Here is a 127,043-nt window from a genome sequence, read left to right on the forward strand (position 1 = left end):
TTACTGTGTAAAGACAAAAACTGTCTATTTTTAAATCTCATTCTATTTTATTTGTATTTAAATAAAAGAAATGCGTTTTAGCCCCATGCAATAAGTTCTAATTGTTTCATTGCTCCACCTCCGTCACATTTTCACAGACTATTAGTTTCATGCACCTGTGCCTGTAAAGAGAGAATGGTATGCTCTAGCACTGTGCTATCCCTTTATATTCTTATATTTAATCATAAAACTGAATGTGCTGCAGTTAACTCTCCCAGGCATACCAGTAAATAGGCAGCACACTGGTCCAGTACTTGTTTAATCTGAATTACGCTTCACTCCAGCTGCTTTTGTTCTTTTCCTTTAGCTCAGATTGTAACTCGCCTGCTCATTTACCGTCACATTTTTTTTTCTTTCTCCATATTTATGTCTGTTCTATGGCTGCTGAGATTTTCAAAGAAATGCTATAGTTGTACTGTTTGCACAAGCTCTGGAAAACAGGACATTAGCAAATACAAATAATGTATATAGCCGATACAAGAGGAAAATGTTCTTTTTATGGTGTAATAAAGTTCATGTAAATTCAATCAATTCTTTCGCTTTTGTACTCATTTACTAAGTTGGGACTCGTACTTACACCTTGATACAGTGATATATTTAAGATATATGTAAGTATGGGATCTGTTATCCAGAATGCTTGGGACCTGGGTTTTCTGAATAAGGGATCTTTCTGTAACTTGGTTCACCATACTTTAAGTCTGCCAAAAATAATTTAAACATTGAATAAACCCAATTTGTGCAGCTTCCCAACAAGGACAAGGAGCTGTTTTATTATTGCAGAGTAAAATAAAATCATTTTTTAAAATTAGAATTATTCACTTTGGCATAAACTGTAATTTGTAGCTCATTGGATAACTGGAAAAAGAAAATTTAAATTATTTGATTATAAAGGAGTCTATGGAAGATTCCATTTTCATAACTCAGAGATTTCTGGACAACAGGTTTCCTAATAATTTCTGTTCTACCTGTATATAATCAATGGTCTAATACTGTAAAGTAGGATGTTAGTAGATGTTCTGCCGTCTCTTGCCTTTATATAGTCATGAAAGTCCTTGGTCACGGCTTATAAAAGTTGTAATTCCGCATATACTTGTCATTCGGCCCCAGTGCAGAGAAATCAATGCATTATGTGGACTTAATTGTACAAAAAAAAGTCATGTTCATGTATAAAATCTCTTTCCCCAACTGCTACCAGAGCTAGAAATCTAGTCGGACAAGTTATGTCTAATTTATATTATTATTACAGTGTGTCTCTCAGGGAAACAAACCATTCCAATAATATATAATAATGTTTATTTTTCAATAAAAAAAAAGCCTTCCAAACAATGAAACAAAATGGCATTGCCCCTTTCAAACTGGGCAACGTACTGCAGCTAATAGGGAATAAATATGCCATTTTACAGCCCTTTTAAATCCTACTCTGTACACAAGTAAAAGAAGTTCTGGGCACTCTGTTTTATTTATACTGCTGTGCCACGATTTGACTACAGATGTTAATGGGCAGCTGCTATAACCGAGTGCAAATGAGAAACTAGAAGAAAAAAGAGGGAGCAGTGCCCTCTAGTGTCTGTAATATACAATGTTATTGCTATTGAGTTAACTGGAATACAGAGAAACCCACAGCAGTCCCAGTTTTGAGGTTGTGCTGAATCATTTTGGAGGAATGAGGATGGCTTGTGTGTGAATGACTGATTGCAGTATAGTAATTGGACAGGATCAATGAGTCTGGCTCTCTACAGTATGTGATTTGTGTTTAAGGGCCTTATCCCTCACCCATGGAAGTCATCTATGTGGGTGGCTGTTATTAATATCTGCAATGTTGTGGGCTTGGTTTGAAAAGTGAAATAACATTGAAGTTTTAATTTATTTATCGCATTGCTAACAAATGGTAATTGTCTCCTGAGCAGGTCCACTTTATGGAGGCAGATTAAAGGCAGAATAAGAGAAAAATGCTTTAGTTCTCCTTTAAGGGTTTTTGTACAATAATGTACAACATTTCTAGCCTACGTCTACAGTTAAGCTTTAGTTCTCCTTTAAGGGTTTAACTGTAGACGTAGGCTAGAAATGTTGTACATTATGTTTTGTGCTTCTGTATCAGCTCAAGGCAACCACAGTCATTTAGCAGGGAAGATCTGTGTCTCCAAAGATGCCCCAGTAGCTCCCCATCTTCTTTTCTGCTGATTCACTGCACATACTCTGTGCTGCTGTCACTTACTGAGCTTAGGGACCCACTCACAATATACTGTACACATCGAATATAAATGTCGCAATATAAGACTGATTAGTAATTAATACAGATAATTACTACATGGCAGCACAGAATCCAGTACAATTAGCACAATAATTTAATAATCAGCCCTGTAGCATCAGCTTATATTACAAGCCAACCTCATTTTCTACTTGATAATTAGTGACGACCCCTAAGCTTAGCTTCTCAACAGCAGCTCAGAGCCCACTGAGCATGTGAGTGTCACAGACACTTTCCAAGATGGTGACCTTCTGTGACAAGTTTGAAGTCCTGGATCATTGCTGCTATTGACAAGCTGAAACTTCAGGCTGGTGCAATAAGTTCAGTATATAAAAATGTCATTTTTAGCCACATTAATTTTTAGGGTTTAGTTTTCCTTTAAACACATTCCTATTTTCCTGTTATAATTTTGTAGTCTGTTTTTGTCTATACTTGTGGGAGCTGAATATTGGAAACTGTCATTTTTGCACCTTTTTGCTATTTAACCTATAAAGTATTTCAGTGCAGGAAGTAAATACAAAGAAGGAAATAGTCTTAGTTTGATTTGTTAAAAAAAAATGTGATTCTTTTTTTAAATAAATTTTAATTGGTCATTTTTTTTTTTCGAGTTTATGGGAATTGTTTTTATAAACTCTAAATTTTACCCTTGATAAATCTGCCCCTTAATGTCTTGTGAGCTGCACCAATGAAGTAGACAAGGGTTTTTTTTTATTATACCAGTTTTCTGATTTTTTCCCTCAATTTTAATGATGCCTGAAAGGTTAGTTTCTAGTATTTCTTTACATTTTTGGTGGGTTTGGTATTCAAGCTAATTTAAAAGTACCACAGAGAACCTCACTTTGCTGAGCACTAGTATGAGCCAGAAAGAGCTTTTTACAGGAATAGATTATGTGGCCTTTACCCTGCGTTTCTATGGGCAATGTTCCAGGAGCCACACCTCGGCTCACAGCTTACACCTGCCTTTCATTCATAAATTATCAGTCACTAGAATCCTCTAGAAATATCAAAGAATTAGTTACTGTGCATTCAGCTAATCTGCTTTCTTTGCTTAAGAGACAACATTCTATTTTTTTCTTAAACGTGGCTATATATAGTAAATTCATTGTTTTCTGGCACCTGCAGTCGTTTTTCCGTTTTTCCATGTAACTACTAGTATAGATATTGGATCCATTATCCAGAATCCTGTCATCTAGAAGAGCTTTTTTTATGGTAAGGCCATAAATGGACTCCATTTTAATCAAATGATTCTAATTTTTTAAAAAAAAATAGAAACAAAAACCTTGTATTTGATTCCAACTTAGGGCTCTTACTGATGAGCGGTTGAAGCTGCGCTCCCCTGCGTTCCGTCTTTCTGCGTTCAGCCGCAGGGGAGCGCAGAAATAGACGCATTAAGCGTTTTTCAATGGGGCTGTACTCACACAGCCGAAAATTCGCCAGCGACGGCTTCGCAGCCAAAGCAACACTAAGACAACGCTAATTTACTAAAATGCAAAGTTGCGTCCACGGCGCCAAACGCAGGCAAATTTTTTGCTAGCATTACTTCTGCAATTAAAGCGAAAATGCGCTAGTGTTCAATTATGCCTAGCGCAATTTCATTAGAGGTCTTCGCTCAGGCTAATTTGCATAAGGCGGGAAATTATAAAGTTGAATGGACGTATACAGTGGTGTGAAAAACTATTTGCCCCCTTCCTGATTTCTTATTCTTTTGCATGTTTGTCACACAAAATGTTTCTGATCATCAAACACATTTAACTATTAGTCAAAGATAACACAAGTAAACACAAAATGCATTTTTTAAATGAGGGTTTTTATTATTTAGGGAGAAAAGAAATCCAAACCTGTGTGAAAAAGTAATTGCCCCCTGAACCTAATAACTGGTTGGGCCACCCTTAGCAGCAATAACTGCAATCAAGCGTTTGCGATAACTTGCAACGAGTCTTTTACAGCGCTCTGGAGGAATTTTGGCCCACTCATCTTTGCAGAATTGTTGTAATTCAGCTTTATTTGAGGGTTTTCTAGCATGAACCGCCTTTTTAAGGTCATGCCACAACATCTCAATAGGATTCAGGTCAGGACTTTGACTAGGCCACTCCAAAGTCTTCATTTTGTTTTTCTTCAGCCATTCAGAGGTGGATTTGCTGGTGTGTTTTGGGTCATTGTCCTGCTGCAGCACCCAAGATCGCTTCAGCTTGAGTTGACGAACAGATGGCCGGACATTCTCCTTCAGGATTTTTTGGTAGACAGTAGAATTCATGGTTCCATCTATCACAGCAAGTCTTCCAGGTCCTGAAGCAGCAAAACAACCCCAGACCATCACACTACCACCACCATATTTTACTGTTGGTATGATGTTCTTTTTCTGAAATGCTGTGTTACTTTTACGCCAGATGTAACGGGACGCGCACCTTCCAAAAAGTTCAACTTTTGTCTCGTCGGTCCACAAGGTATTTTCCCAAAAGTCTTGGCAATCATTGAGATGTTTTTTAGCAAAATTGAGACGAGCCTTAATGTTCTTTTTGCTTAAAAGTGGTTTGCGCCTTGGAAATCTGCCATGCAGGCCGTTTTTGCCCAGTCTCTTTCTTATGGTGGAGTCGTGAACACTGACCTTAATTGAGGCAAGTGAGGCCTGCAGTTCTTTAGATGTTGTCCTGGGGTCTTTTGTGGCCTCTCGGGTGAGTTGTCTCTGCGCTCTTGGGGTAATTTTGGTCGGCCGGCCACTCCTGGGAAGGTTCACCACTGTTCCATGTTTTTGCCATTTGTGGATAATGGCTCTCACTGTGGTTCGCTGGAGTCCCAAAGATTTAGAAATGGCTTTATAACCTTTGAAATTGAACTCAGGTGTGATAAACCACAGTTAAGTTATTTTTTAACAGGGGGGGCAATCACTTTTTCACACAGGCCCATGTAGATTTGGAGTTTTTTTTCTCCCTTAATAACGTAAACCTTCATTTAAAAACTGCATTTTGTGTTCAATTATGTTATCTTTGACTAATAGTTAACGGTTTTTGATGAGCAGAAACATTTAAGTGTGACAAACATGCAAAAGAATAAGAAATCAGGAAGGGGGCAAATAGTTTTTCACACCACTGTATGTTGCAGCAAATACATCACATTACACAAGTCCAGGGAACCTTAATAAAGACAATAGAGTTGTTATATTGCCCTATACATGATCCCACTGTATAGTTTATGTTCCATATGTTAGAAAATGTATGGGGGAATCTGGTTACCCCAAAAAAAAAAAATTAAGGACTTTTGCAGGCTATCACTTGGAAAAAGGGAAAAGGCGCCAGCATTTTTTGGGACTAAAAATATGATGTAAATAACTGAAGATTGAGGAAGATCTCTGCACTTCAGTGCTGGCAAAGGCAAGTCTGGCGAAAGAGTTAACTTTCAGTAAAATCCGCATCTTAGTGAATTTGTGGAGTAACGTCCATTTGCCAGAGCGAAAATTTGCCTGTGCGAATGACTGCTAGCGTCTGTCTCTTTCGCTAGCGAAGTGCCGCCTGCGCCCGTAAATAAATCGGTCAATTGCATATAAGCGGTAACACTGGCAAATTGTCACCGGCGTTGGTCACTTCAGCCTTTAGTAAATCTACCCCTATGAGTCTCTCTAACCATTGTATAATTTTCTGGTTTTAAGTCTTTGTACCGCCTACGTTTTGGGCTGCAGATGCCCTATAAACACAGCATGTTGTATCTTCATGTAATTGGGAAAAATGTACAGACTGAATGAAGAAACCCACATGCTATAATGTTTTACAACATTAATGTAACTCAGCACAGCAGCTAACTTTGCTGAGCAGTAGTAAGAAAAGAGTTAAAGCATTTACTGGTGTAGAATTAGATTATGTGGCCTTTACCCTGCCTTTCTGTGAGCAAGTTCCAGGAGCCACACCTCAGCTCACAGCTTACACCTGCCTTCCATTCACACATTGTCACGTCACTGAAGTTTTAATTTTTGTCTGTTAGAAGCCTCTAGAGATTGGGGAAATTCCACATTGTGCTTTATTAATAGATACCAAGCGATTATACAATTTTGAAATAAAATTAGAATGAAGTATTTATTGGGAAAACTACATGAGCCAATGGGGTCCTTTCTGTGGCCATATTTTATTACTATTGCACCAAGCAAAAATTAATGATTTTGTTTGGAGGGAACAACCCAGGGCTGGGCCGGCAGAACACCAGGAAAAACCCTGGAGGGCCCCAGCCTTTTTGAGCTGCACTCCCCATGGATGCTGCCGATGCTCCCCCACCTGTTTATAGTTGTCCGTCTGCAGCAGTTAAAGAGCAAAAAGGAGGTATAAGGTACAGGGGAGGGGAAGACTGACACCTAGAGGGGGCCCCTGAGTCTGCAAGGGGGGGGGCTTTAGCTTGCAAGCCTAGGAGACCCCCCTTTGACGCTGGAACAACCAAAACAACACCTTGCATCAGGCGCAAGTGAGTCGCATACCTCCCAACTGTCCCGTTTTTAGAGGGACAGTCCCTCTTTTGACAGCTCAACCCACAGTCCCTTATTTGTACTGGAAAGTCCCGTTTTTTTCTCTGCACTGAACAGCCAGAAAAAGAAACAAAGTTTCTAACTTAATTGGCTTTTGGCAGAGAGCCCCAGAACAGCCACAACAGAAGATTAGATTCATTTGTAACAATTCAACTGTATCTATATAATCAAATAAGTAATATAAATAATGGTCCCTTGGGAAAAGTTCGACTCACAGCTTAATTATTGATTAGCAAAACTGTAATAACTGAAAAAAACAAGTTTCAAATTTTTATAACCTGCAAATCTTTTTAAAATGAATACGGGAATTAGGGAGTGTGGCCACAAAATGGGCGTGGTCAACAATTTTCGCCACACTATGTGCGGCAACTTTTTTGTCCCTCTTTTTATTTCCAAAATGTTGGGAGGTATGGAGTCCATATGTAATATAGTAACTGGGATTGAAAAGGTGATGGCTGCCTCACTGCTAGTGTTTAGAAGCTTTCTAGTAAGTGCAGAGTGGAAATGAAGTGGTCATAGGACAAGTGATTATGCCTCACGTGGACTAATGTTTCTATTGTCTATAAAGTCGTATATGACTGGATTCAAATGCTGTACAGAGAAATATCAATGTGATTTTTCTAGAAATGGTTGCACTTGATGGACGTGTGTCTTTTTTCAACCTAACTTACTATACGATATTATAATGTCCTCTTAAAACTGCAGGCATTTTGGGAAACAAATGCTGCATTATGGAAATAAACATATCCATTGACTTTAAAATGACACCTATTGCGTTCTCCAGCATGCTGATCTGAGCTGGCTTCAATACTACTATAGGGAAAGAGGATTGGTAAATAAGGGGATGCCCTTCATAGGTGTTATGCCAAGGCCCTAGCCCCTGTTATTGCTCTTAATGATACAAGTATGGATACGTTATCCAGAAAGCTACGAATTACTGAAAGGCCGTTTCCCATAATCTCCATTTTAATCAATTCAAATTTTTTAAAATGATTTTCTTTATCTCTAATAATAAAACAGTACCTTGCACTTTATCAAAAATATAATAAATCGTTACTGGAAGCAAAACCAGCCTTTTGGGTTTATTTAATGTTTAAATGATTTTTAATAGCCTTAAGGTATGAAGATCCAAATTACATAAAGATCTATTATCCAGAAAACCCCAGGTCCCGAGCATTCTGGATAACAGGTCCCATACCTGTACATGCCCTTCAGAATTGGTGTGCACTGATATGTCTCATTTGAGAATCTATGTCCTTCTGTTCAGTTTCTGTATGGGGGGGATGCAGCTAAATTTAGTCCAAAAATTAGCCTGATGAACAAAATGTGAACTATTTCTCTGATTAATAAGTGTGTAGGTTCAGATAAGTATTTTGTCCGCAGCTGCCATCCAGTGGAAAATAATGGCAAACCGCTCCTGATATGTAATGGAAAGCGCCATGGACTATGTAGCACTGCCAGGTGGAGCTGATTGCAAAATACTTATTTGAGTTGATATATGTTTATTTTCATTTTATTACCACTAATAAATTTCGTTCCAATTTATTTATCATCAACCCGGGAGTTTTAATAGGAAATAGGGAATGATTACAAGCTTAAAGGGGTATTTTGCATTGAGAAAGCTTACGCAAAAGGCTTGTCGGCAGAACCATTATTTGGGTTTTAAACTTTTTTCTACTATTGGTTTTTAAAAAAGGCTTACTAAATTGCTGAGTTGATATACAGGGGTCTGATTTGTTCGCATTATCTGCTACATTCATTCTTTCTCTGGTTCTCCTTTTATTCTAAGGCACTGTGGATTTGTGGTCTAATAGGGATCACCATCCAGATAGAAAAGGTAAAATCAGTGACCACAGTCCTCAGTGTCCTGCTTTCTTCCTCATGTGGTGTCCCAGGGTCTAGACAGAACAAAATTCAGACAGCAGCAATTGGGACAGCTCTGCCTTCTATACAATTTCCTTTTCTCAACTTTAATTTTAATGAATTGTAAGCATTTATTTCTATTGATTGATATTTACAGTGAATTCATTTATGAAGCACTAGCACCCTATTAATTGTCAGTTTGGAATTAATTGGTATCAGCACGAATATGAATTTTAACTAAGGCACAAATTCATTTATGATGAATTGATATTAATTGGTTGTAGTGAACAATGAATTTATTTACTAATTCATCCAGTGATAATTAATTGGCACTTAGGACTTTAAAAATAATTCTTGCACATTAGCACTCTTGAATTGGAAGTTCATTTGTTGATTTTTTAGTGGGGTACTGCGGGGTTCATTTACTTCGAATTCTGTTTAATAAAGCTTCGGGTTTGTTCACAAGTTGCCCTTCGGGCGACTATGGAAAACGCATTGCCGCTTGTGCATTAGCACAGGCGACTTTTCATTATAGCCTATGGGAAAGCACGCTGAGGCAGTTCGGGGAGATTGTCGCTCAGAAGACGAGGCGATAAGTCGCTGGCAACAAAATCTCCCCAAATCTCCTCGTGTGAACTAACCCTTTAAGGGGAAGTTTAATTTTTTTTAACTTTTAATTTACCTTTTAGTATGTTACAAAAATTACCAATTCTTTGCAACGTTTTAATTGATCTTCATTTTCTTTTTATTTTATAGTTATTGAATTATTTGTATTCTTCTGACTTTTTTGAGCTTCAAATGGGGGTCACTGACCCTTGAGACTGCAATTGCATTGGTATTGTTACAATAAATTTGAAGACAAATTGCAAAGTGTCTCAGAAAAGCACCGTGTACATCATACTAAGGAGTCAATTTATGACTGCACAAGCTTTGGTAGCTTCAGGGCTGAAACTAGGGGTAGGCAGAAGAGGCACCTGCCTAGGGCACATGTAAAACTGAATAACCCCCTCACTGGTATAGTGCCCTTTGCAATGACCACAGCAATGCATTAATGAAAAAAACCAAAATGTTTATTTAAAATAACTGCTACAAATACAAATGTCCAATATACACAGAGTCATATTCATCACATTTAGCCTTGTAGCCAGTTTCATTTGCAAAAATAAATTCTCGTTAAATATGTACAGCTTACATTGTAAACATGATTATTGCTAAGCACAGTATTTTGGGTGTGTCTCCTTTATCAGAAAGTGGGATTTTTCTCATACTGATCCAAGAGGCTAATCATGAATTCCCATTTCTTCATTAAAGGACTAAAGATATAGTGAGAGCAGGGTAAGGGCTGCTGTCACTGTACTTTCAGAGAAGCCCAAGTAAGGCTGGCAAGATTTTTTTTATATTATTTATTTTTTATTTTTTTATATTTACAGGTATGGGATCCCTTATCCGGAAACCCGCCATTCAGAAAGCACTGATTTACAGAAAAGCTGTCTCCCATAGACTCCATTTTATCTAAATAATCCAAATTTTTTAAAATTATTTCCCTTTTCTCTGTAATAAAAAAAACAGTAGCTTGTACTTGGTCCAAACTAAGATATAATTAATCCTTATTGGAAGTAAAACCAGCCTTTTGCGTTTATTTAAGGTTTACATGATCTTTTAGTAGACTAAACGTATGAAGATCCAAATGACAGAAACATCCGTTATCCGGAAAACCCCAGGTCCCGAGCATTCTGGATAATAGGTCTAATACCTGTATTTATTTATTTTATATTATAAACATTTTTTTTAACATAATTTATATTTACTGAGTAACTTGGTTATTTTATTGTTGAGATCTTGGAGATTCATCTCCAATCATTTCTCACTGGAAGAGTTTGAGACCGAAGGCATTCAGCACACAGACCCTATAATAATATATGAAACATTACTGTACATTACTGCACTGACCAGCGCAAACATGATTCCAGTTATGGGAAACGAGCAGCCCTTCCAATTGTTGCTGGAAGATACAATCCCAAGTATCGTTTTATAAACAAGGATTTTTGGGTCAGAGCTGAGAGCTGTAGTCCGAGAATACCTGGAGGACCACATGTTGCCTATACATCACATAGGTTACATTTTAATTATATTAATAGAGACCGGTCATTACTCAGCTTGCATATGCTTCATTCTTGACTACATTCAATGTAATAACCTTCAATGATCCTGCTCTAATGTCATTATCTCCTGGCAACAGTGATTCCTAAACCAATTGCACGGAGGGGCAATTTGGGTGACATTTGCTTGGATATGGCCACATGACTTCATACAGTATATCTATAACTCATTATGAGCTAACAGAACCAAAACTTTGGTCTCAAAAGTGGTCCGGAAGTTTGAAGACCTCTGTCATACAATTAGCCAGACAAGGTGTGGCCTAGCAGTCAACTGTTGTAGTAAGGGAAGTGTCTCTAATTCCAAAAGTATATATTCCAAGAGCAATCCCCCTTAATTTGTTCTTAACCAGAACATAGAGATTCAAAATTAATATGTCAGGTATTACCTTCCAAATGAATGAATTTAGACGTATAAAACCTCTGTTTAACACTAACAGACAATACTAGATTTTTTTATATTCATTGATAAAACAATGCAGTGACTCTTAAAGGAGAAGTAAACCCTAACAATTATTATTGCTAAAAATGCCTTATTTTATATAGTGAACTTATTGCACCAGCCTAAAGTTTCAGCTTCTCAATAGCAGCAATTATTCAGGACTTCAAACTTGTCACAGGGGGTCACCATCTTGGAAAGTGTCTGCTACAGTCACATGCTCAGTGGGCTCTGAGCAGCTGTAGAGAAGCTAAGCTTAGGGGTCGTCACTAATTATCAAGCAGAAAAGGAGGTTGGTCTGTAATATAAGCTGCTGTTACAGGCTGATTATTCAATTCTGATGATAATTTTACTGGTTTCTGTGTTGCCATGTAGTAATTATCTGTATTAATCAGCCTTACATTGTGACATTTCTATTCTATGTTTACTGTATATTGTGAGTGGGTCCCTAAGCCCAGTAAGTGACAGCAGCACAGAGCATGTGCAGTGAATCAGCAGAAAAGAAGATGGGGAGCTACAGCGGCATCTTTGGAGACACAGATCTTTACTGCTAAAGGACTGTGGTTGCCTTGGGCTGGTACAGAAGCTCAAAACACAATTTACAACTTTTCTAGCCTGCTTCTTTAGTTAAGCTTTAGTTCTCCTTTAAACTTATCATATTAGCATGTATTAAAATGAGTTGGTACAAATAGGGAGGAACCACTAACAAATAGGTTATGGCAGAAGCAAAGTCTTAATAAATATTAAACAAAGATACCTTTAAGAAGAGAGTTCAATAACTTATTTGGCTTTGCTGTTTTGATGCAGCTTCAGTTTAACAAATTAATACAGTTTTTCTACTAAAAATCTGTTCGTTTTTTTTTGGCTTCACATTTATAATTTATTATGCAGGGAGACTGGAAATATTTTTCCCAGCCTCTGTGCTTCATATTCTCAGGCATATTTACTAATGGACAAACATTGAGTTTTTGTTGAATGATAGCTGGCTACGCCATCTGCAGTTTCCTAAAAGATGAGCACAAAAAGTTTTGGCAAATTACCTTTTAACTGGTTAAAACGTTCTCTTCCATTGGCAAAAATTTTGCATCTTTTTTTTTTTTGCCAGGTGAATTTTCTGCAACGTAGTAAGATCACACATTATTTTTTTGCAAAAATTTCAGGCTGGCAAACTTCCATTATAAAGATAGAGCTTTCCCTGTTAGTCCAGCTAAACACGGAAGTGTATAGGATTGTATTCGCAGAGTGGGGATATGCTTATTGGGGGTCATTTATCAACACTGGGCAAATTTGCCCATGGGCAGTAACGCATGGCAACCAATCAAATTACTGAATTCATTGTTCTACTTGCAGCTGGCTTTAAAAAGCTAATCACCGATTGGTTGCTATGGGTAACTGCCCATGGGCAAATTTGCCCAGTGTTAATAAATGAGCCCCAGTTTGTCTTTGACCTTATGGATTTTTTATGAGTTAACTGTCAGTAGTTTTGCACAGAAGCTGAAGAGAGTTACAATTAGAGAGTTACATTTTGATAAATAAAAACATGTTTTAACACCTCCAGATCCCTTTTTTTTGTTTGTGTTAGTATGTGTTCATTAATTCGCTTCAATTTAAGTGCAGAATAAGTGCATGATTAGAGAATAATAAACGCATTCTAAACACAAACACCTTCAATGTTGTCACTTTCCATTTCCTGTATAAATAAAATACTTCAGGTCGAAAAAATAAAAAAAAAGAAATTTGTGAGTGTAGCACAGTAATATGTCACATTTCAATGTCTCAAGGATCATAAATATAATAGGTATAAAAACATGATTTATAATGCATGACATATCTCTGTTATATTCCCCAAATTAAAAAATAATTGTTAGTGCAAAATGTAATCACTTCCACTCAACTTCCAGTTTTGCTAACCAGAAAAATATAGTAAATCAAACAAAAACAATGCTGATTAGAAATATGCTGTTAACATTGTTGCTTTTTCTATGACAAAAGAGTTGTAACTGCACTAGTTGGATAAACAACGGCCTACATATTATGGATTTAGGTAATCGATGATTTAAGGCATTCTTGATATTAAAGGGGTAGTTCACCTTTGAATTAAATTTTAATACGACGCAGAGAGCGATATTCTGAGATAATTTGCAAATGTTTTTCATTTTCTATTAGTTGTACTTTTTGAGTTATTTTGCTTTTTATTCAGCAGCTCTTCAGTATGAAATTTCAGCAATCTGGTTGCTAGGGTTAAAATTACATGTATTGATTTGAATAAGAGACTGGGATATGAATAGGAGAAGGCTTGAATAGAAAGGTGAGTAATAAAAAGTAGCAATAGCAATAAATGTGTAGCCTTACAGAGCATTTGTTTTAAGCTAGAAGGAGGCAAATAATTAAAAAAAAAAAAAAAACTATAAAAAAAAGAAAAAATGAAGGCCAATTGAAAAGTTGCTTAGAGTTAGGCATTCCATGCCACTAAAAAATGTACTTAAAGGAGAGCAACCCCTGTAAGGGGCCAGAGACCCTAACATTCTAATAAATGCACTAGAGGTGTAACTAGTAGTATTCCTGGTGTTGTACAGAAACACAGGCTAAATTTGGCATAATCCAGTAATCAGCAGCAATGGATTTTAGGACAAAATTCGATCTATTTGGTCTCTGCATAGTCATTTATGTACTGATTTAAAACATCTGTTAATATGAGACAGAAAAATTCTATGTGAAGATGCACAAAATACAGTAGTACAAATGTTCTTGCCCAGGAGCTTAGTTATGGAAACAGAACACAGAGAATAGTTGCAAAGTCTATGGGGAAACTAGGGCTCAAGGCAGTGTCGACTGGGACACCAGGGGCCCACCCAAAAACCTTAGACCAGGGGCCACTCTCAGTACTATTATTATTCTTCTCCTCACTCAACCTCTATTCTTCTAGTCTCTATTCTTTACATTCTATTATTCCATATATTTAACCTCTTTGTTCTCAAAGAAATAGGAAATAGCCATGAAATAGGCCAAATCTTTAGCAACTCAAGGGCCCCCAAACACCTGGGCCCACCGGGAGTTTTCCTGGTATCCCAGTGGGCCAGTCCAACACTGGCTCAAGGTCCAGTATATATTGTACTAGTGTGTCTGACTTAGACCTGTGCAATGACATCTGCAGGAGATTGTTTTCAATACAATATGCCTGCTTGGTTTAGTGTTTAGTTTATCCATAGACTTTAACGGCTTAACTTCCCTATGTGCGCTGTCTGATATGAGTCTTATAATGCTGCATTCACTGTGTCTGGGGCATGGGTTAACATGGTGCTATTATATACATGTTGCTTCCATTACATTTTCTTGCAGAAATAAATTAAGAGGAAAAACATAAAGGAGCTATACCAATTTCTGTTTTGCACAGAGCAAATCTATTTTCAGTGTGCAGTTATTTGCATACCGTTATCTGAGCCCAAATTGGCGAATTCATTTAAAAAAAAAAAAAGAGGTATTTTGCATCAGATGAAAATATTACTGTTATCCTTAAATTCACAGAAAACGTTCCCTTTAAATAAAAAAACTTCAAAATTGTTTGCATTGTCAGCACCTCGTATTAAATAACACATCAACGTGGCTTGCGTATGTTATACTTTTCCATAAACACAATAATCTTTATAGAGATGGTGCCGTTGGCATCCCATCATTATTCACTATAGGTGTTTCTAACCTTATATGCACTATTTATTATGTAAATATAGTCCTTGGTCACATTGTAGTTGGAAATGTACAGATGTTGGCAATACTGCTCCAAGGAACAGGCCAAGGATCTCACCAAATTAATCATTCTTCTTTTGAGTGGGAAATTTCAAGTATGCTTTATGGAAGAAACTACAGAAAAGGATCAAGTAACTGAAATACATCAGAGAGGACCAGAATATATTCTCTGTGGTACTCAAACAAGTTCCATCCTGCATCCACCTATATACGAGAACGTTCACCACGATGCCCATTACCATCTGTAAGATCTGGGTAAATGTGATGAACATGGCACAGGGGCGTGGAACGGGAATCCCAGCGGCACGCAATGTGTAGTAAGAGTACATAAAGGCATGCACCGTGTAGTTCATGGTCATGAACCATCCACCTCCAGCAACCATGTCCTTGTAGGTATACCAAGTGTAAAGCAGCACAGTGATGTGGTGGTACCAATGGAGGAAGATCAGCTTTTGCTTGCGCAGGACAATAAAAAAGGTGTCACCTAAAAAAAAGCAATAAAGCAGTTACAGAAGGTATAGGTATATGATCCATTATTTCGAAACCCATTCACCAAAAAGATCCAAATTATGGGAAAACCATCACTCATAGGGATAGATTTATCAAAGAGTGAAGTTAGAGATCTCCATACCAGTGAAATACCACCTCTCTCCCTTCATTTCTATAGGATTTTCTAAGATGTATTTATAAAATGGTGAACTTTCAACATCACTCTTTGATAAATACGCCCTTTAAAATCCCATAGAAATGAATGGAGAGAGAGGCGGTATTTCACTCTGTGGACTGTTGAGATCTCTAACTACACTCTTTGATAAATATACCCCAATGACTCCATTTTAATCAAATAATTCAAATTTTTAAAAATGATTTCCTTTTTCTCTGTATTAATAAAAAATTACCTTCTACCAGGTCTGGAGTAGAAGGAATATGCCCTGGCATTTCAGGTACACAGAGGCCCAAACAGGCCACACAGAGGCCCAAACAGCCCCCACCAGCCTAATATATATAGTGACTGTCTATGGCAATTTACAGCAGCCCCTCTGGCATTTGCCAGAACCCACAGATTGCCAGTCCAGACCCGCCTTCTACTTGATCCCAACTAAGATTAATTAATCTTATTGGAAGCAAAATTAGCCTATTGGGTTTATTTCATGTTTTAAATATTTTTTAGTAGACTTTAGGTATGAAGATCCAAATTACAGAAAGACCCCCTTATCTGGAAAACCCTAGGTCCCAAGCATTCTGGATAACAGGTCCCATACCTGTAGTAATTAATCAATCCAAAGTTATATATATGATGCAAAATAAATCAGACTTTGAGAAGTCATGTTGAAAAGGAAAACATATTTTAGGATTTAGGAATGCCAGAAATTAATATTTATTCTAAAAGGTAACCTTAATGGGGTTCACTGAGCTTAACGACAGCTAATCAAATGAAGAAAAGGAAAAGGGGAAACAAGGAAAAAGGGGACAAACTATTGCACAAACCCTTTAAAGTACAAACATATGCAAGTTATGCATGGAATGTTGTGTGTTGAGACTACAAATATATTTGATAGATGTATTTTAAAGAGAAGACCATCCTCCACTTTATTTTAGTAATATTACAACACTGTTGGGTAGAAATAAATATATTTATTCTTCTATTGAGAAATCACTTTGTGACAGGTGACTGAGTTCTTTACATAAGGTGTATGACTGAAAGGGGGCAAAGGACAATATAAGCAGACAGATACTATAGGTAACATTACACAATAGTAAGTTCCCTAATGTAAAACTGTCACATGAATCATTCACAACTAGAAATTGTTCTTTTTTAGATCTGAGATCAGTTTTACATGTGCAAATATAGCATATTCCTAGCTGTAGTTTTATTAATGCCTAGCTGAATAATGTAGAATTTGGTTTCATATATATACATATATAAATACATTAGAAATAAACCATCATTTTTGTTTGCACAAGAGACATTGGAGTGCGATTGATTTTTGGTAATGTATTAAGACTTTCTATAACCAGCACCCATGCAGCTGCTGTGTATATATATATATATATTTATATATATGTATTTATATGTAGTGTAATAAAATAAACTAAATTATTTTTCTGCTTATCTAGACTGCTTGAAAACAAACCCTGTTTCCTTCTTCCATCTAAACTCTTTTATATTTTGTTTCATAATTTGTTCCATTTTGTTGTATGTTTACTATATTGCATGATAAATTGTTTGATAATAAAATGGCAAATATATTGTATTTCCCAAATTGCTGGGCACCCCAATCTCACACTATGCAGAATCCCCACTTGTGAAACAGGACTGATGACTCTTCTAATAAACAAACAAAAAAATATAACCGTATGAAAGGGCATGGGACACAGAAACAGGTCACAGGTTACCACCCAAAGAGATGGGTGGATTAAAAGCAATTTTCAACACCCCTTTTTAAAAATAGGCATTGTTACACCCTGAGAAAACAGAGAGGAATACCAGCTCTGATAAATAGATGAAAGTGCATTGGTGGGCTAGAAGAACTGGTTGCTCTGCATTTCAAACAGCTTGCCTCTTTTATAATTCATTCCTCCCTCATGATGATAAGAAAGATCTAACCAGTTCATAACTAATTTGGATCCAGAGCTGCTTTAGGGTAAGGTCACACTGAGTGATTCGGGAGATTTAGTCGCCTGGCGACTAATCTCCTCGTCTTTGCGGCGACCAATCTCCCCGAATGAAAAATTGCCAGTGCTAAAGCACACGCGGCACACGCTGGCTAAAATAAAAAATCGTTGGCGCTAAAGCACATGCGGCATTTCATGTTCCAAAGTCGCCCGAAGTTGAAAAACGAAACGCTGCATGTGTTTTAGCGCCGGCGATTTTTCATTTTAGCCAGTGCAAGAGTGAGGGAAGGCGTTCAGGGAGATTGGTCGCCGCAAAGACAAGGCGATTAGTCGCCAGGTGACTAAATCTCCCCGAATCTCCCAGTGTGACCTTACCCTTACTAAGCTGTTTAGATCATATCAACATTCTTATTATTGCTTTTTAGAGCCACATGAACTGATCTTTATACATAGCAGAGCCATCCTACTAAATGTTGTTATGTTTTTATAGACAGGTAGGAATGCTGACAAACATCAAGCAAAGCCCCAAGGCATTACCTTATCACTGGTTTTAAGGAATGTTTATAAAAATTCTTAACAGTCTCAACTTAACCATTCAATAACTTGCATTTGGCTCATGTTTACTTCCCAGACACTGAAAAAAAACAAGTATGGTGGCAGCTAAATTGTCATTTTTCCAAAGATGCAACACTGATATACACAGCCATGTTTTTCCAATGTCACTCATTCTTTCCTAGCATGCCATTGGTTAGTAGCAGCTTCTTATAAAACCAAAGGTATACCTCAAGTGTGCCAGGAACCCCTACAATAAAACAATGGTAGGGACTGGCATGCAACCTTAGGCCCAATCCCTGCCTGGTTCCCAACAACTGGCAGGCACCTGCCGCCCAAAGTTTACAGTGCCGGTGAGGGGAAAGGGAAACTACCATACAGCAGCCCCCCTTGTCTCCCCATCACAAACGCAGGGTCTTCTGTATAGTAGTTACACCTTTGTATATAACAAACTATTACTCAGCACTCATTTCTGTGTTTTTTATAGAATCATGTGATGTATCTTTTTCTATGCATGCATTCATGGCTAACCACCCATCTTTCCGTTGCAAAATAGGGCTGTTGCTGCTGAGAATTATTAGCACAAGCTGGATAGACTGGTTGCATAACAATAGGGGGTAGCAGACCCCATTGTTGGGAGGAGCAGGAGAAAAAAACTGCCAAAAAAAACTGCTGTAAGATGCCATAGGCAGTGACTATTGATAGGCCTGTTGGGGCTGTTTGGGCCTCTGTGTACCTGAAATTTGAATCTAAGTTTTGGACCTGGGGCCCATCACTGTACTGTAAATACTTATGTTGTAATTTTTACCCAATCCCAGAGTTCACAGGACATATGAATGCTGGTAGTGTGGAAACTTACTCCAGAAGTTTACCAGTTCTGGCACTTTAACATTTGCGATTTCTTAATATCTGTCCTAATTAGGTTTCTTTGTTCATTTATTTTTAAATCAACAGAAAGAAATCTTAAACATAATTTACTCACCAAGTTCTGGCACTTTACTTAGGACAAAGGCATAAGCCCAGAATTTACTAACAGGCCCACTGTAAAACGCACGGTCACACACCGACTGCCTGAAACCACTGCTAATAAGCATATTCCCCATGAACCAACCAGTTCGAACCGCACCTATGATACTGTAAAGATAAAAAAAGAATGTAAAAGTTAAAGGTGATTTACATGCTTTAGAAGCAGAGTGCTACATATAATGGAAGGTCAAAGGATTTTTTGTTCTCTAGAAACAACAAGAATGGTCTCAAATTAAAGCAACACTGTTTAATCTCATTAGGTAGCAGACTTTAGGGGTTATGTAATAAAAGGCACTAAGTTTGCCCAGGGGCAGTAACCCATAGCAACTAATCAGATGTTTGCTTTTAAACAGGTGACTACTAAATTCTACCTGCTGAATGGTTTCTATAGGTTACTACTGCTCCTGGGCAAACATAGTGTCTTTTATATTATAAGCCCTAAAATGTACAATGTGAATTACAGCTTTTGTTTTAAAACATTCCCAAATAATACTAACGTTTAGCATGCTGCTGGGAGGGTACATTTGGTACAACAGAAGGGAGCCCGGATATAGCTTTGGTCCTGAAAAATAAAATGTTCCCATCTCTGGTCTCCAAGTCATATGTGGGTTTATAACAGCAGCCCTGGTCACTTGTTTTCTGCTCCGTGGTTACATTTAAGGCAATGCATTAGAGTCTACTGTCTAATGGCATGGATGTTATGTCTACCCCAAAATTATTTTCCTTGTTTTGTGTATATCTCCATGATGTTCAGAATGTTTCACTCACATATGTACTATTCTCAATAATGTTAGAAACAGCCCTGTGCATAATGCTAGCCTGAATGCTAAATAATGCATGATTGGTAACTTGTTTAGAAGTGTTTTGCTCTAAAACGGCATTGCATTTATTCTCCAGTAAATTCTTGCTGTCTAACTGGATTATTGGGTAATCAACCCCCAAGGCAATAGCTAACTGCACATTTTGCAGATAAAGATATTGCCCATATACTGTAGTCCATATCATGGATATCTATTGTTAAATGACACATTTGTTCTCAGTGAGCTAATAAAAAGCATTTATTATTTAGAGAGCAAGCCTACATAACTTTCACGGCTGCTAAAGTCTTTCTTGTATTGTGATGCTCACTCCAGACCCTTAGGTAATAATGTGCTGGGATATAGTCACTAATTAACACCTGGGCTATTGTTCTGGACAACATATATGGCATTGCAGGGCAGGACGAAGCAACTAAATTATTTACATGAAATCCTACTCCTGGAAACTGCAAATAAGGACAAACAAACAAATGCCATGGAAGGTTTCTGGAAACAGAAAAGTCTAGATTCTCCATGGATACAGCAAACTGCCGAATGCCTATATCTCCCAGGACACGACGGTTCTCAGATAACATGTGATATTAGGTCTGGTTTGCCATACAACTGTCTAAAACAAACTTTGCATATGTTTGCATAGTTGATAACTTGTGTTCTGTGTCTATGAGAACCTTATGTTTTGTTGCTACCAAGACCATTTTGTGCAACCTATTACACAAAGTAGCGTTGCATATACAGTATAGCTATAATGTCCAAATGTGTATTTCAGCTGGTGCTGCCCTAGGCCTTTACAGAGGATAATGCCATGGCCTTCGGAAAGTAACCCATCAAAATATTATACTAAGACACCCAGGTAACTCCTATTCAGCACTACTGGAAGTCATTTACCAACAGGAGGGCAGGGTACATAGGGTACAGTGCTACGCAATATGTTGGCGCTATATAAATACATGTTAATAATAATAATAATAATAATACATTGCTCCATTTTTTTGCACTTTGCACCCTGACTTTCTCCCTTCATGAACTGCCACTGTCCTGTGGCCATGCTAATGAATACAGTGTTCCCTGCTTTCAGCAGTGCTGTATTCATTAAGGACACATGGAGGAGGCACATAGACCTCTACCCATTCCCAAATTGAGCATCATTCAGACATTGTACTCTTAATCTCATACTGGATTTTTAGTCCTCCAGAAGGTGAAGATCACTGTCATTTACCAGGGCATAAGTGCTCCATGCCTGAGCACTAAGGGTCTTGCTCTTGGATTACTACCCAGGTCCACATTAAAACAATAACAATATAACATGCAGAGCCGGGCCAACCAGACCAGGCACCCAAGGCAACCTGGCCGGCATGACGTGCGCGCATGAGCAGAAGCGCATTTACGCATAAACTAGCAGCAGCAGTCGAGGAGACACGGGACCGGACATGGGGTAGGCGACACAGCAGGTACGTGCCTGGCGATCCCCCCAGCTTTGTGCCCTAGGCACATGCCTACTCTGCCTACCCCTAGTTCCGGCCCTAATAACATCCTGTCAAATCAGAATCCTACTCAGTTAATTGATTTGTTTGTTTATATCTAGAAATGCCTGGAATGTAGGGACACTATTCCTCTATAGATAAAAACCATCAATATTTTGTTGACACCTTCACATCACATCACGTTTTTACAAATCCACAGGCCAAATGGTGCTGTACATGACTACATCTGAGATATCACTGCAAGCTGCTCATAGCACTACAGTCCAAATCAATTAAATGGACCCTTGAATCCTGGGATAGTGTATATGACTGGATATATGTGGAGTGAGGAATGGGCCACAGATCTCCATTCCTATTGCCGATGTCATTGATGTAATACCTCTCTTCTGCATTAGCATATATAAATATATACAGTATTTAATATTAGTGTCTTTCTGACAATATTCAAGATAGGGTGGTGGCACATGCGATAAATCTTTATTACGGAGGGCAACTAATCTCCCCAAAGTGCCTTCCCACCGGAAGTTGCCCGAAGTTGCCTCACAAGAAAACTTTGGGCGACTTCGGAATACCAAAGCGACACATATGCCATTCCACCGCCGATTTACATTCTTACCTGTGGGAAGGCACTTCGAGAGATTAGTCACCCGCAGTACTGAAGATTTATCGCAGACGACTAATCTCCCTGTGTGCCACCACCTTTAGAATATTAGATATTAATAACTAAAATGCATATAATGTCTCCCATGTGACACAATTTTATCTTTGCAGGATCCTGCAGAACAAGAGATTTTATTTCAAGAGATGAAATTAGTAAGGAAAGGTTGTTCATTTTACTAATATCTTAAGTACTAACTGAAAAGTAATTTACAAAAGGCTAACTTAACATTAAACCAGGGCCCACATGTGCATGTCCACAAATAGTGGTGTGAACTTTGTCCCATGAGCCTCACACTTGTGGGCCCCACTCCGCCTGTATCAGCTCTAGATGTAAGTGAGGGGTGGAGTCCAGGAATGGGAATTATGGAACATAATGGGAATCATTGGGTCACAGGTCCATACTGAATGAACCACAGTTATGCTCCCACCTAATTACACCACTGCTCACAGATATACATGAAAGAGAAGACGTATACTTATGTGTGCAGTGATCTGAACATGATTCATTTGTGAACTATAGACTCATGTTCATGGTATTGATTTAGAAACATTGCATCATTCAAAATATGGCTGACTAAATACACTCAAGCACAGACTGATAATGCACCTGGAGCCGCACTCTTCTCCACCTGTGAGATAAACCTGCCTTTCAAAGCCCCAATGGCACTGCCAGTAGTTAAAGTCAGTTGAGAACTTTACAGCCATGTTTTATAGTCGGGTTGCAACGAATAAAGAAATAAGGGAGTGGTGCAGAAACAGGGCCAATGGTGGAATGGGGTTCTTAGCAGTAACCTTTGTCTAATAAATAATAATGATAGGTGGCATTTACTACAGGATACAGAACCATGTTCCTATATAACCTGCACGTAAGCATGAATTTCATTTTATTAGTTACAATAATATCCTGATACTTCACTATTTCAGTTAAAAAAAAAAAGTGAAATAAACTGAGAAAATTGGTTACATTTTGCAGTGGTACTGGTTTTTGTTCTTTTTGTGCTTGCTTTTTAAGAGCAAATTTTGGTTAAATAGTCTTATAAAAGACTTACCTGAAGACAGCTAATGTGAAGGACCAGAGAACTAAAGGCCGGCGCAATTCAAACCTCCTTCTTTCTTTCATCATATGTTGACCTCCAAATATCAATGCAGCATACAGCAATGAGAAGAAGAAAGACTTGCTCCTGAGGAAGAAACATTATTTTTGATTATTGCACACAATCAGCATTGAAATATATTAAGAGGGTACCTATCACCTAAAAATGTTGGGGCGGGGTAACAGAGCCTGCACTCGAGATGGGGGAAACAGTGGTGTTTTTTGCCAATACTTCCACGCCAGTGCTCTGCCCCTCACACTAGGAGCTGGAATTGACCCTAGGATCCATTTATAATGATAAGAACAAATAATATAACAGTAGCAGCATTGGTTTTAAGATCCAATAGTAGAAAGTTTACCCAAAGATTCCTGGGATCTCCCTTTCTTTGCAGGCTCTGTGGTTTTTTTGATTGGTTTTAAGATACCATAGACCTGACAATTATCTCTCTTCTGTGCAGGGGCGTAACTATAGAGGAAGCAGACCCTGCGCCTGCAGGGGGGCCCAGGAGGTATAGGGGCCCCACGAGGCCCTAATTCATATACAGTTTCAATAAATATTGGTAAAACAAGTCAACTGCTAAAAATTTTGGGGGCCTGAAAAATAATTTGCTGTGGGGCCCAGTAATATCTAGTTACGCCACTGCTTCTGTGTTCTCCAAGGTGTCAGTCTGAGTCGCAGTACTTGTGGGATTTTGCTTCTATTAATGCTCAGCCTTTATAAAATTAGTTGGGGTTTGGGGAGCAGTTAACCATAGTCTATATATTTTATGCATATTCTCTGATTTTTGTACATCCTTCAATGATTTCGGCATACTCAGAACACCTTGCTTACTACACATGTGATCACAAGTAGCAAACATTTCAATCAAATTTAAAAAATACATATTTGCATATAAAGAGGGAATTTTAAACATCAATCAATGAAACAGAGAACAGAGGAATATAATCATCATTGCAGAAGTAAAAGTTAGACGACATAAAACAGAACATTTGACCTTTACATCAGGAAATGGGAGTTTAGTTTTATGATCAGTGTTATAGCTCTTGTTGGGTGTGTATAGCATATCTGAGCTTTGCAGGAATTTGAAGAATACACTTGTATCACCTTTGTTCCATTGCCTAAAGTCATTTTCTGCTTCTTAGTTCTTTAAATTGCATATATGAGTTACTTGGGCACTGCAGTAATAGAATCTTACTTGAATCTGACATAGACAAATGTACCTATAAATGGAGAGTTGGAGACCAAGCCCTGATTTTACAGGGTGGCCATAACTGGACCAACTGGTATGGTATTCAATCAATTGGTCCAAGGGTCAAGGGATAGATACTAATGGAATCTGGTGGTTGTCTGCTTTGCCCCCTGCTTTCCATGATTTTGTGCAGGGACATGTTGTGACAGGAGCAAAATTGCCTGTCACTTGTGGCCACGCCCCCCCCCCCCCAAAAAATTGCAGAGGGGGGCCCAGATAAAAATTTCATGGGGAGGGGGTGTGCCCCCAAAGTTGTGCCCCTGAAAGTTGTGCCCCTGACAGATACCATGTGGGGCTACCTTTATCGTATATGGTAACATACGGTATGGTCATCTTTTTCAGTTTAGAGTTGTGCAGGAAGAAATGGAGAGGGTTGTGTCCCCAGCCATGTAAAGGAAGGCCTGCGAAGAGAGAGAGACAGAGAGAGGGACAGAGACAAGCATGTAGATAGAGGAGTGGTTCTGTACCATGTCTGAGATTAAGGCATGCGGAAAATAAATAGAGAACCTCAGTGGTAGTAAAGTGCAGGTTGAGGAAAGATCAACATGTGCCCTTTTCTGGGCATAAAAAACTAAAGGGAGTTCATATCAGATAGCAGCCCCAGATTCCCAGTATCCTCTAACAAAACCATTTGAACAGAAAATATGAGACAGCTGTGCCTCCTCTCACTGTCAAATTGACAGATTATATGTATTTCTAGTCTGGACAGACTACCTTTACTTGCCCCTCTACAGACAAGGCCATAACCATAATCACATTGTAGCTTTATTTGTTTTTGTCATAAAACCAACAAACCTTTTTTTTACATAAAGTATATTCTCCCTTTAACCTCCTTTCCCACATCATAATTTAAGTGACAATAAACTGTCACAGACCGTGCCACTGCCGGTATCACCCTGCACATTCAATATTTTCAACACACCAAACAATAAAACTTTGGAGGGCAGGTCCGGACCGGATCTGTGGGTTCTGGCTGTTGTAAGATGCCATATACACTGTAAAGTGACTATTAAGTGGGCTGGTGGGGGCTGTTTGGGCCTCTGTGTATTTGGAAATCCAGGGCCTATTTTGAATCCCAGTCCAGCCCTGTTGGAGGGACTTTAGAGGGCACTGTATGACAATGCTTGGTGTTTATTGTCATGATAATTAACTGGCAAATCAATATTGGCTGCCACGGATGTTGGAAATGTGTTTGTAGCAGGGGAAAGAGCAAGTAAATGCAAAGCTACCTCCACCCACTGAAATTCCTCGCACACCTTAGTATACATCTCAGTATACACACCCAGGCCGGCTTCATTTAGTACAAAGAAAACTGTCAAATCCCCTTAAATAGACTATAAGCTATGCTCTGCCTGCTGTGCTCCTACTTAGCAACTCTATACAGCATGGTATGTTCATATTGTTATTACTGAAGCCACCATAACATAGTGACCATTCTAGTGCCCTAAATAACATCCAAATAATATCTTTGCACCCTAGTATGTACTGTCCAAGATGCCATATGTGCTGGTATACAGAACAAAGCACTTTAGTTGACACTCTGTATAGTTAATTGTGGCCTCATTCAATTGTGTATACAGGTATGGGATCTGTAATCCAGAAATCTTCGAATTACGGAAAGGCCATTTCCCATAGGCTCAATTTTATCCAAATAATCCAAATTTTTCAAAATGTTTTCCCTTTTCTCTGTAGTAATAAAACAATACCTTGTACTTGATCCAAATTAAGGCAAAAGGCATTTTGACCACTGTGACATGGGATCTGCAGGACATTTTCTAGGGGGGGGGTCAAAGTCATCAAATAAAAGAATAACCAAATGCAGTACAGGCATGGGATCCATTATATGGAAACCCATTATCCAGAAATCTCCGAATTACAGAAAGGTTGTCTCCCATAGATGCAATTTTATCCAAATAATCTACATTTTGAAAACTGACTTTATTTTTCTCTGTAATAATAAAACAGTCCCTCGTATTTGATCTAAACTAAGATATAATTAATCCTTATTGGAAGCAAAACCAGCCTTTTGGGTTTCATTAATGTTTAAATGATTTTCTAGTAGATTTAAGGTATGTAGATTCATATTACAGAAAGATCTGTTATCCAGAACCCCAGGTCCCATAGTATAAGTTTGCATTTCTGGCTTGGCTGCTCTCTGCAAACATACAGTTGCATGTATTTGGTATTTTAGTATTAAAGTCCATATCTACAGTATATACTGCTGTGTCGCCATTTCTAAATACGCTGACATATGGGGAACAAGCACCTTTTTATCAGTGTCAGAGGAAACGAATTCAGTGCAGCATGACACGGTATTGTTCTTATTTGGCATGGAAAATGACTTGGTATTGTACCTACATTTAAAAGATAGTGAAATAGCAATTTGAAAGCCTTATCTGTTATGTTTATTACACCCTAATAGCCTTTTATTAAGCTATGGAAAGTATAGTCTGGTTAATGTGTTATTGGAGCTGTTTCCAACTGATATATATACATACTGTATATAAGTACTTCAAATATAATTCTCTACTACATAACTGAGTTTATATTAGGCAATTGCGTACAAGATAAACAGGTCATGCTGAAGAGATTTTCCCATTAATTATGTTGTCAATCCATCTCTCATTAGGCAAAGGAGGAAACTTAGGTGTGGGAAATGAAATGGAAAGAGGTGTATCCCATGTACTTCCATCATCTGGAAACTAACAAATCTACACATGCTCAATGGGCTGGAACTATCCATGTAATCATAAGAGCCCTAACTAAGGAATCCGGTGACCTGTGGAATCAGAATAAATATGACATTGAAATGCCCCGTGTTGATCTATATTTTTGTTCATTTATAGTGTCTGATGATCTTTGGGAAAGCCTTGGAGGGCACATACAATTTGTTTACTGTAAGTGCAGGTAATCTTTTCCATCTCTGTCTCTGTATGTACATCAAGTTCAACCTTTTACTGTAGTAAATACTACCTAACTTGTAATGATGCATCGCATGACATGCACACTCTTATAGCACCATTTATATAATATTATTATCAGTGTGGACAGCATGGGTGCTTCGCCAATGAGGCAAGTTGAGGCTGTCGCCTCAGGCAGCAGCGCCCCACTAGGTACCAGGGGCAGTAAAAATGCTGCTCCTGGTACTTTAAGAGCGAATTTCCGGGGGAGGGGCCAGGATCGCCCCTGGTGGACAGTAAAAACCTACTATAAAATACTGATACTAAGAAGACAGTTTATCAAGCCTGTGTTTTTAAAAAAACTTGATAAAACTTGTGCAACTTCTTTCCCCTCGATTGCCAGCATATTTAAGAAAAAACCTGATCAAGTTGTGAATACAAAATTGCATTGTTTCATTCATTTTTCATGTGTCCATTTTAAAAATCTCAAAAAACCTAAATAAATGCTTCAGACCTGTTACAGGTTTTAGGAGGTGAAGTAATTAATTTTTTCTTCAAATAAAATGTAAATTTTCTATTTTGAAATACTTGTATAGGTATGGGATCAGTTATCCAGAAACTCATTATCCAGAAAGCTACGAAAGGCCGTCTCCCATAGACTCCATTTTTTCAAGACAATCCAAATTTTTACGCATTTTTTTCTATCTAGTACTAAAACAGTACCTTTTACTTGATCCTTGGTATATTTAATCCTTATTGGAGGCAAAACCAGCCTATTAGGTTAATTTAATGTTTAAATGATTTTCTAGTAGACTTAGGGGCACATTTACTATTGGTCGAATTAACCCTCGATATTCGACCCTCGAAGTAAAATCCTTCGACTTCGAATATCGAAGTCGAAGGATTTACCGCAAATGCTTCGATCGAAGGAAAAATCATCCGATCGAACAATGAAGTCCTTCAAATCCTTCGAACGATTCGAAGGATTTTAATCCATCGATTGAAGGATTTTCCTTCGATCAAAAAAAGCTTAGAAAGCTTATGGGGAAGGTCCCCATAGGCTAACATTGGTGCTCGGTAGGTTTTAGGTGGCAAAGTATGTAGTCAAAGTTTTTTTTAAAGAGACAGTACTTCGACTATCGAATGGTCGAATAGTCGAACGATTTTTAGTTTGAATCGTTCGATTCGAAGTCGAAGGTCGAAGTAGCCAATTCGATGGTCGAAGTAGCCAAAAAAAACCTTCGAAATTCGAAGTATTTTTCCTTTTTATCCTTCACTTGGGCTAAGTAAATGTGCCCCTTAATATATGAATATCCAAATTATGGAACGATCCATTATCCAGAAAAGCCCAGGTCCCGAGCATTCTGGATAACAGGTCCCATACCTGTATCGGTAGTCACATTTTTAGTAATCATGGTAAACAAAGGCCTTTTTGAATATTGATAAATTTGCCGCTAAGTATAGTGATGTCTGTCTGTGGCAGGCTTTAAGTCAGGGACCAAGGGCAATTCACCTAAAGGAGAAAGCTCTAGGCAGATACTGAAACCCAGATAAAGACACAAATGTATTTTTAAAATATAATAATTAAAAGAAATTTGCAATTAGTTTCTGGAAACAGCAACAAGCCAGACAGGGAGCAATAAAACAAGCAGCATATCATGTGAACATGATTCTCTTCTTTATAGTTATATGGAAAGCACTTACCAGTTTTCTTGCATCCATTGGATGGCACCCTGATCATCAAAACGTCTCTCAAAGTCATATTCCTGCAGTAGAATAACTGACAGGTTGTGCCCATCTAATTCACCCATTGCAGCTCCAGGCAGAATGCAAGTCACACAGCAGAGCCCACGTGCACCGTCCTGGTCCCTCTGCTGCTGCCGGCTGAATGGCAGGGAACTGGCAGTGAGAAGCTAGATCAACCTGTCTGACAGTTCTTGCCTCTAGACATCCCGCCCCCATACCTGCCCCTCACCTGCACTGTTAGCATTTAAAGGTACAGGCATATGTAACCTTACAATGAGATTCCTGATAAGAAAACTGCTTTACCAGTGAGGATAATATGTTAGATACAAGATCAACAATAAAATAGGGAAATAGTATGCTGTATAAATATATATTTGTTCCTATTCTCCATTCTGACTTAGACAATAGAGCAGAAATCAGCTGATTAGCAGGCTTATTGGGGAACTGACTTCTGCTGCCTTCTGCTGCATTGTTAAAAGTATAAGGAAAGATAATATCATTATGGAGGCAAGTTGTTAGGCACCCCTCAGTGGTTCTATTTACTTACCTGCAACCCAGACTTGTCTTCCTTTTCTACAAAAAATGCACCAGCCCAATGTAGTTTTTGAGGAACATCACGCTGCCATTGTCCCAGGCACCCACTGCTCCTACTGAAGCTGGGGGCATTTGCAGTATTGTCTAAAAAAATCAGTACTGTACATGTGCCCAGTCAGGGTGGCACAGGGATTCCTGGGACACCAGAACAAGATGGTGCATGGCGCTCCTTAAATATTATCCCAGACTAGTGCAACTTCGAAAAAGAAGCATACCAGCGAGGGGTAGAAGGTAAGGGAGTAGACTCACTGGTGGGCACATATCGGCTTGATTATACCTCCCCTTATTATGCCAGAAGTGCATGTAAAGAAACAGAAAGATATACTCCTCTGTAATGGTTTCAGTTGCAATTACATTTACAAATAGGTTAAAGGGATACTGTCATGGGAAAACATGTTTTTTTTCAAAAACGCATCAGTTAATGGTGCTGCTCCAGCAAACTTCCGCACTGAAATACCATTGTAGCATCAAAAACCGTCTCTCATAGACTTCATTTTATCCAAATAATCCACATTTTTAAAACTGACTTTATTTTTCTCTGTAATAATAAAACAGTTCCTTGTATTGATCTAAACTAAAATATAATTAATCCTTATTAGAAGCAAAACCAGCCTGTTGGGGTTATTTAATGTTTACATGGTTTTCTAGTAAACTTTAGGTATGAAGATCCAAATTACAGAAAGATCCATTATCCAGAAAACCCCAGGTCCCGAGCATTCTGGGAGTGTAATTTTTGGGCAATATTGTTCATTTTTATTTTTGTTTCTGTTCAGTCCCTCACAACATCCCTCATTCACACCACTGTCTGGTTGCTAAGGTTAATCATAATGGACCATAGCAACCAGATAACTGATAAAATACCAAATTGGAGACTACAGAACAAAATTAAGTAACTGAAACCACAACACAAAAAAATGAAGACCAGTTGTAAATTGTCTCAATTATACTTAAAGTTAAAAAGGTAAAGGTGAACAACCATTTTAAAAGGGCCTGCAGCGTTGTCAAATGGTGATACTGTTTCCGGTTTCCCATATTTCCTGTACATATAAGTCCTTCTGCAAACTGACACCATATCAAGCAAAAGATATTATTTGTATATAGATAAAAAAAGAAATACATCTCTGGCAGCAAAATCGTGATTAGAGTGGCCATCTTTTTGTTATTATTAATATTCTTGTTATTTTGCCATCAATTATCTCTATCGCTGGGAGGAGACGCCATAGTGCACATGCGATCTGGATCCATATTTCTGGTCTAACGGTTGGTAAAACTTTACTGGAACACAAGAGCTTTGCTAGATAGTAAAAAAAACCCACAGGGCATGAACCTGGATCATCCAATAATTTGCATAGGCAATGCCCACCCTTGTATGCCATGCCTGTTATGCTAGCCTAACTAGATAATGGTTTACATATTCAGTGTCTTGATTAAAATAATTTTATGGACAGGGGAAAAGGTTAATTTTGTAACTCCTCCAAACGTTGAGTCTTACTTAGGTGATCCGGATGAAGGGTCTATATCCACAGGATGCATATACAGGTATAGGATCCATTATCAGGAAACCTGTTATCCAGAAAGCCCCGAATTACAGGAAGGCCATCTCCCATAGACTCTATTTTAACCAAATAATTACAATTTTAAAAAAGTATATCCTTTTTAGCGGTAACAACAAAACAGTGTTTTTGATGCCAACTAAGATATAATTTATCCTTATTGTAAGCAAAACCAGCCTATTGCCTTTATTTAATGTTTAGGACATTGATTCACATGCGGCGCATTCTCAGAGAGGTCCGCTCCGCGGCTTTTAAAAAAAGCAGACTGCCGCGTAAATACGCTTAGCAGTTTCAAACTTAGGCAACGGCACATTATGTTAGCGTATTTGCGCAGTGCTCAGCTTATTTAATAACCACAGCGTGGACTGCGCCAAAAATCTGTATGTGTGTCTATGGCCTTACATGATTTTCTAGTAGACTTAAGCTGGCCATAGACTCAAAGATCCACTCGTTTGGCGACATCGCCAAACGAGCGGATCTTTCCCCGATATGCCACTAACGGCATGGCTATATCGGGGGTAATTCGAACTATCGAATTATGATACGCCAAGGGGCTCTGATGGGTCGGTCGGTTAAAAATCAAACCTTCCCGATCGATATCGTGGCTCAACCCCAGGTCCCGAGCATTCCTGTATTTGTGTTTTTGCACCGATGCCTGTGTAGCTCCATGCAGGCCAAAGTCAGATCTGTCAAGCTGAGGGAATATGAGCATATGAGTGGATATGCTTTACTCTGCCTCTATTTAAAAATAAAATGCGGATGATGCCCTTGCCCTATTACACATGGGCATGTTTTATGCATTTACAAATGCTTGTGGAGTACAACCATACAGAATTAATTAGCTGATGCATTTTGGTGCACTTAAACATGCATCTCAAATGAGCTTCAAAAAGCATCAAAAAATGACCATGTATAAGAAGACTTCAAAAATCAAATAGAATTTGTCACCTGCTGTAACGCGGGTGACAAAATGTCCTGTCTGTCATTGCCCTAAGAGTATGTTGATATGTGAAGCTAGACACTGTTTCACTTGTTCAATTGGTAAAGGGGGAGGTCACCTTTGAATTAGTATGATGTAGATTTAGTATGATGTAGATATTCTGAGACAATTTGCAATTGGTTTTTATTATTTGTGTTTTTTGAGTTATTTAGCTTCTTATTCAGCAGCTTTCCAATTTATATTTTCAGCAATCCGGTTGCTAGGGTCCAAATTACCCTAGCAATCATGCACTGATTTGAATAAGAGTCTGGAATATGAATAGGAGAGGCCTAAATAGAAAGAATTGTTGTTGTTTTCTTTAATAACAGAACCACTTAACTAATATTTAGCCTGATTAGTTGGGGAAAGGCACGGAACATGTAAGGCTTCCTTTTTGGAATAAAACATCACTTATTTACTTTGCCCTGTTCGATGGTTCTTCTGCCTGTCCTCCCATCTCTGCATATACACAGAAAGCTGTGAGTGACATCTGAACCTTGTTTATCTCCACCATATTATTAAAACTACTGTATTCTAATCAACTTATCTTTTATCTGCTAGTTAAATGTCAGCCCTACTGGAACTTAAATGGCAGCCCTGTGGCTACACAGTAGCATATTTACATAAACAATTATAGAGCTCCTGAAGCATGCATTTTCAGTTACTCATACACAGTGCAAAACAAAATTAACCCACAAAGGACTAAAACTCGATCTGCTAAAAAATACAGGCTGAGAATCAGCCCCTACGGTGGAATCAGTCCCTTACCTGCACCCAGGCCAAAGCAATGAATCCGGGTGCGGGCAAGGTAACGGACTGATTCCACCATAGGGGCTGATTCTCCGCCTGTATTTTTCAGCAGGCCAAGTTTCAGCCCCGTGTGACATTAACCTTATAAAATTACACTGTACAGCACAAACCTGGGCTGCTGTTATGGGGGGCTGTTTGGGTCTCAGTGTACTTGAAATGCTTTTGGATTCTCTAAGGTTGACACGGCAATTGGCCAAACGCCACATCATAGCCCCGCCCCTGACATCACAGTCTACCCCTTCCATGTCCAGCCCCAACGCAGCAATGTTATGCATCACAGCCCTGCCCCCTGCCCGGTCTCCACCAGGCTAAAAGGTGGCAACCCTAACCATGGTGCATTTTGTAAACATTTGAAAACCAAATATGCTGTGTAGTTATGGCCTCCAGTGCTCCAATGTGATATTGTTGAAATATAATCGAGAGAAGAGCAACTAATCTGGTAAAGGGTATGGAAGGTCTAAGTTATGAATATAGACTGCACAAGTTGGGGTTTTTATTGCTTGAGAAAAGGCACTTAAGGGAGAATAAGATAACTATGTATAAATATATAAGGGGATCATATAATAATCTCTCTAATACTTTATTTAGCAGTAGGTTCTTCCAGCTGACACAAGGTCATCCATTCCGATTAGAAGAAATGAGGTTCCGCCTAAATATTTGGAAGGGATTTTTTACAGTGAGAGCTGTGAAGCTGTGGCATTCTCTCCCTGAATCAGTTGTACGTGCAAGTACATTAGCAAGCTTGAAGAATGGGTTGGATTGGGTTTTAGCAAGTGAAAAAAACAGGGTTTTAGAAAATAGCTCTTAGTACAAAGTTGATCTTGGAGTCAGGAAGGGATTTTTCCCCCTTTGAGGCAAATTGAAGAAGCTTCAAACAGGGTTTTTTCCTTCCTCTGAATCAATTAGCAGTTAGGCAGGTTATATATAGACAGAAATGGTTGAACTTGGATGGATGTCTTTTTCAAAGCAACTTTCTATGTTACTTTGATTGTAAATTATACAAGACAGACAGCATTAAGACTTAAATTTTAAAAAACGTAAGTTTATTCCTTTGACTTTTTTTTTTGTTCCATATTACCTTAAGCACAGAATTCTAGATAAACCTGAGTAGCTGGTTTGTTCACTATTTTCCTCCATGTTAATCTATAGGCTCAGGAGATACTGCCCTGTCCACTTGAGAAAAAAACCAGTGTCAGCCAGTTTAGCATTCATTCTGTTGCTGTAGTTTACATAACTAAACACATGCAACACAAAAACATTCTAGAAGGATCAAAGGGCAAGTGCAGTATGGAAGAACTCCGACTTCCTCCAATTTATCTTGATCTAGCAACGAGCTGTTAGTCTAAGTAACTGTCTTGTAACAATGAATGAGAAAAGTGTTAGTGAAGTTAGTGAATGTTCCACCCAACAACTGGGTGCAATTTAATTCAAACAAACATTGTCACTACGGCTTTTGTCCATGGTCTTGCACCATTTGGTTCATGCTGGAATACAACAATATACAATGGGCACCAACAATTTGACCCTCAAGCGTTTAGGCTGCCAATCAGTACAAGTGGCTGATTTATAAGAGAGATTCAGAATGAAAGCCAACAAATAAGAAATTTATAAAAACTAGAAATAATTTGGAGCTTCCGTTTCTAATTTTGTGCTCCTGCACAAATTATATTAACAAAAAATGTAATAATTTTTTTTGCATGCCACAAATGTAGCATTGTAAACCTTCAAGCTGTCAGACAGCAGCACTTTTTGGGGGTCAGTGGTTACTAGCAAATGAGCAATACCATGAGACAACAGACACGTTTGCAGAGCTCATTTTAAGGGGATCTTGACCCAAAAAAGTGATGTAAACTTATTCTGAGTAGTTTACGGAGCACTTACGCAATTAACATTTATTTTCTATATCAGTAATTGGCTTTTTGGAGCCAGCTGTAGGTAGAATAATAAATACAACTATGTGATTGGTTCCCATGTTACTGCAAATATGCCCAGTGTTGATAAATGACCAACATTAACTATCTATGCATTGCGAGTAAGTTTATATCTATTTATTTTTTGGGTTTAGACCCCCCCAAATTTGACTCTATGGGAAGGGCCCACCTGCAGTATTATTTATCTGCATCAATTGTTTCTTTTCTAGAAATGGCAATTTCTTTTAATCTGCTTGTGGAGTTTATTTAACTTTAACTGAATAAATATCTCCTAAACTTTAATGCTTTGTGGAGATTTTATTTTTTGTGGTTTCTATCAGACTCTCTGATGAATAGGTCACTAGATATGGATGAGCATAAGGTTCCAAACTGGGCCAACACTGGTTCTGGGTGCAGGAAAAGAACATCACTAATGCTAGCATGGGGGTGCCTGCCCTTTTCTGAAGGCAGAGTTCAACCTCTGTGTGACATTAGCCTTAAAGTGACAGAGCAGGCAGCCCGCACTGGCAATCTGTGGGTTCTGGCAAATGCCAGAGGGCCTGCCGTTAGATGCCATAGACAGTCACTATGTATTGGGCTAGTGGGGGGCCTTTTTGGGCCTCTGTGTTCTTTAGGGTTGCCACCTTTTATAAATTTTTTTACCGGCTGCTGGGGGCAGGGCCTCAAAAAGGGCGGGGTGTGACATCAAAAGGAGTGGGCGTGACATCAAAGGGGGCGGGTCCACGTGACAGAGACCCGCGGACGCTAGAAGAGGAAAAAAAAAAGGTAAGTTGCAGGGGATTGGGGGCAGGCCGAGGGCTCCTTTTGATCGTATTACAAATTTACCGGCAGCTACATTGCCGGTACATTTGGAATACCAGCCCCGGCAGGTATTTTACCGGCTAGGCCCGTAAAATACCAGCCGGGTGGCAACCCTAGTGTTCTTGAGAAGTCAGGACTGCTGGTGTCACCCTATCTGACCTGCACAACTCCAATTCTTAGGCCTAAAAGAACCACAGACATTTCTCTTTTTTACTTGAGAAATAACAGAAACCATAGATTTTTCATAATTAAAACTATAGCTAAAGTTACCCACAGGACTATTTGTCTGTGCTAACTTCATTTTGAGGCCTCTAAATGCCAGATACTTTAGTAAACATATGCACAATAGGCATCATCCCATTTGAAAGAGCCATTGCAATCATATTTAGGGTGCTTTTTCTTGGTACGTAATGATACATGGTCGATATGATGCTGGTAAGTTGAAGCAGAGGCAACTTTCAGGTATTTCACAGAAACCAGCAAGTTTGGGGAAGCCTTGCTACTCAGATGGGTACCAATTTTAGATTTGGTAGAATGTGTATTTTCCAAAAATATATGTTTTTGGGGGGGGGGGGTAAACATATTTTTTGGTGTTTTTACCCCACAAAAAATGCAGTAAATGTGTTGATTCTCAAAAGAGCAAACAGATTTTTTTATATTCAATTTTGAAATTTTGTCAATTTCCCAGCTGCCCAAAGTCATGTGACTTCAATCACTCTTTACTGCTGTACTGTAAGTTGGAGTGATATCACCCGCCTCCCCTTTCCCCCCCCCCAGCAGCCAAACAAAAGAACAATGAGAAGGTAACCAGATAGCAGCTCCCTAACACAAGTGAACAGCTCCCTGGTAGATCTAAGAAAAACACTCAATAGTAAAAACCCATGTACCACTGAGACTCCTTCAGTTACATTGAGAAAGAAAAACAGCAGCCTCCCAGAAAGCATTTCTCTCCTAAAGTGCAGCCACAAGTCACATGACCAGGGGCAGCTGGGAAATTGACAAAATGTCTAGCCCCATGTCATACAGTATTTCAAAATTGAATATAAAAAAAATCTGTTTGCTCTTTTGAGAAATGGATTTCAGTGCAGAATTCTGCTGGAGTAACACTATTAACTGATGCATTTGAAAAAAACATGTTTTCCGATGACAGGATCCCTTTAAGTAAAGTCCTGGACAATTTGGATGCACTAACTTCATATATGTGTCTCTAAATGCCACATACTTTGGTAAACCTGTGCACAATGGGCATAAAAATGTTCCGTGGACCCCTGGCAATCATATTCAGGGTGCATTTTCTTTGTACCTAATAAAGTGTGAGATATGCAGAGCAGCAAAATAAAACCTTTGAAGTGATTTTTCAGAATTTTAATACATTTTTATAAAAATCGCTATGTTCAGACAAGCTCTGATGTTTTGGTTAGGAGTAGAGAGACATTTTGGAATCAGCCGAATGTGTACTTTTCAAAAATATAAATTGTTTTCTGGAGGTAAACCTACTTTTTCAGGATTTTTTGCCCTTGGAATCTTAAGTATGCCGTGTTCTGCCTTCATGCTTTAAAATTCGGTAATTTACTGACAGGAGATTTTGCTGTACAGAAGTCCTACATTTCCCTAAAACTATAGATCTGGTATTGGCACATTCGAGAGACAGGAGGCTTTCCAAATCAATTGGATTTTCATGTGTATGATTAAATATTTTTCTGATATATATCTTCTATCTTTCTATAAATCTTTTTGCAGAGAAATACAAGACAAAAAAAATTTTTGAAAGCTCAGGTTCTCCCGAAAAAACAATGTAGTTTTCCTAGGTAAACTAAAGGATTCCCCTCAGAAAATGGCCCTAAAGTGAGAGAGGACAAAATGTTTTAAAAACGTCTGGCACTTGAAAAGCGACATTTTGCTGGCACTTAAGGAACAGTAACAACAAAAAATTAGTGTTTTAAGTAATGAAAATATATTGCAGATGTCATGCACTGGTAAAACTGACCTGTTTGCTTGAGAAACACTACTGTAGTTCATATAAACAAGCTGCTGTGTTGCAATGGCATAAGTTGAAAAAAAGGTTATATGGCACAGGTTAAATAGTGGGTAACACATAATACCATTGTATTCTAGAGAGCTCATCTGCTATCTGCTTTGTAAACATATCCTTTTCTTTGAATAGCTGCATCCATTGCTACACGGAAGCTTATTTATATAAACAATTATTTATATAAACAAAACACAGCAGTTTTATCAGTGCATGGCAGCACTGCATTATATTTTTATTATTTTGAAACACAAATTTTTTGATGTTACTGTTCCTTTAAGGGGTTAAGGGAGAAGATGTAACATGCCCCATTACATTGACTTGAAAGATTTTATTTCAAGATTACAGAAAATCAGACAAATAAAATCTAATCTTTTAAAACAAAAGCTTTCATTCCGAGCACGATTTGAAATTAGTACATAAAACAATGAATTGAAAGAAACAGTTCATATTATAAGGTTGTTAACTCTCTAAATCTTTTGAATCCAAACAGAAGTTGGTCACAAATTGACTTAAACGTCTTTTGTCCATTTACCAACTGCCAAAACGTTGTTGGAAACTGCTAATAAAAGTATAGATTCCAGAATCAGTATTAGCTCTGAGACAATTCCACCGTTTCCTAGATCATGTGCTTGCAGTTCAACCAGGAAAAAGTTCTTCCTCGCAGTCCTTTCAATCACTGTCAAATTTAATTGAATTTACAGATGTGGAAATTGCACCTCCGCAGTAACTGCCACGTTTCTTTTTGGTCTTCTCATGGCGGAACGATTTTCCCTTTGTGAATTTAAGGACATTATTGGCCTTCTCGCCCCAGTCTCCCTTTGCTCCTTTCTGGAAACAAATGTGACAAACAAGGTTATACATAGAACATTGGATTTAGAGGCACATTCTACTTCATTCACAGGATTATGGAATAACAAGGTACATGAGTATTTGACTGAGACAAGCAACAGTGAGTGTCACTAAACAGGATAGAGATTTAGGCTAATGCCAGACAGTGTCTCATTCTATTGAGAAGCACAGGCCAAGAATCCTTGATAAATTACATTGGGCCTGGTGCACACACACATGGCAGATGTCGCTGAAATTCGAGAGTTTGCGTTTTGGCGCCAAAATCCACCTTGCGTACCTGCACCTGGAAGCATAAACAGATTCTCGGCCTGCGGAGACTGCTATGTCTGGCATTAATCTTGGCTAAAAGAAAGGAACTGAACAAATGCAAAAAAACATCAGTATACTGGGATATGTGTATCTGCAATAGCGCAGAAAACTTTGCTTTCAGGCAAATATCTGAATTACACCAGATCATCCAACTAATGTAATAAGATTGTGTAGCTACTATGAAATGTTAAATAAAAAAAATATCCAGTGCACCGTTCTAGCATTTCTAAATATATATGAATAATTATTCATTGAGATGTTAGTACCGGTATAGTACCCTTTAGCCAGAATGCTCAGGACATGGGGCTTTATGGGTAACAGAGCTTTCTGTAATTTGGATCTTCATACCTTAAGTCTACTAGAATATAATGTAAACATTAAATAAACCCAATAGGCTGATTTTGCTTCCAATAAGGATTAATTATCTAAATGTACAATCAATGTACAATAAAGCACAATGTACGGTTTTATTATTTCGGAGAAAAAGGAAATCATTTTTTAAAATTTGTATTTTTTAGATAAAATGGAGTCTATGGGAGACGGTCTTTCTGTAATTCGGATCTTGCTGGATAACGGATCCCATACATGTACCAGCAACAGTGTATGTGCAAAGTGTGTAACTTGCTTTTTGGAGGAGATGTACCCCAACACCTTATTTTAGTCTAGACTAAAAGACTAAAACCGAGTTGGCGGTGTGTGAACTGGTCAACTTCAGAATGTTGGTTAAACTGCGTGCTGCCATATGGATTGGCCTGTGCAAGTGTGGGTTACACCAGACCCTGGTGATTTGTTTCAACTACACAAAGCTAACCAAAATAACTGCCATTGTTCCCATAAGCAACACAGAAGTTACGGAAATGAGTAAAAAGTGTGTGGTCATGGCTTAAATGTAAAGAATAATGAGCTGTAGACTACTGAACTTTAGGAATTGGTACCACTACCATCTAACAATGGAATGAAATGTGCGAAGAAGGTATGAAATCTAGATAAATTTCAGAACAGATAGGAAAATAGACAGCCTTTACCTTTGCATCAAATGCATTATCAGCCATACGAGGATTGATTTCTATGTCTTCTTCTACTACCCTTCGGAATGGGGTATTTTTGAGTTCCTGCATTGTATCCAAAAGCAAATACTTAACAAACAAAGAATTTTGCACAATTGATGTTAACTAATATTTTTGAGTCTTTTCTTATATCAAAGAACATGCTAGAAGCTCTTACTCCTAACATAAAGAGAATGAACATATTCAAGGATGATTCCTTATTCCTGTTAAAATATAAAAGCTCAGTGACCCATAGCTACAAATCAGATCTTTACTTTATTTTTTTGCAGCATGCATTTCAATTCAGCTCACCAACAGGGCATTTCTAATAGTTACTAGTGCTGTTGACACAAGCAAACGTATTCATTTGAATGACAAACTAAAAGATGTACAAGAGAAAAACCTGAACAGTAACTTTAAACACAGCAAAATATTCTTTTGCAATAAATCTGCCTCTCTAGAGTTTCTAGAGAGCAATTTACATTTCTGGACCAAGTGTAGCAGGGTGAGAAATGCAAATACGTAAATATGCTAAAGTTACATTTGTCTTCAAGATATGAACAAAGGGGGGTCAACTTCTGAGATACAATAAACACAGAGACTCCTATTAAATTCATTGCCAGTTTTATTATTTTTTAAGTATAAAAACACCTTCATATAAAGGCACAGACATCGTTGCACACGGTGAACCTATAAGGCACCATCCACCACTCTTGACGTTAAAAGTCATTTTGTAGACGTATGCTTAGTTTCTCACCTTCTTGTTAACCTTGGGAAAGGTGTTTGGGGATTTAGCTTTTAATTTCTTGTTTTCTGGTGTCACAGCTTCACATTCTGCATTGCCTGTACTTTCTCTTTTCCTTTTACCAGAAGTTCCTGTAAGAAAGTGGAATATGTTTCTTGTTAAGAGAACCTATTCACCGACATTAAATTAATGGAAAAACATCTAGATCTAACGGATTGAGGGCTTAGCATAAACTGTAGTACTATGTGTACTGTCAACCTCAAGACAGGTGGCATGACATCAGTGCAGTGATAAAAGTGAGAGAGCAGGAGTTATTTAATGAACTATAAAGAGGAACACTTAGTGCCATTTTTGTCTACTTGTATGTAGGCAATGAGCCACAACAGAATTCCATTTCTGTATCATATTGTCCATTAAGGAGAGAGCATTCATTTCCAGGACATGACTTATCCGAGGTCAAGTGAGAGCTTGTAATCATCTTGGAACAGAAATATCAGACTGAACATGATTAGCTATTTAACAAAAGATAAACGGTATGGCATGGATTATTAGCAAATCATAGCAAAGGCCATACATGTATGTTTGTCCAAACTTAACGGTCACCCAATGTGGCCCTATGTCACTCTCTGGGTGACAAGCTATCTAGCAGCACCAGAAATAGGTGGGTGGGAATGAACCATATCAGCATAGGAAGAATTAGCTAACTTGCTGAAGTGCCCAGTGCCATAATACAATCCAGAACAAACGTCTTCAATGACCAGTCTTAGCCTGCTATACATAACATTTCATGTGTTACTTTGGACATGTTCTCTTTAATGTTCCAAGACAACATTTCAGCAGACGCGCCTCCATTTGGCTTAAAGGACCAGTAACATCAAAAATTTTTATTTAAGAAATCCATTCTATATGTTAAAAATAATGGTCATGCCCTACTACATTAATATAATATACCTAGCATTTTTTTAAAAAAATTGTTAGATTACCTATTCTCCATTGCCATGGAAAACGGCGACAAGGCGACCACTTTGTGCGCGTCCCCGACGCTGTTCCGCCGCACAGTACCGGAAGTAACCGGAAGTCAAAATACAGCGTGGGAGCCAGAGCGGTGATGAATGAAACTGCCGCAGGAGAGAAAGGCTGAGGCTCCAGAGAGAGAGCGCATGCAGGGGGAGGCAGGCAATCTAAAGGAACGGCTGGGTAAAGGAGCGGGGAGAGAGAGAAATGCAGGGGGAGGCAGGGAATCTAACGGAACGGCTGGGTAAACGAGCAGGCAGAGAGAGAGAGAGCAAGATGCACGGGGAGGCAGGCAATCTAAAGGAACGGCTGGGTAAAGGAGCGGGGAGAGACAGAGAAATGCAGGGGGAGGCAGGGAATCTAACGGAACGGCTGGGTAAACGAGCAGGCAGAGAGAGCGAGATGCACGGGGAGGCAGGCAATCTAAAGGAACGGCTGGGTAAAGGAGCAGGGAGAGAGAGAAATGCAGGGAATCGAACAGAACAGCAAGAGAAGATAGAAATGGTGGGAGAAAGAGACAAAACCAGAGGGCTGCATGGAGTACAACACTGGGGGCTAAAGACGGTCACAAAACCGGAAGTGACATCACAAGCCAGGAAGTCGGGTGCCGGAAGAGAGACACAGCAGCGAGCACGTAAGGGAGAAGCAGAAAACAAGCAAGAAAATGGCGGAGACCCTGTGGACGTCGTGGGACAGTGCCGGTTTTACTTTTTTCTGATGTCTTACCCAAACAGCAGGAAAGATCAGCATATTGAGGCAAGTAATGGATATGCATTTTTTTTTTCTAAAAATAAAAAATGGTGTTACTGGTCCTTTAATAGCTGCAGGTGCAAGTGAAGACGAAACTTATAAAAAAACAAAAACATAACATACCATTAGCTTTTCCTTCATCCTCACTGGAAGAACTTTCTTCAGAACTCTCTGCAGCCGCTGCTTTAGGAGTGGAATTTGCTATCTTGGTAGTAGAGGTGTTTTTACCACCTTGCTTTTCATCTTCAGAATCGGAACTCTCACTGCTGCTTTCTTTTTTAGCAGCAGGTACGGCTTTTGGTGTGGTAACTGGAGATTTAGAAGCTGCAGTATTTGTTTTTTTAGCCTTTGAGACATCTTCATCTGAGTTGCTATCTTCAGAACTGCTACTTGCAGCTTTCTTTGGAGTTGGCTTTGCAGCCTTTGCTCCTTGCTTCCCATCTTTTGCTGCTGCTGCTTGTTTAGGTTTTTGTTTTTCGTCATCACCAGAACTGTCTGACGAGGAGCTGCTGCTGGGCTTGTCCTTATTAACAGCCACTGGGTTCTTCTTTGGAGGAACAGTAGCTTTAGCAGCTGGGGATTTCCCAGTGGGTTGCTTGCTCTTCCCCTCCTCTTCACTGCTTGAATCAGAGTCAGAGCAACTAGCCTTCGAAGCCTTGTTTTGAGCTGGAGCCTTGGTGTTAACTGGTGTTGCAGATTTGGCAGGTGGTTTTGCAGGTTTAGTTTTCTTCTCAGAATCTGAATCACTGGAACTGTCAGAGCTGCTTTCTGCTTTCTTGGGAGGCAAGGTCTTTACTGCTGGGGACGGCTTTGTAAGTGGTTTAGTAGTTTTTGTTGTCTCTTCTTCGGAGCTATCAGAGTCTAAAATACATTATGGGGCAATACGTTAAACTGAAAAACAGATGTTGCTGCACAAGGAAAGGTAAATATAATTCCTAGCATAGAGTATATAAGCGTATATGAGTGCTAGACCGTTTTACTTAAATACGCTCAGGTCTACAGGAAAATAAAATCCAAATAAATCTTTATGTAATGTGGGGCACCATACATTAATTTTAATAAACCACATTTAATTCAAGCAACAAATAATACAAGTTATGACTGCTTTGGCATGTGCATGGATTCAATCTAACATCAGGGAAGAAAAACTGCCACATTTCACAAAAAAAGGAAATCATTCAAAAACCTACAATGATGTATTTCTGGGCTTTCTGAATAATAGATACATGTAGTACATAGCTTGACAATTAATGTTGCCTAAAATAGGCAAATTATGTTAGGCATGCATTGTCTTATTTAGACAATATAATCTACAGTGCAACCTGATTTCCATGCAACTTTTTTATATGCAAGTTTTTTAAATGGGTGTAGAGGAAATTGATTTAAGATTTAATTTCCTTTATTAACCATACCATACTCTGCCTATAGAGCACACTTGGACATATACATTCCCACTGAACCCAACCACTCACACAAGGCTGAATCATACCTGAAGAGCTGGAAGCCTTCTTTGCAGGAACAGGCTTTGAAGCAACAACTGGCTTGGAAGTTGCTTTCCCAGGTGTAGTCTTAACAGCTGGCTTTGCAGAGGATTTCTTTTCATCTTCACTGCTGGAATCTACACAAAATAAGAAAACAAAGAGAAGATCAGGATTTTAAAATAACCATGAACCACTGAACAGAAATAGCAAAATGATCTTTACAAAACAACTAATTTTTACACACTAAAAAGACTAGTTGATACTGTACATTTCCAGTTATATACAATGGTATAAGGAATACTGAATTGCTCACTGTCTTAATAACCATCTTAGCCCTTACATAATTTGAAGATTTTTTTTATTTTATTTAAATTGGATAACAGTGCAAATACCTGAGCTATCTGAAGAACTGGATTCTTTTTTAGTTGGAACTTGCTTGCCTGGGGTAGATTTAGCAGCAGGCTTGGCAGGAGTGGTTTTAGCAGCAGGCTTGGCAGGAGTGGTTTTAGCAGCAGGCTTGGCAGGAGTTTTCTTTTCATCACTGCTTGAGTCTAAAGTTTTAGAACATTACATAATTCAAAAAAAATGTTTAGCATGCCTGTTAAATGATACAATTCTGACAAATGTCCTCATATATAGCAGCTACTACACATGGCTTGACTTTTAGTTTTATTAGAGAAGCATCAGTGTGACTATAATTTGACAGGTGTCCTTTTATCTCCCCTATTTTTCTTCAATAAAGTATGTAGCTTTCCTTATATCATTATATAAGCGTTTTTCCACTTACCAGAACTGTCTGAGGAACTTGAATCCTTTTTGGCTGCGGAAGTTTTGGGGGTTCCTGGTTTGGCAGGCGTTTTCTTAGATGTTGGTGTGGCTTTGCTATTTGTGGGTGTTTTTGAAGTTGGTGTAGCAGCACTCTTTGCAGGGGTTGTTTTTGCTGCAGGTTTAGTTGTAGTCTCTTCATCACTGCTGGAGTCTACATCAAGAGGATTAAGTGTCAAACAATGAAACCTACTATGTTTAAAGAACATGTGACAGAAAAGTCACGATTTGAAACCTAATGTATGTATTAAAAATTCAAACAAAGAAGGGTAAAATAATGCAATATGGTTGCATTTGCTAGATCAATATTTTTGCAACTGGGCAGCAGAGAATCCATCAGCGTACCACTAAAGGCATGCAGAGAAATTAAAGGATAGTCAGGGCAGAATGGTTTATAACACTACCGAGAGAGAAGCACCAGTGTGACTATAATTTGACAGGTGTCCTTTTATCTCCCCTATTTTTCTTCAATAAAGAATGTAACTCTCATTATATCCTGACAGCTCATTTGTTTTTCCACTTACCCGAACTGTCTGATGAACTTGAATCCTTTTTGGCAGTGGAAGTTTTGGGGGTTCCTGGTTTGGCAGGTGTTGTTTTTGATGTTGGTGTGGCTTTGCTATTTGTGGGTGTTTTTGATGTTGGTGTGGCTTTGCTATTTGTGGGTGTTTTTGATGTTGGTGTGGCAGCACTCTTTGCAGGGGTTGTTTTTGCTGCAGGTTTAGTTGTAGTTTCTTCATCACTGCTGGAGTCTACATCAAGAGGATTAAGTGTCAAACAATGAAATCTACTATGCTTAAAGAACGTGATAGAAAAGTCAAGATTTGAGACCTAATGTATGTATTAGATATTCAAAGAAAGGGTAAAATAATGCAATATGGTAGCATTTGCTAGATCAATATTTTTGCAACTGGGCCTCAGTGATTCCAGCAGTGTACCACTAAAGGCATGCAGAGAAACTAAAGGGAAGTCAGGGCAGAATGGTTTATAACACTACTGAGTTTGCCCTCTACCTCACTCATTGGTACAGAATTCTTAACATCTGCATTTAAAAATAAATATTTTTTTATTTACTTAGGCAGCTATGGAAAATGGCACTGCATTATTTCAGGGCTTTCTTGATTAAAGAAACCTTTTTTTACAAAATGTATAGCTAGTACTTTAACGTACTAGAAGTACATAGGACTGCCTTCAAACAGTTTGGCAACCATTCTGTAGGCCTTCCATCACACTGGTTAATTGCTACAGTACCAAAGGATTTGGTTAAACTGTATTATTTTGTCAACATAAAGAACATTTTTAGGAGGCACATATTCTCATTTAGGCTGTATCAAGTATAATAGAACTTGATTTTCATGCAAATTTTTTTTCAGGGCAAGGACACATGGAGCTACTTACAGCAGCTGCAAAAATGGACAATACTGACAATTGTCTCTGCTAAGACAAAGTGCGTTTTAGCAGAGACAATTCTCAATATTGTCTAGGGCAGGGTATTTTCTGGCATTTTGTAGTCATTACAAGTAGCTGGTTACAAAGTAGTACCCTGTATCATAGCTCTTACTTAAACACATTAAAAGGTAAATATAACTAGTGCCACAGTAATTGAATTCAAATGTATTTTTCTTTATGCATCTTACCAAGGTGCACACATTTAGTTTTGCTCTAAAATCTGCCTACAGATCCATCTAGACGTACATTCGTCTTGCAAGCAACCCTCTCTTCTGAACCATACCAGAGTCTGAAGAGCTGGAAGCCTTCTTTGCTGGAGCAGACTTTTTAGCAGCAGCTACTGGAGTGCTTTTAGCATCTGGCGCGGCAGGAGCTTTTTTAGGGGCAGCCTTTACACCTAGCTTTACGGAGGATTTCTTTTCATCTTCACTGCTAGAATCTACACAGAAGATCACAAACATTGTTGAAATTACCACAGTTGCAAAATTAAGAAGAAATCCAATATGTCTTGCAAGCTTGGGAATTCCATCTATTTACAGACAAGCAATCTTACTAGGCCAAACCCATTTCTTTTATTTACCACCCCTAATACTACTGAATGTAAACACCCCATTTGGTGCACACTGTTTAGTGTTTAACAGGGCACTTGCCATTCAATGGCATTAGAAGTGGTGACAGACGCACTGCATTTTGACCACACCATTCCTAGCCGCAGGGCACGACAGTCAATATGCCCTGTGCACCATTACCATAAAGGGTCCCAATATGACAACCTTATCAACCGTAAGACCAACACGCAAACTATTTTTTTTAAATGTTTAGAAGTATTCTGGTACCATTGCTAGGATAAAACTTCATTAACAGACTACAAAAACAGAAACAGACTACAAAAGACCTATATGCCTTTAAAGCACCAAAGCAGATTTGAAACAGCTTAAGCCCACAAAATCACTATTTAAAAAAAACAGAACAAGTAAATCTATTGCAGAACTCTTGCAAAGCAACTCAGAAGCAGATACAATGCACAACGAAGTAACCGAATGGGCTACAGTTGGGGGGGGGGAAGCTTATGACATCTGACCCATACCAGTAAGTATACACTCTAAGTTAGGGATTAGAAGAAACTCACCAGATTCACTGTCTGTGCTGGTCTCTGCTTTCTTGGCCAAGGGTTTTGGGGCAGAAGCAGCAGCCTTTGCTGGAACAATTTTAGCTTTAACGAAATGGGTAAAAATAAGAAATGTATAATATCAAAGCAGGAGCAGTTACTTTTATATCCAGGATTTTCCAAAAAGGATAAAAAAAAAAAACAAAACAAAAAAAAAAATACCTCACCACTCAAAATATAATACATACAAACAGAGAGTTTTGCTTTTTATGTTAAAGAGTTATAATTTAAAAGTGCTTTCTTTAGCCTGAAAAGAGTTTACAGTTTATATATACACAGGTATAGGACCTGTTATCCAGAATACTCGGGACCTGGGGTTTTCCGGATAACGGATGTTTCTTCAATTTGGATCTTCATACCTAAATTCTACTAGAAAACAATTTAAACATTAAATAAACCCAATAGATTAGTTTTTCTTCCAATAAGGAGTAATTAAATCTTAGTTTGGATCAAGCACTATGTACGGTTTTATTACAGAGAAAAAAAAACCATTTTTTACAAATTTGGATTATTTGGCTAAAAGAGTAGGAGACAGCAACCTGTAATTGAGCTTTCTGGATAACGGATTCCATACCTGTACTTTGTTTTATAGTTCATAAGGGTAACAAATCTCCCTAAAATGCTTTTCCACCAGCAATAATTGAAAAAGCTGGTGGTATAACCTACACATTGCTTTGTTTTTCTGTGATGTGGAACCATTAGACCTCTAAGGACAATGGCACATGGGATGTTTCGTTGCCCGTTGCACTGAATCCACTATTTGGGATTTGGCCAAATCCATGAATACTTTGTGAAAGATTCGGCCGAGTACCAAACCAAATCCTAATTTGCATATGCAAATTAGAGTCGGGAAAGGAAAAAGTGGAAAAGAATATTTTACTTCCATGTGGAGCTGAAAAATCACGTGATTTCCCTTCCCACACCTAACTTACATATGCAAATTAGGATTCGGTTCGGCCACACACAAGGATTCGGCCGAATCCCGAACCTGGAATCGGCGCATCCCTAGAAATAACTGAACAACCGCAGTCGACAAAACGTTCACTGGTGGTAATGTGCATTGGTGAGAAACTACATGTGATATAAAAGGTATTACTCCTTAAATTGCCTTCCTTTATTTTTCTTAGTATTTTAAATGAGCTATTACAGACATCAGGGAGGATATGAACAGAAATGTCACTAACATAACTACATTGGCAAACATATCTGCAACTATGGCTGAGCAGTACTTTACCCTCCCACCCTAAATGTGGTGGATGATTTCCACACAAATGTAACAGAGCACATTTAGCTGCAGAATCAGAAGCACAGGCTGGTACTTCCACCCACATTATACAATAAGCACAACAAGGTGCAGAAAATCACAAATTTCCCAAATATGCACTATTTTTTTTTATTTTAAAAAATATAATCTTCCTCCCCACACAAGTTATGTGAATGTTTGGCATTTTTTGAATAGGCTTTACATATTAAAACAGTTCTGACCAAGCAAAGCACACCAACAGCAAGGCCATGGCTATTTTGGCAGCAAGGTTAATTCCCAAAAGTGACTTCTTCTAAAAAGAATATCCGACTAATAGAACTTGGATGCAAACACACCATGGGATGTACTCGCAGGCATATTCTGTAAGAACGTTTAGTCAAGGGTTTCAACAAAATATATTACATTGCTATTGTATTAAAACAAATAAATGGATGCCACCCCTTAAACATAAAAACAACATGTAAAAAAAAAAAGAAAAAAAAAAAAAAAACCTTTTTTTGCAGGCTGTTCCTCCTCATCACTGCTGTCTGAAGAATCACTGCTTTCTGGTTTAGCTTTGGTGCCAGGTTGTGACAGTGTCTTTTTCTTAGAGACCGACGTGGGTGGTGGTACAGCACTATAGACACCTTTAAAACAATGAATAAATGTTTACTATCAAACTATACAAAGCATGTATCATGATCTGCATTGGGGATTACCTAACAGTTCAAGTTCTTGTAAAAGAAACATTTCATTAACTCTTTCTGAGAACACTTTAACAACCCCCTGTGTGTATCCCAAGCACAAAAACCCATAATATTCATTTCTTACTACCACACAGGGAATGGACAGGCAGGGTGGTATTTCATAACAAGGTTGTGCTCCAAGTACAGTTTAAAACTAGAGCAGCAACTCCGAACATTGGATGGCCTGACTGCTTAAGATGGTTCAGACCTGGCTTTGGTTTGCTTTTTGCAGTCTTCTGCTCTTCATCAGAACTGTCTGAAGAGTCCTCACTACTGGAACTTTTCTTCCCTGCTGTTTTTTTTGCTTGTGGCTTAGCTGCTGTGGCGGGTTTGGTTGGAGGTGTCTTTGTGGCAGCTGTCTTCTACATGAAGAGACAGAAGTTTATTAGTCCGTTGTGGGTTCAACACAAACATTAAGTATAACAAATGACAGTCTCATTTATAAACACTGCAGGTTAAACTACAACTGCAAAAAAAAAAAAAAAATCATTGGTTGCCAAAGGTTACTGCTGAGGTGCAAATTTGCACAGTGTTTATAAATGAGCTGTAACTGTGAATACTAGGCACAACCAAGTATTCATTTTTCTTCCAATGGGGTACAAAATAAAAGATTAAGTTAGCATTGGAGACAAGACAAACCAAAACAGTATAATCAAAGCTGTAGATTCAAAAACTCTGTGTCAGCTTAATGGACTGAGTAAACCCGAGGGTTGATTAATGGAAGATTTGTGGTGCACGCCAATTACATTTTCTGGACCACTGTTTAGAAAATATTTAAACATTGATGCCCTTATTTCCACAAAATAAGACTGGATAATTGCTTATTTGGAACAAGTGCTTTTGGTTCAGTAACTGCGGAGCAGTTGAAGCCTCCACCCTACCAGTCATTATCAAAGATGCATATAAATCCACAAATGCAATAGGGCTTTTTTTTTTTCATTCACCAACATACTATAGAAAACTAGCTACATGAGAGAGATGAATATAGATGTATGAAAATTGATTTCTACAGAGTTACTCACAGTGGAGCTCCACAGCTATTTTAGGATTTTTAGTCATATTTATCAAAGGTTAAAGAACATCTTTTTATGAAAAAAATAAAAAACAATAAAGTAAATAGAGAGCAGCTGAATTGCTATATGACAAACAGTATTTTAAAGAAACAGTATACACCCATTTTCAATATGACCTCAATGAACAGGCTTGTGCTAAACATACTTTTTGTTATTTCTGGCACTAAAGTGAATTGGAGTTTAGGAACTGCCTGTTTATGAGAGAATAGGGAGGACTGAAATGGTATGGATGGTCTTGGACACACAACCAGGCTGCAGGAAAAAAAAAATGTTACCTTTGCTGGGGGACTGTCAGAGTCCTCACTGCTACTGGAGTCTGCTGTTTTTCCATTGTTGCTCGCTAAGCCAGCCTTTACTACGGCTGTTGTAAAATAAAGAAAAGACAGACATAAGAAAAATATTTAAAGAAGTAATCCTTAGTTGCTAAATGATAAAATGCTCTTACCCTGCTTTGGAGGGACTTTAATCACAGGTTGCTTTTTCTTAGAGGCTTCATCTTCTGAACTGCTGGATTCAGAGCTGGAGCTCTTAGCCTTCTTTTGAGTTGGAGTTTTTACAGCGGCTACCTTTGGTGTTTGGGCAGGCTTTTTCTATGGGGAGACAAAAAAAAAAAACATTAATATTGTGTGGTTTTGGCCATTCAGTCAGTTCAGCCATCAGCACTATTAAATTCTGGAGCTTGCCATATCTACCAAGGTAACAAAAGGGTTCTACTTAAGAAATTATAGGGTGGTAACAAGAGGTTTTACAACCATATCTTGCCTATATGTAAAGAGAAGGGACACCAGTATGGTTCTTTTTTTATATCAACCACATAACAGGATTTTTGATACTTACCGTTAAATCTGTTTCTCTGTGGTCGATAGGGGGACACAGGGAACCATGGGGTTAAGCTCCATCCTCCAGGAGGCAGGACACTTGAAATTAATTAATTAAGGGGCGTGCCCTTCAGGCTTTACCCCCTACACTGTACCTTCCTATTCAGTTTGTCCCAAAGCTGCGAACGTAATCACCGAAATACACAGGCAGAAAGTAAACAGTGAAACTGAACAAAACTAGACCAAATGTCAATAGCTCGACAAGGGTGGGAAGCCCTGTGTCCCCCTATCGACCACAGAGAAACAGATTTAACGGTAAGTATCAAAAATCCTGTTTTCTCTGTCGTCTTAGGGGGACACAGGGAACCATGGGGACTTAACAAAGCAGTCCCAAACAGCAGGGTGGGAGCGAGCTATAACTATGTACAAGAGTACTGCAAATTTATTTAATTACTGAATGCAACACCTGTCGCCCAAAGGCAGCCTCGGCTGAGGAAAAGGTGTCAACTTTGTAAAATTTAGAGAAAGTGTGAACAGAAGACCAGGTAGCCGCCTTACAGATCTGCTCCAAGGAAGCAGAGTTTCGCCACGCCCATGAGGCTCCCACTGCTCTGGTGGAGTGAGCCCGAAGTCCTTCAGGCGCCGATCTTCCCTTCGCAGAGTATGCTTGCTTGATTGATTCTCTGATCCATCTTGATATTGTCACTTTTGAGGCTGCCTGGCCCCGACGAGGGCCCGATGGTATAACAAACAGGGCCTGCGACTTTCGGAAAGATTTAGATCTGTCCACATACCATCGTAATGCTCTGACCACGTCCAAGTTATGAAGTCTGCGTTCCTTCTCATTCTTGGGTTCCGGACATAGAGAAGGAACCACAATTTCTTGATTCATATGAAAGTCTGAAACTACCTTGGGTAGAAAGGTTGGAAGCGTACGAAGAACGGCTTTATCTTTATGGAATATGAGATAAGGAGGAGCACACGATAAGGCACTAAGTTCGGAAACCCGTCTGGTCGATGATATCGCCACGAGGAACACTACCTTATAGGTGACCCATGTATCGGAAATAGAAGACAATGGTTCGAATGGTGGATCCAGCAGAGCTTCCAACACTACATTGAGATCCCAGCCAGCCACCGGAGTACGGAATGGCGGCACGATATGGGCCACTCCCTGCAGAAACGTGCGTATCAAGTCTTCATTCGCCAAACGAGATTGAAACAGGATTGACAAGGCTGACACCTGGACCTTGAGCGAGCTGAGCTTAAGACCTAATTGTAGTCCTCTTTGTAGGAAGGAAAGGATCCGTGGTAGCTGCAATTCAAGGAATGGAAAATGAGACTCCTTGCACCAATTGAGGTAAGACTGCCACACTCTGTGGTATGATTTGGAAGACGAGGCTTTTCGAGCTTTTATCATAGTGAGAATGACTTCTTCATCTAGCCCTTGGCGTCGCCAGATGGACCTTTCAACAGCCATCCCGTCAAAGCGAAGAGTCCGGGATTGTGATGTAATATGGGTCCCTGCAGGAGGAGATCTGGTCTGCTGTCCAGCCGGATCGGCTGTTCTATTGACATCTCCTGCAGGTCGGTGAACCAGGTCCTCCGGGGCCAATACGGTGCCACTACAATGACTATCAACTGAGATTGCTTTATCTTTTTGAGGACCCTTGGTAGCATTGGAAGAGGTGGGAAGACATATGCTAGATTGAAGTGCCAGCTCTGAGTCATGGCATCCACCCCCACTGCTAACGGATCCCTGCGGCGGGCAAAGAATCTTGGTACTTTTCGATTGTTTCTGGAAGCCATTAAGTCTATGATGGGGATTCCCCACTGGTCTGTCAGCTGATTGAACGCCTCTGGATGCAGTTCCCATTCTCCTGGATCCAGCTGATTCCGACTGAGAAAGTCCGCTTTTGTGTTGGACACTCCTGGAATGTGTATTGCAGATAATTTCACTGAGTTGTTTTCCGCCCAGAGAAGAATCTGTCTGGCTTCTGCCAGGGCCGCCCGACTTCGTGTCCCTCCTTGACGATTTATGTACGCTACTGTCGTAGCATTGTCGCTTTGGACACGTATGGGCTTTTCTCTGAATCGGTCTGTCCACTGGACGAGGGCCAATTTTACCGCTCTCAGCTCTAGAATATTTATTGGTAGTTTGGCTTCCTCTGGAGACCAAAGCCCTTGGGCAGACTGCTCGTCCCATGTTGCCCCCCAGCCCTGGAGGCTGGCGTCTGTTGATATCACAATCCACTCCGGTGTTGCCCACGATTGACCTGCAGCTAGATTCTCCGATCTCATCCACCACTGTAATTCCGCCCTCGCCTGACGTGACAAGGACATGGGGCGGGATAGAGGTCCCCCTTTCCACGTTGCTAGAATGTTGGCTTGGAGAGACCGAAGATGTATTTGTGCAAATGGAACTGCCTCGATGGCTGAAACCATTGTTCCCAGTACTTGCATCGCCTTGTGTACTGTCGTGCTTTGACTGGACAGAAGATGTTGAACTTGATCTCTGATCCTGGCCTGCTTGTCCATGGGTAATGTTACAGTCTGTGTGATCGTATCGAATTCCAGGCCGAGGAATATCATCCTGTGACTGGGATCTGGGCTGGACTTCGACCAGTTGATGGTCCATCCGAAACTCTGGAGTAGCCGAACTGCTTGGTTTAGATGCTCCTTGGCCCTCGATTCTGAACTGGCCTTTAACAGGAGGTCGTCCAGATAGGGGGTCACGGAAATCCCCTGCAGTCTCAACGTTGCAGCTGTCACCGCCATCAACTTGGTGAAAACCCTGGGAGCGGACGACAATCCGAATGGGAGAGCCACAAATTGATAGTGTTTGTTCTGGAAGGCAAATCGTAGGTAGCGGTGATGGGGGGGCCAAATTGGAACATGCAGGTATGCGTCCCTTATGTCCAGGGACATCATCAGTTGCCCCTGTTCCATCCCTCGAATGACAGATCTCAACGTTTCCATCTTGAACCGTACTGATCGGATGAATTTGTTGAGACCCTTGAGGTCGAGCACAGGTCTGAGAGAACCGTCCCTCTTTGGTACTGTAAATAGGTTCGAGTAAAAACCGGAGAATCTCTCTTTGGTTGGTACTGGACTGATTACCCCGGATCGCTCCAACTTTTCTATACATTGTACAAAGGCTTGAGCCTTCTGAGCACAGTGGGGGACTCTGGACATGAGGAATCTTCCGGGTGGCGTGCTTGAGAATCTAAATGATAACCCTCTGTCACTATTTCTGTGACCCATGCATCTGAAGAATGCTTCATCCATTCCTCCCGGAATCGAAGTAATTTGCCCCCTATCCAATCCAACGATTCCGGAGGTGATGCCCCGTCATGCTGAGGCGGGCTTCTCCCCTGAGGGTTTGTTGTGAGGCCTGTTGTTTTTCCAAGCGGGCCGGCCTTTCTCACCGACTTTGGCCCGAAAGTGGGACCTTTGTGGAGAATTGTTACGCCTTGAAAATCTGCCACTTTGGCCACGAAAAAATTTCCCCCTTCTATTTGAGGTAGATGCTCGGCCTCTGGTCTGTGGGAGAAAGGTACTCTTCCCCCCCGTCGCCTGGGAGATAATCTTCTCCAGTTCTTCTCCAAACAGACGATGTCCCTTGAACGGCAGAGAAGTGAGTGACTTTTTGGAACTAAGGTCCGCAGACCAATTTTTGAGCCATAATGTTCTGCGAGCTGCTACGGACAATGCTGAAGTCCGGGCAGTAATTTGTGAAGTATCAAGGGTTGTGTCACAAAGGTAACTAGATGCCTCAGCAATAGTCTGTACCGACGATAACAACTCCTGTCGGGGAACCCCGTCTAGAATGTCCTTGGCCAGCGACTCAGACCATGCCTGTATGGCTCTGGAGACCCACGCTGAAGCCAGGCAAGGGCGTAGAGCCGACCCTGCAGAGGTGTAAATTGCACGAAGGAACCCCTCTAGCCTTCTGTCAGAAGGGTCCTTAAATGCTGCTGCGTCAGTAACTGGTAATGTGGTGGACTTTGACAGTCTAGAAACTGGGGCATCAACTGATGGTGGATTAGACCAAGTATCAACTAGCTCTTTTGGAAAGGGATATGATTTAGAGAATTTTTTAGTCGCCTGAAACTTGTGTTCAGGGGAATTCCACTCATTCTGAACTAAACCTTGAAGTTGTTCATTTTCTGGGAAACATACAGCTGACTTATGTTGCCTCTTGAATAGGCTAGATGCCTCTCCTGTCTGTTTGGGCTTCTGGGATATATTAAGAACCTCAAGGACACCCTTAATAATCCCGTCTACATCATGAAAACTGTCACGATCCTTTCCCTCATCCTGATGTTCTTCCTCATCTGCGGATGAATAGTCAGAAGATCCAACCTCACCTTCAGAGTGAGAAGAGTGGAGCTCAGGGGAAGATTCGTCAGACACAGCAGAGTTGACAGTGTCCCCTCTTGCGTCGTTCACCCCGTCTACGCTTGGCGCCAGTTTTATGGCTAAGCTGAACAAGAACCTTTCCAAGGTTATCTGCAATGGCAGGCAACCCTTGTAATGATGCCAGAGATTGAGATAATTGGACTGCCCAAAGAGGGGGAGGAGGCTCTGCTGCAGCTCCAGAGTCTAAATCCTGAGAAACCGTCTGCGGAGCAGTCATAGCTGACGCAGCTGAGAGGCCCCCATGAGCAGTAGTATCCCCCTGCTCCAAGGAGCAGGACCCACAAAGCGGCTCAGCCTGGCCCCCTGGAAACTTTTTCTGGCATTTTGAGCAAGCAAGGTATCTCACCTGTGCTGTTAAGGGCTTCTTCCCCCCTGCCCTTGTGAACAGTCCCACTGACCTACCTTCTGCCATAGAATAGGAAGGTAGAGAGAAAGGGGCACTGCCTAAATCACCTCCAGACTTTTTTAGACAGAAAGAGTAGCTGCCTGCTGCTCTCCCTTCGGATCTCCGTTCCAAAATGGCCGCTGGAACGCAAGTTGCGTTCCAACCCGTGCGCGCATGCGCACATGCGCTCACTTTCGCGCCCAAGAAAATGGCCGCCGGCGAACAGAGGAAGTGGAACGCATTGCGTTCCACTTCATTGCGCAGATAGACGGACCCGTCCACCTCCCTCCAGAGTCAAGCCCAGAGTGCGCAATAGACGCAGAAGGAGCCGAGGAGCAGGCAGAGCAGGTGCTGGAGCGGGAGAGAGAGCAGGGGGGAGGGGGGGGGAGAGGGGGGGGGTCGCCCCCCCCAGGGGTGGGGGGGGTAGCCCAGTAGGGGGGGGGGGCCCCAAACCATAAGGCAACGTTACTGCAGAATACAGGAGATGTGCCACTTACCCCCACACCGGCCAAACCTTCTGCCCTGAATCAGTCAGTGCAGGCAACGTCTGGGTGGTCGATATAGCAATAGCTAGAGAGTGACCCCGGTGCGTTTCACCTCGTAGGGGGCTTCCTATTAAAAGACAGGTAACCCTGCTTTCAGGCCTCACCCCGGGTATCAGCCATGGGCTGAACGTGGAATCACACGTCGGTCCAACCTCCCGGGAGCAGGACACTTAAAAAACTGAATAGGAAGGTACAGTGTAGGGGGTAAAGCCTGAAGGGCACGCCCCTTAATTAATTAATTTCAAGTGTCCTGCCTCCTGGAGGATGGAGCTTAACCCCATGGTTCCCTGTGTCCCCCTAAGACGACAGAGAAATACAGATCTTAAAGTTGTCTTACAGCAGGAGGTTTCTTTGTTTCTTCTTCAGAATCAGATTCATCACTGGAGTCCTCACTGCTGCTCTTGGCTTTTTTTGGCTGGACTGCCTTCACAACAGGCTTTTTCCCTCCTGCAGGCTGAGCTGTTATAAGAAGAATGTAGGCATGGTTACTGGAAAAGTTCTCCAATACACAAAATCGTTCAGAACATACCTACATGTATAATTTGGAACAATATTGTTCTAACTGCTGTAATATTTCAGTATAAGTGCAAATGACCCACCTCTTTTTTTTGCAGGAGGCTCATCCTCCTCACTGGAGCTGTCTTCGCTGCTGGAAGACTCCTTTGCAGACTTTTTCTTAGGCAAGCCATTAGCTGGTGGCTTTCTCTTCTTTGCGTCTGGTGACCTAATAAATGCATTCATTTAAGTTATCCTAGAGATAAAATTTTCCACTAACAATCTCTCATTGGTTAGGGTATAGTACGGTTAAAGGAAAACTATACCCCCCAAACAATGTACGTCTATAAAAATATATTGCATAAAACAGCTCATATGTAAAACCCTGCTTCATGTAAATAAACCATTTTCATAATAAGATACTTTTCTATTATTATGTGCCATTGGGTAATCATAAATAGAAAATTGCCATTTTAATAAATAAGGGCCGCCCCCTGGCATTGTATGATTCACTGTGCACACAAACATATCAAACAAAACACACTTGTAAGGTCACATGAGCCAATCAACTGACAGTTCTGTCTTTTGCTTCCACACTTCTTCCTGTTACAGTTAGAGTAGTAGTATTTCTAGTCAGTGATTTCTGAGGCAGCACACAGACCATCACGAAATGGTGGTTTAAGGCAAGAGATGTAAAAGAGCAAGATTTATTCCAGTTTGGCAAGATTCTTTAATATGCCACTTAATTTGATGTAAACTATCTGTTGCTTAAATGTTCATTTTGGGGGTATAGTTTTCCTTTAAGAAATGGGAACAATTTATTTTGTGCAATTCTACTAAGCTGTAGTTTACAAATGTAACCACTGGTAAGAAATTTTAAATGCGATGATCTAGCAAATGAACAGCATTAAGGTTGCCATCCACAGGCCGGTAACAGCTCTGCAGGCGATACTTCTGGAACAAGTTGTCAGCTTAGTGGCCCATGGGTGAGACCCATCTAAAACCTAGCCAAAAATCATGCAGATAACAGGTTGTTAGACCTGATTTTCCCATCAGGGTGAGGACCGTATTGGCACATTAATATGGTCCTCTCTCACAACCGCAGAATATATTGGTCGTATTTATACACAATGTCCAAGAAATATCAGATTTATAAATGTATATACACAAATGCAGAATAACAGGATTTTTGATACTTACCGTTAAATCTGTTTCTCTGTAGTCATAAGGGGGACACAGGGAACCATGGGGTTAAGCTCCATCCTCCAGGAGGCAGGACACTTGAAATTAATTAATTAAGGGGCGTGCCCTTCAGGCTTTACCCCCTACACTGTACCTTCCTATTCAGTTTGTCCCAAAGCTGCGAACGTAATCACCGAAATACACAGGCAGAAAGTAAACAGTGAAACTGAACAAAACTAGACCAAATGTCAATAGCTCGACAAGGGTGGGAAGCCCTGTGTCCCCCTTATGACTACAGAGAAACAGATTTAACGGTAAGTATCAAAAATCCTGTTTTCTCTGTCGTCTTAGGGGGACACAGGGAACCATGGGGACTTAACAAAGCAGTCCCAAACAGCAGGGTGGGAGCGAGCTATAACTATGTACAAGAGTACTGCAAATTTATTTAATTACTGAATGCAACACCTGTCGCCCAAAGGCAGCCTCGGCTGAGGAAAAGGTGTCAACTTTGTAAATTTTAGAGAAAGTGTGAACAGAAGACCAGGTAGCCGCCTTACAGATCTGCTCCAAGGAAGCAGAGTTTCGCCACGCCCATGAGGCTCCCACTGCTCTGGTGGAGTGAGCCCGAAGTCCTTCAGGCGCCGATCTTCCCTTCGCAGAGTATGCTTGCTTGATTGATTCTCTGATCCATCTTGATATTGTCACTTTTGAGGCTGCCTGGCCCCGACGAGGGCCCGATGGTATAACAAACAGGGCCTGCGACTTTCGGAAAGATTTAGATCTGTCCACATACCATCGTAATGCTCTGACCACGTCCAAGTTATGAAGTCTGCGTTCCTTCTCATTCTTGGGTTCCGGACATAGAGAAGGAACCACAATTTCTTGATTCATATGAAAGTCTGAAACTACCTTGGGTAGAAAGGTTGGAAGCGTACGAAGAACGGCTTTATCTTTATGGAATATGAGATAAGGAGGAGCACACGATAAGGCACTAAGTTCGGAAACCCGTCTGGTCGATGATATCGCCACGAGGAACACTACCTTATAGGTGACCCATGTATCGGAAATAGAAGACAATGGTTCGAATGGTGGATCCAGCAGAGCTTCCAACACTACATTGAGATCCCAGCCAGCCACCGGAGTACGGAATGGCGGCACGATATGGGCCACTCCCTGCAGAAACGTGCGTATCAAGTCTTCATTCGCCAAACGAGATTGAAACAGGATTGACAAGGCTGACACCTGGACCTTGAGCGAGCTGAGCTTAAGACCTAATTGTAGTCCTCTTTGTAGGAAGGAAAGGATCCGTGGTAGCTGCAATTCAAGGAATGGAAAATGAGACTCCTTGCACCAATTGAGGTAAGACTGCCACACTCTGTGGTATGATTTGGAAGACGAGGCTTTTCGAGCTTTTATCATAGTGAGAATGACTTCTTCATCTAGCCCTTGGCGTCGCCAGATGGACCTTTCAACAGCCATCCCGTCAAAGCGAAGAGTCCGGGATTGTGATGTAATATGGGTCCCTGCAGGAGGAGATCTGGTCTGCTGTCCAGCCGGATCGGCTGTTCTATTGACATCTCCTGCAGGTCGGTGAACCAGGTCCTCCGGGGCCAATACGGTGCCACTACAATGACTATCAACTGAGATTGCTTTATCTTTTTGAGGACCCTTGGTAGCATTGGAAGAGGTGGGAAGACATATGCTAGATTGAAGTGCCAGCTCTGAGTCATGGCATCCACCCCCACTGCTAACGGATCCCTGCGGCGGGCAAAGAATCTTGGTACTTTTCGATTGTTTCTGGAAGCCATTAAATCTATGATGGGGATTCCCCACTGGTCTGTCAGCTGATTGAACGCCTCTGGATGCAGTTCCCATTCTCCTGGATCCAGCTGATTCCGACTGAGAAAGTCCGCTTTTGTGTTGGACACTCCTGGAATGTGTATTGCAGATAATTTCACTGAGTTGTTTTCCGCCCAGAGAAGAATCTGTCTGGCTTCTGCCAGGGCCGCCCGACTTCGTGTCCCTCCTTGACGATTTATGTACGCTACTGTCGTAGCATTGTCGCTTTGGACGCGTATGGGCTTTTCTCTGAATCGGTCTGTCCACTGGACGAGGGCCAATTTTACCGCTCTCAGCTCTAGAATATTTATTGGTAGTTTGGCTTCCTCTGGAGACCAAAGCCCTTGGGCAGACTGCTCGTCCCATGTTGCCCCCCAGCCCTGGAGGCTGGCGTCTGTTGATATCACAATCCACTCCGGTGTTGCCCACGATTGACCTGCAGCTAGATTCTCCGATCTCATCCACCACTGTAATTCCGCCCTCGCCTGACGTGACAAGGACATGGGGCGGGATAGAGGTCCCCCTTTCCACGTTGCTAGAATGTTGGCTTGGAGAGACCGAAGATGTATTTGTGCAAATGGAACTGCCTCGATGGCTGAAACCATTGTTCCCAGTACTTGCATCGCCTTGTGTACTGTCGTGCTTTGACTGGACAGAAGATGTTGAACTTGATCTCTGATCCTGGCCTGCTTGTCCATGGGTAATGTTACAGTCTGTGTGATCGTATCGAATTCCAGGCCGAGGAATATCATCCTGTGACTGGGATCTGGGCTGGACTTCGACCAGTTGATGGTCCATCCGAAACTCTGAAGTAGCCGAACTGCTTGGTTTAGATGCTCCTTGGCCCTCGATTCTGAACTGGCCTTTAACAGGAGGTCGTCCAGATAGGGGGTCACGGAAATCCCCTGCAGTCTCAACGTTGCAGCTGTCACCGCCATCAACTTGGTGAAAACCCTGGGAGCGGACGACAATCCGAATGGGAGAGCCACAAATTGATAGTGTTTGTTCTGGAAGGCAAATCGTAGGTAGCGGTGATGGGGGGGCCAAATTGGAACATGCAGGTATGCGTCCCTTATGTCCAGGGACATCATCAGTTGCCCCTGTTCCATCCCTCGAATGACAGATCTCAACGTTTCCATCTTGAACCGTACTGATCGGATGAATTTGTTGAGACCCTTGAGGTCGAGCACAGGTCTGAGAGAACCGTCCCTCTTTGGTACTGTAAATAGGTTCGAGTAAAAACCGGAGAATCTCTCTTTGGTTGGTACTGGACTGATTACCCCGGATCGCTCCAACTTTTCTATACATTGTACAAAGGCTTGAGCCTTCTGAGCACAGTGGGGGACTCTGGACATGAGGAATCTTCCGGGTGGCGTGCTTGAGAAATCTAAATGATAACCCTCTGTCACTATTTCTGTGACCCATGCATCTGAAGAATGCTTCATCCATTCCTCCCGGAATCGAAGTAATTTGCCCCCTATCCAATCCAACGATTCCGGAGGTGATGCCCCGTCATGCTGAGGCGGGCTTCTCCCCTGAGGGTTTGTTGTGAGGCCTGTTGTTTTTCCAAGCGGGCCGGCCTTTCTCACCGACTTTGGCCCGAAAGTGGGACCTTTGTGGCGAATTGTTACGCCTTGAAAATCTGCCACTTTGGCCACGAAAAAATTTCCCCCTTCTATTTGAGGTAGATGCTCGGCCTCTGGTCTGTGGGAGAAAGGTACTCTTCCCCCCCGTCGCCTGGGAGATAATCTTCTCCAGTTCTTCTCCAAACAGACGATGTCCCTTGAACGGCAGAGAAGTGAGTGACTTTTTGGAACTAAGGTCCGCAGACCAATTTTTGAGCCATAATGTTCTGCGAGCTGCTACGGACAATGCTGAAGTCCGGGCAGTAATTTGTGAAGTATCAAGGGTTGTGTCACAAAGGTAACTAGATGCCTCAGCAATAGTCTGTACCGACGATAACAACTCCTGTCGGGGAACCCCGTCTAGAATGTCCTTGGCCAGCGACTCAGACCATGCCTGTATGGCTCTGGAGACCCACGCTGAAGCCAGGCAAGGGCGTAGAGCCGACCCTGCAGAGGTGTAAATTGCACGAAGGAACCCCTCTAGCCTTCTGTCAGAAGGGTCCTTAAATGCTGCTGCGTCAGTAACTGGTAATGTGGTGGACTTTGACAGTCTAGAAACTGGGGCATCAACTGATGGTGGATTAGACCAAGTATCAACTAGCTCTTTTGGAAAGGGATATGATTTAGAGAATTTTTTAGTCGCCTGAAACTTGTGTTCAGGGGAATTCCACTCATTCTGAACTAAACCTTGAAGTTGTTCATTTTCTGGGAAACATACAGCTGACTTATGTTGCCTCTTGAATAGGCTAGGTGCCTCTCCTGTCTGTTTGGGCTTCTGGGATATATTAAGAACCTCAAGGACACCCTTAATAATCCCGTCTACATCATGAAAACTGTCACGATCCTTTCCCTCATCCTGATGTTCTTCCTCATCTGCGGATGAATAGTCAGAAGATCCAACCTCACCTTCAGAGTGAGAAGAGTGGAGCTCAGGGGAAGATTCGTCAGACACAGCAGAGTTGACAGTGTCCCCTCTTGCGTCGTTCACCCGTCTACGCTTGGCGCCAGTTTTATGGCTAAGCTGAACAAGAACCTTTCCAAGGTTATCTGCAATGGCAGGCAACCCTTGTAATGATGCCAGAGATTGAGATAATTGGACTGCCCAAAGAGGGGGAGGAGGCTCTGCTGCAGCTCCAGAGTCTAAATCCTGAGAAACCGTCTGCGGAGCAGTCATAGCTGACGCAGCTGAGAGGCCCCCATGAGCAGTAGTATCCCCCTGCTCCAAGGAGCAGGACCCACAAAGCGGCTCAGCCTGGCCCCCTGGAAACTTTTTCTGGCATTTTGAGCAAGCAAGGTATCTCACCTGTGCTGTTAAGGGCTTCTTCCCCCCTGCCCTTGTGAACAGTCCCACTGACCTACCTTCTGCCATAGAATAGGAAGGTAGAGAGAAAGGGGCACTGCCTAAATCACCTCCAGACTTTTTTAGACAGAAAGAGTAGCTGCCTGCTGCTCTCCCTTCGGATCTCCGTTCCAAAATGGCCGCTGGAACGCAAGTTGCGTTCCAACCCGTGCGCGCATGCGCACATGCGCTCACTTTCGCGCCCAAGAAAATGGCCGCCGGCGAACAGAGGAAGTGGAACGCATTGCGTTCCACTTCATTGCGCAGATAGACGGACCCGTCCACCTCCCTCCAGAGTCAAGCCCAGAGTGCGCAATAGACGCAGAAGGAGCCGAGGAGCAGGCAGAGCAGGTGCTGGAGCGGGAGAGAGAGAGCAGGGGGAGGGGGGGGGAGAGGGGGGGGGTCGCCCCCCCCAGGGGTGGGGGGGGGTAGCCCAGTAGGGGGGGGGGGGCCCCAAACCATAAGGCAACGTTACTGCAGAATACAGGAGATGTGCCACTTACCCCCACACCGGCCAAACCTTCTGCCCTGAATCAGTCAGTGCAGGCAACGTCTGGGTGGTCGATATAGCAATAGCTAGAGAGTGACCCCGGTGCGTTTCACCTCGTAGGGGGCTTCCTATTAAAAGACAGGTAACCCTGCTTTCAGGCCTCACCCCGGGTATCAGCCATGGGCTGAACGTGGAATCACACGTCGGTCCAACCTCCCGGGAGCAGGACACTTAAAAAACTGAATAGGAAGGTACAGTGTAGGGGGTAAAGCCTGAAGGGCACGCCCCTTAATTAATTAATTTCAAGTGTCCTGCCTCCTGGAGGATGGAGCTTAACCCCATGGTTCCCTGTGTCCCCCTAAGACGACAGAGAAAACAACAATACAAATACTTACTTCACCCAGTCGCTAAATATATCCAGAAGAGAAGTTGGGCAAGAATCATTATCTTTCTGTAAAAATGGAAAAGTGGATTTTTTACTTTTACAGATATTACAATATCGGTTTTAAGAAAATAAACATGAACTTAAACTTGACTTTTAGTATGATGTAGAGAGGGATATTCTGAGACAATTTGCAATTGGTTTTCATTTTTTATTATTATTTGTGGTTTTTGCGTTATTCAGCTTGGTATTCAGCAGCTCACCAGTTTGCAATGTCAGCCATCTGGTTGCTAGGGTCCAAATTATCCTAGTAACCATGCACTGATATGAATAAGAGACTGAAATAAGAGAGACCTGAATAGGAAGCTGAGGAATAAAAAGTAGCAATAGCAATATGTAGCCTTATGGAGCATTTGTTTTTAGATGGGGTCATGTTCCTCTCTGCTTTTAAAGGGGGTCTACCTTGGTCATTGCTGCAGTTGAAAAATTAATATTAAACTGCAAATATCTGTCATATTAAAAGAACAAATCCTTGTTTCACTACTATTACCTTGTAGCACTAAATTAACTCTACTGAAAAACAGAGTATTCCAATATTATTCCAAGAGAGTGGTTTCTATAGGTTCTAATGGAGTGCCTGCTTTTGTAGGATGGCTTTCAGCAACCTGTCTTCAGTAGATAGAGCTTTTAACCATTTAATCATTACTCCAGTGTCGCTCAAAAAAAATCGAAACGAAATGAAGGAATTATTCCTATCCAAATGTGGTAAGATTTTCATTACCCAAAAGCAGCGTTAATACGTGTATAATTAAAAAAAAAAAAAATCTATATAAATGCACATTATCTAAAAGGTATATATAAATAAATGTTAAACTGAAGTCATTATGTCAGAATGGGGGGGGTCAGTATTGCTCACAGGGATCCAAGCAATATATTATGTGCCGGATTATGGCTATGCCTGAAAGCTTTACAATTGATTTAAAGTGAATGTCTATATATATATTACTGCATAGCTTTCACACATACATAACCTATATTGTAGTGGAGCACTAGTTTTCCCAGGTTTGACAGTGGAGCTGTGAGAGAATTACAGTTTCTAAGCTTAATGGCCATGGGCTGAAAGAGCCGGCAGTCTCACATTGTATATTATAGATCTATAGAAACAAATCTTAGTACAGGTATGGGATCCGTTATCCAGAAACCCATTATCCAGAAAGCTCCGTCTCCCATAGACTCAATTTTATCCAAATAATTCACATTTTTAAAATGCAGTTCCTTTTCTTCTGTAATAATATAACAGTAGCTTGTACTTGATCCCAACTAAGATACAATTAATCCTTATTGGAAGCAAAACCAGCCCATTGGATTTATTTATTGTTTACATGATTCTCTAGTAGACTTAAGGTATGAAAATCCAAATTCAGAAAGATCCGCTATCCGGAAAACCTCAGGTCCCGAGAATTCTGGATAACAGGTCCCATACCTGTACTTAATAGTAATGTGGCGGAGACGATTTCATTGCCGGACCTTCTACAGAAAACCAAGCAGAGTTAACGGGGATTTCAGTCGCACAACTATGTAGTCCACGAGTGCGAATAATTTGTTTGCAACATGTCGCTCATAATTACGACGAAAATCCCAGGCAATTAAAGGCTACTCACCACCCCAGTAGCTTTGCTGAACTCTTTAGCAGCGTTAGTAAACTTGTTCTCCTGCAAAAAGTGCAGAACTTGAGGGAAGAGATCGCTAGGCACCACGCTAGGACCGTCCATGTTCTTAGAGCACTGGCCACGCTGCAGCTACAACAATCACGTGTAAAGACCGGGGCGCAGGACGACCGTCGCACTTGCATGACGTCAGCGCGCACAAGGCAGGTTCCTCTTTCATTCGAGCAGGAAAGGACACTCCTCCGTGTGACGCATCTCCTAATGCTTGTTGAGTCAGAAGGGGACGTAAACGTCTAACAGTGAGGCAGGGATAGTATGGCGTCTGTTTTTTACCGCCCTGGCCTGTAAAAATTAAGATTAATCTCAATGAGATTAATAGGGAAATTGCCTTAAAATATAGGAAGGCCGTTATTTTTTTCAAGAAAAGGTGGCAACCCTATAAAACATCATGTAGTAGGGCTGTTAAATATTCCATTCTCCTTATGTGCTGCATTTTGTCAATTAATTCTGACATGGCTGGTGCTGTAATCGTCTGTAATTAGGGTTGCCACCTTTTCTGGAAAAAAATACCTGCCTTCCTATATTTTTATGTTTTTTCCCCAATCAATAACATTGGCATTAAAGGGGTTGATCAGCTTTGAGATAACTTTTAGTATGATGCAGAGAGTGATATTCTGAGACAATTTGTAATTGCTTTTAATTTTTTATTATTATTTAAGGTTTTTAGCTTTTTATTCAGCAGTTCTTAAATTTGCTTTCTAAGCAATCTAGTAACCAGGGTCCAAATTACCCTAGCAACCATGCATTGAATTGAATAAGAGACTGGAATATGAATAGGAGATTGTCTGAATATAAAGCTGAGTAATAAAAATTAGCAATAACAATACATTTGTAGCCTTACAGAGAATTTGCTTTATAGAAGGGGGTCAGCGACGCCCATGTTAAAGCTGCAAAGAGTCAGATGAAAAGGCAAATAACTATAAAACTATAAAAAAATAAATAATGAAAACCAATTGAAAAGTATCTTAGAATTGGTCGTTTTGTAACATACTTAAAGGTGAACCACCCCTTTAAGCAACAATTATACTGGCCAGGCTGGTATACCGGCCAGGTGGCAACCCTAGCTGCAATCAAACACCCAATGTCTACTAAAAAAGGTATTCCAGTAGGTGAATTTTTGAGGTTACGACGTAATTGCTCCGATTCACGATTGTTTCGTAAGAGGGCGAGTGAATTGACTGAACGTCTTAAACATAGGGGATACTCACAAAACGTGATCCATCAAGCTTACACTAGAGCGATTAAGACCCCTAGAGACTCTCTATTGGAAACCAGCAAACGCAACCCACAGAATACTGGACAACCTATTAGATTTATCGGCACCTACTGCAAACAATGGCCGATTATAGACTCAGTTTTGAAGAAACATTGGCATATTCTGCATACGGATCCAGTTCTTTCTACCATGGTGGGCCCACGACCCCTGACTTGCTGTCGACGGGTGCCGAATCTTAGAAATCGGCTGGTTAAGAGTCATTTCTCCAAACAATCTCAGACATCTGTGAATGGGACTTCTGCATGTCGGAAATGTAAAGTTTGCATATATATGCATAACCAAAATCAGGTGGTTGATAGATTTGGCAGAAGGCATAAGATCATACACTACTTTACATGTAATACCAATAATATTGTGTATATGCTAACTTGTCCCTGTAAGAAAATATATATTGGTAAAACTAATCGTGCTTTTAAGAAATGATTGATGGAACATATCCATAGTATCAATAATGCCCTGGATTTATTAAAAGCGAATAAAAAACTACCGCCAGTTAGTCGACATTTTCTGGAAGTCCATAACCACTCGAGCTCTGGTCTGAAAGCAATGGGTCTTTCGAAAATTTCCCTCGGTATAAGAGGGGGTAACCTAGAAACAGCTCTCTTATCCAAAGAAAGCGAGTGGATATTCTTGATGAATGCATTGAGCCCTAATGGTCTCAGTGAGAGCATCACTATGAACATATTCATCTAGTAGTTTATGATGCAACAGCTAGTACCTACAATATATTGCGCTACGCCAATATTGACACATGTCAGTTTTTTCATTACGCTATATTTATTATAATCGACATTTCTGTCGTTTTAAACCCATCAAGATCAGTTACTTATTATATGGTCTCGCCTTATGCCATTTCATGCAGATATAACCAATGTGCCTAGATGACTAAGCACGGGTCTTACTAGGCATGGCCTTGATGTGTGTGGTTTTTGTATGCACCAGATTTGGGAGACTAGATATTCAGCGTCCGGCTTCAAGAAAATGTACTCTGTTTGGCACTTTTAATGCCCCACGGTCCTGTGGTTTTACTACACAGGTCAATGCGTGGTTAGAGGATGATATATGTATATCCCCTTGATGTTTGAATACTTATGTTTCTCTATAATATATCTACAGTGGTTTGTGCAATTGCCAATATGCTATTATGCGCAACCTGTCAATATCGCTACTTTGGTTAATATGTTTTGTAACAATGAATCTGCCATTTCCCTTGGATAAAGTATGTAACCAGACGCAATACATTGTTGCGCCTTGGGCCATGGCGACTAGACAGGTTGCGCAATAGTTTATCTGTCATAGCAGGCAGGGCTTACCTCCTGACAGTATCCTGCCCCATCGTGATGTACGGTGTGTAGATTGGTTCCTACTCCGTTACGCTGCAGAGGATGTAGTGTAACCCTCTGATTGGCCGAATTCAAACGGTTACTGGCTCTTCCGCGGTGTTAAATAGAAGTGTAATACCGGCTCTTCTTTTGCCTTTGACAAAGCCCGCAACTTGGCGGGTGAAACGCGCGTCAGGCGCATTTTTAGTTCTGGTTAGGCAGGCGTCTGATAGGGACATAGAATCGGCTCAATTGGGTGAACGGATCGGGAGGGGATCTTTGTGGGTGAAGGGGTTGGACAATGGAATGATCTGCGGGTCTGATACTTTCTGATATAATTCAGTTTCTGAAACAATTAAGCGCTTCAGTGCTGCTATTAACCTGGTTCTCACTCAACCAACTTATACCACAAGGGAGGGATCCTTAAGTGGGTGAATGGGTTGGTTTGGTATGGGGAAACCAGTGATCCTGATATAAGTTTAATTTGGCCTACGTGCCATATTACTACCATTTGGATCCCAACCGCAACCCTGAACCGACTCAAGTGCAATTAGCACATTTCCCCTAAAACCCGCTGTTGCCGTGTCAATCAGCCTCCTATACCTAACCTCATTTTTAATTGTGCTTTCTAGACTTGGTCTTTTAACGATCTATTAAAGGTTAAGTTTTAACAATTTGCTTCACTGGAGTTTTTGTATTTATGATGGGTAGGTGCAGTTATATGGGTCAGCTCTTTTCTCTCTTTTCCATTTTTATTAAATCCGTCACCTTTTCTATTCAGTGAAGCATCTCTGTTGCATTTATGGCCATCGGCACTTTTGTATCATCTGGGAACCCATCAATTCATTTTCTCCTCCCCTATAACCTTGAAATACAAAATCTCTGTAATGCTTGAAAAATGTTGTTTAGTAAAAAGGAAACTAATATTTACAGTAACAGCGCAATACTTTTAATGTAGTACATTAATGGGGCTACTTTGATTTAGTACAGACTGTTTCTAAATATATCTAGGGCTCCTCACATAAACAATCAATGTGTGGATGGGGACACGGCTAGCCAGGAGCAAAAGCAGACGTGCTGTGAAGAGCTCGCTAAAATAATAGCGAGCTCTAAAGCTGCTCCACTTACACAATGCCTACAACTGAATAGTATGAAGTAGAACCTGAGGGGTTTAATGGCCCACTGTGCTCCAAACAGCCACACCTGCTGAAAAAAAAAACCAGCATACCACTGTGCTTGTGTGCAAAAAACCTGAATACCAGATATAAAGCTCTGGCCACTGGACTTTACCTATGTACAAATATCTTGCTAAGGCAGGTCTCATGTCTAGACCAAAAACTCAATGAGGTAAAAAAAGACACTGCTTCAACATTTTCACCAAAGTCAGAGCACACACCAAGAAGTCAAAATAACTCAGAGATGAGTACTATCAGAAGAACAACAAACCTTAGCACAAGAAACCGCCAAAGAAGTAGCAGAACTACTAACTCCTAGCTTTGAATTAAAATTCAACTCAATACATCTATCAAAGAAATGCTCACAGAAATCAAACAACATAATGAGTGTTTGGATGAAATGGAACATCGTTCAGTAAAAAAAACGATTCACAACTAGATACCTTGCAAAAACAAGTAGAGCACTTGGAAAAAATCTAACCTAATACTGGTAGACCAAGTTGAGGACTTAGAAAACAGGAACAGAAGGACTAATAGGTCTCCCAGAGACAATCAAAGGAAAGGAATTCTGGGAATTTGTTACACTTACTCTACCTGATTTTCTTTACACAACAGAAAGTACTCCACAACTCAAACATTGACCATAGTGTCCATAGGATTGGCCCACCTCAACCAAACCAAATGATTGATGATCATGTTTAAAGTCACTAACTATGTTGATAAAGTTAAACTTATGACCGCATATAGAAGAATGGACACCCTGGAATTTGAGGGCTCCAAATTGCTGTTGCTTCAGGACTTTTCTGCCACGTCGGCTCAAAAAAGGCTATAATTCTCTTCCTGGCGTCCATCCGACTCCATAAGGATTGAAACTTAAATGCTGATGACACAACCAGGCCCGCCTGTCTGGCCGAGGGTAAAGTTATAGTTAATGTTAACTCTTTTTCTCTCTTTCTCCTTTGTATGAGGGTAGCAATCTAAGAAATATACCAGTTTTAACATTATCAATACCCTCCCTTCATTATATTTTTTCTAGATAGCCATACCTTTTTTTTTTTCATTTTCCTTTTATTATGTTTCCGTTGGCTTTGATTTATTGGTAGCAGATACGTATATAAAGTCTGAGATATATGCTAAAATGCTATACTAACCAATAGAGTAACTATACATAATGTATAAGGTTACAAACCCCGGGGCCTATGTGGCACACATGCTCAAACGGTGACGCGCTTGCGCTAACAGTGCAGTGAACTTCACTGCGCAGAGCAGCAACTTATTTTGTTAGGGCCAGCAGATCGGGGGGGGTGTCTGGGCCAGAGCCCACTGGGTTTTTTCCTGGTATCCCACCTGCCCAGTCCGACCCTGTCAATGGGCCAATGTGACCCTGTTTAAATTCTGGCCCAGGGCCCACAATGGGGGTGAGCTCTATAGTGGTTTTTATGGAATTCATAGCTGAGGCATTCATGAAGCTATTCTATCCTAGAAAATGTAGAATATTGGTTAAATAGTTTGTGGAAACAAGTTGTTTGCTAGTTCCTTATACTGTAGCTATATGTAGTGTATAAGTCTTACCCAGGCTGGCTTTGGGCAGTAGCAAACCCAGTTATGGTATGTGTTACATAGACTCTTTCAGGTCCGGACTGAGAATTAAAATAGGCCCTGGCATTTCAGGTACACAGAGGCCCAATCAGCCCACAAAGAGGCCCAAACAGCCCCCACCAGCCCACTAAATACTGACTTTCTATGGGACCTTATAGCAGCCCCTCTGGCATTTGCCAGAACCCACAGATTGCCAGTCCGGGCCTGGACTCTTTCTTCTCAGGTGGGCCCTAGTTGAACTGGGGGAGGATGGGTTGACCACGCTGAATTCCACCACAAAACAAAATCTTTCAAATCTTTTCAAAACCAGTGGTTCTTTAAAAAAAAATTAAACTCTTTATTGGACACACTTCAGTGTTGGTGCTGATTCAGATGATATAAAATCAAAATCAATAAATGCTCATCGGTGGGTATTCATTTAATATCAGATTTAGCTCAGGGTTATTTATCAAAGGTCGAACTTTAGACCAACTCAAATGATTTCTGTATTAAGGAAAAAATCAATTTGTGTTAACAACTCGAAAACTCGAATTGATTACGTTTTCGGCAAAAAAACTCTGATTTCGGAAGAAACCCTCCAAAAAAACGTGAACATCATAAAGGCTATTAATATCTTCAAATGGTTCAAGGGACCTCTGCCATTGACTTCTACATGACCTCAACAGGTTTTTAGATGGCATATTTTTGGATTCTAAATTTTCTAGTTTTTTTTTTTTTTACTCAAAAATAACTTTGAAAACTCAAATTTTACATGGAATACGCAACTCAAATCTTTGTATTCACTGCCTTGTTGGCAGCAATGACACTGTAGAGTACTAACCCTTACTAGCCTCCTTGTTAGATCCTCTGACTGCTCTACTAACTACTCTGATCCTGCTTTTCACTCCTAGAGCAAGCTTTTACAAAACATCTAACACTTCAACCTGTTACTTGGCTAGCTTAAGGATGGGATAAAGATCCGCTGTTCTGTTAATACCATATGGAACAACAGCATAAAGCTACAGGGAATATAATTTGATTCCCTGTGTCATTTGGCATGGGCTTGGATTTATCATGCATTTGTCTTTATTTAGAATTTATTTAGCTCATTGTGTCAGCGTACTTTAACAAACCTTTTCTTTCTTTTTCAGGCAATAGGATGTACATCATAACTTTTCCTTGTCTGTATACGTTATTGCTTGCTCAGTAAATATTGTGTATAAACTGTTAAAACAGTTGCACAAAATACTGCTTCTGATAAATGATACAAACACTGCAATGCAGACTACTGTTTTTTTACCATCAGGTGGCAGTAAAGGGCAATAGTAAATATATTTGCTTATGCACATGTACATTTAAATGTAATGAATAGCTATAATACAAAAATGATTTTAGGCCTGCCCAAATTAGTTCAATATTATTCTGCATGTGTGATCCAAATTGATTTTGTAGCAAACCAAAATGCTATTTAAAAGGGACACAAACTCCCCTTCTAATAAAATTCTCTACCCTGCATAGCCCCCTCCCTGCTTCCCCCCCAGCCTAGATGTTAAAGGAGAACTAAACCCCCTGTTAATCAAAAATCCCCATCCCCTTCCGTCCATTGGCCCCCCTCAATGCTTTCTCCCTCCTTAGTAACTCAGTGGAAAAAGTATCCCTGTCATGTACCTTGGCTTAATTATGCAGTGGAGCTCTCCAGCGCCATCTTCTGTATCTTCATATACTCTTCTTTTCCTTTCTTCTGAGCTTTCCGCACATGCACAGTAGGCAATAATACCAGAACGGTCCCAACTGAACATGCACGAAAAACATTTCCAAAGGAACCAGAAGATACAGAAGATGGTGCTGGAGAACTCAGTTGCGCTACTCATGAATATGCCATGGTACATGACAGGGAAACTTTTTCCACTGAGTTACTAAGGAGGGAGAAAGCAGTGAGGGGGCCAATGGAAGGAAGGGGATGGGGACTTTTGATTAACGGGGGGTTAAGTTCTCCTTTAACTCCTGTAATTGCCCCTAATTCTTAACTTACCCCTCGTTGCAGAGTCAGCGCAGTGGAGCTTGCGGGGGCACCATCTTCCAGCTGTTCAGTCTTCTTCATGTCTTCTTCCTTCCGTTGGGCAATTTCCATCACTTTTGGTGCACGCGCAGTTGTCACGAACCGGAAGACTGCTCCAACTGCACATGCGCCGATATGCCGCTCACTTCCCGAAGAAGTCCGAAGAGCCGAAGAAGGTGCACGAGAGCTCCACTGCTCCTACTCTGCAAGGAGAGTTAAGTAAAGAATTAAGAGCAATTACAGGAGTTAACACCTAGGCTGGGGGGGAGGAGGGGGGGCTATGTAGGGTAGGGGGTAGCAATTTTTAATAGCATAGGGTTTAGTTCTCCTTTAAGTGTATATAGAGCTGTATGGGTTTGGGGTGTTCATAGCTGCTGTTAAGAGACAGCAGCTGTAGGGTAGTAGCTATAGTCGAGAGATGGTGACTGTAACAGTGTGGATGATAACCTAAGATATGTCACTCTATTCATATTTAATTAATATACGATTATTTGAAGCGGTTTTTCAGTTTGGGCCCAGGAGCTTCTTTAAAGTCTGCAGTGTTTTCAAACTAGGGCTTAAATCTTTAATCACAAAAATAATTATGTGAGTTGTTGTTTGAATTTTGTCATTTACATTTCAATGTAAATGCTCTGAACATAAATATTTGACTTTATCAATTATCCTGATATCAGGATAAGCATTTTAAATGAATGTATGACTTGGTAATAACATAATCAGCATCAGGTTAATTTAGGATAAGACATCAATCTTCATTATCAGAATAGGATCTGAATCAGATATCAGAATCAACAATAATATAATGAGTTCTGTTTTAGAAAGATTCAGTTTCAGGTGGCGCTGTGACATCCATGAGGAGACAGCAGAAAGGCAGTATTCAACTTGAGAAAGGACAGAAGGAGGTCAGGAGTAGACAAGTACAGTTGGGCATCATCAGCATAAAGGTGATTCTGAAGTCCAAAAGTTTTCCTAGAGAAGTAGTATAGAGTGAGAACAGCATAGGGTCTAAGACAGAGCCTTGAGGAACGCCAACAGAGAGCAGTAACATAGTAGAAGTAGCGTTAGAGAAGGCAACTTTAAAGGAACAGTCAGAAAGATAAGATGTAAACCATGAAAGACCTGTGTCAAGAATGCCAACTGAGTATAGAATGTCTAGGAGGAGTGGGTGGTCAACTGTGTCAAAGGCTGCAGAGATATCTAGAAGGATGCAATTGAACTAGTGACCTTTAGACTTTGGCAGGAGAAGATCATTGGTTCGTGGTTGGTTGGTGAGTTTAGTTTCAGCTGGGCGGAAGCCAGATTGCAGGGGATCGAAAAGAGAGATGTGAGTGAGATGGTGGGCCAGGTATTTGTAAACAAGCCTTTCCAGCAATTTGGATGTGAATGGAAGATGGGAGACTGGATGATAATTGGTGAGAGAGCTGAGATCAAGGGAAGGTTTTTTGAGGATAGGAGTTATTACTGCTTGTTCAATAAAGATGGAAAAGTACCAGTAGAAAAGGAAAAGTTAAATTGTTGGGTAAGTGCAGATGAGAGTGTATCAGAGATTGTTTGTTTAAAGGTGGTGAGAAGGTATGGAGTCAAGGGAGCAGGTTGTAGGCTTTGAGCAGGCTAGAAGTTTGCTAACTTCATCTACTGTTGCGGGGGTGAAGGAGTGCAAAGTGGATGTGAGTGGACTGCTAGATAATATGAGATTGTTGTCAGTTGGTATGCTCAGTCTAATAAGCGATTTTTTTCTTTAAAGAAATGAGCAGGGTCTTGGGCAGGTACATTAATGGGTGGAGGGAGCGAAGGGGGCATAGTAGTGAGTTAAATGTGGCAAACAGTTGTGGTTTAGAGAAAGGAAGTACAGTTGTTTTGCTATTGATAGAGCTCAATAGTAGCAAGAGAGCATGAACTTGAAGTGGATGAAGTCAAGATCAGTTTGTGACTTCTTAAGGTTGGAAGGGTGGCACAAAATTAGATCAAGAGCATGACCCTAAATGTGATTAGGATAGTTGGTCCATTGAAAGAGACCAAATTAAGTGGTTAGTGAGAGGAGTTTAGAAGTAGCTGGAAAAGCAGAGTTGTTAATGGGAATATTGAAGTCACCTAAAATGAGAGCTGCTGTGTTGCTTGAGAGAAAGTATGGAAGCCAAACAGCAAGAAAAGTAGAGTAAGGACCAGGGGGGTGAGATGATACGCAGAGAGATTGGAGAAAACAAGCATATGCTGTGAACTTCAAAAGTGAAGAAAAAAGTTGGTGTAGTTAGTTTGAAATCTACATTTGGTGGAGAGAGGAAATCCAATGCCACCACCGTGACATTCTCCTGATCTAAAGGTATGACTAAATGAGAAGCCTCCATATGAGAGAGCAGCAGGTGAAGCAGTGTTGGTAGGAGAGAGACATGTTTCAGTGATAGCCAGAAGTTTAAGAGTGAGTGAGTTTATTGCAAATTGATCAGAGGGCACATGAGAAAGGAAGAAAGGGTGTTGGACATAGACAGCATCTTTTTGTAGGAAAAGTCGTGGGTAAGAACAATGAGAGTGTAGGACCAGGGTTTGGGGAGATATCCTCAGCGAGTTAACAGTGTACTTAGATTGAGAGAGGGAAATGGGAGGAGTGAAGAGGAGATTAGAATTTCAGGATAGTTAGATGGATGTTGGAGTGCAGAGGATATATGGAGAAAAATAGAAGAGAGAATAAAAAAGAAGGCAATTAAAGGAGAAGGAAAGCTCCAAGACAGTTTATTGCCAACAGATTAGCCACAATAGTGCAAGCTAGAACGCTATATTTATTCTGAAGAATGCTTTACCATACCAGTAAACAGCTCTAGACACTCTCTGTTTGTTTAGGACAGAAGCTGCCATATAAGCTTGGTGTGATATCACTTCCTGCCTGAGTCTCTCCCTGCTCACTTACAGCTCTGAGCTCAGATTACAGCAGGGATGGGAGGAGGGAGGGGGAGAGGAGCAAACTGAGCATGCTCAAGCCCTGCCCTGGAGGTTTATGCTCAAAACAGGAAGTCTGATTCAGAAGCCCATGTGTACACAATAGAAGGAAAGAAATGCTGTGTTTCTTTTGACAGAGGACTCAGAGCAGCATTACTTTGAGGGTTTACTGGTGAATTTATATAGACCTTTCTGATAAAGCTTACTTACTGTAGTTTTAGCCTTTCCTTCTCCTTTAAACATAGTTAAATTGTATAACCAAGCTTATCTTGTTTCCAGAAGTAACGATGAGCAGTAATGTCTGGATGAGATGTCCAGTGCTTGCTGGGAGTTTCCAATGCAACTACTGACCCAACTGCTGTCTAACTCTATATGTTGTACTTAAAATTCCATTTCAAAACTTCAAATTGCTGAACTTTAAGTTGTTAAATCTGACATAACTCTCCTGCTATGCTCACCCCTGCCATGCTTGTGAAGTGAATGCCCTGATGTACAACAAGGGTGTCACATGGATGAGGGCAGTTGATTAATTAGGACAAGTTTAAAGACACAAGACTCTCCTAGTCCTAGTTATATAATAGAACATCAATAAGTAAGGAATTAATAGGACTGAGCCACATGTTGCAATAGAATGGACATACCAATTATATGATGTATCCAGGACCACCATCAAGAATCATTAGGCTGTATACTACTAAGTTAGCAAAGCCCATCCCACAAGGGCCCCAAATTATTAACCCATTGATCACCTGATTCCCTGGGCAGTTGGCCCTTCCAACAAGCAGAATGGTGTCCTAATGCAATAAAAGCCACACAACCATTTCCCTGACTTACCCCAACCCCACCCACTATCCCACACCTGCAAATAGCAGTTCAATATCTCTTGGAGTCCCCTCTGCCATTGGCCCCTGACTGCAGTAGCCCTGTACACCCCTGATAGCTGCCCTGGATGTAATGCAGTTTCAGTGTGAGTCTGGATCGAAGATTATCAGAATCAGAATGCAGCTCTAAGGGGCAAATTTACTAAAGGGCAAAGTGACTAACACGGGCTAAATTTCGCCAGGTTGACGTAATTTTGGGACTTCCCGATTTACTAACGGTCGCTGGCGTAACTTCACTAGCGAAGGAGACTCTATCAATACTTCGCTCCCTAACGCCTGACGAATTTGGCGGATTTTACTGAACGTTACCTCTTGCGCCAGACTTGCCTTCGCCACCTCAGACCAGGCGAAGTGCAATAGAGTATATAGAAGTTCCTAAAAAAATAGTTGAACATTTCCCAAAAAAGGAAAAAGAAAAGAAAAGTCCCAAAAAACACTAGTGTCTTTTTTTTTTTCCAGGGTGATGGGCTGAAAAACAGCATAATTTTTTTTGGGGTACCCGGCTTCCCCCCTACATTTCCTTACATATGGCACATAAACTATACACAGGGCTCATGTGTAGGGCAATATAACAACTTTATTTTATTCTATTAAGGTTTCCTGGGCTTGTGTAGTGTAATGTATTTGCTGCAACATATAAGTCCATTGAATTTCAACCTTCAGCTACTGAAATGGTTTATCAGTGCGAGTGTGCTAGAATTCTGAAACTATCTTCTGCCAATATTGTCATCAAAAACTGGTGTACATTTCTGTATGAGCTAAATTTTGAGGATATGTTAATTAAGGAGCTTTTTCCTTTAGGCATTGTTGTGTTATTACAGCACCCCAAAATTAAATAAGACTAGTGTTAGAGTTTTTTGTAACCCTTTTCTAGTGCCAAATCAGAACCATCAAAACCCTTGACTCATGGACTTACTTTTGTTTTTTTAAATAAATGATATCATATCCAATGTACCAGTATGGACCTGTTATCCAGACTTCTCGGGAACTATGGTTTTCCATAGGTCCTTTCATAGTTTGGATCTCTATACTTTGTCTGCTAAAAAAATAATTTAAACATTAATTAAACCCAACAGGATTGTTTTGGCTCCAATAAGGTTTAACCCTTTAACCGCCAAGCACGTACGGCGTACGTGCTGGCGGTTCAGGGCTCAGGCTGCCAAGAACGTACCTCGTACGTTCTATTGCAGCTGAGCCCTTCTCTCTGCATCGGCGGCTTTTGCCGCCTCTGCAGAGAGTCAGGAGGGTAGACAGCCCCCTGGGCAACGTGGCTGGGGGGCTGTCAAGTCGGATCTGCGACGCGATTATCGCAGATCCGACTTCAAAGTAGCAGAAGCGCAATGTAAGCGCTGCTGCTGCTGGCTTACCTCCTCCTCGTCGCACCACCCGCCCACTCACTTCCTGCTGCGCAGTAACTCTGCAGACACGCTGCCAGGAGTCCTCCTTCGGTTCCAGGGATCCTCCTGCTACAAAAACGGTAAGTGCACGTTTTTTTACACACTGACCTGCATTTACACATACCTACAGTACATTTATACACTTACATAAACATTTTAGTAAAAATTTGTATTTTTTATTTTCTTATTTTAGCACACTTGGTCGATTTTGTACACTTATTTACACTTAATTACATGTATTTGCACACTCAGACAACTTTTATTAGTGCACAAATATGTATACACAAAAACTCACAAACAGGTGTTTTTTTTTTTTTTACTTATACATTGTACTGTTTGTTTTGCCTAAAAGCATGTTATTTTGACAGCGTGACTATTGGATAATCGATTTCGGCCACTAATTACGCTGTCGGATCAATTATTTTGTTATTTCATTGATTTACGCTATTTTTGTGGTTTTATTGCAATTTTATCCATGCATTATTGTTCCTTATGTATCTTTAGTATAGTTTTGCTGTTTGGTGCTTTGGTATAGAAAGATTTATTTTACTTAGTTTGATTCGCCAGAATATATGCTTTCCAAAAATATATGGGTTTCTGGGGGTCTTTTTACAGTTTTGGGGTCTTATGGCACATAACGCACAGTTAGGGTTCTCTTTTCTGCAGCTTAGTTGACTAGCGTGAAAATTCATAGGCATGTTTTTCATTTGGGGTCCGTACACGCCACATACTTTGGTAAATCTATGCATATTGGGCATCAAACTATTTAGTAGACCTCTGACGTCCATATTTAGGGTGATTTTTCTTTATACGTAAAACATTGTGTGCGATAAATGCGGCAAACTGCAACAATTTTAGGCGATTTTCAGAAATGTAAAAACCTCTGCGTTTAGAAAAGCTTTGCAGTTTGGTGTAGAAAGACGTCTTTATCTTTTTTGGATTCGTCAGAATGTGTACTTTCCAAAAATATATGGTTTTGGGGGGGTCTTTGCTGTTAGGAGGGTCTTGAAGCACATAATATGAAGTCAAGGGTCTATGTTCACAGAAGGCGAATCGGCAGCGGAGAAAAATCATATGCACTATTTTCATTTGGGGTCCGCACATGCCAGCTGCCTTGGTATATCAATGCATATTGGGCATCAAACGGTTCAGTTGACCCTTGGCATCAGTATTTATGGTGTTTTAGAATTGTATGTAAGAAATTGGGTGAGATAAATGCGGCCAATTGCAATATTTTTAGGCAATTTTCAAAAATGTAAAAACTGTTGCTTTTATCGCCAAATTTAGGAAAGGCTTGCGGCTTGGTACTTTGGAGTACAAAGACATGCATACCCAATTTAGATCTGTGGGAATGTGTACTTTCCGAAAATATATGGTTTTCTGGGGTGAACTTACTTTTTTCTACATTTGCCCCCCTCAAAACAATGTAAATGTGTTGATTTTGCAGTACCTGAAATGACAGACCATATGGGGGTCTTTGTTTTGGGGCCCCTATAGGCCACGTGCTTGGGTACACCTATACATATTGGGCATCAAACTGTTCAGAGGACCCCAGGCTTTCATATTTGGGGTGATTTGTCTTGATACCTAAAAGTATGTGGGTGATACGATGCTGCAGGGTAGAAATTTTGAAGTCATTTTTGGAAATGTCCCCAAAATCACCAAATTTAGGAATGGTTTGCGGCTTGGTACTTTGTAGTAGAAAGACATGCATACCCAATTTAGATTTGTGGGAATGTGTACTTTCCGAAAATATATGGTTTTCTGGGGTGAACTTACTTTTTTCTACATTTGCCCCCCTCAAAACTATGTAAATGTGTTGATTTTGAAGTATCTGAAATGACAGACCATATGGGGGTCTTCCTTTTCAAGCCCCTATATGCCACTTGCTTGGGTACACCTATACATATTGGGCATCAAACTGTTCAGAGGACCCTAGGCTTTCATATTTGGGGTGATTTCTCTTGATACCTAAAAGTATGTGGGTAATACGATGCTGCAGGGTAGAAATTTTTAGGTGATTTTTGGAAATGTCGCCAAAATCACCAAATTTAGGAATGGTTTGCCGCTTGGTACTTTGGTGTAGAAAGACATGCATACCCAATTTGGATTCAGGGGAATGTGTACTTTCCGAAAATATATGGTTTTCTGGGGTGAACGTACTTTTTTCTACCTTTGCCGCCCCCCAAAACTATGTAAATGTGTTGATTTTGCAGTATCTGAAATGACAGAACAAATGGGGGGTCTTCCTTTTGGGGCCCCCTATGCCACGTGCTTGGGTACATCTATTCATATTGGGCATCAAACTGTTCAGTGGGCCCAGGATTTTATATTTGGGGTGTTTTACATTGATACCTAATGATGTGTGGGAGATATGTTGCTGTAGAGTGGAAGCTTTGAGGTCATTTTTCAAAAAATTCACCAATTTCTATAAAACATTATAACTTTAGGAAACAATTGCAACTTGGTAGTTTGGAGTACAAAGATATTTCTACCCATTTTTGATTCACCAGAATCTGTTCTTTCTAGTAACGGGTAGTTTTCTAGGGTAAACCTACTGTTAGCGGAATGTTTGGCCTTGAAATCAAAAGTATGCCGTTTGGGGAGCGTTGCTTTGGAAATTTGGTTGTGTACTGCTTGTAGATTTTGAGCTATACAAGTGAGAAATCTCCATAAAACTATATATATTTGGTATTGTCGCGTTCAGGAGACATAGACCTTTCTAAATCGGTTGTGTTCTCGTACATAAAATGAATGATGTTTCTGATATATGTGATTGTTCTTCGTGAAACATGATTTTTTTCATTTTATTTGACACTTAGAATCCAATATTTTTTTACAGAAGTAGAATTACACCAAAATTCTTGCATATTGTGAAAGTTCAGGTTGTCCTGAAAAAAAACAATATATTGTTTTCCTGGGTTAACTAAAAGACCACCCCAGGAAAGGCTCTTAAAGTGAAAGAGTGCAAAATATCTAAAAACTGCTTGGCAGTAGATGTTCGCATCTAGGACAAAACGGCTGGCAGGGAAAGGGTTAATGATATTTTATTTGGGATGAAGTACATAATAATATTTTATTATTACAAAGAAAAGGAAATCATGTTTTAAAATTTTAATTATTGGATTCGAATGGATTCTATGGGAGATGGCCATCCCCTAATTAGGAGCTTTAATGGGTTTCTGGATAACCGATCCTATACCTGCACTTGATTTGTTGACTTTTGTTTCTTCTTTGTCTTGTCTTACTAAAAAAAAACACTTGCACCTCTTTTTCATAGTTACACTAGATTTATTTGTGGTTGATTTGTCACCAGCGTAGTATAAATTAAAGTTCCCAGTAGGAGTTTCCCAGGGATAGGCCCCGTTTCAGCAACTTGGTCCCTAGAAACATTTCCCTCCCTTTAACTTTGCCATATAAAATCCCCACGTAGTGTGTTCTGCAGGAAGTAAGGGAGATGTTCTGTTTTTAATGAAGATTTTCTGCCAAGTTACAATATAAGGATGATATGTTAAACGATGACTGGAAAAGAAATTGAAAGCAAATAATCCTCTCAGGAGAAATATGCACATAGCAATTTAAAAGTTCATGAGAACAAAAATACCTGGCTATGATATACGTGTGGTTCTAATTGAGTGGTGACAAAATGGGTGTGACCTGTACAATTTATTTTTGTATGGTGTGCTACACACCTACACTTTCCCCTGTATCAATGGATTTCTCTTTGAAAGCCTGACAACCTTTTTATAAATTCTCTGCCAACCATTCTGTTTCAACCATCATCTTGTTTATGACCTACTTGCCAGATAATGTAAAGGAGAAAATATTTTGGATTGCAATCAAAAATGAATACATTTGTCCCAAAGTGTTGTTTTCCCATTGTCAAAAAACGTAGATATGTTTGTTCTTGATGTTGTAAAGGTTTATTAGGTTTAACGTATTGCGCTAATGAAAAAAAATCAACCATAGAGCATGACATTTGGAGACTTTTATCGCTGCCACAGTGCACAAAACTTGAAGCTTTTTTCCTTCAACTACCCTACCTTGTCTATTCTATTTTCCTCTCACAATTCCAACTCTGACTAACTTCCAGCTGAACAAATACCTCCATAACAATAAAACATTTCATAAACATACATAAAGGAGCTTGGCTGCATTTTAAAGGCACATTAGAGTGTGGCATAGGTGAGTCTAATGTGATCTGCCCCATTTTTTAAACAAGGCATATAAAGAGTTGGTTTGGATGGTTTGGATGGTTTAGGTATGACATGTGCCATTGGCTTCTATGGCATCACAGCATACTGCAATGCAGGGATATTTCAGGGATCAACCGCCAATGTGTTTGCAATATGTTATGATTCATTGGCCAGTGGAACTTTTCACATATGTTAGTTCTAATACACCAACAGACTGCTAACATGGTTCTTTGGATGTATGAGTTTAGAGTTCTTCTGTTTCTCCATCCACAGGCACAGCAATATCAATGGTGTAGTTTGTGTTATCACCCGATCCTAGCCATCCAATTGGGGTCCTGTTGAAAGAAGGTCTGTTGGTGATATCTTGATTGATGACAATCACAGACTCAGGTTCTGGAGGTGCGGCATCAAAATCTGGCATCTGGAAAGTCATAAGCTTGGATGCTTTCTCATACCCACCAAAAGGCATAGCACTCCTAAAATTAAAAAAAAGTTGTTAAGCTATTTTCAGATTTCCCATGCACAATATAGAGATATCTAGAGGTCATATATAGCCTGGTGAGAACCACCTCACTTGTTTGTGTGCTGTAAGGTTTATATTTTGTTTTACATATACAAAATGATATACATATAAAACATATATTCTGATTTTAAAAAAAAAAGCTGTATTATGTCCTTGCTTGCAATATGGTGGGTTGTCTAGGCAATAGCCTATTTATCTATAAACACAGCAGCTGGGTCTCCTTATCTGCATTCTCCCTTCATGTAATAATGCAACATTCAGGCTGCTCACACCTGCTCAATGCCTCCTCCCATAGACTCTTATGGAAACAGCTTGTCACCACTAGTTCAGGGGGTTTCAAGCTTGAACAAGACTCTTGTATGCTTTTTAGGAACAAAACCACCTTTACCTATGGTGACATGTTTTCCATAGAAGTTATGGGAGGCAGCAGTTTTGTAACTAAACAATGCCAGGGTCAACTGCAGGGTCTGCTTCCTCTATAGTTGGAACATTAGCAGTGTGTGATATTGTGCCGATTCCATATCTCAAACCTTTGTGGCACTGTCATATTCAATAATATGTGAACAAATATTAATATTTAGATGGCTTTGATTAAAAATACTTAAATTAATAAAAGTAACTGTACGTGCCATATAAAAGACAAATAATTGTTCACAAAGCAAGAGTAAAAGTAGCCTTTAAATATAATTGCATTGTATGACTTGTATTCTAGGTCCCACAAATATATGGTACTTAAAGAACCACTTGCCTGTTTAAAGTTTCAAAATATATTGTTATACTCTAAGAACTATCCCATTTTTTTGTGGCTGTTTGGTTTAAAACAAAACTTGCAATACTGAATTCTTTTCCATACCTGTTAAATGACTTATATTTGCAAAGGTCTGCCTTTTTGCCAAACTCTAGTAAATTAACAGTAATATTTGTTGGTTGCTTTGGATCAACACCCATAGCTTTGTCCCAGGGTGAGAGGTATGTCTTAAAGACAGTGATTTGCTTCCCGCTTCCTCCATCCCGCTGACCAGACTGGCCTTCTGAAATAATATAGAAAATGTACTGTTAAAACGTTAAGCATTATTATCACAAATGTTCAGCTCAACTTCTTGTAGGGCCATAGGTTAAGATCTGGGATTTACAAAGTACGAACTGTGATTCTCCATCTCTCAATACATCTTTAAGAATAAACTAAATAAAAGGATGCTTAAGCAAGATTCAAAAGATATGCAGAAAAACAATGTAATGGGGGATAAAAACTGGTGGCTTTTTAGGTACTAAAGGGAACTAAGAGGGAAATTCACAAAAGGACTATTTTTCAGCTCAGAAGGCTCTGGCACACTTCACGCCACTTCGTCAGACATTAATTTGCAGCTCATATGCTAATTCATCAAAATGGGAAGTTATGTCTCGGCAGATGAATGCTGGCGAAGTTTCGCATTTTCATAGCAAGCGTTCTCTACCATTCATTTCTGCCTAGAGAAACTTCGTTAACACACTTAAACGATTATGTCAATTTGAATAGGGCGGGTACATATAGGTCATATATGTGTCTTTATTAGTGATGATGGTGAAATGGCTTGACGTGGGCACTTATTAAAAATATCCAAGGAAGCAAAATAAAGACAAAAGAGATCCTCTAATGCCCACCCTAAAACAAACATGAGCTAATCCTAAAACAAATGTGGCATAAACTTCAAATGGTTAAAAAAATCAAAAAACATATATATATTTAACATATACACAGATTAAACATAATCCCACATTAAAAAAACACCAGCGTTTTAACTTTTATTACTTTTTGGCATACAGGATATGATGTCACTGACATAAGATTGAGGAGGATGTAGCTTCATCTTATCAGTTCGCCAGGTAAAACCTGGCGCAGCAGACTCTGGCGATAGGGATAACATAATGGAAAATTCGCACTTTAGTGAATTTGCGTAGTAATGTTCTTTCGCTTGAGCTTAAATTTGCCTGGTAAAAGGGCACAGAGCTTCTTTAGCCTTGTATTCTTACTCTAGCGAATTTTCCTCTACGCCTGTTAGTAAAGTGGCAATGTCCCTGCAGATTGGATTTATGACGAATTTTCGCTAGCGACAGCAACTTCACCCTTTAGTAAATTTGCCCCTAAATGTGAATTACTGTATAATTACAAAAAGCAACCACTACTTCACTGTTGTGTTTCTAGGTAACACTCTTGCTTTTTAAAGTTAAAAATGTAAGATACAAGCAAAAATGTAAAGCACTGAACAATTATTGTTCCTTTTTAGTATGCTATCAAATTTTGGATTGTTGATTTCATTAAAAAGGAGAAAGCTTGCTTTGCTCCTGGTTGACATTCACTCTTTATGCTAAAGGCCTTGATCATGCACACATATGTCTGAATCTGTAACATAGAAAAGAATAAGCAAAATTATTAAAGCATCCAATACTTATATTTGAAACCATGTGCAGCTCAGTGACCTTGGGCATAGCAATAGATGCAACATATTAGTCAGATGCCTGGGTGGCCCACAAATATCTACAAGTACAAAATGCTCCTGGTTTCTTGAGTGAATGGATGGGGCCCTAAAATTTGTTGTGGTTATAAATGATTTCTACTGACACCTCTGTCATAAATAATATTGATACAGACAAAGACGAGAGGTCCTCTGCATTCAACCCATTGCCACTGCTCCTGTATAAATTATAACCCCTTTTCGTTATAGTTTACTCAGGAGCTGTGGCCAGCTCCATGTTGTAGTTCCCATTATTCCCAGCTACAGCATGGGGATCACCTGACTGTATCTGGGAATAATGGGAGGTACAACACGGAGATGGCCACTGCTCCTGAATAACCTATTACATAAAAATGGTTATAGTTACTACAGGAGCAATGGGTGGAGCGCAGATGACCTCTTGTTTTTGTCTATTCAGGAGCAGGGGCTAGCTCCACATTGCAGATCCCATTATTCCCAGATACAATGAGGTGATCCTAGTGGTGGAAAGGGATGATGTAGCTGGCAGGCTTGAATGTATTGCAATATATGGACAAACAATGCAAATTTTGTTTAAAGGGGAGAGCATTTTTTAGTAGCTTAGTGCAAACAATATCAATGTCCTTAATATATTGATAAAATATTAAAACACTATATGTATAATGCTGAATACCTTTTCCTTGAGTACCATCAACAACCCCAGAATCTTTTCCACCACTTCCTCCAGTTCCAGACTGGCCTCCAAGAGCATTCTTACTTCCAGGCTTTGGTGGAGGTACAGGAGGTTGCTGACCACCAGATCCACGATGTCCCCCCGAAATACTGGACAGCATTTGACCGCTGCCATGTAGCAATCCATAGCCACCTCCTCCAATACCTGACTGGCCTCCAACCCCTAACTGCCCACCAACAGTTGGTATGAATTTCTGGAAGTGGTCCTATGGCGAAGTAGAGTGAAATATAAAAAAAAAGTGTGGTGAAAAATGTTTTCCATAAATGAACACATCGCTGCAATTATACCGTAACAAGCACAGAATTGTATATGCAACTGAAAGAAACTTTGTCCCTTTAAAAGTGAGCGATTTATTACAATATTCTGCATTAAAGTTTGAATTTGTTTAAGGTGAACTGAAATAACGAGTCACAACAACTGCACTCTCTTTCCCTGAGGTCAAGAACTTCAGTGACCTCTTGGGTGTGGCCCAATATATGGAAACATTTGGATAGCATTACTTTAGGGGGAATCACGTTGCCCTAAAATATTGCAAGGGTGCATCCTCTCACACCACAATGTTGCTTGAGCTAATTAAACCCATGAGATGGAACAGAAAAAAAGCACCCTATGCTTGTTACAAAAGATAAATAGCAATTAGAATGAGATACACAATAGATTCTAAATCCATTATTGGGTTCCAAGGCTGACTCCTAATATTTCATATAATTTCATTAGTATGTCAGCTTCAAGATTGCAGATTCAGTGTTACATACAGCCTACGAAAGCAGTATTAAACAGAGCTGCTTTTGACAGTGGTGCAGGCCATATTGTTATGGGGCTGAGGTGTCACACAATACAGCTATTGTTCTTTAGTGCCCAACAAAGTTCAACCAAATATCTGCAATTGGAATGTTTGCTAATGCTACTCAAGGGTTTTTTGATTTCTTGCCCACAAACAACTCACATTTTGCTCTAGACCGTTTAAATGTAGGCTCTGCAAGCACTGAAAATCTGTATACTGGCTCCTAGACCATCTGTTCCAAGAGCTAAATATAGACCGAAATACAAGAAGTAAAAGCCATCAGACTCAGTGGGATTGTATAACCCTGACTGCTGGAAGTCTGGAACAGCTTAGCAGAACATGCCAATAGGAGGGGAATGAAAGGTTTAAGGAAAAATGTGTATAAATCAGCAAACTGAAATTTTTATATTATTTGCAGAGCAAAATGGAAAACTAATAAAATGTCCTTTCTCTGTATTCCTAAATGTAGTTGTCTGCCTTGGTCAATAGTTGGATGCTTGGATATCATAGTGTGCTATAACACTGAAGGTTCTAAATGATCAGCACAAAATTGCTTGCAGGAGAGATTGTTTAACTGAATAAGCACCTAGATCAGGGATCCCCAACCTTTTGAACCTGTGAGCAACATTCAGAAGTAAAAGGAGTTGGGGAGCAACACTAGCATGAAAAACGTTCTTAGGGTGCCAAATAAGTGCTGTGATTGGCCATTTTGTAGCCGCTATGTGGATTGTTAACCTGCATTGAGGCTTTGTTTGACACTGCACCTGGTTTTTATACAACCAAAACTTGCCTCCAAGCCCGGAATTCAAAAATAAGCTCCTGCTTTGAGGCCACTGGGAGCAACATCTAAGACGTTGGAGAGCAACATGTTGCTCACAAGCTACATGTTGGTGATCACTGACCTAGAGGCTATCAACATTAAAGTAGACCCGTCACCCATACGCAAAAAGCTGTATAATAAAAGTCCTTTTCAAATTAAACATAAAATCCAATTTCTATTTTTTATTAAAACATTCATAGCTGTTGCTCTCCCCACATTCCCCGTTCTCTTCACCGTTTAATTGTGTAGCCAGTGCATGGGGATGGACATCAGGTCCCCTTTCTGGTGCACAAACAAGATTCTGAGCTGATGCAAGTCTTGTCATAATAAGTGTCCACAAATGGCTCCTGCCTGCTTGCTATAATTATGAGTTCCCAGACTGAAGGAAACAAGATTCAAATACTTTATATAGTCTAATTAAAGTTCATTTTGCTTGACTGATGTGATAAAATAGGATTATGAATAATATTTTTGGGTGACGGGTCCCCTTAAACCTCTTTTTTGGCAGACGTATTGTCACCCCGCAGTATCCCTGGTTCATACAATTAGAGCACTTGATATCAGACTTTTTGGGATCCCCCAACATATGGTCAGTGTCCCCTGACCCCATAAAAAGGTTGTACTTGCCTTTGGGGGAGGGGGCAAGGCATGAGTTCTGTAGATAATGTCTAACAATTGTTTATCTATAATTAGTCAGTATCCCCTTCATTCTGTAAACTGTTATTTTAGAGCATCCTATTACTAGGCAAATGTGGTTTGGTTAGTTTTACAGTTAAGAAAAACCTAGCACTGGTACCCAGGGGTCATGGGACCACATACTACTTAGCAGGACCGTTGACCTTGGGGTTCTCAGTTATTAGTCCACTATCCACCTGGTCCCCCTGAGTGGTGGGTCATACTAACTAAGCAAAATGGAGCTTGGGCTAAGGCAAGCTACTGTAAGGGCTTAAAGAAATATCTGTATTCATGGATAATGTCTATTTGCATTAAGCTTTTTCTCCCCTGTAAAGCTATCATATGCAGTAATATTGTAGTCCTCATATCAAAAATCATTCGCTAAGGCTAACCCCTGTCCCCTGCACTCTTGCAAGCTGTGATCTGCTTCTTGTACCAAATTTTTAATCAAGTTCAAGGTGCCAAACACCGCTTTCATGGGAGAAGAGTCCTAAGGGGCACACATTTGCAACCCTTAGCACTACTAAGCTTGTGACTTTACCCATCAAAAGGACACCTTTTGGTAGGCTTGTCTGTATCAAACAGGACCAGGCGGTGTATTCAATGATGGCCAAAATTTGTGTTAAATGGTGTATTGCAGTTACAAGAGCGACATTGCAAATATCTGATTGGCTGGTGTTGGTTATAGGGAAAGGGAAAATGTTTGTTTTTCTAAATAACCCTGATAGACTATGCATTGGAGATAAATGAACTGGGGTGTCTCGAGGAGATGCTACTCTGGAGCTAAGGATTCAGCCTGGCTACAAAAAAGATCTTTTTACAATGCATATGCATTGGGCTTTATAACCCCCACCAATGATGAACTCTAGACTGGGCAGATTTCAGTGTAGTCCTAGGAGTCCACACTGAAATATGATTTCATTCTATGGCTGTTACAAGCTAGATCATGTCACTAAGTCATATTTCCCTGTGAATTTTGAGATATTTTGCCGTCTAAACAGAGTTCTACTCAGAGAGGCAATTTCTACTTTTCTAGTAACACGTGGCAACCAATCAGCTGGTAGCATTTACTGGTCAGCTGTCTGAACACAAACATCTGATTGGCTACTATGGGCTTTTGATAATAATCAGACAACATATAACTTCTTAGTTAAATATTTCTCTTTTGGCAGTTCCTGATGCATTCTGCAATGTTGTGAGATGATAAAAAATGAACCTGCACAGTTGTGTAACTTGAAAGCTCCAAGCCCCCCACATATACCTCATCCCCTCATGTCCTGAGGATGATATGGATAGTTTATTGATACTGCCACTTTACTTTGCATGCTTAAAGTGAAAACAAACCATATCAAGTAGGTTTGAAGTTCTGTTTCTACGTTTTGTTTTAAATAAATGTTTTGTAAAATATATGGGCACGGGAGATCATGCTGTACTGTAAACATTACTTATCTGAAAAGATAAACCTATTAAACTTATATTTTGACAGAGGCATTTCTTGGTCAACTATTCATGATTAAGAATGGAATTCTCGGGCTGCCGAATCAGCTCTATCTAGATACATGTTTTGTTACTTGCTATTTCATGCTCTGCTTGTCTACATATAGCATTAGTGTGAGAGTTTGATACACGTCTGAGGCATATAGTCAATGGGGTCAGTACATGTGTAATTTTATTTATTTCTTTTTTTTTTTTTTATGATATCTGGTGTGTGTTTTATGTTTTTGTTCATTGTGAATGACTTTGGATAGTAGTGTAACTGTTATGATATCTGCACAAACTTACATCTGCTGCAGACTCATGTGCTACTACTTTATACTGTATACCTACTGGGCTTCTTTAGCTCAATGTACATGATTGTAATGTCTATCCTTTTGTATCAATAAAAATTGTTGGAAAATAAGAATGGAATTCTCGCCAAGCACAAGAATTTGTAAAATTAGCCTTTAGCCCTTTTAAGACAACTTGTTTTATTTGTGTGACTGCATGCTTCCCCCCTTATTTTTTGCACATATTTTTTTTACATGTATGCTGCTATCTTGCTGCTATGCGTGTTGACCATAGAAAGCAAGCATTTGTTTGAATAAAGCATGAATAGGAGAGTGCCCATACAGAAAGATAAGCAATAAAAATAACAGTTAATAATTTTTTCCACAGTCACAAATATTGACATCCATATAGCACAATCAGTTACAGGCTGGAGAGCGACAGAACAGAAATGCAAATAATATATAAAAAAAACAAAAAAAACAAGAAAGCTAAAATGAATACAAATTGCAAAATTGCTTAGATCCCATCTATCTGCTGTATAAAAGGTAACTCTATATTTAGCCCTAATATTTTCTGTTATAGACAGCCCATATCATTCACATCACCTTATTATATTTTCACAAGTAAATTTCAATAAGCCTTCATTTCTGTTCCCAGCAGATTCATTTGGTGCTATTATCATTAGTCTCACTGAAGTGAATCTGCTAGTACTTTGGTGGCACCAAAAGGAAAGGTTGAATATCTTCCGGCCCCCAGGTTATCTAAAGCAAATGATTGAGGCCAACACATGTGTTTCTATTTCCAATATCCTGAAAGGGAGCTCCCTGAACCACAGCAGGATTACTTCTTTAGTATCACTGACTCTCAGCCTCTAGTTATGCTGCTTTATTCTTAGACAACTTCCAAACTCAGCTTTCTGTTCATGTCCCTGCCTCCTGGGAATATATTAGGTGTAATTAGTCAACTTAAAGGGGCAGTATACCGCCGCTCCCTTGTTCAACATGAGTTCACGAAATAGGGCTGTGGAACATACTTTTTGCTTTTTTTTCATAAAGAAAATCAGTTTATTTATTTGTTGAGCACACAGGGCAACTGGGGAACTGAAGCTACCCCATGTTTGGTCCTTGCAAGGTAGATACTTATATTATCAACCAGGGATGCTGCTGTCATGAGGAGAGCTGAGAAACTCTGCAAAATGTAGCTCCTGGTAAATTTATGAGCTGAAATTTCAATTTTTAAGTTGGTGATCCACCCCACTCTCAATGCGCACAGAAGCTCCTCAAGGGGGCGGCAAAGTAAAGGCTGCCTCAGGGAGGCAAATGGTCTAGAAAAGCCCCTGATTATCAGTATACAAACTCCTCCCTCCTCTGTCGCCCTATTTAGTTCTGGACACCCAAGTCTGACAATATTCGATGCTTTGGCATGGTATTCTCAGTATCTCAGATTTATGAGAAATGGCTTGTTTCACTTTCTTGAGAAAAGAAATTTGAATTTTATAGTGAACAACATCCTGTGAAATGAGTAAATGCTGCTCATACATGAGCAGATATAAACTACAGATGGATTAAATCGGCAGTTTATTGGGCAGTGTATGGGGCCAGGGTCGGACTGCGCACACTGTTTTTGCCGCCCCCCACTGTGCCCATGTGCACGAGCGCGCACATATGTATGGTGATTTTGCAGTGACCGGCTGGTAAAGTGGGCCAGATGTCGATCAGGCTGGTTTAAAAATCCCCACAGATTGAGAACCACATGGGTTTGTTGATGTGGCCCTTAATCCAACTGTCCTTATTCTTCTCATTGTGATTCGATCATTGGGCCCTAGGGCCCACGATCTGATCAGCCGATGTCACCCACCTCAAGGTGGGCATTAGGGATGGGCGAATTTAACCTGTTTCGTTAAAAATTTGCAGCCGTCGAAATGTCGCAGACGCCCATTAAAGAAATGTTGTTGCACGGCAAAATTTGTTTTTTTTTTTGGACGCAAAACGCCATACAAGTCTATGGGCATCATTTTTGCGGCAAAGCAAGGCAAAAAAATTCGCCCATCCCTAGTCGGCATATCTGACGATTCAGCTCGATAAGTGTGTGTTGAAACAAACAATCTTTCTTGGAAAGATCTTTTCCAGGAAAATTCATAATTGTTTCATCTATGGCCAGCCACCTTAAAGTATAATGGGTGTTTACTTATAAGCCATGTGTGAGTACAGGTCCACCTTAATTGAACTTTAATATAACTTTACAGATTACAGGGCAGTAAGGGCACTTATAACGTAAAATTGTATTTATTTCTAAATAAAATTGCAATCACATTTGTATGAAGCTTTAAAAAGCATTTCTCATTAAATGTCTGTTGAGATTGATGTCACTACCACATGTGGCAGTAACGCTGGCATCTCCACTTTGCAATGTGTTCTCCGGTTGGGCACAAATAGGTGATTTCACAGCCTGGCGTGTTTTGTCTGACACCTTTCTCAGAGTTTCACATTCCTATCAAGCAGGCTTTGAACTTTTATAGCGTGGACCTACACTATCTTTTGTCATTGAAACACTTTGCTTCTGCTACTTACACTTCCTCTACACTGCAAGGCCTTGACAACCCACCTAACCATTGCCATAACACTCCCTATCCTAAGATCTCATATTGCATCCAAACAACACATCATAATTTCAAGAACTTTGCAATATACAGCAATTAAAGGAGAAGGAAAGGCTAAAATTAAGTAAGCTTTATTAGAAAGGTCTATATAAATACACTATTAAACCCTCAAAGTAATGCTGCTGTGAGTCCTCTGAAACAGCACATTTCTTTCCTTCTATTGTGTACACATGGGCTTCGGTATTAGACTTCCTGTTTTCAGCACAAACCTCCAGGGCACAGCCTTGAGCATGCTCAGTTTGCTCCTCTCCCCTCCTTGCTGTAATCTGGGCCCAGAGCTATGAGTGAGCAGGGAGAGTCTCAGGCAGGAAGTGATGTCACACCAAGCCAATATGGCAGTTGCTATCCTGAACAAACGGAGAACACTTCAAGAGCTGTTTACTCACGTATGGTAAAGCATTTTGCAGAGTAAATATAGTGTTATAGCTTGCACTATTATGGCTAATCTATTGGCAATAAAATGCTTCAGTAGCTTTCCTTCTACTTTAAAAATAATGCAGACTTTTCATGATTTTTAATGGTTTGAAACAGTTCTCTAAGCCTAGCCCCCTGCTCTCCTGCTGATCTGTCTAAATACTTTGCTGAGCTGGCTGAGTACTAATACTTTGTATCAACAGCCATCTGTCCTCAGCCTGCATCCTCCAAACCCCACAATTCCCTGCTTACGTGATTTCAAAAAGGAACTGAATATCACAGTGAAATGCATTGTGGGTTATGTAGTTCCTGCATGCTGTCTATGAGCTGTGGAGAGGTGGTTACAATTTGTAACATCAGTGTTTAGTACCTCCTTCACTGCCAGGGTTTCAAATGATGCAGAAAGAGAAGAACTATTAGATGAATTTCAGCATAGAAAATGGCATTTATTCATACTTTTTGAAGAAACAGGTAACTGTGATGGGTATATTAGGGGTTTCTGTGTTATGTGGGCCTCTTTATCAAATTTTTGTTTGGAAGGCAGAGTTCCCCTTTAAGTTGCGGATGCAGAAATCATCATCTGACGCTTTTCTGCTCAGTTCTATCGCTCTTTGTCAGCTGCTTATATTAAATTAGTATAAAGGAGCTATAGAACTGAGCTGATAGTAACTGAAAGTTTCCTTGAACCTTCCAGACACAACATCAGGGGGAGTAACTGTTGAAAATTCATGATATTAGCACTATAAAATTGCTAATATCATGAAAACTGAAAGGAATAAAAAATGTAAATTGCAAAAGTGCATTTGTTTAATGGGGGTTTTAATTCCCCTCTGAATAACCTCTTAAAACATTGCTTATTTGAATGAATCATTTAGTACAACTAAAATTTAATTCCTTTAAACTGTTTATTTGTCTTACCAAAGAATTGTCAGAAAATACATCAGGGTTGTTTTCATAGATAAATTTTTCCACCCTCTTTTGACGAAGTTTAAACATCTTCGATCCTTTGTTACTGAGCAAGGAGAGTTCTTCCAGCATGATATCCCTGGGAATACTGATCTTTTTCCCTAAATTCAGTTTGGAGATTTCTATCTCTCCTTCTCTTGATGCTAAAATATAGAACAAGATCAACATTTTGATGGTTAACATATTAACATAGTTAAATTGGGTTGAAAAAAGACAAAGTCCACCAAGTTCAACCCCTCCGAATGAAAACCCAGCATCCATACACACACCCCTCCCTACTTTCACATAAATTCTATATACCCATACTTATACTAACTATAGAGTTTCGTATCACAATAGCCTTTGATATTATGTCTGTCCATCACAACATCACCCGGCAGTGCATTCCACAACCTCATTGTCCTGACTGTGAAGAACCCCCTACGCTGGTTTATCCTACACTATTCAACTTCTGTCACAACACAAATATTATTTCTTTACTTTTTGTATTCAATCTAGGGAACATATAATATGACAGTCCTGGACTGTGAAGTTATACAAGAAATTCTACCAGCATGTAACTCCAATTTCCATGTACATTTCAAAGTCCGCTATGTCTTCTATTGTTCTTGCAGAATTCGCATAGTATGGAGGAATACCTATGCTGGGACAGGCATGGAAACTATTCTTCGTTACCCCATTATACAGAAAGCTTGGCATTATAGCATTGGCATTCCAATGCTTTATAAACAAGAGATTTGTCATTTTTTCCAGTTTTGTATTTTCTCTGTAATAATTAAACAGTACAGGTTTAGAATTATACAGAAACCTCTTATCCAGAAAGCTCTGACTTACAGGAAGACCATCTCCCATAGAGTTCATTTTAAGCAAATATGTTTAATTTTTAAAAATCTTTTCTCTGTAAGTGTACTTGATGGTAACTAAACTCAGGGCCACCATCAGGGGCAAGGAGTTGTAGGGGGCCCAAGGGTAAGGAGGGCCTGGCCACACCACACTTACTTGATTAGCTGGGCCCCCCTGCTTGGTGAGAGCTGCCGACTTCAGGAAGGCAGGGCGGGAGCACAGGGGGAGGTATCTTCTGTCTATTACTTTCCCTTATTGGTCAGAGTTTAAGTCCCGGTTGAGCTGCTGAGGGATTGGAAGCTGAGGTTTGAACTTCGCCTCCTGCTCATCCAATCACCATGCAGCTTTACCGGGACTTGAAATTCTGTGACTAATAAGGGAAGAAAATGCTGTCACTGGAAGAAGATGCAGTCACCTGTGCTCACCTCCTCCCTTCTGTAGTTGGCAGCTCGCTGACAGCAGGTTGGCTCTGCTAATGAAGTAAGTGTAACATTGCAGGGCCTCTCTAAAGGTAACCCTTTGTGGTCCCTGTTGTGTGGTGGGCACCAATTTTTTTTTTTAAACTTCTGGAGGGGGCAAGTTTTTTTACATGGACATTTAAGGGGGCTCTGACCACTAATTTTCTTATAACGTGGGGGGGGGGGTCCTGGCCACCAATTTTTTTTTTACCATGTGGGGTCCTAGCCACCAATATTTTTTAATGGGGGGCCCTGACCACAATTTTTTTTTTTAATGGGGGGGGCCTGACCACAAATGTTTTTTTTTAATGGGGGGGAGCCTGACCACAAATGTTTTTTTTAATGGGGGGGCCTAACCACCAATATGTTAATGTGGGAACCCTAGCCGCCTAGTTTAGGGAGATCTAATTACAGGAATATCCTTATCCCAGGTCCCAAGCATTCCAACCAATAGAGCCTATACCTGTACCCAATGACGTAACTACCCCTGCGGGGCCCAGGTGCAGGCCATGCAGCTGGGCCACCCCACACCTCTCCAAAAGTAATTTTTTGCGGCTGATTCACTCGTGAATTGCCGGCAGGCCCCGAGGGAGTGTGGGCCCTGGTGCAGTCATACCTGCAGTAGTTTTGCCACTGCCTATACCTTTTAATTAAAGTACGTTAGCAGAAATTTATATTGATGGCAAAACCTTGTTTTTTTCAATATTTAAATGTTTAGTACCTGAACTCCTAAAAACTGAACTTTTAAAAACAAATGTATATTTATTTTACAAACATAGATATACATGCTTCTTTTGCTTTAGAAACTATTATGGTCTGCCTCTTACTTGCAGGGACCTTTTCCCCATCCATTTAGGATGCCAGTCATTCAAGCCCTCCGCCCACCATGTCTTCTCTAGGTAACAGCCACCACAAGCAGTGTGTTCTCAGCCAGTTAAGCAAAGACAGTGTGAGGTTATTACACTCTATGGAGAAGAGGTAAGAGGTGGTGGGGTTAGGGTGTTGTTATTGTTGTTATTTGCAGTTTTCTTTCCTTTGGAGAGATCCATTTACTGCCAAATTCATCTTACCCCTGAATGATGTCACACTGACCCATATGCTAAGCCATGCATCCTTTTGGCTTATTGTTTGTTTATTATAACACAATAGGAGGACTGTTGTTAGTGTTAATGAAACTTTCAGATAAACAGCCAGAAAGACAGGCATACTAGTAGAAAGCAAAAGGAAAAAAAACAAACCTTTTCACCTGCAAAGACGAATGTGATCCATAAACGTACCAACATTTTGGAGGTGTGGTCTGTGGGCATTGTGCATCCGTAGTGAGCATATAGACAGGGACACCTCAAAAAAACCAAGGGAATCCCTTATAGTACTAAAAACTATGAATTATTTTTGTGTGTATGCAAACTCACAAACCAAACTATTGCAGGGTAAAATCAAGCAAAAACAATGCTCAAAAGCAACCATGCTTAATTAAAGGAAAACTATACCCCCAAAAGGAATTCTTGAGCAACAGTTTATATCAAATTAAGTGGCATATTAAAGAATCATGTGATACCGATATAAATATTTAAGTAAATATTGACTTTTACATCTCTCACCTTGAACCACCATTTTGTGATGGTCTGTGTGCTGCATCAGAGATCAGCTGACCGAAATACTACAAATTTAACTGTAACAAGAAGAAGTGTGGAAGCAAAAGACAGAACTCTGTCTGTCTGGCTCATGTGACCTAACATGTATAGTTAGTTTGTGTGCACAGTGAAACATATGATCCCAGGGGGCTGTCCTTATTTTTTAAAATGGCAGTTTTATATTTATGATTACCCAATGGCACATACTACTAATAAAGTATATTATTATGAAAATTGTTTATTTGCATGAAGCAGAGTTTTACATGAGCTGTTTTAAGCAATATATCTTTATAGAGCCCTACATGGCTTGGGGGGTATAGTTTTCTTTTAAGTGATGGAAATCACACACATAGTGAGTTTGGTGGCTAAGAAGCAACATGGATCTGGGCTCATCTTCTAGCAAGAATACAAGCAGATTCGTTGTAATGACAGTGACCCACATGCAAGTTATTTATGGCAGCTGTTACCATTAAAGGGAATACTGTATATACATTATTTATAATATACATTTATTTTTCCTCTTTTCTATATATGTGTGGGCTATATTGTCTTCTAACTGGGCTTTCTGTCAATCACAGGCTTCATTTGGTCACATTGTGTGAGCTGCCTGGGTGACACATTGATAATGCACATCACAGAATAACCAGATTACCACAGTAAACACTGACTAAATAATGGCACAAACAAGAATTGTAATTGATAGACCCGTGGTGGTGTATTGGGCTGGAATTGGGGGTAGGCAGAAGAGGTACATGATTAGAGTGCAACAGCAGGGGGCACAAAGAACATACTTCTTCTACCTGCTTAGTCCTTGTGTTGGCTTATCTGTACCTTTGGAGCAGGATGGTGGCGGATATTTCTAATGTTCACTGCGAGTGTAGGTGGGTATCGGGGACAGATGACTCCCAGGTGGCTTCCCTAGGGTGCCCATCCCTGTTGGCCAAGCACTATTTTTGTATTAGCAGAGACAAATTCTGGGGCATTAGAGGATAGAGCAGCTTCCATTCTTACATATGAGTCAGAACATATATTAAGCATATCACTTAGTTGAAGGGAACTGAAAAGAAACTTACTTATAAATAAGCATATACTCCCTTTACTATAATTTCCCTAAAGTCCACTCTTTTGGCTACATATTACAAAAGTGCATATAGAATACCATACAGGAATATAACAATCAGTCCAATAAGAATGACACATGCTTTTACTCTTAGGACTATTCGGTATCCCAATCTGTGATGAAAAACTCACGATTTATCGCCATGATGACTTTGGTTGACTTTTTCCTCTTGTTTGGAGCTGGGGTTCCTGCCAGTGGCATTACAACAAATTCTTAATTCCTTAAATCAAAGAAGCCATGAATAACAATCATACTAATAATTACTGTCAGCAGCATTAATGCGTTACTTGTATCTAGAAACAGCACAAAAATAATGCTAATATTCACTATATGTGTTATCTGTATACAACAGTAACAATGTGTGATGAATTTTACATTAATTATTAAGAATGCATATCATTCATAACAAAAGCATAGCCCCATTTGGATACTGAGATTTTTATTGAGATTTATTTTTCACAGATCTGCCATCAGAGAGTGCAGAGGGTACTGCAGGCAGGGGCCTCTTGACAGAGTGGCACCCCAAGATGGAAAGACACAATTCATGGGTCTCAAAATGGGCAGGACTTGTGGTGGATCTTGGTAGTATCAAGTATAATAAGTAGATCAAGTATAGTTAAAATGTGAAATTTTACTGTACTTTGCATGTTGTTCTCAATCCCTGAGAGCCAAATTAGACCATTAAGAAGCTGCTGAACATGCCCGCAAGATACTGATAGGGATTATTTGGGATGCACTGAATCCAGGATTTGGTTCAGGATTCGGCCTAGATATTTTTGCGTGATTCGGATTTGTCCGAATCCTATTGCCTGACCGAACTGAATTTGAAACCAAAAAAAAAATGCATGACATTTTGTCATACAAACAAGGAAGTTGAGAAATGTTTAACTGCGTGAGCAGCATTCGGTTTTCTTTCTCCCTCATTTCCCTAATTTACATATGCAGACTAGGGTTTAGATTCAGTTCCGTATTCGCCTGAATCTTGTATTCGGGATTCAGTCAAATCCTAAAAAAGTGGATATGGTGCATCCCTAAGGTGTGTTTTTCAACAAAAGACAGGAAATGGGCACCTACCCCTTAATGATTATTAAATCATTTTTCTTTTAAAGTCAAAAGATATTTTAGTTTGGATTCAGTTCATCTGAAACACCTGGGATTTGGATTAATCTAAATCCTGTAAAAAATCCTGGGATTTGGCTGAATACCGAACTGAATGCTGAATTTGGTGCCTTTGCAGTTTCCTGACATTTTGAAATTTTTTGATCTTTCAAAAGTTCCAATTCATCAGAACTGATTTTACTATTTAAAGGGGTGGTTCACCTTTAAATTAACTTTTGTATAATACTGATATTCTAAAACAATTTGCAATTGGTTTAACATGGTTTGTGATCTTTGAATTTGTTCAGTATGGTCTGATGTACCCTAACAACTAGGTAGTGGTTTGAATGAAAGGCAGAAAGATGAATAGGAGAGGGCTATAACAATAAAAATGTAGTCTTGTCAATCAACAGATTTTTGGCTTCTGGGGTCAGTGACCCCCCAACTGGAAAGAAGCAGAAAAAGTGAATAAGTAAAAAAAATGAAGACCAATTAAAAACGTGCCAAGGAAAGAACAATGCCATTTAATTTCACTAAAAATTATATAGTTTTCTTCCCGAGGCCCTCCAGGGCCCCCTAATCCACAAGGCCTTTGTGAAGCTAGTATGGTATGTCTGTCCCTGGGGTATATGAGAGTTCCAGGGATTATTTCTACACCTTCACACTTGTTTAGTCATTTCCAGCTTTGCACAGTGTCCAGCGCAAAACTCCTTTGATCGAGGTATCAGTGATGAAATTTATTACAGGGAATGAATTGAAGCTGTTGGGTATATCATCAAGAAAAGTTTGTATCTGGGCAATTATAGTGCTGAAACATAATGAAAGCTGGGCAACAGACAGAGCACTTGAGGTCATTAGGTCTGTATGTGACAGATTCTCTGTGTCAACTCTTCCTACAATGAAAACATTTGCTTTAAAGGACAAGGAAAGTTAAACTAAAGAAGTAAGATAGAAATGTACGTTATGTTTTGGGCTTCTGTACCAGCCCAAGACAACCACAGCCCTTTAGCTGTAAAGATCTGTGTCTCCAAAGATGCCCCAGTAGCTCCTCATCTTCTTTTCTGCTGATTCACTGCACATGCTCTGTGCTGCTGTCGGTTACTGAGCTTAGGGACTGACCCAAAATATACAGTACACATAGAATATACAGTAAATGTCACAGTAAAAGGCTGATTAGTAATTAATATGGATAATTACTACATTGCAGCACAGAAACCAATGCAACTAGCATCAGAATTAGGGATGCACCGAATCCAGGATTCGGCCTTTTTCAGCAGGATTTGGATTTGGCCGAATCCTTCTGCCTGGCCGAACCAAATGCAAACTAGGGGCAGGGAGGGAAATCGAGTGACTTTTTGTCACAAAACAAGGAAGTAAAAAATGTTTTCCCCTTCCCACCCCTAATTTGCATATGCAAATTAGGGTTCGGTTCGGTATTCGGCCGAATCCAAAATAGTGGATTCGGTGCATCCCTAATCAGAATTTGTTAATCAGCCCTGTAGCATCAGCTTGTATGACAGGCCAACCAGCTTGTATGACAGGCCAAATCTTCTGCTTGATAATTTGTGACAACCCCTAAGCTTAGTTTCTCAACAGCTGCTCAGAGCCCACTGAGCATGTGAGTGTCGCAGACACTTTGCAAGATGGTGACCCCCTGTGACAAATTTGAAGTCCTGGATCATTACTGCAATTGAGAAGTTGAAACTTTTGGCTGTTGCAATAAGTTCAGCATATTAAAACATGGCATTTTTAGGGTTTCCTTCTCATTTAATTATTTAGAGGCCTGATTTAGCATTATTAAATTTTTTCTGTCTTTTATAGGTTTTTCTGAATATGTTCAAAAGTGAAAATGTACACAATTTGTTTTTCATATACTATCATTCAAGAAGACAAATTGCAGGATGATAGGATTAATAATTCCTCAATCCGTGTGTGACTGGCCATCGTCAGACTGTTTTCACCAAAAGGTGTAGAATCCGATCGTCTTCTTCTGATGATCCATATCTGTGTGACATGTTATTTATCCAGTCAGAAGAGATAAGGGTGTACTTCCCTTTAGGTTCCTCTGGACTTAACAATCAGTTTAGCTCACAGTATATCAGCAGCTGTTGAAGGGGTGGTTGACTTTTGGTATGTTTAAGAATGCTCGTTTCTAAGAAACGTTTCAATTGGTCTTCATTTTTTTTTTTAATTATTTGCCTTCATCTTCTGAATTTTTACAGCTTTCAAATGGGGGTCACTGACCCCATGTAAAAAACAAATGCTCAACAAGGCTACAAATTGATTGTTGTTGCTAATTCTGATTACATATCTTTTGATTCAAGCCCTCTCCTATTCATATTCCAGTCTCGTATTCAAATCAGTACATGGTTGCTAGGGAAATTTAGGCCCTAACAACCTGCTGATACTGCAAACTGGAGAGCTGCTCATTTAAAAGCTTAAAAATTAAAACCAATTGCAAATTGTCTCCGAATCATATCTACATCATACTAAAAGTTGAACAGTCCCTTTAATATGTGTTTGGCAGCGTACAACATGGTGGTAGATGACTGCTCAGCTGCAGTCAAGCCCAGAACATATACTTACCATCCATATCCTTTAATAACTAGATTGCAAAATATTGTTTAGGACACTTTTTTATTCCAACCCCTTAAATCCATCAATAAGAACCCCTGAACATAGAACAATTGTATCTTTTTGTGGAAAAATTATTTGTTCCCAAGGGACTCTATAAGGTACCAGGACCCAGTAGCAGTGTTGACCCCAACACTCCCTGTAGATACATCCACACTCCCTGTAAGTACAGTAAGTCGCTGCAACAAACTGCAAATGCAACTGCCCAAGTCTACCACAAGGCACTCTATGTCTCCTGACACACCTGCCATGTCCTCTAATTTTAGAGTACAACAAAAATGAGTTTTAACTTGCAATTATGTAGTTCCTGGATATAATAAGGTATGTTTCTTTTAACTCTTAAGTATGACACATTGTGATGGCACAGGCAGGGCAGATGTAGAAAAGAGAGCTTTCGTGACATAGGTTACTTGTGAGAACATTGAAAACATAACTGAAGGCATCCACGTCTTTATCCTTTACTGCAGGCTTGTAACGAAAATTTTACTACACCTAACAACCGTGTCCTGGTTTAATTTACTTAGTCTGGAACTGGAGATGTTTTCATTATCAGAGACACATCATTTGCATTATTACACGTTCCCTTTTTGGGATCTCTAATGCCCATTAGCTCAGCTAGTGCAAATAGGACAAACCTAGAGACTATTTTTAATCCAAAGTGGTCAATAAAAACGTCATTACTGACACAGGAGCGGTTTAAAATGTCACCAGAAGGCTCCGATGGGCTTGCCCTGATGGGGTTTAAATTTATTGGCATTAAAGTTATGGCTACCGTTCAAGGGACATAGTAACATTGCAACCCAACAAACATTAATCAAGACTGGAACAGAAAATAAAATACCAGATTAAAGAGAACCACTGAAGGAATATGCAATTTGTTTAATATGTTTGATTGCAAATTGCAAATTTATTAAATGCAGGATTTAATGTTCCTATCATAGAGTACACTGTGTTTCCAAAACATATATTGCATATGGGAGTTTCATATCCAGTTTTATTTTTTTAATCTGTGCTCTACAGAACATGCCAAATGGGTCTGCCCAAGCATGTATACACAATGTACAATAATTGCTCTGCCAAGTCTCCAGGGGAGCAGGAAATGTGACACTGGAAATATTTGGCCAACAGGACTACCTTAAAAAATAAGACTAGATTAGCTGTGAGCTAATTAATAAGCTCTCAATTAGTTTTTATTTATTAGACATACAAGCAGGAGCCTGAAGTGGTGTCCCACTTCTGGAACCTTTTTAATGTTACAGAAGAAAACAAGACTGAAATAAAGGGTTTTAAATCTTTACTAACTGCATCTAAGTGACCCTCCAAAATGGAATCAGTCATACCATCTATCACTATTTATATGATACACAGTTATATAATATTGGATTTTCCTTGCAGAGGAATCAGCAATAGTAATAATAATGTTCATGCTAACTGAATATCAAGATTATTTATGAAAAAAATACTTCCTATAATTTCACCAACGCATTAAAGTTACAAAGGACATCAATGAGCAAAAGGAAAACCAGAAGGAAGAGTTAGGTATATTTTGGGTTATGTAGGTAATGTAGATTAAATCAACAACATTGTGTCTTCTTTATTTATCTGGGAATATGTTCCCTGCAAAAAGACTGCCAACAGTATTAGGGTTAGAATTACAGCAAGGTTACCAGTTTTGCCAGGAATAGTTACACTCCTACTGCTACTTAGCTCTTTTCCCATGGAGGAATGTAGTCCTTAGTGTAACTGCCTGATTTACAGAAAAAAAACACTCCATAAACCCCTAGTTTATATTTCAATTAATAGATATAGTACAAATCTCGGACAGCAAAAACATGGCAGAAAGAGGAAACAAAATGTGGGTCTAAGCAGTCCTGATGCATCACCCTACCAACTGAAAATGTTTCACAAATGTATATTTTGCGATTTCTGAAAAAAATAACGAACTTCAACAGGTCGTTAAAAGTTCTTGGTAGTCAGCAGCAGAGTATAAGCCTAGTAAAACAGTCTAAGCAGATCTCACATTACCCAGAAAGCATTTGGCTGCAGTCGACATACATCTCATACCCAAGAATATGACTTTGCAGTGTCAGCAGTATTCACTGCCCAGATCTTCGGTTTCAGCTGGTGAGCTACAGTGCCCAAAAGGATTTTGCTTATTTATTTAAATTTTTTTTTTAAAAAAAAAGTACCATTTCCTTGGAACATAATTGGCTAGTCTCTAGTTACTCAAGAAAATTGAATTGATTATTGATGTGCTTACTTTTTCTGAAGGAACTGGAGATCAGCTATGAGAGATGGGAGCTTCTTTGTTGTTATTAATTGTAAACGTCCTCTTGTGGATTCTTTCCTTTTTATTAATGTGGCTCCCTTGTGTCTTGTCTCTCAGAGGGCAGCAACAAGGAGGACGTGTATCCGGGGTATCTGCACAGCTCAAAGTGCTGATGCAAAGTGCAGTACATTTGACTCTTGGATGTTGCTGTGGCATCCTGAAGTTTATTAATAGTAAAAGGAGTAAGGGGGATCTCAGATAGCAATACCACGGAGGCAAGAGAAAAAAAAAGGTGGGTCTAAGCAGTACCGATGTCCATCTCAGCAGACAGAGTGAAAAAAAATTAAGCCAGTGTGGAAGATTTCACTATTTATTTATAATTAAAAGGATGATTTTACCTTCACTCCTGCTATGCCAGTTGCACATTGAATAATCATATAACTGTCAGATTAAGTTTCTGCAGGCAAGGACAGTGTAAGACTGGGTGTCCTGGGCCCACTGGGACTGCTACCTCAGGGGCCTCCACACAGAGTCGGACTGGGACACTAGGGGCCCACTCTCAGTACTATTATTCTTCCTCTCCTAACTCAACCTCAATTCTCCTAATCTCTTTTCTTTACATACTATAATCTTTTAATCCATCTATTTAGTGTATTTGTTCTCATAGAAATTGATAATGACCATGAATAGACCAACTGTTTAGAAGCAGGATGGGCTGCTGACACCTGGGCCCACAGGGAGTTTTCCTGGTATCCTGTTGGGCCAGTCTGACACTGGGCAAGCGTAACATCCCTTTGTGACAATAGGGTTACATTTACAGTAATCTGGTCACAATTTGGAACCATGAAAGTTGATGCTGTGGGTGCAAAGCACAGCAACAAGGTATTCATGTATTTAAGATTGGATCAGAGATTATTAGATATTATGGCCCACAAATATCAAATATTAATTTTCTGCTTGTCTTACCCTGTGTTTAGAAAGTGTTAATAAAGAATGCTGAAAATTAGAAAACAGAATATTATGGTTTAAAAAAAGTACAGGACAAACGATTATTCACAAAAACACTGTGAACTCAGGGGAATGTATGCATGACCATATTTTTTGTCCCATCACAATCTGATTATAAGTAACCCATAAAGTACAACGTGCCATAAGTGTTCATCCATTAGACCTTATGCCAAGCATTCTAGATAAGAGGTCCCATATCTGTAAAAGGCATATACAGTATGTCACTACCAAGATGCTTGCTTTTAAATAGGTGACTAGCAAATGCTAAAGATATGTAGAGAAGACGGCTGAAAAAAATAAAAAATAAATCTGCATCTCCATCCACCCTACATGTTTTGCACCCCTACAGGGCACTTAGTAATGAGCCCATGACTAAGTGCCCTGCAGGGGTGGGAAACGCGTAGGGTGGATGGAGATGCAGATATATTTTTAACTTTTCTACAAATAAAACTATTTTTTAACTGAACTTCTTTGGTCCTGTGGATTCGTTTGAGTGCCAGTCAGCCCTGTCTTCTCTACATATCCTTTGCTGTACCGCTCCCTAAAGTTGAGCATCTGGTGCACCCGGACCACTTTCACTATTTGGTGAGTCACTTACATTTCATTCTGGAGCACCTTGTTCTCTATTTAAGACTAGCAAATGCTACCTGCTGACTGGTTGCTATAGTTGACTAGACCTGCACTTGACCCTCGATCATTCTTGACCCTGTACTTAGTGTTAAATTCTTCCCCTTGAAGAATTTGGCACTCAATACAGAAAGTGGCTTCTGGAAGTACAGCTGTGTTCAGCATCGGACTGGGGGGGGCTGGGCTGCATCAGGGGCCCTACACTCCCTCCCTGGGCCCTCCACCGCCCCCACCTGCAGATGCAGGAAGCAGGTCTGGGCCAGAAGGCCCCACAAGGATGGGTCTGGCCTGGCCCAGTCCGACCCTGGCCATGTCCATAACACCTTACTGCCCTGATGTGGGCTGTGCATCCTGCTGCTCCCTGAACACAGAAGCCTGCAGCCATTTGCAGACAGCTGAACACAGAAATGGCAGCTTGTCAAAGGAGAATGCACCACAACCACATTCATTTTGGGGATTTTCACATCTAAATATGCGTTAACAATGCAGATATGGAATGAATGATGTCCTCCAGTTTATTTAATGCTCCAGCAGGCCAGTTGTGTGATTAGATATTGTACTGTGATCCAATCAACCAGATAGAAGTTGTATAATGTGCTACAAGTGAATTGAAAGGTAGAAGAAAATAAACCCTATCAACCTCCCTTAAATATGCCACTGACCCTCAGACATACAGGGGCAGATTTATCAAAGGAAATTCGACCATTGAATTGGAATACTTCGAATATCGAAGTCGAAATTTTTTTCATCGAATTTGGGTATCCTGCGGTCGAGGTAAAATTGTTTGATCGAACAATTAAATCGTTGTTTTGTAAATGTTTGTCCTCTTACTTATTTCTTCTGAGAATGTTGGTGCACTATAAACAATGATATTATATTGAAACAACTGTTCTTTTTTTTTTTTTAAAAAAGGGCTTTTTTATATATCACTAATGTATATTTTATGGTTATTTTTATTCTCATTATAAAGGAGGTAATTAATTTTATATCTCATCACTCTGCCCCAGAGACTTGCAGTAATACATAGCCATAGGCTTGTACATTCCTTCTCTATGGCTCATATTGTCAGGGGCGATCCGCCAATGAGGCGAGCTGAGGCGCTCGCCTCAGGCGGCATCGCCAGCTAGGTTTCCAGGGGCGGCAAAAAGCCGCTCCTGGTGCCTTTAAGAGCCGAATTTCCGGTTTTTGAACCGGAAATTCGGCTTTACTATGGCGAGAGAGCGCAATTGCGCTCTCCGCACTAGCGTTGCTGCCTCCCCCCCGGAAAGCGAATCGGGCTGGGGGGGCGGCATTACTGGAGCCGCCTCGGGCGGCAATGCATACCGAAACGGCGCTGCATATTGTATGAAATAAGATGGTATGTCCCCTGGCCCGCTGAGCACATAGTAACATAGTAACATAGTAAGTAAGGTCGAAAAAAGACATGTCCATCAAGTTCAACCTTTTTTTTTATTATTATATCTGCCTAACTGCCAGTTGATCCAGAGGAAGGCAAAAAACCCATCTGAAGCCTCACCAATTTGCCTCAGAGGGGGAAAAAATTCCTTCCACATTAATCTACTTTTCATTTAACGTTTGTTCCACATTTTCCAGTATTTCTTTCTGTTGCCTTTGACCCACAGTGACATTACTATGGAGGGTCGGGCCCAGGTGCAGGCCGTGCAGCTGGCCAAGCGTCCGGAAAGGCCCCAAGGGGGTGCGGGTCTGGGTGCGATAGTAGCCTCTGTACCCCCGTTAGTTATGCCCCTATTGACCCAGCTGATGAACGATGTGAGTATAGGCCCATGAAATCCAGCTGACATATCTATGAACAATTTCTTTAGAATAGTTGACAGCAGACACAAATTTAGGAGAGACAGGCTGCAGTTACCTTTGATTTCATGAACAGAATTACTCCATATAAATACGTGTGCAATTGCTCCAATCCCGATGAATATTTGCACGAATAAAAGGGAAGGAACAGGGGTGATTAACAGCAGCGGGGCCTAGGGGCTCCCGCTATGTAAATCCGGCCCTGCCCACAAATTTAAACCCCATGAGCAGGACTGGTGACCCTCCAGCTCACACCACAGGAATAGTAGCATAAAGAACATCAATACAGAACACCAATTTAAACATACCTCCCAACAATTTGGAAATAGAGAGTCAAAAAGATTTGCGAGTGGAGCGCGATGAATTGTTTTGATCATGCCCGTTTTTGTGGCCCCCCCCCCAATTACTATGTTCATTTTACAAAATTTGGGAGGTTATGAGAGTGTGAACACATTTCTGTGGTTTTATGTGTTTTGCTAATGAAGGTGAATTACACTTTAAGCTTCAAGTTTCCCCAAGCGACCTGCTTATCTTAAATTGTTACAATTGTTTCTTTGCTTATCTTAAATTGTTACAACTGCATCTAAGCGCACCTGCTACGTATTCTGGGCTCTCTGCCAAAAGCCAATTAAGTTTTAAAAAATTTGCAAAGAGAAAATTTAGACATTTCAGTAACAATCCAGGACTGCAGGTTGAGCTGTCAAAATCTGGACAGTTCCGCGAAAAATGGGACAGTTGGGAGGTATGATTAAGGGCATTGCTTATGATGTTGATACAGATTTTCCACCCAGTGACACCTCTCACCTGCCTCTAAGACAATGAAATAAGCAATTTCAGAGGCTTACCTTGATCCCACTGGGGGCTCCCCATAATAAACTTTTGGGGGGTGTAAAACCCTGAAGCTGAACCCCTATCCTACTTGCATACAGCCAGCCGCAAATGAGCATAAAAGCTGCAAATTTAAACTTCAGAAGGGGTAGGGAATCCGAACTCACCAGACCCATTTTTCCCTCTAGATCCCCCACGGGGTACTTATGGTATCGTACTTATATAATTATGCAGTTCATTACACTTAATGGGGTGGTTCACCTTTAAGTTAATTTTAAGTAAGTTACTGAATTGACAATTCTAAACAACTTTTTAATTGGTCTTTATTATTTTTATAGTTTTTTTTAATTATTTGCCTTTTCTTCTGACTAACAGTTCTGACTTTTGAGCAGTCATCTCTATACAGACACGGTTCCTTAGATGAATGAAAGATATTCACAAAATCAGAGTCTTCAGTAGTAAGCAGCGGTATGTCATGCAGCAGGGATTCCTTTATATGAAAGAGGATGGGCTGTGTGGATAGGAACAGAACATTAGTGAGTAAAAAATATCAGGTTGTCTATCTTTGGTAACTAACAAGAGGAAAAGGTTCAGTTTGATCTAGACAGTTAGTACAGAGCAACAGTAATACATTTTTCACTTACAGTGTCTTTTACGACACATTTTGCACAACAAACCTGTAGGAAACATATGCAAGTAATGCCATACGAGGCTGGTAGTTTTATCCAGTGCAAAAAAAACACAGGCCACAAAAGCATTGTACAGGTCAAGGGACCGCACAGAAGTAGCAAACATTACAAGTCAGAGGAATGTATAGAGGGGTGTGTATACAAGCAAACAGGCATATAGCTCTGGATAAGATGTTATAACAGTTGCTGGTGCACTCATGCCTAAATATTTTTAGCTATAGGATTTTCTCTTTACCGTGTTTGAAAGTGTATCCATCATATCAGGATTATTTTTCTGATTCATCTTTCTCATGATCCGATTTTTCCTAGAAAACGGGAGATTTAGTAAGTATTCATTGGTCTGTAGCACCACCCCCCCCGCCCCAAAATATGATTCATCATTTTCTTACAAACATACCTTCTTCAGCTTGGCTTAATTCATCTTTTTTCAAGTGAGAAATGAAGCAGACCAAGCAACATGGTACTACAATAAGTAGAAGGCATCCGAAGCCCAACACACAACCAATGATGATCATGTTTTGCATTTTTTCTGCAAAGAAAAGAGATCGGAAACAGATAAATATTTTTTGTACAGTAGGTTGTAATGGGACTAACATTCATGGCAAAATATATTTGGGATTTTAACTGATTACAGGGTTTATAATATAGTGTGACATAATATCACAATGGTTTTACCTGTTTCTGATATTGTGTCTGTATCAGTAGAGGAAGCCTGAGTAGTGGCTGTGACAAACAAGAAGAAAAACAATAGTTATTACTGAAATGTGCTAAATAAAATACATTTCTATTCATAGTTTATGGCATTTCTTTGGTACATTGTAAATCATACCATCCAGGCTTCTGCTGCTTTTAGATTCATCTTCGTTACTGTCATCATACATTTTATCTGCAAGGTCATTTATGGGCATGTCTTCTTCTTCTTCATCTTTCTCATCATCCGCCTCATCTGTAACGTCATATGCTTCTGCAAAGATAAAAAAAATCTACTTTAAAGACATCTCAAGTCTATTTGGGTTCCTAAGATTTAATAGGGGTCATTTTCAAAACACGGTTTGCAAAGTGCAAAAAGGCTGCAATCTGCCGTTATTTGCACTTTGCATACTGCGTCCTGCATTGTATAAAGGTGGCCATACATAGGCAGATGTAAACTGACATTCAGGACCTGATTCAGCAGCTTATATGTCCATGTATGGAACCTTTCGATGGGCCCACCTGACCAATATTTGGCGAGATGTCAATCAGGATGGTTCAGTTTCCCCAAAAATGTTTTTACTGTCATTGATCTGAATGTTTGGCACTAGGGCCAAAAATTAAATTAGCTATCGCCCACCCAAGGTGAACACCCTGTGGGATAACCCAAAAAAATGATTTGTTGCCAAATAAAAAAAAAACAATTTTAAGCGACTTTACAATATATTGTCTATGGTTTTTTAGTTATTTGTATATGTATTGCTATTTAAATAGGTGTTTGTCCCTTTTTATTCTGTGCCCTGATGGTTCAGACTCTTGATACAATGTAAGACAAGCCAGCTGATTAACAAAACTGTCTTTGCTGGTTTCATAACATTGTTTAAAAAGTAACAATCAGGAGTAAAGCAAATGCTGCTTTCAATAGCAATTGTTTTTACAAATATCTTTTAAAGCACTGAACATTTTTAAGAAATGTTTATTGGAAATTTGCTTAGAATTATGTTTTATTTTGCCCTGCAATAATTTATGTTGGTGTTGGCTTGCCCTTTAATTGTAAATGGCTGAATGGAAACAGTAACAAGGTTGTTGAACAAGTGAATGTTTTGACTCTAGTTTGTGAATAGTACTGAGTTGTACAGCCTCTGTCCTAAGCTACTATAAAAATTGAAAATGTCTTTCTTATAGGAATTGAAAATTATATAAATGCAAGTTATACACTAAGGGGCACATTTACTAAGGGTCGAATATCGAGGGTTAATTAACCCTCGATATTCGACCATCGAAGTAAAATCCTTCAACTTCGAATATCGTAGTCGAAGGATTTACCGCAAATACGATCAAAGGAAAAATCGTTTGATCGAACGATTAAATCCTTCGGATTTTCCTTTGATCAAGAAACGCTTAGAACGCTTATGGGGAAGGTCCCCATAGGTTAACATTGGTGCTCGGTAGGTTTAAAGTGGCTAAGTAGGTAGTCAAAGTTTTTTTTTAAAGAGACAGTACTTCGATTATTGAATGGTCGAATAGTCGAACGATTTTTAGTTCGAAACGTTCGAGTTGAAGATCGAAGTAGCCTATTCGATGGTCGAAGTACCCTAAAAAAATACTTAGAAATTTGAAGTATTTTATATTCGAATCCTTCACTCGAGCTTAGTAAATGTGCCCCTATATGGCAGTGTGTTGGGAGTTTCCTTAAATAAGAAGGATCTAGGGTTTTTTTGTAGATAACAAGTTCTGGGCAGTGTCATTCTGTGGCTACTAAAGCAAATAAAGTTATGCCTTGCATAAAAAAGGGCATTAACTCAAGGGATGAAAACATAATTATGGCTCTTTATAGCTCCCTGGTAAGGCCTCATCTGGAGTATGCAGTGCACTTTTGGACTCCAGTCCTTAAGAGGGATATAAATGAGCTGGAGAGAGTGCAGAGATGTGCAACTTAACTGGTTAGTGGGATGGAAGACTTAAATTATGTGGGTAGACAAGGTTGGGGTTGTTTTCTCTGGGAAAAAGGCACTTGCGAGGGGACATGATTACACTTTACAAGTACATTAGAGGACATTATAGACAAATCGCAGGGGACCTTTCTACCCATAAAGTGAATCACCGTACCAGAGGCCACCCCTTCAGACTAGAAGAAAAGAACTTTCATTTGAAGCAACTTAGGGGGTTCTTCACAGTGAGGACAGTGAGGTTGTGGAATGCACTGCCGGGTGATGTTGTGATGGCTGATTCAGTTAATGCCTTTAAGAACGGCTTGGATGATTTCTTGGACAGACATAATATCAAAGGCTATTGTGATACTAAACTCTATAGTTAGTAGAGATATGGGTATATATAATTTATGTGAAAGTATGGGGGGGGTATGGATGCTGGGTTTTCATTTGGAGGGGTTGAACTTGATGGACTTTGTCTTTTTTCAACTCAATTTAACTATGTATCACAATTGATGATGCATTAATGATTTGCTTATGTTTATAATTATATTCTACAATGAAAAACAATTTTGTAGACGGAAAGGAATCTACATTGTATAACCCATAATCCAAAATCAATTAGGATGTCATTGTACTCAGCACAATTGGAGTTGGGATTGTGTCATGTCTGGCATTCAGTGTTAAAATTATGCCTACATGTGATTCTTTAGGAACAAGCCTACTACTCCAATGGGAATAGCTCCAGGGAAACTCAGCCAGCAGGCACACTTGCACGCTTCATAAGGAATGGAAAGACTTAAACCACAAGCTTACCCTGCAATATCATAGAAACCCTTAAATGCATTGTAAAATAATCTTAATTTGATTTGGTTTTCTTATCACAATTTGACACTATGTAAAACTAAATCCTTACCTTCATCAGGAGTTGTTACTGGAGGGGATTTAGTGGTACTGACATAGGTGATGATTTCTATGGAAAGAACAAAAAATATGTTTCACTGAAACATGGTACCAGCTGTAGAATATAAATATACCAGAAGATCCCAAATATAACATTAAAGGAATTGTTCAGTGTAAAAATATAGTAAGTCAAAATGCAATCTTTAAAGGCTGGAGTGGAGTGTATGTTTAACATAATAGCCAGAACACTATTCCAGCTTTGCATCTCTTGGTTTATACTGATTGGTTACCAGGCAGTAACTAATTAGTGATTTGCAGGGGGGTCATATGGGTCATAACTTGAGCTGAATGCTGAGGATCAATTGCAAACTCACTGAACAGAAATGTCCCACGTGGACCCCTTCAAGTCGCTGACTAACCCAGAGTTAGAGAGCTGAAAAGCAGGAATTTGTATTCTAGCTATTATGTTACACATTCAGTCACTCCAGTCTTTATACATTGCATTTTTGGCTAAATATATTAGAAAAATTTTGTACAGCCTATCTATCCAGTTTGTTATTTTTATACTGAACTGTTCCTTTAAAGATGGAAAATAACTGAAACCAAGTAAAAGCTAGAAGCAAGTAAAACTATTACCTGACACTGGTTCTTCCATAATAGTAGTAACTTCAATGTCCTGGTTATCGAAATAATCTAAAAAGATGTTTTCTGAATCTGTATGGAGAAAAAAAGATGCTATCAAACATGCATTCATTTATGTTAAGGGCCACATTTAGTTTGGTATCTTTGTGTTTGCTGGCAGAGATAAATTCACTTCATTTCTTGTTTCATGGAAAATTGTGAAAATAGTCTCATCTGCAGAAAATCAAGCTGATTCAGAGCATTTGCCAAATATGACCAGGTAACTCATGGCTTTGTCAAGGGCCAAGCCAAACCCAGAGAAGACCATAAGGCAAAATTTGTGGCACACAGTTCTTTTCATCTGCCTATATCAGTTGACCTTACACCCTCCACACAAATTGATTTGGATGGGAAACATGTGGAAGTGAAGGTGTAGTACTTTTCTGGGGCTAATTTACAAATAGTTATGAGGTAAATTGCAAAAGGTCAGTTGCCCATAGCAAGCAGTAAGAAGTTAGAAAATGAAAGCAAAGACATTATTGGCTGCTTTGATTTGTATTTTAACCTATGGTAGTAAATCAGTTTGCTCTGAAAATGCTCCATAAGTGTTGAAAGCAATGACACCTGCTGACAGCTAGGCAGTCTGAAATACACCAATTGAAATATGCCAGCTGAAAGCAAACATGGGTGCCCTAATTCTGGAGATAGGAGTATAAAATACGTTCCAAGAAGAAATATATAATAAGGGACAATTTATTAAAATGGAGAGTCCAAAAAGATTCTCAATAGTCAAAATTTTAGCTCATTTACATAATTTTTAACTGTCTGGAATGTTAACGAATTGACACATTTGTCCTGTGGAACAGAGCGTCATTTTGTCAGAATGTCATCTTATTTTATTTTTTTTAACTTTCAAACAGCATGCTTTAAATAAATAATCAATTCCTCATATTTCACCCCCCCCCCAGTACTTCAAGCTGTGTTTTCTGCTAAATGTCACAATTTAATAAAGAAAAGAAGCTGAAATCGAGGCAACAAAATATTGTAAAATATGCTGTGCAAATAATCCCTCTGTATAATAATAAAACTGTTACCTTGACTGGCACATAGAGTGGCTGAAAAGATTAAGATCAAGAGATATAAGAAAACGGGCTGTTTCTTGTATCTCTCCATTGCTGTGAGAAATGAGCAATGAACTGCACAACTCTTTAATAACAGCTAACTGTACATTATGATGTCATCAGGCATTGTGACAGAGTAACTGACCAATCCAGTGCAAGGCAATTCTAAGTGAACTAAAGTAACCTCCATTGTGAAGTCATCAAGCAATGTGACATACATGAGTGAGTGGCCAATCCTCACATCATACTGTAATACATACAGATGTAAATAACTAAGAAATAATCCGCATAATGTGGCATGGAAATCACAGTAAATGTGACATATTGTATATATATATATATCAGTACTCAACTTTTCTCAGGTGTTACACAGTACAGTTGAATACTGCAAAGGATTTCCTAGTGTTTACACAGATATATAAATAAAGCTAAACATTAATATATACATTAAACATTGTAATGCATTGCTTTTGCTAAAATAAATCCGTTAATTTATCTTGTAAGCCAGTCAATAGCAAACATTTATCAAAGAAGCCTAATATAAAATATTTAATTTGTGGAAATGATTATTTTAAATTTCGAAATCCATATAATATAACTGGTACAGGATATATTTAATTTGCCCTTTTACTTCCCAGAACCCATTGTTATGTTCCACACATTAGTTGTAGAGGTCATAGATCCTTCTAATTTTTTGTCAGGTGATGGCTTGTATATACACACTCCACCTTTCCATGAATAGATCTGCAGTGCATCCATCCCTATAGAAGTAAACTTAAATACATGGAAAGCTTTATAACATTTGAATAAGATTTGCACAATAGCATACAACTTTGCCCAAAAGAGCAAAGAGGACGTGCTGAAAGTTTAGTACAAAACTAATGTGTTCTCATTTCTATCTTTTTTGAAAATGATTACTATATAGACCAATATTTGCAACTGCAACAGAATAGTTGGGAAAAAATGACTGGAGAAACTTACCATGTATAAAGCAGCAGAATAAGTTGTATTTGTATAAATACATTGGTTTAGGTATCAAACATTGGTTTAGGCAGCAAAACGTGTTTTAAAATTGGTGTAAAACATTCTGTTTCTGTTTTCTGTCTCTTTATACATACATCTGGTTCTTAACAGATTGCAGAAGTTATTGGAAAATTCAAAATACAAGTATGGGATCTGTTATGCAGCATGCTCGGGACCTGGGGTTGTACAGATAACGGACCCTTCGGTAATTTGGATCTCCATACCTTAAGTCTACTAAAAAATCATGTAAATATTATATAAAGCCAATAGGTTGGTTTTGCTTCTAATAAGGATTTAATATATTTTAGTTCGGATCAAGTACAAGGTACGGTTATTATTACAGAGAAAATGTATTTTTAAAAATTTGGATTATTTGGATAAAATGGAGTCTATGGGAGACAGCCTTTCTGGATAACAGGTTTCTGGATAATTATTAGGCTTATATATAAGTGGGCAGGGCCGCTCCGGCCATGAGGCAAGGTGAGAATCTTGCCTCAGGCGGCACGGGGGGCGGCAAAAAGCCGCTTCTGGTAACTTTAAGAGCCGAATTTCCGTTTTTTAAAACGTAAATTCGGCTCTTCTAGCGCAGCGAGCGCAATAGCGCTCACTGCACTAGCGATGCGGCCCCTCCTCCACCCGCTCCGACGCTGGTAGTTAGAAGAGCGGAGCAGGAGGAGGGGCAGCATTGGGGCTGCTGCCTCAGGCGGCAGCAGCCCCTGAAACGTGCCTGTAAGTGAGGCAAATGTGGCATAGAAATACAAGTTTTAACATATCTGTTTAAAAACCACGATGCACCACTTGTTCATGTAAAAAGCTATGAAGGAGACAAGCATCTTGGGAGTAAAATTGTTGCACTGTGCAATATGTATATGAATTCTTCTAAAAATGCACTCAATTACGGGACAGATTAAGCAGGAAAAATTTTTGTGAGTGGTTTTTAACAGTAGAAAACAATGATCATCATTGATTTTCAGGAAGGAAATTTTTCCCCCTCTGAGGCAAATTGGAGAGGCTTCAGATGGGGTTTTTGCCTTGCTTTGGATCAACTAGCTGTTAGGCAGGTTAAAAAAAAGTTAAAAGGTTGATCTTGATGTACGTGTCTATTTTTTCAAACTAACTTACTATGTTGCAATGTTACACATCTTCCTGATAAATATTTAGTGGTGGAAATAATAGAGAAAAGGTTTTACAGATTGAGAAAGCTTCCCCATAGCTTTGCATTGCATTATAATGAATACAAGGATTTATCTTCAACAGCTTTACCAAAGTTTCAAGGAAAGTCATTTGGGGATATTATTCAATAAATGAGCAAATGAAAAGATGAGCAACATTTTAGAATTTGATCTCTTTGGTAAATGCTTCAAAAATTTCCATAGGAGCAATTTGAACTTAAATAACTCTCACTATTCACCACAATGAACCTGTGAATGCAGATGAAACACTGCTTGTTGTGTGGCACCAATGGTGTATTGCGATGCAGTGGGTATAGGCACAGAACAAAGGAATGGGCCCTGAAGTGGAAAACAAAAAAAGTCACCACACAGGAACACGTGAAGATGCCAGTTTGAATGTATTTTACACATACACTTGACATATACTAAATAAACCACATGTTGTCTGTTATAAATCTGTTTATTCTTTTTACAGTACTAAAATGAGATGTGTATAACACAACAGAAAGCAGCATTTTCTCCCATTGTCCACTGGATCTGTGTTTTAATGGTGTCACTTATGTCACTTGGTATAATCCTTAGGGGTAGATACTAGTGATGTGTGGGTTGATAATTTGTCGCCCTGACCCTAACCCACCGCTCTGCACCCACATCAGACCCTAACCTGCCGCTCTGCTTTCCCTTATATACCCGTGTTCGCCCCGTCTCTGAAGTCATGGAGGGGGGCAGACGTGGGCCTATAAATAGACGCTGCCTGAAGCCTGGCATACTTAGGGATATTGGGCAGGCCCACATATCACTATACCTATAGGGACAGATTCATGAGTTTTCAAGTTTGAATGGGAAACTGTGATCATGGACAAAGAAACAAAGACAAAAATTGCATATTTTTTTCTCTGTGAACATAGATTTTTATTGTCCAGAACTAGAATATGTAAAAGAATACCTGGACAGAATAGTTTGTCTCCCCCCCAAGTGTTTGATTTATTTGACACAAGTTAGTTTTAGCTATTGAGTCAGCTAAGGGAACCCTGGAATTACGTCCAGGCTGCAGTAATGCCAGATACAAATAGCAACCAATCGCCAAGTAGTTCTAAACTAGGGTTACCAAACCACTTAAAAATTCAGGGATACATTGAGAAAATCCAGCTAGTAGGGTGGCACTGATTGCAATTTAACTTAAATACAGTGAGTGCAGCCCTGCAACATGCATTTATTAGAGTTGTCATGTCAAGAGATCTGATATCCTTATTCTGGTCTGTTAACTGAAATTTTAATGATGAATGCATACAGCTGATTGGTTGCTTTGGTAAGTGCACCAGTGCAGTTTAGCACCTATGTTAGTACAGGTAAGGGACCTATAATCCAGAATGTTCGGCACCTGGGGTTTTCCAGATAAGGAATCTTTCCGTAATATGGATCTCTATACTTTAAGGCGGTTATTTATTAAACTCCGAATGCAAAAATCACAAAAAAATTGTGATTTTTTTTATATAAAATTGGGCTTTTAAAAAAATCACGAATGTTTCGGAATTTATTAAACCCAGAGGATGGAAAAGTCAGAATCTGAGCATCTCAGACCTGCAGAGGTTGCATAAAAGTAAATGGTAGAAGTCCCAATGATTTTTTGATGTGCACTGGGTTTCATGCAATACCCCGAGGTATTCAGAGTTCTCAGGTGAAAATTACGAAAAAAATCGTGAAAATCGGATGAAAAAATCGTGAAAATTAATTTTTTTTCCGCAAAGCACATTTTCGGGGAAAATGTAATAATAAATAAGCGTTAAAAACCTGAGTGGATTTGATCAGAGTGTGTAGCAAAAAATATTCAGAAAAATTCGGATTTAAATAATCCCCTAACTCAACTAAAAAATCATTTAAACATTAATTAAACCCAATAGGCACTTTTTGCCTCCAATAAGGATTAATTATATCTGAGTTGGAATCAAGTAAAAGGTACTGTTTTATTATTACAGAAAAGAGGATAATCATTTTTAAAAATTAGAATTATTTCATTATAATGGAGTCTGTGGGACTCCCAGTAATTTGGAGTTTTCTGGATTATGGGTTTCCAGATAACGAATTCCAAACCTGTATACCTACTAACTTAGTCCTTTCTAATTGGAAATAGATTCACATACATACTTATGCTTAATTAGTATATAGGGTAACTGATGACCATCTTAAAATACTGTTTGTAATTAAAATAGATTTGTATTCTCATATTCAAGACATTTTTTCCGGAATCAAATATTTTACATGTTAGTCTTATTAAATTTAATCTCTATGTCATTTGTGGGAAACATGCCAAAGGCTGAACAGATATCAGATAACTGCTGTGAGAATAAATAGATGAAACCTACACATTGCACATTGCTTGCACGTACTGGAAAGTATTTGTTTATCTCTGTTCTATGATATTTTACAGACATAACTTGAAGCAACTTTCCCATGTCCATTAATGGAATATGATTTTCAAATAATTTGTAAATATTGTTTTGAATAGGAATTGTTCGCCTGGCAAAAGGGCGCGAAAATGCAGTGTTCCCCAACCAGTGGCTTTTGAGCAACATGTTGCTCCCCAACCCCCAGGGTCCGCTTCTTTGTCGGGGTTCGCGCATACGCACAAACCAGGCACCAAGCATGCACACACAGAAGCGACGCAGTGTGCCGGAGCGGCCCTAGGGAAGTAGCCCCGGAGGGCCACAAGCCCCCCCTCCGACCCTGCCAACCCATTGGATGTTGCTCCCAGTGGCCTAAAAGCATTTTAAATTCCAGGCTAGGAGGCAAATTTTAATTGCATAAAAACTAATTATACTGCCAAGTAGAGCCTCCTGTTGGCTGTCAGTCTACATAGGGTCTATAAAAGAGCCAATCACAGCCCCTATTTGGCATCCCCCGGGACTTTCTTCATGCTTGTGTTGCTCTCCAACTTTTTTTACATTTGAAAGTGGCTCACTGGTAAAAACAAGGTTGGGGACCCCTAGTGTAAAGGATGCGGTCCTTTAACCTTTTATTAAAACTCTTACAGGGATGTGCTGAGGTTTTGTGCAGGCCCCTCTCTGAGATCAGCACATGTGCAGATGGTCCTGCTATGCTGTATATGTTGCCAGGGCCGCCATCAGGGGGGGGCACTTGGCCCGGTGCTTTTTGGTTCTGGGGGGGGGTGGTGGTGGCTGTACTCATTCTGTGGCAGGGCCCATGCTGCTGTCGGGGAGCTGCAGAATCTGGTAGGAAGGGCAAAGCTGTAGTTCCTGCATGTTTCTTTCCCCTCCCCTGCTTCTATACTGTTCGTTTTTTCATGAAGTCTTAGTTCCAGTAGAGCTGCATTGCGATTGGATAAGCTGGGAGAGAAGGTCAGATTTCACCCTCCAGCCTATCCAATCCCTGTCCAGCTATACCGGGACTTAAGAGAAAACCAATAGCGTAAAAGCAGGGGAGGGGAAAGAAACATGCAGGCACTACAGCTCTGCCCTCCTCACCCGATTGTGTCAGCCTGCAGCATGTGGCTCCAGTACAGGAGTTGAGAGCAGGCCCGGACTGGCAATCTGTGGGTTCTGGCAAATGCCAGAGGGGTTGCTATAAGGTGCCATAGAAAGTCAGTATTTAGTGGGCTGGTGTGAGCTGTTTGGGCCTCTGTGTACCTGAAATGGCAGGGCCTATTTTAATTCCGCTGCTCTGTATATAATAAGTTGGGGGGGGGTTAAGATATATGTTGCTGTATAGGGGTTGAACTAACAAATGTCATATTAAAATAATATGTATAGCAGTAATGTAATCCTTCCCCTCCTCCCCCCACAAATAAAAACAAAAAAACATGGCTCAGCGTGCAGCATTCTCCTCTACAGAATCAGAACTACTTCGTTTGTGATGGGGAGTGAAACTTTAAAAAGGGGATCACCTTTAAGTTAACCTTTAGTATATTATAGAATCAACGCTGCCATCAGGGTGGGTACTGCTATACGGGGCCTTAAAGGGGTGGTTCACCTTTTCAATTGATCATTATTTATTTATTTTTAATAGTTTTTTAATGATTTGCCCTCTAACCCCTTCTAAAAACAAATGCTCTGTAAAGCCACATATTTAATGTTATTGCTACTATTTATTACTTAGCTGTCTATTCAGGTCTCTCATGTTTATATGCCAGTCTTTTATGCAAATCAATGCATTGTTACTAGGGTAATTTGGACCCTAGCAACCAGATTGCTGATATAGAAAACTGGAGAGCTGCTGAATAAAAAGTTAAATAACTAAAAAACTACATATAATAAAATGAAAACCAATTGCAAATTGTCTTAGACTATCCCTCTCTACATCATACTAAAAGTTTAATGGGGGGGGGACCCTGGTACCTCAGTTTGTTTTTTAACCTTATAAGGGGGCCCTGACCATCAATAGCTTTTAATAACTTGTGTGTGGGGGGGGGGGTTACCGTTTTTAGCACTGATGTCTGTGTGGTCTTTTAATTATGGTGTGGAGTGGGTGGGGGCTGGGGTGATCCTGGGCCAGGTACCCCCCTCAGCTGCAGTGCCAGATCTAGCTGCAAGTATCTGGCAGTGAGATGGTAAATACGCATTTCATTCTCTCTTATAATATCATAGCTACTTTTTTTTTTTAAAAGTTCCATCAATGTTTTTAGTGTGGATTCTAAATATTGGGTTCTATAATGGCATGTTGCCCAGCCGCAGGGTTAATCACCTTGATCCCGGAGGCGCTTAGTGCACCACTAATAAAATACGCGCATGCGCGCAATCTTGCTAGAGGGAGGCAGCGCCGGAGGACGCTGGCCTATGGGCGCCCTCTGGGGAAATCCACGCCTTGGGTGCATGGATGGTCATGGAATTAATAACTGCCTGCATCTACTCAATTGCATGCGCATTCCATTTTGAGCACTGCAAACATGACTACGTAAAACTTTAGGTTCACCTGGCATGGAATTTCCCATCATGCACACTACTTTGCATTCACATTGGCAAAATTGTGTGCAAGTTGCACCATCTGCTATTATGCTGTCGAATTTAGTGCATTTTTGCCCCTAAGACTTTAAAATTGCATTAGTAAATGGGCCCTGATGACTTTGCAGACATATCTCCTCCAAGGCATGGTAGGCTTACACTCACTCTCTGGGCACAGAGACACAATGGACAATAAGACACTTTGGGCCACATGCTCTAGTTTAGCCACAACCCCTAGGTATAAAAACTCTTACAAATTTGCACACGTTAAATTACTTTACACCAACCAATTCCACATATTCTACCCAGTTTGTATATAGGGTCTAGTTTTCCAGAACACGGGGCAGTCTCATTTCTGACACTGGATGTTGGATTTCCATGTGAAGGTTTCCCAGTGACACCTAGTGGGCACTATGCAAAAAATTATTGTATACGCCATAACTCTTCATCAAAAGCAGGGAGTTCTGATAAACATGCACAGAGCAATACAGTCTTTTTAAACTTTACATTTGAGAAAATGGTGAAAAATAAAACATGGAAAACAACTTAAAAAAAGTCTATTTTTTTGGTGAACAATCTGAAAAGAACTGAACTGAAAATGGCAGCATATAAACCAGTGCATTCTGCATCATAATTAATTATTAATCAGCCCTGTAGCATTGTTTCCTATGCTATCCTACACCAGGGGCATAACTAAAGAGGAAGTAGACCCTGCGGCTCCAAGGGGACCCAGGAGGTATAGGGGCCCCATGAGGCCCAAATAAAAAGCAATTTCAACATATATTGGTAAAACAGGACAACCTCTGGATATGTCGGGGCCCTAAAAATTATTTGCTGTGGGGTTCAGTAACATCTAATTACACCACTGAACCTCACTTTCCCTTAGATTCTTAACAGCAGGCCAAAGCACACTGAGCATGTGTAGTGTCACTGACACTCAAAGGATGGCTTAACAATCAGTGGCAGTACAAGAGTGGCCCAGCACAAGCATCATCTCCAAACCACACGCCCCAGGCCGCCTACTCATGCATGAAGATTTAAATTAGAATAGAGGCTGGGGAGAGGGGATTTTTATACTAACTATAGAGGAAGCTGAGCTGACCCCGCAGTCCGGGTCTCCTGTCCCCCAAGCCACAACAGCAGGGTCTATATCCTATATAACTACACCACTACTACTAATATAGCTCTGTAAACAGCTTTTATGGTGGATCACTATTGTTATAGGGATGATGAACCTCTGGGCTAATATTGTATTTTCAGGTTTCAGTTTTACTGTAAGGTTTGCATAAATTCTCTAGGGACGTGTAAAGTATTGTTATAAGGAAAAGGTGTGGCTTTCACCCTACCCTGATATGTATCTATTAATTACTCTGAAAGAACTTACATCATGGGTAGATTATAACTGCATATATTTTATTTTAAAAGACCCTGTAGACATTTGTACAGCAATTATCAAAAGTTTGGGGATTAGGTTATGGTGTTTCAATTGGATGATATGTCTAAGCTAAGCAATTTCTGACCCTCCAGCCATTACAGATCTACGGACATGTTTTAATCATGAGATTGTTTTTAAGTGGTGAAATATCCCTCTGTGATCTCTGTCTCCTGCTCAGCACCTTGGTCTCAGCAACTTGGGATCTGTTATCTGAAATGCATGGCCCCTAGGGTTTTCCACAAGTCTTTGCACAATTTGGATCTCTCTACCCTAAGGCAATGAAAAAAACCACAAACATTTAAAACCCAATAGGAGTGTTTTGCTACTAATATAGATTTACACTGCTTTGTTACCATTAAAGGACAAGGAAAGTTAAACTAAAGAAGTAGGCTAGAAATGTTGTACATGAGGTTTTGGGCTTCTGTACCAGCCCCAGGCAACCAAAAGTAAAAATCTGTGTCTCCAAAGAGGCCCCAGTAGCTCCCCATCTTCTTTTCTGCTGATTCACTGCACATGCTCTGTGCTGCTGTCAATTACTGAGCTTAGGGACCCACTCAAAATATACGGTACACATAGAATATAAATGTCACAGTATAAGGCTGAATAGTAATTGATATGGATAAAAACGACATGACAGCACAGAAACCAGTGCAACTAGCATCAGAATTTAATAATCAGCCCTGTAGCATCAGTTTATATGACACGCCAACCTTATTTTCTTGCTTGATAATTTGTGATGATTTGCATCAACCCCTAAACCCCCTGTGACAAGTTTGAAGTCCTGGATCATTGCTGCTATTGAGAAGCTTAAACTTTAGGCTGGTGTAATAAGTTCAGTATATAAAGCATGGCATTTTTAGCCCTATTCATTTTTAGGGTTTAGTTCTCCTTTAAATATAAGGTACTGTATTATTATTACAGAGAAAAAGTACATAATAAAAATTAATTTACCTGTTTGCTTAATTTTAGAGCTATATGAATAGATCCCATACCTGTTCTAAGGGGCCTAAATATTATAGTGTGTGATAAACTGAATTAATATTAATATTAATTTTGCTGAATTTACACTGTGGTATACTGTACAAAGTCTTGTGTATATGTGCCACTTCATGCCTTACAGTCAATTTTTTAAATATTTTTTTTTTATTGAATTTTACAATAAAGCAAGTTGACTTACAGCATGTGAATATATAGGCAGTTCCATATAGATTAAATCAAAAATTCTAAATGAACAATAAACAATTACTGATAAACCATTTGACCCGTTGACCCGTTTCTCATCTCCAAGCTGGATTTTTTATAGTCTTGTCATTTTGTTTGACCATATGCCTTTTTTACAAGGCTGTTCTGTTTCAAAATCCAAATTTCCAAAATCAGACTGGGATAGTGATGGAGAAGATGGCTATTTAAACACAGGTGGATAATGCTGTTTGGCTTCTATTCATTGCTGTTTCTGTATGATCTGTTGTGATTTTCTGTTATCTGTCTGGATGCTCCATTTTCATCTTTCAATTTATGGCAACCATTTCATCTAGTTCCAGTACTTTTTATTGTATATTGATCCCAGAGGTGGCTGAAAAAACCTACCTATACATAAAGCATTAAGTTGTTATAATTGAACTTGGAGCTCAAAAAATGATTTAATAAGGGGAAGAACATCACAAGGGTAAAAACAATGAACATTACAGAGTAATTGTTGCAAATAGTTGCAGGTTCTTGGAGCAGAATAAACTTTATTATTCACAGCATTTTGACAGTTGAAGTATCAAAAGCCTCAACGACATGAAAGGCTGTTTCATAATTCAACAGGTTTGACTTTTACTCAAAGCTAACATTGTACACATGCTATATCGCATGCTATTTAAACACAAAAAGAAACTCTGCTTCATTTAAAAGTATTGTGTATTTATACTAATTATACTAATTCATACTGTTATAACATATAACAATACTTTTTGTGTTTAAATATAATATATATATATAAGTGTTGGGTCTGAATTTCACCTAAGAAGAAGCTCTTAGTTATACCATTTCACCAATATTCTGCAACTTGGTTTCAGGTGTAACGAATGTAAAACCTAATGTAAGTGTTATAATGTTCATTATATATATATATATATATTCGAAATCCAAAGGCGCACTCCGTTGACTCAGTAAAAACCTGGGTGCCACCCAAAATAGGTAAATATTTGCGAGAAGAAGCGACATTCACAGGATGTTTTCAATGCAGGTAAGTTGTTTATTTATTCCACTCAACGTTTCGATTATTGTGGAATTGTCCTTGTTTCTTTTGCTCCTGTAACTTGCTTTTAACCTACATACCTTATTCCCCCTTCTATCTTCCCTTTTTCTCTTTGCCCCGTACATGTCAGCAGCTATTGGACCTGAGCCTACGTGAGAAGGCCATGACACAGTGATATGTGGGCCGTGACGAAAGTACCCATGTCACATTTGAAACACGCTGACCTGGTCATCTAAGACAGATCGGTTGAAATTGCTCATATGAGCGGAGCAGCGTGAAACAAGCTGGGTCTGGCTGTCTGTTTGTAATCTTCTGACGAAGATCCCTGTGGGGGATCGAAACGTTGAGTGGAATAAATACACAACTTACCTGCATTGAAAACATCCTGTGAGTGTCGCTTCTTCTCGCAAATATATATATATATATATATATATATATATATATATATATATATATATATATATATATAAAACAAAAAAAAAACTTCCGCACACATAGGTCTTGATAAGTGAAAAAAAGCTGGTAGATTTATTTCAACGTTTCGGCTTACAAACTCAAGCCGTCATCAGGAAGTTATATGTCTATATATATATATATATATATATTATATATATAGTTGGTAAGGTCCAGCACGCTCTTGAATTCAATTTAAAACAAAAAACTCTTTAATTCACATACCACTTGTGTTCACCATTGTGTCCTTGATAAAGGTCCTAATGTGGACCTGAAACATTGGATACAAGTGGAATGAAATCTGTCCATGCCAAGGTGCTGTCTCATAAGGTATAAACATATATTGGATTAATGAACACACTCCTGGACTTCATATTATGATGAAAAAAGTGGGAAATTGATTGTCAAAGTTTCAGCCCCTGTTGGGACCTTTCTCAAGACTTAAAGGGGAACTATCTCAAAAATAAAAATGTAATACCAGCTGCATCTCTCTCACTGAAATACAAAACTTTCTAAATACAATCAATTAAATATCATCATTTCTGAAATAATCAAGTTTATCTTCGCTATTCCTTTGTCAGCATCTGTTTTCTTCATTCTGTCTTCATGCTGGAGCTGGGTGTCAGGTGATTTTAATAAAGTGAGCTCTAATACATCTTCTAGGCAAAAGGAGCCCCCTATAAGATATATTGGATCTAAATGTCAATGAATATCTGACACACAACTCCTGCAAGAAGATAGAATGAAGAGAAACAGACACTGAGCGAGGGATAGTGAAGATTAGCTTGATTATTTCAGAAAGAGTACATAATTTTCAATGTGATGAAGCTTAAATTAAATTTTTATTTTCGCAATAGTTCCCCTTTAACATGTTAAGTGCACAGAGTCAATGATAGTGAAGGGGGCATGGTTTTCTTTAGAAGCAATCTCCAGGTGTGCCCTTTTGTTGACCAATGTTGGTCTATAACATAAGCATTCCATTTCCTGTTCTAAAGAAGAAGAAAAAAGGAGGCTGTAAAGAGAAGACACTAGAATAAAAAGGTTAGTGGAAAGAAGAGAAAAATGTCT

General features: G+C 39.8%; 3 protein-coding genes across 3 annotated transcripts; all 3 read right to left on the reverse strand.

Moving 5' to 3' along the window:
- Window positions 1–14,214: 14,214 nt before the first annotated feature.
- On the reverse strand, window positions 14,215–29,297 carry elovl3.L (ELOVL fatty acid elongase 3 L homeolog). The gene is made up of 4 exons (XM_018225418.2): window positions 29,094–29,297; window positions 23,196–23,327; window positions 19,144–19,295; window positions 14,215–15,477 (listed from the first exon to the last, which is right to left on the reverse strand). Exons 1-4 carry the CDS (start codon window positions 29,198–29,200, stop codon window positions 15,056–15,058), a joined length of 813 nt encoding a protein of 270 aa, XP_018080907.1. The 5' UTR covers window positions 29,201–29,297; the 3' UTR covers window positions 14,215–15,055.
- An 8,851-nt stretch (window positions 29,298–38,148) lies between these two features.
- On the reverse strand, window positions 38,149–65,913 carry nolc1.L (nucleolar and coiled-body phosphoprotein 1 L homeolog). Its single transcript, NM_001088086.2, is given in 19 exon segments — window positions 38,149–38,663; window positions 40,019–40,105; window positions 40,797–40,915; window positions 42,672–43,409; window positions 44,038–44,166; window positions 44,422–44,580; window positions 44,817–45,008; window positions 45,379–45,449; window positions 45,489–45,606; window positions 46,587–46,742; window positions 47,433–47,516; window positions 49,227–49,361; window positions 49,669–49,822; window positions 50,809–50,894; window positions 50,979–51,123; window positions 57,041–57,162; window positions 57,303–57,427; window positions 64,069–64,124; window positions 65,717–65,913. Coding segments are annotated over 19 exon segments (2,946 nt in total). The 5' UTR covers window positions 65,828–65,913; the 3' UTR covers window positions 38,149–38,504.
- A 16,396-nt stretch (window positions 65,914–82,309) lies between these two features.
- myoz1.L (myozenin 1 L homeolog) lies at window positions 82,310–104,490 on the reverse strand. The gene is given in 6 exon segments (NM_001087033.1): window positions 82,310–83,073; window positions 83,974–84,151; window positions 86,265–86,529; window positions 94,362–94,552; window positions 98,596–98,684; window positions 104,457–104,490. Coding segments are annotated over 5 exon segments (936 nt in total). The 5' UTR covers window positions 98,666–98,684; window positions 104,457–104,490; the 3' UTR covers window positions 82,310–82,841.
- Between the last annotated feature and the right edge of the window lie 22,553 nt (window positions 104,491–127,043).

Source organism: Xenopus laevis, chromosome 7L, assembly GCF_017654675.1.
Source record: "Xenopus laevis strain J_2021 chromosome 7L, Xenopus_laevis_v10.1, whole genome shotgun sequence".
Classification (NCBI taxonomy): domain Eukaryota; kingdom Metazoa; phylum Chordata; class Amphibia; order Anura; family Pipidae; genus Xenopus; species Xenopus laevis.

Coding starts and splice junctions, on each gene's coding strand:
- elovl3.L (XM_018225418.2), bottom strand. CDS start 29,200: ATGGGTGAATTAGATGGGCACAACCTGTCAGTTATTCTACTGCAGGAA. Junction 23,328..29,093: donor CAATGGATGCAAGAAAACTG/GTAAGTGCTTTC, acceptor TTTCTTCCTCAG/GAGCAAGTCTTTCTTCTTCT. Junction 15,478..19,143: donor AAGTAAAGTGCCAGAACTTG/GTGAGTAAATTA, acceptor GCTTTTTTTTAG/GTGACACCTTTTTTATTGTC.